We start from the raw sequence: 117,696 nt of genomic DNA on the forward strand, positions 1-117,696 counted from the left end.
ACGCCACTGCACTCCAGCCTGGGCGACAGAGCGAGACTCTATCTCAAAAAAAAAAAAAAAAAAAAACTCCTTGTCTTGGCCAGGCACGGTGGCTCACGCCTGTAATCCCAGCTCTTTGGGAGGCCGAGGAGGGTGGATCACGAGGTCAAGAGATCGAGGCCATCTGGCCAACATGGTGAAATTCCGTCTCTACTAAAAATACAAAAATTAGCCGGGCATGCTGGCACGCCCCTGTAGTCCCAGCTACTCAGGAGGCTGAGGCAGGAGAATCGCTTGAACCCGGGAGGTGGAGGTTGCAGTGAGCCGAGATCAGGCCACTGCACTCCAGCCTGGCAACAGAGCGAGACTCCATCTCAAAAAAAAAAAAAAAAAAAAAGAGTCCTTGTCTTGAAGCTGGAGGGCTGCATTCAGGAGCATGTCTGCTAAGCTTCAGGCTTTCCCATAGCAAGCTATCTATTTGACAGTTCCAGCCCCAGTTGGGAGAACCTCAAAGGCATAAAAGGGGTTGACCTAGCCAGGCCTGGTGGCTTATGCCTGTAATCCCAGCACTTTGGAAGGCCAAGGTGGGAGGACCGCTTGAGGCCAGGAGTTCAGGACCAGCCTGGGCAACAGAGTGAGATCCCCATCTCTACAAAAAAATACAAAAAATTAGCTGGGCATGGTGGCATGCACCTGTAGTCCCAGCTACTTGGGAGGCTGAGGTGAGAGGATCACTTGACCCGGGAGGTGGAGGCTGCAGTCAGCAGAGATCACGCCACTGTACTCCAGCCTGGGTGGCAGAGCAAGACTGTGCCAAACAAACAAACAAGAGGAGTTGATTTCGAAAAAAAGAAATGGGCTGGGTGCGGTGGCTCACGCCTGTAATCACAGCACTTTGGGAGGCCGAGGCGGGTGGATCACCTGAGGTCAGGAGCTCGAGACCAGCCTGGCCAACATGGTGAAACCCTGTCTCTACCAAAAATACAAAAATTAGCTGGGCGTGGTGGCAGGCACTACTCCCAGCTATTCAGGAGGCTGAGGCAGGAGAATCGCTTGAACCCAGGAGGCAGAGGTTGCAGTGACCCAAGATCGTGCCACTGCACTCCAGCCTGGGCAACAAGAGTAAAACTCCATAAAAAAAGAAAGAAGAAAAGAAAGAAAAAAGAAAAGGGGCCCAAGTAAAGCACTAACTCTCACCCCATCCCCTCACTGGCTCCCTATTTTGTAATTCTCATTCTCACCAACACCAGCAGAGAAGAGCATCTAGGAAGACTCCTCCAGACATGGGAGCTTGATCTGGCTCTCCTGAGGCCTGCTGACGGCTACAGTGCTCACCCCTTGGTCTACTTTTATTTCCCCTGTGATCTACTTTTTGGGTGCCATCAAAACTGAGTTTGCAGAGCAGTGCCATCTCTGGTTAGAAGGGTGAAAACAGGACTGACCTCCAAGGAATCCTTGAGGAAGCCCCCAGCCTAGGCTCAGCGGGCAGTCTAGGGAGTGAGGAGAGGCAAAGATGGCCAGGGGAAAGAGGAGAGAGTCCGCTGAGGCAAGAGTCAGATTGAGTTACAACATGGTACCACAAGGTCTGAGGATGTCTTGGCTGCCACTAAGCATAAAGGCAGACATCTGTGGAAATGCCTCAGTGAAAGTACGGATCCCAATAAATGTCTCAGGAAATAATTGGATCTGAATGTGGGGGATGGGGAACAGGTGGTTCCACCTCAGAGTCAAGAGTATTGCTGGGTGGTCAAGGGTAGAGGACAAAGGAGACAGTAGGCTTGGGAGCTTTTAAAAAGCAACAGGAATCTACACAATGGGCTATTATGTGGCCACTAAACTGATGTTTACAAATACCTTTTTTAATAACATGAGGAAATTCTTGTTATAATTTTAAGTTTTAAAAAAGGCAAGCTATAAAACTGTGTATTGAGTTACATCACAAACTATGTGGAAAAAATATGCATTTTAAAAAAATACTGGAAGGAAATGCACCAAAATGTTAACAGCAGTTGTCTCTGGATGATAGTTATGTTACAGTGTACCTGCAAAATAGTAAGGACTTATTAAGTCCCAGGTTCTGTTTGTCATTCTACTTACATAAATTATCACATGGGCTGGGCACGATGGCTCATGCCTGCAATCCCAGCACTTTGGGAGGCTGAGGCGGGCGGATCACCTGAGGTCAGGAGTTCGAGACCAGCCTGGCCAACATGGTGAAACCCCGTCTCTACTAAAAACACAAAAATTAGCCGGGCGTCATGGCATGCGCCTGTAATCCTAGCTACTCGGGAGGCTGAGGCAGGAGAATCGCTTGAACCCAGGAAACGGAGGTCGCAGTGAGCTGAGATGGCGCCATTGCACTCTAGCCTGGGCGACAAGAGCAAAACTCCGTCTCAAATAAATAAATAAATAAACAATCACCATGTCTTTGCATAATGACCCAGTGAGGCAACTACTCCCACTCCCACTTTATAGGTGAGACTCTCAGAGACTAACATGCTAAAATACACAAAGCTCAGAAATGGCCTTATTAAAATTATCAATTAAAAATTATTTTTATGGGCCAGGTGCAATGGCTCACACCTCTAATCCCAGCACTTTGGGAGGCCGAGGTGGGTGGATCACTTGAGGTCAGGAGTTCAAGACCAGCCTGGCCAACATGGTGAAACCCTGTCTCTACTAAAAATACAAAAATTAGCTGGGCATAGTGGTGGGCACCTGTAGTCCCAGCTACTCGGGAGGCTGAGGCAGGAGAATCGCTTGAACCTGGAGGCAGAGGTTGCAGTGAGCCAAGATCGTGCCACTGCACTCCAGCCTGGGTGACAGAGTGAGACTGCATCTCAAAAAAAAATTAGTTTTTGTAATCTCAGTACCTTGAGAGGCTGAGGTGGGTAGATTGCTTGAGCCCAGGAGTTTGAGACCAGCCTGGGCAACATGGTGAAACCCTGTCTCTACAAAAAATACAAAAAAATTAGCCGGGTATGGTGGCATGTGCCTGTTGTGGTCCCAACTACTTGGGAGGCTGAGGTGGGAGGATCACCTGAACCCAGGAGGCTGAGGCTGCAGTGAGCCATGATAGTGCCACTGCACTCCAGCCTGGGCAACAGAACAAGACCCTGTCTCAAAAAGAAATTATTGCCGGGCATGGTGCCTCACACCTGTAATTCCAACACTTTGGGAGGCTGAGGCCAGCGGGTCCCTTGAGCTCAGGAGTTCGAGACCAGCGTGGGCAACAAAGCGAAACCCCGTCTCTACTAAGAATACAAAAATCAGCTGGGTGTGGTGGCAGCCACCTGTGGTCCCAGCTACTCAGGAGGCTGAGGTGGGAGGATCGAATGAACCCAGGAGGCGGAGGTTGCGTGAGCTGAGATCGCACCACTGCACTCCAGCCTGGGCAACAGAGTGAGACCTTGTCTCAATAAAATAAATATTTGTTTTCTTCTCTCTGTCTTCTAAACTTTTGATAATGAGCATCTGCTTTTTGCCTTTTCCCAACAGTCCCTTTCCTCATCTAATTAAACCTTGTATTAAGAATAAAAGGAAGCATTCTCTCCTGCTCCTTAGAATTTGTGATCTCTTTCTCAGTAAAGCCCAGAGCCCCTGGTGGGGAGGCACTCTGTCCCCAGTCCTGAGCACAGAGGGGCACACAGTGATGTTGAATAGATGTTTATAGAATAAAGGACTGAAGGAAGGAATAAATGAGTAACAGTCACAAAAAGATTGATCGTGATGAAGCTACTGGCTTGTATACACAAGGTGTTTGGTGAGGGAACAGTTTTTCACTACAACGTTGAGAAGGGTGCCCTTAGGTCTACAGCCTTCCTACAAGACTTTGGTCCCCTTGCCCTGGGCACCCAGCCAGCAATTTCTCAAGTGATATCCCTAGCCTTTGGGACCTCACGTTCTGGGCTGCCACCCAGTGGGCTTGTAGCCATGTCCTTTTCCCCACTGAAATACCCCTGTGTTTGTCAGGCCCCAACTCCTAGTGCAGCCCAGTGGTAGCCAAAGTGGAGAGTGGTCTAAGCTCAGGGAGATGCTAGATTCCCAGGGCCCTTGGGAAGCCCCCTGTGGAGAACAGGGAGTTGACTGAATTTTGCAAACTAAAAAGAATGGCATGGCCAGGTGCAGTGGCTCATGCCTATAATCCTAGCACTTTGGGAGGCCAAGGCAGGTGGATAGCTTGAGCCCAGGAGTTCGAGACCAGCCTGGGCAACATGACAAAACCCCATCTCTACAAAAAAATACAAAAATTAGCCAGGTGTGGTGGTGGGCACCTGTAGTCCTGGCTACTTAGGAAGCTGAGGTAGGAGGATCACCTGAGCCTGGGAAGTGGAGGCTACAGTGAGCCGTGTTTGTGCCACTGCACTCCAGCTTGGGTGACGAAGAGAACCTGTCTCAAAAAAAAAGGAATAACAGATAAAGTGATTCACATGATTAAGATGCCAATAAGAAAGAATCAAGATGCCCAAGGAACACCTGACCTCCTCATAGGGACCTGGAATCTGGAGTTGGAATCCCTGGCTGGGCTGTCCAACTCGTGATTCCAATTGTGAGCCCACGTGTGTGACAAGAGAGAAAGGCAATGCCAAGGCAAACCTCTCAGTGCCCCTGGACCATACTTAGAGTGGGTGGCTACCTCCTATCCTTGTGGGGCAGGGGGACAGGGGACAGGATACTGACTTCATTTCCTTCTGGCCCATGTTTCCTCAATGGAAAAAGCAGGCTGAGGAAAGTTTTCATGGGACTGGTAGCACTTTGGAAAATCATAGCCAATTCCCAGTAATCACCACCACCGATGGGCCAGCAGTAGGGCCTGCAATTAAAGAAAAATAGTAATGTTTACAATCCAATTTATTTTAGTTAATAAATGTATTTATTTTTGAGACAGAGTCTCTCTACGTCACCCAGGCTGGAGTGCAGTGGTGCAATCTCGGCTCACTGCAACCTCCACCTCCCAGGTTCAAGCGATTCTCCTGCCTCAGCCTCCTGAGTAGCTGGGATTACAGGCACCTGCCACCATGCCCGGCTGATTTTTGTATTTTTAGCAGAGACGAAATTTCACCCTATTAGCCAAGCTGGTCTCAAACTCCTGACCGCACCCGGCCCCAATTTTTGTTGTTGTTGGTGGTGGTGGTGGTTTTTTGTTTGTTTGCTTGTTTAGACGGAGTCTTGCTCTGTCACCCAGGCTGGAGTGCTGGAGCAATCTCGGCTCACTATAGCCTCTGCCTCCCGGGTTCAATCAATTCTCCTGCCTCAGCCTCCCGACTAACTGGGACTGCAGGTGTGTGCCACCACGCCTGGCTAATTTTTGTATTTTTAGTAGAATCGGAGTTTTGCCAGGCTGGTCTTGAACTCCTGACCTCAGGTGATCCACTCGCCTCGGCCTCCCAAAGTGTTGGGATTACAGGCGTGAGCCACTGCACCCAGCCCCCAGTTTGTTTTAAAACAACAGATTTACCTTTATAATTAAAAACCAGTCCAGGTTCCTGTTAGAAGGGGCAAGCCTTTGTTCCACTCTTTCTCCCCCGAATAATCCTTCCACCTGCCCCTACAGCCCTTGGGTTCCAGAGCTCTCAGCCTTCAAGGCCTGCCCAAATCCTGCTTCCTCCAAGAAGTCTTCTAGTTCCTGTTATTTCTTTCTCCATACTCCCTCTGGCATTTTGCTAGCACAGGGCACAGACCCTTCCACTGTCAGCCTTTTCTGGCTGTCCGTGACCTCCTCTCCCTCTAGAGTAAAAGCTTCCAGAAGGCAGCTCAGCCGTTTGGCCCATCTTAGCAGCTTCTTGGACCTAGTACCGTGTTTGGCACAGTGGACTCCTCCGCCAGCCTCATTTGTTGTTGCCCAGTGAAATGGACAGAGTGGAATGGGGCCTACCCAGGGCCCCAACTCCCAGAAGGCTTGGAGTGGGGGACTGTAGGATCCTGGAGATTCCAGAGGCCCTGGGGAAGCCCCCTGTGGATAACAGGGAATTGCTTGTATTTTGCAAGCTAAAAAGGGGTATTAACCAGGCCCAATTACAGTCCCATTGGTCGTTTCAGGAGTAGGGAAGCGTCAACACTAGCTGCCTGGGCAGAGTCAGATAGCGAGAATAAAGGGCTCCTTCTGCCGGAGGACGGGCTCTCTGGCCCCCATTCGGTCACTGGGCCCCCCAAGTGTGAGGCCAAAGAGTTGAGGCTGGGGAAAATAAGGACGGGGAAGAGGAGAGCCGGGGCCGCCCTCCCCTCCTCCCTCCCGCTCCTCCTTTCTCTCGAGGTCCACGCTGGCCTCCCTCTTGGGCTCTTTGTCTGTCGGTCTGTCCGTCGGCTTTCTCTCGCGCTGGCTCTCTGCGCGCTCGCTCACTCGCGCTCTCTCTCTCTCTCTCTGCCTCTTCGGCTCACGTGACCGCCTGCTCTCAACGGCTCCGGTCACCTCTTCCTGAGGCAGCACCTTTCGGTTGGTAACAGGAGACACTCGGGTGTTGGGGGCAGGATGGGTTTCCTTCCTCCGCTTTTTCCTCCTGGCCTTCTCGGGCAGTTCCAGCCGCTTCTCTCTGGCGCGGCCTCTGGCCCTCCACCCCTCCAGCCTCTCCCAGCTCCCATAGTGCTCGTTCCCTCTCCCCTTCCCCTCCGCACCACCCCGCCACGCCCGCCGGGGCCTCCCTCCTCCCCGGCAGCCAGCCCACTTTGGGGAGGGGGCTTCGGCGCGGGGGACAGACAAAAGGGCCTGGACGGACCCGGGGGCACCCCTCTGCAGCTCCCCACCACCACGTGGCCCCTCCCTCCTCGGGCAGCCGGCAGCTTCCCCCTCCCCTGCCCAGCCGGAGGTCTGGGGAGTTCGGGCCCCGAAGCATCCTTCCGGGCCTCGTTGGCGCCAATCGCTCCGCCGCGGGTGCTGAGCCTCCGGGTGCTTCGAATACCAAGGAATGCACCGGGCACGGGTGGGGGACATGCTCCGGGAGCGGGAGGCAGCTTTCTCGGTTGCCAGGCTGGAGAACGGCCAGCCTAAGGGAGGAGACTCGGCCCCCGCCGTCGGAAGGTTCCCAGTACAGTGGGGTTGACAAGATCTCCAACCTCTGGGAGCTCCAGGTCTGATAGGAGAGACCCGGTCTCTCTCCCTTTAGCAATTCAAACTCAACAGTAAGGATGAATCCAAAAGTGGGATGAACGTGCCCTGCAAAAGCAGAGCTGGCCTATGTATTCGTGAACTTCTGGCTGAACCAGATTGTTTCTGGGCCATGTTGTCCAGCACTTAGCGAGCTGCCCTTCCCATCCTACCAACTCCTGCCACCAAAAGTTGGAATGAAAAGTGAGCTCCTTCCCATTCCATACCGTGGTAAAATTTAAACAAGGCCATTGAAGATCAAGGTTATCCAGTAAATCAGACAAAACATTCACAAAACATTCTCAAAGCAGCCTCAGTGTAAATGCACTCTTAGCTAGGGTCTAGAGCCATGGCACTAGCCTGGCCCTAGATACCATGTGTATGCATTTTAGAGTCTTCGGAGGTACTGTTTCCGAGTCTCCCTCCCACCCCCCCCCACCCGCTGACCACTTAATACCATTTTAGTCAACAAGGCTAAGTCCCCTCAGGGGATATGCCTGTGGCCAGAGCCACACTTGGTGCACTTTAGGCATAGCCCTGGCCAATCCCAGAACAAAAGACCCAAATGCTGGGAGGGGAGGGGTGACAGAAAGAATTCCATCTCTCCAGTATCTTGGGGAGGGATTTGAGCCGGGAAGGGCCTCAGGCTTGACAAGGACCAGGCAGAATAGCACTTGCTTGCAACCAAACCTAGTAAGAATGGCCACCACAAGTACTATTTATTGAACCCTCACAAATTGCCAAGTACATAGCACACTAATCCCAATAACAGTCTTATATGGTAGGTACTATTATTATCCCCATTCAACAGATAAGGCAACTATGGTTCAGAGAAGGTAACTTGAAGAGGTCACACAGCTGGTTAGTGGCAGAGCTGGGTTTGGAATCCAGGTCTGGCCAACGCCCAAGTCCAGCTCTCTAATCACTATACTACCCAACCTCTTTCCCACAAAGAGTGATTCTAAAATTCTCCCAGAAGGAACAGAGACAACTGGGTCAGGGCATGGTCTTGCTGGAAACTGGCTATTTGCCAAAATGTAGAGAGGTCAACAGGCGCCCAAAGTCACCCTGCTGGCTTTGTAAATGCCACAGAGACTCCCGCATAAAAGTCCAGACTCCTAGATTCCTAACCTAGGATGCAAAGGAGACATCCCATCTGCCCATCCCCACAGACATCATCCCACTTCCGGTTTCTGTCTTCTGGGTAGCAATGAGGTTTTCAGGATGCCAGGCTAAGGGTGAGCTTCTTGGAGGCAGTGTTGTGGGGGTGGGCTTGATAATGGACCCCCGCTGCCCTACCCCCAGTCCTCCCTGGAGGGAGGACAAATAGGCCCATTGATTCGAAACTCTCCCAGAGGGCATTAGAGTAATGACTCTGGACTGTGTGATGCCTACACCCCCTTTGACCTGCTGACTGACCCCTGCCCTGGGAGGTTCCAAAGGCCACAAATCTCAGTTGCTTGTGGGCCATGTGGTTTGTGGCTGTTTGTAGTTTTGGAGGGGAGGGGGAAACGAGGGGGGTAAGATACACTGCTTCTCACTGTGCTGGGCTTCCCAAGAGAACTAGCAAGGGGTGGGCAGGGCCCCTTCTAAACCCTGCCAAGACACACTGCAACTACTGATACGGGCTCCATCATTTATTTTTGAAAGCAGCAGGGCTCCTGGCTCATTTGCATAAATGTTTGCACTGCCTGCTATATTTTGGTTTGGAAGAAGGGCACCAGGGCACAGAACATACATAACAGATTTGTAACTGGGCAGCTTGATCGTGCCCCTGGCCAGGCGAGCCAAAGATGGCCCCTCACCCTTTGTATCTATTTTTGAAAGCCCCTCTTAAGTGCAAAGCCCAGCACCAAGGATGTGTGGCAATAGAAAGACCTTGCCCTGAATGGGGTGCTTCTAAGCCAGGTGTGCAGGTGGATGGGTAGATAAGGCAGCACTTGACTTGAAAAAGGGATGAACAGGCATGGTGGCTCACACCTGTAATCCCAGCACTTTGGGAGACCTGAGGCATGAGGATCACTTGAGCCTAGGAGCTTGAGACCAGCCTGGGCAACAGAGAGAACCTGTCTCTACAAAAACATGTTTTTGAGAATTAGCTGGACATGGTGGCATGCACCTATGGTCCCAGCTACTTAGGAGGTTGAGGTGGAGGGATCGCTTGAGCCCAGGACGTCAAGGCTGCAGTAAGCCATGATCACTCCAATGCACTGTAGCCTGAGCAACAGAGCAAGAGACCCTGTTGAAAGAAAGAAAGAAAAAGAAAGAAAGAGGAGGAAGGAAGGAAAGAAGGAAGGAAGGAGAGAAGAAAATGGCTGGAAGTTTGGATTCCTAATTTCTATCATTCAACAAAGAAACATTTATTGTCTTCTATGTGCCAGGCACTTTAGTAGACACTGAGGTGAGATAATAAATATTGAGACCCTATCTCCATCATTGAGGTACTCCTCATCTAGCACAGGTGACGAAAACACAGTCAAACAGCCCTAGGGCAGTGTGCCATCAGAGAGAATAATGGAGGCTTGCTAAAGTAGCACTCAGCTATAGTGGGGTGGGGGTCTGAAGAGACTTGGTGAGGGACACGGTTGCTTAATTGACTCTTAAGCATCAACCCTGCTCCCATTCCCAAGCTGTGTTTTGTTACCATTTTTTTTAGATAGGGTCTTGCTATGTTGGCCAGGGCAGTCTCGAACTCCTGGCCTCAAGCAATCCTTTCGCCTCCGCCTGCCAAAGTGTTGTGATTACAGGCGTGAGCCACCGCGCCCGGCCTCAAGCTGTGTTTTAAACCTCTATTCCTAACTCCCTGTGTGAGCTCAGCAAGATATTGGGCTCTCTGGGCAGCCTCGGTTTCTTTCATCTTCAGAATGGGGGCAGTAATCTCTGAAGTGGGCCCGAGTGTGCTGTGTGCTCTATCTCCCATCTCGCCTGGTCTTATGTCTAACATCAACCCCCGTGCGAGGGCATAAGACCAATTTCCTTAAGATACAACGCAAACATGTGGCAGAGCTGAAGAGTACGGAATAATGACAGATGGAAGGAGTGGAAGCGAGATGGGGTTTCGCGCAAGGGGTGTGGCCCCAAAGGAAGGTGCGGGAAAAGGTAGGGGTTAAACCTCTATTCGGATTTAACCACCTTCATGGATTTAACCATCTTTCCAAAGCTCCTCCTCTCTAACGTTGAAGCGGGAGCTAAGTAGCAGCAATAGGTTCCCTCCCCACCCCCGCCCCCCACCCCCGCAACCTTATGCAGCCGATCTTAAGGACCAGGTACTGAGGAATGGGCTGTCCTTTCCGACCTGCACCCCTCAACGATTGGGATCGCCTTAGTTTCTCCCTGGAGTCAAGCATTTGCCTGCACTTAAAAAAAAAATTCCCAAACCTGGACCCCCTTTGGGGAGGGGGTTAACAGTTTCCTTAAGTTTTCTCTAGTCTGAGTAAAGAAGGACTTCCTCCTACTCGTCCTCAACTATCCCCTGGGGCTTCAGCAGGGCGCGAGAGCTCGGGTCTGGGCCGGGGGCCGAGCAGGCTGCGCTGCCCCTCCAGGATTTCCTGCACTCGACGCGGCGAGGCCGGCTCGAACTTCGGCCTCCGACGAAGGCAACTCCGCTTCCCTTTAAAATGCAGCAACTCCCGGCCCCCGCCCCCGCCCCTCCGGCCGCCTCCTCCCCCTCCCTCTCCGCCCCCGCCCAGGCCCCGGCTCCTCCCCGAGTCCTCGGCGTGGGGGCCTCCTTGCCACCTGCCCGCTGCCCATCCCACATGCAAAGCGTGACCGCCGGGGAAGGAAGCCGAGCGCGCGCGCCCACACCGGCCCTGCGCCGCGGCGACAGCGAGCAGCTCGCCTACTCCGTCCGTCTGCGCTTACCCAGCATGCACTTCCAGGCCCTGAGCTATCTCGGAGCCGCAGCCCCGGGGTCAGAGCGGCCGGAAGAAACAGGAAGTTTGGGACGGTCCTAGTCGTGGGGCCGGGAGTCCTAAAGACAGGCCCTGAACTCCGTGCTGCCTCTCCCTTCCCCCGCTCCCTCCCTCTGGCGGACTTCCCTGGGGTCCGTTTCGGGGGCTGGCCTGAACTCCGAAAATCCAGATGTGTTTGGGGGTCATTCAAGGCACACTCCCAGGGTTCCCTTCGCGGTAGCATCTCCTGGCTTTATGGATCGAGGGGTGGGAGGAGGAGGGAGTGCTCCCGCCCTGGTGGGGTGGTAGTCCCCGAGGGGGCGTTGTCTTCTGCCCGCGGAGAGGGGGAAGGACGCTAGATTGGGGTGGAGGTTGGGGGGCTGGAGATTTGTCTCCCACGGCCAATTCGTGGGCGGATAGGGCAGTGGTTAGAACCTGTGGCGGAGTCCGGACTTATTGGCCCTCCTTCTCACTGCCAGTTAGCTTTGCTCTAATCTGCCCTCCACATTGACTTAGGCTGCCCCATTATCCTCAGCACTATCTCACAGACCTGCGCTGCTGCTCACCAGGGGCACCGGGCAAGGGAGCCCCATTCCTAGTGCAGAGAACACAAAGGGCATGCCCTGTTGAAAGTGATCTCCATTCGCACACCCCTTTGGCCAGGCAGGAAGGAGTGGACTCTCACTTCCCTTGGCTTCCATCTCAGTCCACACCCTACCTCAGCGTTAGCTAAACCACTGACCCAAGCAACCTCAACTGTCCCCACACGAGCCTCTCGCTGGCCAGTAGCTGAAAGGAGTGTGGGTCATGGTTGATCCCGGTGGGCCATTTTGATCCCAGTATGCCATCTGGCCAATCCTTTTCGGCTTGTGCAGACTAGCCGGTTGTGTGGACATACTCATTCTATAGCTTCACACTCCCAGCCAGGGACTTCTCCCTTGCCGCTCACTAGAGGTTTCCAAGTTCTCCTTGATGCAGTCGACTCATTGCATCTTCCTAGATTTGCTGAGAGGAGGTGGTGGGGAGTGAAGAACTAGGAAGAATATTTTGGAGGTGGAAAATTGAAGATGAAAACTCATTGGCTGTAGAATGAATGTAATGATTGTAAAGTGAGACTGTCATGGCCATCACAGACATTCCCAGGCAGAATTAATTGGGCTTTCCCCTGTGCTCCCATAGATGAGGGTTTATACCTCGATTATCACATTGTATTGTAATTATTTGTTGACATGTTTCTCTCCCCCATAGATGGGGAGCTCCTGGAGGGCAGAGACTATGCCTTATTTGTCTCTAGACCTCCCTGCACAGATCCTTGCTTACAAAAGAGATATTGAATACATGTACTAGAAATGGAAGGGGATCCAACAGGATGACCTTCAGGATCTCGTTCAGCGCTAATATCCTGTGATGCAACTTAAACATGTGCCCACAGATGTTCTCACGTTCACGTAAACACACAAACAAAGCAAATACACAAAATACCATCATGCCACAGTCAGGGTGTCACTCCTTGGAAAGTGAACAGATGTTACATGATGCCAAGTAAATGACCTTTTGAAAGTTGAATCTCCAAACCTAAACATCTGAAGTGTCGATAGGCAACGTCACAACTGGTTGGGCTGATTTTGTTTACTGCCCTGACTTTTTAAGCAACCACAGCCCTACATAATAGAAACAGTGAGCATTTGAGCTTGAAAAGGCCCTGAGATGCTCTGGTACAAGTCTTTTCATTTTACAGATGAGAAGGTCCCTGGTCCAAAGTCAGACAGGAGCAGAAATGTCAGTCCTGTAATTCTTGACACTCGGAGCTTGCACGTGTGACACGTTTGTATGCAGACACCTGCCTGAACCTGCACACATGGCTGCTGACATGCACAGACGTGGTTGCATCCCCAACCACGTGTGCCACCACAACACAGGGGTACACTCTTCCCCCAAAACTTACCAAGCAAGTGAAGATGGCCCTATCCCCGTGTAGGGGGAGGCAGGGCTGGCTGCTGCTGATCAGAGAAGGGAAGGCAGGGGTCACCTGGGCTGGGCAGCCCGTGCCAGAGTGTGAAGGGGACCGAGAAGCCCATACGTTTGCAGCTGTCATTGAATGTGCTCGGCTCACCCAGCTCCCCTCGGCTCTTCTCTGTCTCTCCGTCTGCAGAGGGCGAGGAGAGGAGACATTCCCGGCTCATTCCAGCGAGCCATGTGCACGCTGCAGGCGTGGTATGTGAGTAAGCGGCGCGCTTCCAGCTGCTGCCTTATACTTTGAGGGCTGACAGGCCGCCCCCTCCCCCCTAAACAAAACTGTGTAGTGGGGCCGCCCTCACCCACCGCTGGCCTCTCTTCACACGGGCATGATTAAGGCAACCAGGACCGCAGCAAGCCCTTCTCAAAAGGAGAGAAATTATGGCTTTTTCTCCACCTCGCCTGACCGCCTTTTCCTAGGGGATCTCCTCTCTCAGACCCACCTCCAACTGGAAATCTACGCAGAGTTAACCCCCCGCCTGCCTCAGATAGCCTCACTATAGCACACTCTTGTAACACTCCAGTGGACAGTTTGCACCCTAACCATGAGTGCCTGTTCATATTTCCCACTAGGGTCCTCTCTCCCACCTCCACCCCATTCAATACTATCATCCCTGTCTTACCTTTGTATAGTGCTTCATAGCTTTCAAAGCACTTTCCCATGCATGTCTTCTTTCACCCTTACCACACCTCATAAGGCAAGTATTAGTAGCTTCACTTTAGACACCAGGAGGCTGAATCTCAGAGAAGATAAGCAAGCTGCCCAAGGTCACATAGTTGATGCATTGGGGTAGGGCAGGTCTACAATCTTCATCTTTGACTACAAAGCACACTCTTTGTCCACTCTGCCACCCTAATGCCCAGTTGATATCCAGCTCCCCAAAAGGATGGGGCTGTCAATCTGCTTCTTTTTTCTTTTAAAAATTATTATTTTCTGGCCAGGCACAGTGGCTTATGCCTGTAATCCCGGCACTTTGGGAGGCCGAGGAGGACGGATCACTTGAGATCAGGAGTTCGAGATCAGCCTGGCCAACATGGTGAAACTCCGTCTCTACAAAAATACAAAAATTAGCCGGGCGTGGTGGCGCAGGCCTGTAGTCCCAGCTACTCGGGAGGCTGAGGCAGGAGAATCACTTGAGGAGGCGGAGGTTGCAGTTAGCCGAGATTGTGCCACTGCGCTCCAGCCTGGGCAACAGAGAGAGACTCCGTCTCAAAAAAAAAAAAGTAAAATTATTATTTTTATTTTAGAGACAGGGTCTTGCTATGCTGCCCAGGCTGGAGGGCAGTGACTATTAACAGGTGCAATCATAGCACGGTGCAGCCTCGAACTCGTTTTTCTGCTTCTTTTATACCTCCAGAGCACCTGATATAGGACTGGCTCTGTACATGCTGGGCATTCCCAGGCCAGGGTAACCAGACAGACCCATGATACAACCTGCCAGCGAATCCTGGAAACTCCAGGACAGGAGACACTTGCAGGCTAATGGTGGTGTGTACCACCAGAGTCTTCGGCAGCTCACGGCCCTTCTATCTGCCTTAAGTTGCTGGGGCAGAGAGCAGTGCCAAGGCAGAGAGGAAGGAGAGCATCCCTCCGTGTAGACCCCAGCTCTTCCCTCCCCCTCTCCTCTGGGGCTTCAGCGTGTCCGGAGCTCATGAATAAAGCTAATATTGGAACTAGTCGTATACTAGTTGGAGAGGGGCTGTTGTCTAGATCCTCCCTTGCAGGGACGGGTTGTGCCAATAGAATGCCCCGAGGCCCCAGCCCTCTCGTGATGGTTGGCTGGAACTAAGGCACCCCCCTCTCTCGCCCTTTTATGAGTCTCAGCTGATATCCCTGGAGGGCGGCCCCACTAGCCAGCGCCCCCCACCCGCTACCGGACTCCCTCACTATACCTGGGCCCCGCCCCAACTGTCCTCAGGGGCGGGGCCAGCCCTAGGGCAAGCTGGGGCAGGAAGTGGTTGCAATTACACACACTCCCGCCCCGCACTGGCTGCCACTGCCAGAGTGACAATGCTAACTCGGCCGGCCCCAAACGTCAGGGCAAGGGCTAAGAAGAGGGCTCAACCAGGGAAGCTCCTGGGCTGGAATGAAGCTCTTTTCCTGAGAGAAGGGAGTTTCCGAGGTTAGGCTAGGTTGGAAGCGTCAACGGATTGCTGGTCACATCCAGGGGTGAAGGGAGGGGGTCGTGGGTCTCCTTCCCCACCCCGATATGGCAGTCACTCACACCGTCATCTCTTTTTAACCTGGCCACTAGCTGACAGCAGCTTTTCCTAGCTGCTTCGGCCCCCTGCTCCCAACTGCCAAGACAGGCAGCTCTGATCCCTACTACCAGGGGAAGATGGGCTTTGATCCTCTACTACTGCAAACCACCACAGCACAGTGGTTTTTACATCCCCTACTCCTCCCTCGTTTCTTAGGCATTCCCATCTGGGGTGGCTCTGGGCCAGGTGGAGAGCGTGACTGGTATGGCCACAGCTATGGGCTGAGAACCATGTAGAGAGAGGGATGGAATTCGAGAATGTTTGGGTGGGATGACTTCAGAACTCTCTGGGTTGGGCTTTCACTGAAAGCATCATTAGCTCAAAAAATTGGGGCTACATTAGAGGAATGGAGGTAGAAGGGGGCTCAGTGAAGAAACTGGACAAATGAAAGAAGATACTGGGCGTGGTGGCTCACGCCTGTAATCCCAGCACTTTGGGAGGCCGAGCCAGGTGGATCACCTGAGGTCAGGAGTTCAAGACCAGCCTGGCCAACATGATGAAACCCTGTCTCTATTAAATAAAAAAAATTAGCCGGGAGTAGTGGAGTACACCTGTAATCCCAGCTACTTGGGAGGCTGAGGCAGGAGAATCTCTTGAACCTGGGAGGTGGAGGTTGCAGTGAGCCAAGATTATGCCATTGCACTCCAGCCTGGGCAACAAGAGCAAAACTCCGTCTCAAAAAAAAAAAAAAAAAAAAAAAAAAAAAAAAAAAAAAAAAAAAAACTTGAGTGTGTGAGGGAATGGGGATGGATGAGTGAAGTAGGTTTCTTAAAAGGCCTAGAAACCCAGTGGATACAGTGGGAGACTCTTTTTTTTTTTTTCTTTTGAGACAGAGTCTTGCTCTGTTGCCCAGGCTGGAGTGCCGTGGGGTGATCTCAGCTCACTGCAAATTTTTGGTTTTTTTGGTTTTTTTTGAGATGGAGTTTCGCTCTTGTCACCCAGGCTGGAGTGCAATGGCATGATCTCGGCTCACTGTAACCTCTGCTTCCTGGGTTCAAGTGATTCTCCTGCCTCAGCCTCTCGAGTAGCTGGGATTACAGGTACCACCACACCAGGCCAATTTTTGTATTTTTAGTAGAGACAGGGTTTCACCATGTTGGCCAGGCTGGTCTCGAACTCCTGACCCCAAGTGATCCGCCCACCTCAGCCTCCCGAAGTGCTGGGATTAGAGGCGTGAGCCACTGTGCCTGGCCCAAATTTTAGTATTTTTATTAGAGACAGGATTTCATCATGTTGGCCAGGCTGGTCTTGAACTCCTGACCTCAAGTGATCTGCCCGCCTTGGCCTCTCAAAATGCTGGGATTACAGGCGTGAGCCACCATAGTGGGGGATCCTCTTTTCCCTTCCCCAGCATCTTCTGCAAGGCTAGGTTCCTATGTCTGCACTTTTTGAAGCATGAACTTAGCGCTTACCTCCCCAGCTTCAGAGCCCCATTTCACATCCTCCTAATAGCTTCAGGGAACCCTCCTTTCCTTGTTCTATTGAAATTGCCCCCTTTCTCTCATGGCAGGCCTGCCCAATTTGCTGAGGTGGGCTGGGGCTCACTTTGGGGCTGCCTAAAAAGGAGGCTCTCCCCTCCTCACTCTGCAGGAGTCAAAGGCTTGGCATCCCAGCTTGGGGGGCTAGCTGGCCAGCAGCCCTTTTCCCCAGGGTGCCAGGCTCCCTGGAGCCTGGGAAGCTGAGTCATAGGCAACCTCAGGCTCCACAGACAGCACAGCAAGAGAAAGAAGGAGGAAGAAAAAGAAAAGGGTGAAAAAAAAATACCCGGTCGGGCGCAGTTGTTCACGCCTGTAATCCCAGCACTTTGAGAGGCCGAGGGGAGGCGTGGATTATTTGAAGCCAGGAGTTTGAGACCAGCCTGGCCAACATGGCGGAAACCCATCTCTAATAAAAATACAAAAATTAGCTCGGTGTGGTGATGCGTGCCTGTAATCCCAGCTACTCTGGAGGCTGAGGCAGGAGAATCAGTTGAACCCAGGAGGCAGAGGTTGCAGTGAGCTGAGACTGTGCCACTGCACTCCAACCTGGGCGACGGAGTGAGACTCCGGAAAGAGAGAAAGAGAGAAAGAGAGGAGAGGGAAGGGGAGGGGAGGAGAGGGGAGAGGAGAGGAGAGGAGGAGAGAGAGAGAGAGAGAGAAAGAGAAAGAGAAAAAAACCCACCATGATGTTTGTTAGCAGAGGGCAGGAGGGCCTCCTGGTCCTGCCTTAGCCTTGCTTCACTCACACCGGAGATAGAGATCGCAATTAGAAGATTGTCTTTGAATATGAAGGACGACGACAGGACCCAGGATCAAATAAAGGAATAGGGATGGAAGTGTTTTGTAAACTATTAAGTTGTGTACAGATGTGAGGGATTACTATTATTATTAATATGCATTATAAAATTGCATTTTTCTCCCATGGATCTGGTTTATCCAATAGTCTTTTTTTTTTTTTTTTTTTTTTTTTTGAGACGGAGTCTCGCTCTATCGCCCAGGCTGGAGTGCAGTGGCGTGATTTTGGCTCACTGCAAGCCCCGCCTCTTGAGTTCACACCATTCTCCTGCCTCAGCCTCCCCAATAGCTGGGACTACAGGCGCCCGCCACCAAGCCCAGCTAATTTTTTGTATTTTTAATAGAAACGGGTTTTCACCGTGTTAGCCAGGATGGTCTCAATCTCCTGACCTCACGATCCGCCCGCCTCGGCCTCCCAAAGTGCTGGGATTACAGACGTGACCACTGTGCCCGGCCTCCAATATTCTTCTTCTTCATCTTCTTCTTTTTTTTTGAGATGGAGTCTCGCTCTGTCACCCAGGCTGGAGTGCAGTGGCGCGATCTCGGCTCACTGCAAACCCTGCCTCCTGGGTTCACGCCATTCTCCTGCCTCAGCCTCCCGAGACGGGGTTTCACGGTATTAGCCAGGATGGTCTCAATCTCCTGACTTCTTGATCCACCCGCCTCGGCCTCCCAAAGTGCTGGGATTACAGGCGTGAGCCACCACGCCTGGCCCCCAATATTCTTCTTAATGAAGGAGCATGACAGAGGCAGGTTAGCCCTGGGAATTTGGAGCTCCAGGTGAAGCCTTGTGTGTGGGTCTGTGTGTGTGAGAGAGAGAGAGAAAGAGAGAAACATGTCTTGCTGTATCTGTACCCTCAATATCTAGAACAAGCCAGAGAAAGGAGCTCAAGTGCTCACTGTCTACCCATTGAATGGCTGATGGAATGAAATCAGGGAGGGGTGCGCCAACCCTTTGGCCTCCTCTGTTGCTGCTGTAGTACTGATTTTGTACAGATGGATCTCAGCTCCTTTCAGCTGCAGGAATCATGTCCTACAAACCCAGTCTCCCAAGTGCTGCTGAGTCCCTGCAAGTCTGTGGCAGCAGGTCACTGTACCCCTGGCTGTCTCTGTCACAACAAGAGGCTTGGTGTTCAGAAGCTCAGCACACAGCCAAGGCCATTCACACCACAGGTTATTGCTATTTGAGTCTTTTCAAGGGCCTTCAGGATCCTGCAAAGCCTTGGAACCGTTCTGAACATCAATCAACAAACAAATGGGGTCATGGATGGGGAAGAACTTTGTGACCCGCAAAGCCCCATACAAATGTAAGGGATTATTGCATTGTATTGCAAAAAAAGCATTCCGATTCTTTGAGGATTGTAGTTATTTGGGTTTTGGCACGCAGGAGTCTACTGCATTATAAAATGTGTATGTGTGGGAGTGCCTGTCGTGCGTGTGCATGTTCAGGGTTAGGATCTGTACATAGAAACCTACCTGGCCAAATGGCACATACAAAGGGTCACTTAGACCACACAAAGCCGATATTGGTGAGTTATCAAGAATTCCCTGCCCCTCTATCTTTTTCAATATGCTTTTTTTTCTGAGACAGACCCTTGCTCTGTCTCCCAGGCTGGAGTGCAGTGGCACAATCTCAGCTCGCTGTAACCTCCGCCACTGGGTTCAAGTGATTCTTCTGCCTCAGTCTCCCGAGTAGCTGGAACTACAGGTGCACGCCACCATGCCTGGCTAATTTTTGTATTTTTTTAGTGGAGACGGGGTTTCACCATATTGGCCAGGCTGGTCTCGAACTCCTGACCTCCAGATCTACCCTCCTTGGCTTCCCAAAGTGCTGGGATTACAGGCGTGAGCCACCGCGCCCGGCCTCAATATGCTTTTATATAGGTGCTCTCGTTGGATTCTCCCCACAACACTATGCCACTGTTAAGTTTCCCTGAGTTGAGTTTATTCCAATAAAGTACACAGTGAGCTTGGAGGAATCTAATTTTGAGACTTGCAGGCACTGAGAACTTTGCCTGGGAGAAATTTTCAGGCAGAGAAAAACATGGTCTGTGTAGGTCCTGGCAGGACACTCCAAACCCATGCCAACTTCCCTCCATTCTCTGTCCCCACAGAGCAGCTCTCCAACGCCTCCACGATGACCTCCAGACCAAGAAGAAGGCTCTCTTTCAGTCAGACATTCAGTCAACAAACACATACTGAACGCTTTCCTATTGGTGCCAGGCTTTCTGCTAGGTCCTGGCACTACAGAGATGAAGAAGCCTTCACTGCTCCTCATTCACCCCTCACCTCTCTAGCCACAGGTTTCGTGGCATCTTTCCCCCTTCAAGGCTCGCCTTGATGTTCATTTTATTCTGCTAAGTGAAGGCAGGGCTAATGGTTTTGAATCCAGCCTGGTTATTCGGTCTCTGATGGAGCAACAAGGGACCCTTTTGGAGAGGGCAACACTCAGAACATCAAATGGGGCTCTCAGCCGTGGGCTGTGGGTATCACAAAACTCCAGAGGAAATGCAAGCCTGTTTAGGCTGCTTTTCGTTCACACCCTTGAAAATTCAGGAGATAAAATCATGCGATCGGCCTTGTGTTGAGACAGCATTTTCACCTCAGCTTCAGGTCTGGAAGGCCTCTCTGGTAAGTCCAGCACAGGCTGTCACATTTTTGGGGGGCAGTTAAGGGGCTCTATTTTTGGCCCCCAAGACATAGCCATGTGCATCCTTAGTGGTTAAATTATTATTATTATTATTATTTGAGACAGAGTTTTGCTCTGTTGCCCAGGCTGGAGTGCAGTGGTGCGATCTCGGCTCACTGCAACCTCTGCCTCCTGGGTTCAAGCAATTCTTGTGCCTCAGCCTCTTGAGTAGCTGGGATTACAGGTGCCTGCCACCATGCCCGGCTAATTTTTTGTATTTTTAGTAGAGACGGGGTTTCGCCATGTTGCCCAGGCTGGTCTCGAACTCCTGAGCTCAGGCAATCCACCTGCCTCAGCCTCCCAAAGTCCTGGGATTACAGGCTTGAGCCACCGTGCCCAGCTTTAGTGGTGAAATTCTAGCTAGCTAGAAAGGCAGAATGACATACCAGATTTTGGAATTTTCTTATATTTGTTTTTTGTTTTGTTTTGTTTTGTTTTTTGATATGGGGTCTCACTTTGTCACCCAGGCTGGAGTGTAGTGGTGTGATCACAGCTCGCTGCAGCCTCATCCTCCCAGGCTCAAGCGATCCTCCCACCTCAGCTTCCCAGGGTAGCTGAGACTACAGGCACATGCAACAATGCCCGGCTAATTTTTGTATTTTTAGTAGAGACAGGATTTTGCCATATTGCCCAGGCTAGTCTTCAACTCCTGGACTCTAGAGATCCTCCTGCCTCAGCCTCCCAAAGTGTTGGGATTACAGGCATGAGCCACTGCACCTGGATGAAATCTGTTTTGTTTTGTTTTGTGAGATGGAGTCTTGCTCTGTTGCCCAGGCTGGAGTGCAGTGGCACAATCTCGCTCACTGCAACCTCCGCCTCCTGGGTTCAAGCAATTCTCCTGCCTCACCCTCCCAAGTAGTTGGGATTACAGGCACCCGCCACCACGCCCAGCTAATGTTTTTGTATTTTTAGTAGAGATAGGGTTTCACCATGTTGGCCAGGCTGATCTCGAACTCCTGAGCTCAGGTGATCCACCTGCCTTGGCCTCCCAAAGTGCTGGGATTACAGACGTGAGCCACTGTGTCTAGCCTGGATGGAATTTTTCAATTAAAAAAAAATTTTTTTTTCTTTTAGTGACAAGGTCTCATTCTGTCACTCTGTCACTCAGGCTGGAGTGCAGTGATGCGTTCATAGCTCACTGCAGCCTGAAACTCCTGAGCTCAATGATCGTCCTACCTCTGCCTGCTGAGTAGCTAGGACTACAGGCATGGGCCACCACGATTAGAAACAGGGTCTCTCTATGTTGCCCAGGCTTGTCTTGAACTCTGAAGGGCTCCACTCTCAAGCGATCCTCCCACGGCCGCCTCCCAAAGTGCTAGGATTACAGGCGTGAGCCACCCTGCCAGGCCGGAATTTTCTAATTTACTAAAGGTTAACCTCCAAATCACTTTTTTTTTGTTTAGCTGGTTGGTGTGAAAAATCTAACATGCGTGTGCTCACTTTCTGGATTGTCAGTAGAGTCTACTGAGCAACTTGATGGAATCTCTCTTTGTTGAGTGAGCGTCTGGCAGGGATTTGCAATCAATGGATCCCAAAGTGGGATCCAACCCATAAAAGTCTGTAGGAAAGTCTATGAATTATGTTTGGTATTTTATAGTCTAGTGAAACCATACATGAACCTGGATGAAGCCTCACAGGTTAATGACAACATCAAGTGATTTTTGGCTTTGGCTGAGATTATATGACTTCAGTGTGGCTAGCTCAGGCTGATCTAATGTTCTGATGTAGTTTTATATGTATCTTATAAATTTTTAACTGACAAATTAAGCATTACTTGGAAATATATCCTGTTTAAGTAGATAAGTATTTGGGACATGGAGGGGATAAGAGCACAGACTCTGAAGCCAGACTTTATGGGTTTTCTTTTTTTTTGGAGACAGGGTCTCACTTTGTCACCCAGGCTCGAGTGCAGTGGCATGATCATGGCTCACTGCAGCCTCAACCTCCTGAGTTCAAGCAATTCTCCTGCCTCAGCACCCCAAGTAGCTGGTACTACAGGCACACGCCACCACACCAAGCTAATTTTTGTATTCATTTTTTTAGAGACAGAGTTTCACCACGTTGGCCAGGCTGGTCTTGAACTCCTGAGTTCAAGGGATCTGCCCGCCTTGGTCTTCCAATGTGTTAGGATTACAGGCATGAGCCACACACCTGGTCAACTTTCTGGATTCTAATCCTGACTTCAAATTTACTAGCTATTGGCCAGGTGTGACAGCTCATACCTGTAATCCTAACACTTTGGGAGGCCAAAGAGGGGGAGCACTTGAGCCCAGGAGTTTGAGACCAACCTGGGCAGCATAGTGAAACTCCATCTCTTAAAAAAAAAAAAAAATCTTACTAGCTGGGAATGCATAAACAAATTGTGGTATATCCATACAATTGAATATTATTCAGCTATATAAAGGAAAAAAGTACTGATATGTGCTATAACATGGAGGAACCTCAAAAACATGCACAAGAAGTCAGATACAAAAGACCACATACTATATGATTCCATTTAACTTTTCTCTCTCTCTTTTTTTTTTTTTTTTTTTTTTTTGTTTTGAGACAGAGTTTCACTCTTGTTGCCCAGGCTGGAGTGCAATGGTGCAATTTTGGCTCACTGCAACCTCCACCTCCCAGGTTCAAGTGATTCCCCTGCCTCAGCCTCCCAAGTAGTTGGGAATACAGGCATGTGCCACCACGCCCAGATAATTTTGTATTTTTAGTAGAGACAGGGTTTCACCATGTTGGTCAGGCTGGTCTTGAACTCCTGACCTCAAGTGATTCACCCATCTCAGCCTCCCAAAGTGCTGGGATTAGAGGCGTGAGCCACCGAGCCTGGCCCTATTATTCTTTTTAATTAAAAAAAATTAAATATAGAGATGGAGTCCTTTTTAAAATTCTATTTTAAAATTAATATATTTTTATTTCAATAGATTTTTGGGAAACAGGTGGTGTTTGGTTACATGAATAAGTTCTTTAGTGGTGATTTCTGAAATTTTGGTGCACCCATCACCCGAGCAGTGTACACTGCACCCAATGTGTAGTCTTTTATTTCTCACCTCCACCCCACCCTTTCCCCGAGACGCTGTACCCAATGTGTAGTTTTTTTTGTTTTGTTTGTTTTTTTTTTGAAACAGAGTCTCACTCTGTCACCCAGGCTGGAGTGCAGTGGTGCGATCTCAGCTCACTGCAGCCTCCGTCTCCTGGGTTCAAGCGATTCTCCTGCCTTAGCCTCCCTAGTAGCTAAGACTACAGGCACGCGCCACCACACCTGGCTTATTTTTGTATTTTTAGTAGAGACAGGGTTTCACCATGTTGCCCAGGCTGGTCTCGACTCTTGATCTCAAGTGATCTGTCCACCTCTCCCAAAGTGCTGGGATTACAGGCATAAGCCACCACACCCGGCCAATGTGTAGTCTTTTATCCCTCACCTCCCTCCCACCCTTTCCCCTGAGACCCAAAAGTCCTTTGTATCATTCTTATGCCTTTGCATCCTCATAGCTTAGCTCCCACTTATGAGTGAGAACATATAATGTTTGGTTTTCCATTCCTGAGTTACTTCACTTAGAATAATGCTCTCCAGTTCCATCCAGGTTGCTGCAAATGCCATTATTTTATTCCTTTTTACGGCTGAGTAGTATTCCATTGTGTGTGTGTATATATATATATATACACATTCACAATTTTTTTTTTTTAGACAGTCTTGCTCTGTTACCCAGGCTGGAGTGCAGTGGTGCGATGTCAGCTTACTGCAAGCTCTGCCGCCAGGGATCAAGCGATTCTCGTGACCTAGCCTCTTGAGTAGCTGTGGATTACAGGCATGTACCACCACGTCTGGCTAATTTTTGTATTTTTAGTAGACACGGGGTTTTGTCATATTGGCAAGGCTGGTCTCGAACTCCTGGCCTCAAGTGATCTGCCTGCCTCGGCCTCCCAAAGTGCTGGGATTACAGGTGTGAGCCACCATACCCGGCATATATATATGCATATACATATATATACACACACACACATATACATCTATATACACATACACATACATACATATATATATCTATCTATCTCACAATTTCCTTATCCACTCGTTGATTGATGGGCATTTGGGCTGGTTCTATATTTATGCAATTTCGAATTGTGTTGCTATAAACATGCCTGTGCAAGTATCTGTTACGTATTTTTTTTTTTTTTTTTTTTTTGAGATGGAGTCTTGCTCTGTCTCCCAGGCTGGAGTGCAGTGGCACAATCTCAGCTCACTGCAACCTCCGCCTCCCGGGGTTCACGCCATTCTCCTGCCTCAGCCTCCCGAGTAGCTTGGACTACAGGCACCCGCCACCACGCCCGGCTAATTTTTTGTATTTTTAGTAGAGATGAGGTTTCACCATGTTAGCCAGGATGGTCTCGATCTCCTGACCTCGTGACCTGCCTGCGTCGGCCTCCCAAAGTGCTGGGATTACAGGCGTGAGCCACCGCACCCGGCTTTTTTTTTTTTTTTTTTTGAGATGGAGTCTCTGTCACCCAGGCTGGAGTGCAGTGGCATGATCTCAGCTCACTGCAAGCTCCGCTTCCCGGGTTCAAGCGATTCTCCTGCCTCAGCCTCCTGAATAGCTAGAATTACAGGCATGTGCCAGCATGCTCAGCTAACTTTTGTATTTTTAATAGAGATGGGGGTTTCACTATGTTGCCAGGCTGGTCTTGAACTCCTTATCTCATGATCCACCCGCCTCAGCCTCCCAAAGTGCTGGGAGTACAGGCATGAGCCACTGGGCCCAGCTAGTATGATTTCTTTTCCTCTGGGTAGATATTCAGTAGTGGGATTGCTGGATCAAATGGTAGTTCTACTTTTAGTTCTTTAAGGAAAGAGGTGGAATCTTGCTATATGGCCCAGGCTGGTCTTGGACTCCTGGCCTGAAGTGATCCTCCTGTCTTGGCTTCCCAAAATGCTGGCATGACAGGCTTGAACCACTGTGCCTGGCCTATGATTCCATGTAAATGAAATATCCAGAATAGGTAAATCCACAGAAACAGAAAGAAGATAGCTAATTGCCAGAGGTTGAGGGGAGGGGGAAACAAGGAGCAACTGCTTGACAGGTAGGGAGTTTCATTTTGGGGTGATGAAAACAATTTGGAACTAGAGAGGTAGTGGTTGCACAGCACTGGGAATGTACTAAATACCAGTGAATTTTACAACTGAAAGTGTTTTTTTTTTTTTGTTTTTTTTTTTTTTTTGAGAAGGAGTCTCAATCTCTCACCCAGGCTGGAGTGCAGTGGCACGATCTCAGCTCACTGCAGTCTCCACCTCCTGGGTTCAAGTGATTCTTCTACCTCAGCCTCCCGAGTAGTAGCTGGGACTACAGGCACCTGCTGCCACGCCCGGCTAATTTTTGTATTTTTAGTAGGGACAGGGTTTCACCATATTGGCCAGGCTGGTCTCAAACTCCTGACCTTGTGATCTGCCCGCCTCGGCCTCCCAAAGTGCTGGGATTACAGGTGTGAGCCACTGCAGCCGGCAGTTAATTTCATATGAATTTGACTTCAACTGACTAAAAATGTACTAGTTGGACAAGCTTGGGCAAGTCACTGAATCTCTCTGTACCTGAATTTCTTCATTTATAAAAGGGGAAAGATATAGTATCTACATTATGGGGTTGTTATGAGTATTAAATAAGCTAATATTTGTAAAATCCTTCGATCAGTGTCTGGCACATACTAAGTGACATATAACTGTGTGTCAAATGGGTCCATGAAGGGAAAGAAATAATAAAAATCCTCGGTAGTGAAACGTTTGGGGATCTATGGTAAAGACAAAAAGGAAAAAAGTGCTTAATGTCCTTCAAGATATAGTCCCATAACCCACTGGTTCTAGAATTTACTGTAGAGATTATTTGAAATGCAAAGTACGAGGCACCACCCCAACCTATTCAATAAAACCCTAAGTGGGACAGTGTCTTGGAATCTAAATTTTAAGGAGCTGTCCCGGGTGATTCTGATGTACATTAAAGTTTGAGAAAATTTGGTAAGAGTATAGACTGAATGTGTATTAAAGGCAGAACATTCATTCCCTAGATTGTAAAGAAAAGAAAAAAAAATCCAAATCCCAGGTTTTAACTTGTTTTTAAATCATCTTCTAACTTTCATCACAAAATGGACAATCCCTGTGGAGCTCTTGCAGTTTAATGAGCAAGAACAGACACACAAGAATACATATAAACACACATCACACACACACACATACCGCACACACATACACACACACACACACACAGAGAGAGAGAGAGAGAGAGAGAGAGAAAGCCGAAATAAGAATGGTATCTTTACTGAGTTATCTATAGCTCGTGACACTATGTGCTTACTCTCTGCTGTTAATGCAGGAAGCTCTATGCTGGGCTGTGTGGAGGACACGGGAAAACGTGGCCCTTGCTGTCCAGATATTTACAAATTCTAAGAGACAAGATGGCTACACTGGGGTGTCTGTGGGTGGTTGGTTTGAGAAGTGTGGTGTGTGGGGACAGAGGATTGATAGAAGGCATGGTGGGCAGGACTTGAGGGGATCCATGCCCCTACTGCTCCTCGTGAATGCCTACTTGTCAGTCAATCCCAAAGTATTCATGGAGTGCGGTCTGCGCAAATGCTGCCAGGCATTATGGGGAATGCTGACTTCTATGACAAGGTGCCTGCTCTCAGATGGGGCCATCTAACTAAGGCACAAGCACAGAAGAGTGCTAAACTGTGCAGTACTTACCTACGGGGCCAAGAGTTCAGGGACGAGAGGACTTCTCAGAGGCAAAGGCATTACCCGAAAGCTTCATGTAGGTGGGGCTCAAAGGATTTGGCCAGGTGGAGGGGAGCTCAGGTGTAGGTACATGAAACGGATCAAGAATTATGTAAATGGGTTCTGCAAGGCACCTCAGTCCCTGCTAACATCCCTAAGCCTGTACAGAATCACCACCACAGCAAGTGAAAAGCAGTACCCCAAATTCAGTGGAATTTGTTGAGTACCCACTAACGTGGGCCACTGAAATGGGTGCTGTTCTTCAATATTCTTTAGCCTCTTTGGGGCAAGAGGTAATAATTTTGCTGAAAGTTCTTGCTAAATTTTATTCTATTCTCCTTCCCAAAAATACATCTCTTTTTCTTTATGTTCAGGTTGTGAGTTTTATTCCTAGGCTTAAATGAAGCAGGTGCTCTCAAGTTCTGAACTCTAAAAATTCCTTATTTTTTTTTAAACCACTATGGAGCGTCTACTGGGTGCTAGGCACTGTTCTAAGTGCTTAACATACAAGAACTCATGTGATCTTTATAACGTTTGCTTCTTCTTCTTCTTTTTTATATACAGAGATGGGTTTCACCATATTGCCCAGGCTGATCTTGAACTCCTGACTTCAACTGTTCCACCCGCCTTGGCCACACAAAGCATTGGGATTACAGGCGTGAGCCACCGCGCCTGGCCCTTATAACGTTTTCAGGAGGTACTTATTAGCCCCCATTTCACAAATGAGGGAATTGAGGCTCAGAGAAAAGTATGCAAGGCAATAGCGCTAGGAAGTGGTGGAGCCAGTATTCAAACCATGTCTGTCTAACTTCAGAGATTGTGTGCTTAACCACTGAGTGGGAAGAGAAAGACTAAAAGAGACTCAGACTTTAAAATGAGTCTTTGGCAAGAAGGGAAGTCAAGTCTGGGCCTCAGCTTCTCCACTGTAAAACAAGTCCTACTATGTGCCAAGGTGGGAGGTCTTGGGGGGAGATGAAGGAGGCTGTGATACACAGATGAGAAATACTGAGTCCTTTTATCCAAGGAACTTAAAATCTAGTCGGAGAGATAGACAGGCAGAGTGTGGAAGTGCTAACTAAAGGGACAAGCTAAAAACTGTGGGGGTACCCCAGAGGAGCAGTCAACTTCCATAGGGAGGATGTGGGTGTCAGGGAAAGGGGCATAAGAGAATGGTCTTTTGTTTGTTTGTTTGTTGTTTGTTGTTTGAGACAGAGTCTCGCTCTGTCGCCCAGGCTGGAGTGCAGTAGCAAGATCTCAGCTCACTGCAGCCTCTGCCTCCCAGGTTCAAGCAATTCTCCTGCCTCAGCCTCCCAAGTAGAGGGGATTACAGGCGTGTGCCATTACACCTGGCTAAGTTTGGTATTTTAAGTAGAGACGGGATTTTGCCATGTTGCCCAGGCTGGTCTCGAACTCCTGACCTCAAGTGATCCACCCACCTTGGCCTCCCAAAGTGCTAGGATTACAAGCATGAGCCGCCGCACCCGGATGAGAGAGCTGTCTTGAGTAACAGTTGAGTGAGATTTCAATAAGCTGAGAAAGACATATAAAAAGCTGTGGGAGGGGCCAGGTGGGAGGGGCCAGGTGCGACTGCTCACGCCTATAATCCCAGCACTTTGAGAAGCCAAGGTGGGTGGATCATGTGAAATCAGGAGTTCGAGACCAGCCTGGCCAACATGGTGAAACCCTGTCTCTACTAAAAATACAAAAATTAGCTGGGTGTGGTGGCACGTGCCTGTAATCCCAGCTAGTAGGGAGGCTGAGGCAGGAGAATCGCTTGAACCCAGGAGAAGGAGGTTGCAGTGAGCCAAGATCACGCCATTGCATTCCAGGCTGGGCGACAAGAGCAAAACTCCATCTCAAAAAACAAGCAAGCAAACAAACAAACAAAAAAACCTGTGGGAGGCCACTATGGTGGCTCACACCTGTAATCTCAGCACTTTGGGAGGCGAAGAGGGAAGGATCGCTTGAGGCTAGGAGTTCAAGACCAGCCTGGGCAACACAACGAGAACTCAAGAACTCATTTGTACAATTTTTTTTTTTTTTAACAAAGTTTCGCTCTCGTTGCCCAGGCTGGAGCACAATGGCGCGATCTCGGCTCACTGCAATCTCTGCCTCCTGGGTTCAAGTGATTCTCCTGCCTCAGCCTCTTGAGTAGCTGGGATTACAAGCACCTGCCACCACGCCCGGCTAATATTTGTATATTTAGTAGAGATGGGGTTTCACCATGTTGACCAGGCTGGTCTTGAACTTCTGACCTCAGGTGATCCACCCGCCTCGGCCTCCCAATGTGCTGGGATTACAGGTGTGAGCCACCACACCCAGCCTCATCTGTACAATTTTTTTAAGTGTTTTTTAAAAAAGAAAAGCTGAGGAAGCAGAGCTGACAAAATGGATGACTTATCCAAGGAATGCCGAGGGGGCCAGTCAGGTCAGAAAAGAGGGCTTGTGAGGGACATGGAAAGAAAGGAGGCTAGAACTAAATCAGGGAGGGCCCTAAAGGCTAGGTGAAGGCTCATGGACTTGATTTTGTTGGCAGTGGCCAACCATAGCCAGTTTTTCAAGAGGGCAGATTTCTTAGAGTCCCTTCCACTTCTAGCACTGCACGTTTGATTAAGAACTTTGCTGGCTGGGCGAGGTGGCTCACACACCTATAATCCCAGCATTTTGGAAGGCCAAGGCTGGAGGATCACTTGAGCCCAGGAGTTCCAGACCAGCCTAGGCAACATTGCAAGACCACGCTGCCACCTCCCCCCCTCCCCACCGCCTCTAATGTTAAAAAAAAAAATTAATTTTTAAGAAAGAACTTTGTTTAGAGCCTAGGAGTCTCAGGGAAGAGGAGAGTGGTCAGCAAGCTGAAGGGCTTGACCTGGTGAGGCCTCTGGGGTGATTTCAGCCCCTTTCCTCATTTTCACTCCTTTGGCTATAAAATCCAAAAAAGTTGTTGGTTGTTTACAGAGTTCAGTTTAACCGGACATGCTGTCTCCCCATCCACACCTGCGGCTCTAAGAGGGCAGAGACCAGGCCATTTGTTCTCCGGGAGCCAGCACTTAGTATCCAGTACTCTGTAGGCAGCTGGAATGTATCTACCTTAGCAACCCTTCTTGCAAAAAAGGCTCATGCCTTTGAAATTTACTAATAACAAATAGAGGCAAAGACTCCTCCCCTACCCCGCTTGTCCTCTGAAACATAAAGTGAAACACTAGAGAGCTCACAGTGTAACACATGTAACACATGGTCACTCTTTCCTGCAGTTTGCACAGCTCTTTCTGTTCCCCCGCGCCCCCCCCACCAACCCGTTCCCTTTCAAGATGGGTAACTTAGAATGAGCCCTTTGGCAGTCCTGAGAGCCTAAGTTCCAAAACTAACTTCACCTTTAATTGATTGAGGTGCAGGGAACAAAGGGACAACTAGAAGCTTCAAATTTGCTTCATTCTATAACTCTAAAGATCTAAACCACTGGAATCTTTTTTTGGACGGGGGGGGGGGGAGTTGGGGGCATAGGGCTGGGCTGTTTTACCAGCGAGACAAGGGCTCTGATCACAGAACAAAGCAGAGGATTAAACTAATTACCCTATGGATTTAGTTAGAGGTTGGTTTGGGGCCTAAATTACCCTGGGACCCCCTAAATGTCCTGCTTTATCTAGTAAGTTTCAGGAGGGCAGGGCCCAGGCCCATGTCACCCTTAGGTCTCTGTGCTACACCTAGGGAGGTTGGTGATGCTGACACTGATAACTCCTGCATGGTCGGGCGCGGTGGCTCACACCTGTAATCCCAGCACTTTGGGAGCCCGAGACTGGAGGATCGCTTCAGTCCAGCAGTTCAAGACCAGCTGGGTAACATAGCAAGACCTTGTCTCTACTAAAAATAAAAAAATTGGCTGGGCGTGGTGGTGCATGCTGTAGTCCCAGCTACTTGGGAAGCTGAGGCAGGAGGATCGCTTGAGTCCAGGAGTTTGAAGTTGCAGTGAGCCATGATTGCCCCACTGCACTCCAGCCTGGGCAGCAGAGTGAGACCCTGTCTCAAAAAAATCCCCAAAAACCAAAAGCAAAAAAACTCCAGCACGAATCCAGTAGTTTATGGTACACAAAACTCTTTCCCGTCCATACCTCATTGCTCACGGGATGTTCCTGTGAGGGAGGTAGGGCAGGTACATTGATATCCATATTTAAGAGGTAAAGAGAAGACCCAAAATACAGTCTGTGGTATCAGGCTGGCACTACTCAGTCAAATGTCAGGGATTGCTTGAGGTTCCATTGCTAGCTATGGATAAGGAAGGACTAGGACCTGGTTCTTAGAACTTTCCCAAACAACCCTCTTTCCATTACACCAAGCTACCTCTCTGAGAGTCCAGCCCTGGGTCAGTAGATGTTACTGATGGGAGAAATAATTAAGAAAAGCAATCCGCCTGAAAAAGACTATTTTGGCATTACATGGAGGCGCTATACCACACTGAAAAGAACCCTGGATGTAGAGTTAGGACTACTGGGGTTGAGTCCTGGCTCAGGAACTCACTAGCCATGTGATCTTGAGCAAGCCACTCACAGATCCTCATAGACTCAGTTTCCTCAATTACAACATGGAGAGTTATAGTGAGAAACAAATGAAATAACACAAGTGAAAGAGTTTTGTAAACAATCCAATGCTGTACAAAGGTAGGTATTATTATTATGGTTATGTCGTGGTTCTGGCCTCAAATAAAATAATCATTAATACCTACATTCTTCGCAAGGTTTCCCACAGCTCTCCCCACCCTGCTCCTTGGTTTCTCATCATCTCCTGTAGGGCAGGAAGCCTGGCCCCCAACAGGAAAGGGCTCAGAGGAGCTAGAGCTTCAACCAGGAAATAATCATCTTGCCCCAACATTCGTTTTGCCAGATAAATGAGGCAGCCAAATGGTGAGACACAGACTAGTGCAAATCGAGGTGTTCAGGATCTGTTTCGGCCTCAAACCAAGGAGCAAAGTAGCCCTAAAGCCCTAAGGGCTTTCAAGAAGTGGAGATTTAGTAATTTCTGGGTTAATTAAAATCAGCGATGACAGTAAATTCAACTTAAAGCAGAGTTGGTGAGGTCTGCATCATCAGGCCCCATAGAGGCGATTTTCCCCTTAATAATGCATTTTGAGTTCATATATTGATTGGCTTAAACAGATCATTTCCAAATCTTCACATTCCCCTTGATGCAACTTAGGCCAAATATTTTTTAAGGGGTGTGTGTGTGTGTGTGTGTGTGTGTGTGCGCGTGTGGTGTGCAGGAGTAGGGGTGGGGTGCATGAGAGGTTAGGAGTGGCCAAGTAGAATGTCTTGAGGAGAGGTTCCCAAAGCAAAATAAAATGGCCAGCGCCATGTCCACGTTGCTGGCAATAGCTGTTGAGGGTGGTGAGGACAAGCAAGAGGGGTCCTAGAACACCAGGCCTCAGGCAACAGCAAAGCCTCTGCAGCCTTAGATAACTTGCTCCAATGCTCACCCACATCCCTCACACCAGGTGAGGGAGACATACCAGGCAAGTCTCAACTGCCATCTCTAAAGTACTTCCAAAGGAGAGAAGGGACATTGGAGCTGAGAGATGGAACCTCTGGGCCTAGCAGAAGCGAGGTGGGGTGGGGAGGAGGAGGAGGAAGACATTAATCTGGCAGGGCTTCCTTCTAGTCCAAATGACCCTCTGACTTCCTCAGCATGGATAAATATATAACAAATAATATCAATATATCTGCACATAAAGACTTTTTTCGAATTCCTGCTATTCATTTCAAATTCCGTTTACAAAGCACTGAATCCTCCAGGAACTGCTGGGCACCTCCCCTAATACCCTCTAGGCTGAGGCGATGCCTTTGAAGTCCCTGTCATGGGCTCAGGGCTGGAGCTGCTAAGAAACACCCTAAGACTGAAAACAAATCGGCCGGCAGCTTCAGCTCATTCGCAAGCTGCTAGCTGCTCTCCTCGGAGTCAATGTAAAGTCATCAGAGTTCGAATGTGGACCGCAAGCTTCTCAGCCCTTCAGTCCCAGGGATGGCCTGGGATGTAAACACACACGGGGGTTTATTCCTTTGGCCAGGCAGAGAGTCGTTAGGGTAAAGGGTAAGGGTCAAGGGGGCTCGGATTGGTGACTGAGGAGCCCAAGGAAAGCCGGCAGATAGCCGAGTCCTCTAGAGCTGGGCTTTTGGCTCCGAATCATGCAGGCTTCCCACTTTACACAGACCTTTCATCCCTTTCCTCCTCCTTCCTCCCTCGGGTCTCTCGCCACCGCCCCCTACCCCCCGTCTCCATCCCCAGATGCCTCCACGCCCAGGTGGTGTTACCCACTGAGGGTGGCCCAGGGGGTTTGCAGCCGGGGAGGTTGCCACCAAGGGTGGGCCGCCCCGGAGACGAGAGGCGAGGCGGCGAGCCCTGGCATTTTCCTTTCCCCAGCACCTGTCCCACTTCGGCGCCGGGGCTGGGGCTGCACCCGCGGGCGGCCTCGGAGCTTGAGCGCCAGAACCACGCACTGAGGTCGCCCAGGGTGGGGAAGTGGGGGGCCGGGGTAGGGGCGGGGCATCCGGCGGGGACGTCGCCCCCACCGCATGCAAGACCCTTTGCGCCCCCCCCGCCCGCAACATACACTGAGGCTAAAACAGGGGGATGAGAGTCACACAGAGCACGAGCGAAATCGTTCGCTCTCCGACCCGAACGGCGCGTTGCTCGACCCCCCCCTTCCTGGAGCCAGGGGCTGGCCGAGGAAGGTGGCTCCGTTCTTCCCCCGTGGCCAGTGCGGGGTCTGCGGCTGCCCGGCGAGGTTCCGGCTTCCCCGGGACTGGCAGGGGGAGCCCCGAGAACTGCAGGCCCGCCCCCCCTTCCTCCTCCTCCTTCCCCTCCTCCCCCACGTGTCCTCCCTGAGCCCAGCGGCCTGATCCCAGCACCCCCCCGCCACCTCCCTCCTCCCGCTTCGCCCGCTTCCCCGGCGGCGTGGAGAAGAGCAAAGTTGCGACAGCGGCCGGGGGCTCTGCCCAGGTAAAGGGGGCGCCGTGAGGCGGGGGTGGTGGGGGAACGGTGCGGCCCTGCGGCGGGGGCGGGGGGAGGATAAAGAAACTTGCTTCCCGCGGCCCCCACCCCGCGTGGGTTCTGATCTTGCGTGGAACGAGCCCGCGTGGCGAGTCGCGGCAACACTGCTGGGACCGAGGCCGGCACCTGGACCCGGACCCGGACCGCGCGCTTGGGCCGGCTCGGCGGGCGCAGGCAGCGGGCCAGGCCAGCACCCAGGCAAGGGCGGGGTGGGTGGCCGTACACCGGACCGAATCGGGGACTCCGGTGGCGTGGGCGCGGGCCGAACCCGGACCGGGCCGATTTGGGTGGCGAAGTAGGACGTGGATTCGGGGGCGGGGCGCGGCGGGAGGGGGAAACCAGGCCTGGCCAGACTGGCCTGGGCGTGGGGGCGGGGGGCGAGTTCGGGGCACTTGCTGGGCTCTGGACCGAGCGGTAGGGCGGGGCGGCGCTAGGGGCTGGGCCGGACCCGCAGGGAGAGGGCGAGGGGAGGGAGAGCCGGGGGTGGAGTAGGGGCGTGGAGTTGTGAGCGGGGTCTGGCCTCGGCCGGGGGCGAAGGTAGATCGGCGGGGCCGCGAGCGGAGGGAGGGAGGCCCGCGGCAGCGCGGCGGCAGCGAAGGCCAGCTTCCGCGGAGTTTGTGCCCGGGCTTCCCGGGCTCCGGCCGCCTCACGCACACAAATGGGGCTAGGGGACTGAGTGGTAAGCAACTCCGAGTGTTAGACGGTGATCGGGCGGCGATTCCGGGAAAAGCGAGGAAAGACACCGTCTGCGATTGTGCCGCACCCCCACCCACCTCTTAGCATCTGGATTCTGCTCTCGTAGTGGGGGCCGCGGACCCTCCCCGCCACAGTCTTTTTACTCTCCAGCACTCCCACCGCCTTCCCCCTTCTTAAGCCATCTGACTCTCCTTGGGGTATGTGTTTTGGGGGGTGGACGGCGACGGGGGTGGGGGATACTTTCCTGCCCGTGGCGGCAACCTAGTTCGTATCTTATTCCTACAAGGTAGCGTCGCTTCGAGTCGCATGGACATTGGGGTTTAGATAATTTACCCCCCACCCAAGCGACTTAATGGCTTTTAAGCAAAAGGCGAATACCTGGATTTCCATGGCAGGGATGAGGTTTGAAGATTGGGATTCACCCCCAGCTCACTTCCACTACCAACCCCTCTTTCTTGTGAGCCACTTCCACGGGTATCCAAACCTGGGGGGGAGGGGGGACGGGAGTATTAATATGCTTCTCTATTTCTACACAGGGTCGGCGTGACGAAGGACGGCTAGCCTTGGAGGGAAAGTAGCCACCAGTCCAACTCGGGTCGCCCCCACCATTATTTCGGTGAGGGGGCAACGCTAAGAAGGGGATACTGGTGGGTAGGGGCCCAGTATAAGGGAGAGGGCTGGGTAGTCGTCCCCAGAGGGACTCCGTGTCTTGGCGGGGAGAGAGAGAGGCGAGCCCCGGCTTCAGGGGAGGGGTTCCGGGGAGGGAGATGGGGGGGTGGCGACGACGGTGGGGGGGGGGAGCGGGAAGAAGGGGGAGTCACGCCCTGCCTGCAAGGGGAGCCTCCCTCAGGCCCCTGGGAGAAGGGGACTGAATGCGTCTGTTCTCCGCTGCCCGGCAGAGGAGATCTGGGGTCTCCAGATTTGCACACTGGATCGGCACCAGTGGCCTGAGAAAGTCAGGTCGGGGCATAAGGTGGAGAGCGTTGGAAGAAAGAGAGAGAACCCTTTGGCCGCGGCTCACTGACCCTCTCCCTTCCTCAACCTCCCCCTTCGAGGGGCGTCGAGGTGGGGGGGGACGTGGGGCTCCTGCAGCCCCGCAGATTGAGCGCCTCCGCCTCTCCCGGGAGTCTAGCTTTTTGCCCGGCTTGCTGCAGCCACTGCTGCCTCCCTCTCCGGAATCTGCTCGGTCCTCTCAGCGATCCCCTCCTCCTCTCCTCCCCTCCCAGTGTCACCGGGGCTGCTTGGCTCTGCCCCCTTCGCCGCCGCTTGCTCCCTGCTTTCGTCCCTCCCTCTCTTGCTCGCTCCCTCCCTTCGCCTCCTCCTCCCCATTCCCCCCCACCCGCGTAGGCGGCATTCTGGGAGTTGTAGTCCGGTGGAGCGGGGGTTGGCGCCGCCCGCGGACCCAGCCGGACTCCACTTCCCGTCGAGCCCTGCGACCGGCACCCACTCCACCAGGCTTCGCTCGCACACAGACACACACACACACCGCTCTCCCCCTCACTCTTTCGCTCGCCGCGGCTGCTGCCAGTGTGTGGCTCTGTCTCTCCTCCGCTTTGCTGAGCCCTCCCTTCTTCCTCTCAGTTCCTAGAGTCCGACCGCCGCCGCCGCCGAGAGAGAGGAGAAGGAGGTCGGTGGCGATAAGGGGCGGAGGGGGGCATCAGATCGGGGCAGTATTAGGCGGGTGGTGGTTAAGAGGGAGTAAGAGGGAGCCCGGGTGGCGGCCTGAGCCTCCCCGCGGAGCCGACCCAGGAACAGGTGCGTCTTTTTTCTCTCTCCCCCAATCCCTCCACCCCTTTTGACTCCCCGGCTTTTTCGTATCCCCCCACCCGCTTCTTTCTATCTTAAGCCTTTCTCCAACCCTGTTCCTTCTTCTCCCTGCGGCCGCTCGGCTTGCCCCCCGGGGGCGCCGTCCTCTTCGTGTCCCCGGACGTAGCGCTCCCCGGAGCTGGCTATGTCTTCGCCCCTCCCTTCGGGACAGCTCCCCTCCACTTCCCACCTTCGTACCCCATCCCCTGACTTGCCCTACCCCCTTCTCGACCCCCTTCTCTCTTAGCCAGGTGAGACTCGTTCGCCACGATCCGAGAGAGTCTTCTTCTCGGCTGGGCGGGGGTCTCCATGGAAACGGGGGTCGGTTGATCCTGGGGGGGGAAACCATAGGAATTACCCCACTCCTCGGAAAGGGAGGTGGAGGCTATGGTCTTGTTAACTACCTGACCCCAACCCCCGATCCAAGGATCCGATGATCCGAAGGGAGGCTGGCTAGCAGGGCAGGGCGAGAAAAGGCTTATTTTTTGGGGGGGGGGGGGGTGTCCGTGATGAAGTGTTGAAGAGACCGGGAGAAAATACCCTCCAACCTCAGAGGGGAGGTGCGACGGGTGCTCTTCAGGGCTGCTTTCTTCCCGGCGCTGGGGTGCGGGAACCGTAGGGTAAGGGGTACCCCTAGGTGGCGGCGGGGCCTGGGTTCGGGAGTGGGAGTGCTGTGATGGGGGCAGGGGCAATTATCCGAGTCCCTGGAAAAAAGGCGGGGGATGACTTCGGAGCGCCCTGGCTCCGCTGCCCTCGCTCTAGGGGCGGGGGCCGCCGGGCCGGGCGCGGCGGGGAGGGGGCTTAAATTGAAGGAAGATGAGATCGGGGGCAATTCACACTAGCACCGGCAAGCCAGAGGGGAGATCCGGCGTGCAAGCCCTCCACCCGCTTCGCGCCAGGCCTGGAGGCAAGGGGTCGGCGAGCGAAGCCGAGGGCTGGAAGGAGGGAGGCTCCGGTTACGGGGCCGGGTTTCGGGATCAGGGGCAATCCCCCGGCCCTTGGAGAAGGAGGGAGAGGGATGGCCGCGAACCCCAGGGCTCCCCCACCCCGGGTCCTAAGGGGCGTGAGGAACGGACAGCAGGCCCAGCGGAGCTGGATTCGAGCGGATCGCGGCCGGGGAGTGGGAGGGCTTAGTGGTGGGCTTCGGGGGGAGCAGTCCGGCGGCGGGGCGGGCGGGCGGGGCGTGGGGCTCCGGCGGGCGGCGGGGCGGGGCCGGGGCGGCGCTGCTGCCGCCGCCGCTGCCGCCGCCGCCGCTGCTGCTCCTGCTGGGGCCGCCGCAGCCGTTGCCGCCGCCGCCGCCGCCGCTTCTGGGCGGGGAACCGAGGCCAAAGAGAGTCCCGTGCCGGGGCAGAGGGCGCAGGCGGCGCGCGGTGGGGAGGGGGCCGTCCTGGGGGCGGGGGCAGGCGGGGGGGTGGAGCCCCCGACGGGGGGCGGTACGAGCCGGGACGACGACGACGAGGAGCCCCGGGGGCCGGGTGCATGGAGGACGAGGTGCTGGGAGAAGGAAGGGGGGTGTGGGTCCCGCGACTGGCCTCGTGGGCTTGGCTCTTCGAGGTTCGGTTTCGGGACAGAGCCCTGCAGGGGCGCCAAGAGGCCGGGGAAGGGATAGGGAGGTGAACTGGTCGGTGGAGGGGGCCCTCCTCGCCGGGGTCCCGCCGAGAGGAAGGCTGGGCCAGAGGGACGTCCGGGGCAAGGCTGGGAGGAGCCGGCCGCACCTCGGCTGGGGATTTCGCGTTATGGAGGTGCGGGAGATTGTTGTAGGGAAAGACGTGGTCGAGGGGAAAGGTGGGAGGGAAACACTGCAAACCTGGGAGGCCAACAGCACAGGCCCGTGGGGGTGCCCTTCTATTCCGCACCTCCTCCTCCCTGAGTGGAAGCACTATGTTTTTGTTTTATTGTTTTGAAATTTTCAATGTTGGCTGATCGAAACTGTCGATGGGGTGATATTCATTCTTGGTGTCTCCTGGAGTAGACAGTAAAGACAGGCATCCTTTGGCGAGCAAGCATCTAGCCCAGGGTTTAGAGGCTCTTTACGTTAGTGTGGGAAGGGGGCCCGGTAACTTTGTGCCACAGCTTGATTACTGTTAAGGCAGTTTGGAGGTCGTCCCTGTGGTACAGAGGTGGAGTACAATTGCAAAAATCTTCAGTGAGACTTCTGGAGATGAGTTGTAGGTTAGCGTTACAGTGATTAGCCCTGTGGTTCTTTCAACTTAGAAGGCTCTTTCTCAAAAGCACGCCATTGAGTTACATGGGAAAATAAATGTGGATTGCATTTGGGGTTGGGAGTGGATTAGGTTGATAATAAAATTTCAAGGTTGGAAGGGAGTTTTAAGGTTATTTACTTTTCTGTTGATATGTCCTGTCCTTGAATGTTGGAATTGAGGGAGCTTTATTTTGGGGAAGATGGTAGATGGCACAGTGGAGGATGTCTGGTGCACAGTTTAGGATACTTTAATTGAATGGTGATGTCACCATGTGGTACTAAAGATGACAGTATGTAGGAGAGAAATTTGGGGGATTCCACTGGGGATTAAATGGGATAACCTAATTTTAAGAATCATCCCGGGGCTCCAAATAGAAGCAAAAGGCTGGGGAGGAGCCTGTAAAATTTCGATGGAGGTGAAAAGTTAGTAGCAAAGATTGAGGGAGCTGGGAAGAGCAAGGGGCTTGGTGAGTCAAGTTAAGAGAATCTGAAGGTTGATAGTAGAGTTTAGGGATGTGGCAATCTTGACTAAGTCATGAGGATGTTGTTAGGCGGACATCTTTTGACAGGGCAACTTAGGCAACTGCCCTTGGGGCAGATGTGAGGGATGAAAGGTACAGGCCTTGGGGCACAGAGCCTGACTAAAATTGACCTTAAGAGGGCTGATCCTGATACCAGCTTTGCAACAAGGGTGGTTAGGTTTATTTCTTTTCTTTTCTTTTTTTTTTAGATGGAGTCTCAGTCGCCCAGGCTGGAGTGCAGTGCCACAATCTCAGCTCACTGTAACCTCCGCCTCCTGGGTTCAAGTTATTCTCCTGCCTTACCCTCCAGAGTAGCTGGGACTGCAGGCGCCCGCCACCATGCCTGGCTAATTTTTTTGTATTTTTAGTAGAGACAGGGTTTCGCCATGTTGGCCAGGCTGGTCTTGAACTCCTGACCTCAGGTGCTCCACCTGGCCTGGTTTATTTTTGTCCTGGCTGTAAGTCATTGATGAGGAAGAAGAGGGGTTTCATCTCTCCCTTGTCTGAGTTCAAGAGGATTTTTTTTAAAATTTTTTTAGAATAGGCCAATAAGGAAGGGACAGCAAATTTTTAGAATAGGCCAATAAGGAAGGGACAGCAAAACAAATCGTTGGCATAGGGCAGAGAAAAGCTAAGGCCCCGGCAAGCTCTGCTGCTGGAGTCTGCATAGGGCAGAGTGGAGGGAGTTCCACAAGACATGATGGCTGCACCAAGAACACTCATGTGGGTCCGGCTATTTTGATTTGCCAGGAAAGTGTAGATAAAGAGGGAGGATCCCTTTCTCAGTGACATAGACATTCTTGGGAAGAAAAGAGGGGTCCTCCAGAGGGCTCTGCTTCATTTATGATGCAGTTCATGAAATAGAAAAAAATGGGCCGGGTGCAGTGGCTCACGCCTGTAACCCCAGCAGTTTGGGAGGCCGAGGCAGGCAGATCACTTGAAGTCAGGAGTTCAAGACCAGCCTGGCCAACATGGTGAAAACCCCGTTTCTACTAAAATCACAAAAATTAGCCAGGTGTGGTGGGGCACGCCTGTAATCCTAGCTACTTGGGAGGTGGAGGCACAAGAATTGCTTCAACCTGGGAGGCGGAGGTTACAGTGCGCCAAGATCGCACCACTGCACTCCAGCCTGGGCAACAGAGCGAGAGTCCATCTCAAAAACAAAAAAAAAAAAAAAGAGAAAAAAAAAATGAAAAAATGTTTAGTATGGGGAGTGGAGGATCTCAGGACACTACTGGTTGGATTATGGGTTGTAGGGAAGGGCTTCTTTGAGAGAAACAGAATTATGGGAAAAAAGGACTTGGACACTAGAGGGAAGGAAGGCAAGAAGGAGAAGTCAGGAAGAGGGCTGGTTGAGCAATGAAAGGAAAAGAAAGGTGATCATCACTGGTCCCACGTAAGGGCCAACTAAGGAAAAAGTCAAACCTTGGAATCTCTAGGACAATGTTTTCCAAAGTAAACTTTGAAGAACTCTTAAAGCTCTTTACAATTTCATGCTGGAATCACTAAGGCTGGGGCAAGAGAGAAGGAATATATGGGTTAAAAGTAGGGTGGGGGATAAACTGTCATTTAGAGAGATACAAGCATATTTATCCATAAGGAAATAGGGAACTTAGAGATTATATACAGGTTAAAATGCAGAATGTGAGAGAAAAAGAGGAATTAAGAGCCAAAGGAGGAAGATATTTACTCAGATATCTTTTGGAGCTGGTGTTAGGGAGCAGAAAAGCTTGCCTTTGATAGCCACTGCTCTGAGAGGACCCAGGAAGCAGAGGTTAGCTGGGATCTAGGCCTTACACATCTAAACATTAATTAGAAAATCTAGACTAAAGTAAGGATACTGAATGGGGGGGAGGGATTCACTGTCCTAAATAGAGTGGCCTTGAAAGAAGGAAAAAGTGGGAATCCACCAGTGTTTCCAGTCTGCAGGTGGGAAGGATCCTAGGTATCAGGAGATGAGTGATGGAAATTCCAGGGTGAAACTGGATAAAAAACTGAGTGGCATGAGAGCCTGTGGGCCAGAATTGGAGGGTGGGGTTAGGGGCATGGAAGAGAGGCTCTAATCAGGGCTTGGACTGGAGGCCACACGGAGTAATTCATTGATTCTGGGCTGAGCTAAGCTTGGGATGAAATAGAACAGTCAAAGAGAGTAGAGAGCTGTTCTTCAGGGCCAATCAGCATCAGAATCAGAGTGAAGAAATTCGAGGTCAAGTTTGGGTGGGAAAGTGAACGCTGGAGTGGAACAGAGGGCGCTGGAGAAAGTGACACAATTGTTGGGGTAGAATAGGAAAAGGGAGAAGCCACTGATGATTACATAACCCAGAGGGAAGACCCTAGGCCTTCGAGTTTTCAAAGAGAAGGGAAGTTTCTTAATGCTGGAGTTTGAATTAGGTGTGAGTCCATGCTTGCCAGAGTGTTTAGTGTCAGGATGGCCAAAGAGGGAGGTAATATCTACTTTTCGGCCCCTAGGATGCTAGTATAGTATTTGATATAATTTTACATGTGAACTAGGCTTTATTAATGCCCATTTTTGAATGGTTATCCTTAAAATAATGTAGAAATGGTTCTTTTTCTAAGTTAAATCATTCCCTTTCCCACTGTTTATAACTTAAAAGCAATCTTTTATGATGAGAACTTTCTTTGGCGAACTGAAATTTCATTCTGGTCAAGAGTAAAATTTAACTCTGTGTTTCTATCCCCGTAATTCAAATATACTGTTCTAGTTTTCTTTTTTATTCTAAGCAGAAGTGACCTTTTCCCCATAAAACATAAAAAAGGATCTTTTTTTTTTTTTTTAAAAAAAAAGTAACTGTAGGCTGCATGTGAAGGTCATATTTTCCCTGGTCAATTAATTATGATGAATTTGAATACAGCTGATACATTATTTGCAAAATGTGGTGATTTTCAGATTTACTCATCACAGTATGTGAGGCAGGATACCTCTTCATTTGTATTTTAAGAAAACCTTAAGCTGAAGGTGCGTGAGGAATCCAGAGTACCAAGGAGCAGGGAAAGCTTTGTATTTTGGGCTTCTTTACCTTGGGTCTGCTAAGAAACAAAATTTGGTTACCTCATTACTAAGGTATGCCTAGAAATCATAGTGTTAGTGCCATTTAAGGGTACTATTGAGTTTTGTTATAATGCTGATGTCCAGGGACAAGGAGAACAAGCAGATTTTTGCTTTTCCAAGTTTTGAGGAGAAGTGCACCGTATATGACTATGATCGCAGAGGTGAGTTGATGCACTGTATACCTGAATCCATGAGATGATTATCTTCTGATAATGAGGCTTTACTCAATTTAACTTGGTTGTACCACACCCCAGTTAGTATAGTACAGTAGTTCTCAAACTTGAACTCCTCAGAATTTCCTGGGGGGCTTTGGAGACCGACAACCTCAGGTTAGAGTGCTTACTGTTCTACTTCTTAGCTATGTGGCAGGAGGCAAGTCACTTAACTTTCTTTTGTTCTTTTTTTTGACAGAGTCTCGCTCTGTCACCCAGGCTGGAGTGTAGTGGCATGATCTCGGCTCACTGCAAGCTCCGCTGCTCGGGTTCAAGCCATTCTCCTGCCTCAGCCTCGCAAGTAGCTAGGACTACAGGCGCCCGCCACCACACCTGGCTAATTTTTTTTTTTTTTTTTTTTTTTTTTTTTTTAGTAGAGACGGGATTTCACCGTGTTAGCCAGGATGGTCTCGATCTCCTGAGCTCGTGATCTGCCCATCTTGGCCTCCCAAAGTGCTGGGATTACAGGCTTGAGCCACCGCACCCGTCTTTTTTTTTTTTTTTTTTTTTTTTTTACCGGAGACAGTCTAGCTCTGTTGCCCAGGCTGGAGTACAGTGGTGCGATCTCAGCTCACTGCAACCTCCGTCTCCTGGGTTCAAGCTATTCTCCCACCTCAGCCTCCTGAGTAGCTGGGATTAAACGTGCCCACCACCATGCCTGGCTAACTTCTGAATTTTTAGTAGAGACGGGGTTTTACCATGTTGGCCAGGACAGTCTTGAACTCCTGACCTGAAGTGATCTGCCCACCTCAGCCTCTCAAAATGTTGGGATTACAGGCATGAGCCACCGTGCCAGGTCTTCACTTAACTTTCTTTCTTTTTTTTTTTTTTTTTTTTTAGACGGAGTCTTGCTCTGTCACCCAGGTTGAAGTGCAGTGGTGCTATCTCGGCTCACTGCAACCTCCGCCTCCCGGGTTCAAGCGATTCTCGTGCCTCAGCCTCTCGAGTAGCTGGGATTACAAGCGCCCAGCACCACGCCCAGCTAATTTTTGTATTTTTAGTAGAGATGGGGTTTTGCCATGTTGGCCAGGCTGGTCTCAAACTCCTGACGTCAGGTGATCATCCCACCTCAGCCTCCCAAAGTGCTGGGATTGCAGGCATGGGCCACCGTGCCCGGCCCACTTAACTTTGTTGAGCCTCAGTTTTCTCATCTATACAATGGAGATGATAATACCAATTTCACAGGGCTGTGAGGATTACACAAAATCATCCCAGGCCCATAGTAGGTGCTCAATAAATGGGACCTATTATTTTATATATATATATATTTTTTTTTTTTCTTTTTCTTTTTCTTTTTTGAGATGGAGTCTCACTCTTTCACCCAGGCTGGAGTGCAGTGGCGCTATCTCGGCTCACTGCAAGCTCTGCCTCCTGGATTCACGCCATTCTCTTGCCTCAGCCTCCTGAGTAGCTGGGACTACAGGTGCCCACCACCGTGCCTGGCTAATTTTTTGCATTTTTAGTAGAGACGGGGTTTCACCGTGTTAGCCAGGATGGTCTCAATCTCCTGACCTCGTGATCCACCCACCTTGGCCTCCCAAAGTGCTGGGATTACAGGTGTGAGCCACTGTGCCCAGCCCTATTATTATATTATTATCTAATTTTTCTTGTTCAATTGTATCCTATTATGTTATAGTAAACATGGTGGCAGCATGAAAACTATCAACAGTTTCTCAGTGGTCCCCTTATATCTTGATTCTCTGTCCTCTTTCTTCATATTCCTGTTGTATTAGTACACATTTAGCATTTACAACGTGCTAGGAAGAAAGCTTGACTCATCACTGCATCCACCTTTGAGGTGGAAGTGGCGGCTTCTTTAACAGCTATGCTGTAACACTGCTCAATAGTTCAGGACAGGAACTGAGGAGTGTATATCCAGTTGAAACTTTAGGGAACATTTCGGGCCATGGGTGACATTTTTAAAAACCATTGCTTTCTGAAAAGGGCTGTTGTGTTTATTTAATTAATTTATTTATTTGTTTATTTATTGATTGATTGATTTGAAACCGAGCCTCACTGTGTTGCCCAGGTTAGAGTGCAGTGGTGTGATCTCGGCTTACTGCAACCTCCACCTCCCGGGTTCAAGTGATTCTTCTGCCTCAGCCTCCCATGTAGCTGGGACTACAGGTGTGAGCCACCATGCCTGGCTAATTTTTGTATTTATATTATTTATTTATTTTTTGAGATAGAATTTCATTCTTGTTGCCCAGGCTGGAGTACAGTGGTGCAATCTTGGCTCACTGCAACCTACGCCTCCTGGTTTCAAGTGATTCTCCTGCCTCAGCCTTCCTAGTAGCTGGAATTATAGGCACCCACCACCACGCCCGGCTGATTTTTGTATTTTTTCTAGTAGAGATGGGGTTTTGCCATGTTGGCCTGGCTGGTCTCGAACTCCTGACCTCAAGTGAGCCGTCTGCCTTGGCCTCCCAAAGTGTTGGGATTACAGGCGTGAGCCACTGCGCCCAGTCTATTTATTTATTTTTGAGACAGGGTCTGGCTCTGTTGCCTCAGCCTTCCGAGTAGCTGGGACAGGCCACCATGCCCGGACAATTGTTTTTATTTTTATTTTTAGTAGAGACAGGGTCTCCCCGTGTTGCCCAGGCTGCTCTCAAACTCCTGAGCTCCAGCATTCCTCCTGTCTTAACTTCCCAAGGTGCTGGGATTACAGGTGTGAGCCACTGTGCCTGACAGAAAATATTCTTTTTTTTTTTTTTTTTTTTTTTTGAGACAGAGTCTTGCTCTGCTGCCCAGGCTGGAGTGCAGTGGCGCGATCTCGGCTCACTGCAACCTCCGTCTCCCGGGTTCAAGCAATTCTCCTGCCTCAGCCTCCTGAGTAGCTGGGATTACAGGCGCCTGCCACCACGCCCAGCTAATTTTTTTTTTGTATTTTTAGTAGAGACGGGGTTTCACCATGTTGGTCAGGCTGGTCTCAAACCCCTGACCTCTTGATCCATCCGCCTCGGCCTCCCAAAGTGCTGGGATTACAGGCGTGAGCCACCGTGCCCTGCGCTTTTTATTTTATTTTTGTTTCTGAGATGGAGTCTTGCTCTATTGCCCAGGCTGAAGTAGAGAGGTACAAACTCGGCTCACTGCAGCTTCGACCTCCCGGGCTCAAGTGATCTTCCCACTTCATCCTCCCGAGTAGCTAGGACCACAGGCCCATACCACCAGGCACAGCTGATTTTTAAAATAATTTTTGGGCCAGGCACAGCAGCTCACGCCTATAATCCCGCCACTTTGGGAGGCCGAGGCTGGCAGATCGCTTGAGCCTAGGAGTTCAAGACCAGCCTGGGCAATGTAGCGAGACCCTGTCTCTACAAAATAATACAAAAATTACCTGGGCTTGGTGGCGCCAGGTGTGGTGGCATGTGTCTATAGTCCCAGCTACTTGGGAAGCTGAGGTGGGAGGGCCACTTGAGCCCAGGAGTGCCGCTACAGTGAGCTGTGATCATGCCAGTGCACTTCGGCCCGGGTGACAGAGTTGAGACCCAGTCTCAAAATAACAACAACAAACTCTTTGAGCTAATACTGTTTAATGAAAGCTGTATAGATTACACCTTTGAATGAATAATATATATATAATTAGTTGAACCCATAGCTGAGTCTGTTCTGTTGTGAGAAAATAGAAAGAATAACCTGATAGTGGTCTCTCCAAATATCTGTGTTATGTAGTCCAGGAGACTTTTATAAAAGCAAAAGTTGGGTGAGGAAGAATTGTCTTTTTTAAAACTATATATATATATATTTAGAGACCAAGTTATGAGACTGGCTAATTTTTGTATTTTTTGTAGAGACGGGGTTTTACCATGTTGCCAAGGTTGGTCTGGAACTCCTGGGCTTAAGCGATCTGTCTGCCTCGGCCTCTCAGTGTTGGGATTACAGGCGTGAGCCAGTGCGCCCAGCTAGGAATTGTCTTTAGGTGAAAAATTGCGTATCATGAAAATGGTATACTGAAATGGAGACACCAGAGGGCCACTGTCACAGTCTATGGCAGGCAGGACCCGGAAGCATCTCAAAAGGGATTCAGAATGTCTCATATTACAATGATTCAACTTTAGAGTGTGAAAAACACACTAAATATTTATATGGTCCTGCTGAAGATCAAGATTGAAGAAAGCCAATTTGTGTTTTTGTTCTAGTGGAAATTAGAAGTACTCAAAAAATGACCCTAGCTATTTAGGGTGACATTTTGAGGTTGCTTTGCCTTTTGAAAGGACTGATTAATTTCACAATGATCACTTAAGTTTTGTGTGACATCTAGAAGTTGTACAAAATCTTGTAGCTAGAGCCTAGGTTTATTATAAAGCTATGATGAGGTGTTTTTGTTAAATGGAGTAAAGTAATTTTCTTACAGCAGGAAATGGAAGTGAGTACTGTTTGAATAATAGGAAAAAAAGTATCATAGCAATGGGTAGAAAGCAAAAAGAATCTGGCAGTGTGAAAATGTAAGTGAGGCCAGGCACGCTGGCTCACGCCTATAATCTCAGCACTTTGGGAGGCAAAGGCAGGAGGACTGCTTGAGGCCAGGAGTTTGAGACCAGCCTAGGCGACATAGGGAGACTCTGACTGTACTGAAAAAAAATTTAAATTAGCCAGGTGTGGTGGCGCACACCTGTGGTCCCAGCTGCTTGAGAGGCTGAGGTAGGAGGATTGCTTGAGCCTGGGAGATCAAGGTTGCAGTGAGCTATGATCATGCGATTGTACTCCAGCCTGGGTTACAGAGCAAGACCCGTCTCAAAGAAAGAAACAAAACGTAAGCAAAAGATTAAAGCTTTTGCATTTGACTACTTCATTCTTGGAATAGATTACCTATGGTCCTTTTTTTATTTTTTAATTTTTATTTTATTTATTTTTTTGAGACAGAGTCTTGCTTTTATAGCTCAGGTTGGTGTGCAATGGCACAATCTCAGCTCTGACCCCCCGGGTTCAAGCGATTCTGCTGCCTCAGCCTCCCGAGTAGCTGGGATTACAGATGCCCCCGCCCCCCACCATGCCCAGCTAATTTTTTGTATTTTTAGTGGAGACAGGGTTTCACCATGTTGGCCAGGCTGGTCTTGAACTCCTGACCTCAGGTGATCTGCCTGCCTTGGCTTCCCAAAATGCTGGGATTACAGGTGTGAGCCACCACATCCGGCCAGTCTATGGTCCTTTTCTAAGTGCTTTCATGTTGTTCCAAATTTTTAGTAGGGACTAGTAGTTTATTCCCATTTTGCAGGTGACATGGTAAATGAACATAGAGAGATAGTCTGAGATGGCTGAGAAGTGGGGACTGGGCGTGTTCTCCAAGTTTTCCCACTGCAGTTGTAGGCTATGGGTGCTAGAGTATATCACTTTTCAAGGCATTACTTGATTAGATGGTTCTGTTTAATATTGCTGCTGTTTGAGTAGATTGTTCTGAATGGATTTTGGATGTTCCTAAACATCAGATCGACCCTGAAAGGATGGGATCCAGCACTAGTGAGGAGAGTGAAAAGGGCGTAGTATTGGTCTGGATGCTAATGCTCACAGAGGAACTCCAGGGAGATTGCAAGCCCTGGCTGCTCGGCTGAGATGACTGTCCAGCCTCCTGAGGCGACTACTTTGGGGTAACTACATTCATTTGAATGATAAACGCTCATGTGTTTAATAGGCAGTTAACATTCCTTTGTATCCAGTCTCATAAATGTTTATAGGTAAGGTTTTAGACATGGAAGTACCCAAAGAGTCTATGAAGGGGTCCATGCTAGACCTATATGCCGGCAACTACTTAGCCTTCCCACTAAATACCAGAATTAATGTATCTGGGAAAAAGATAGAATATGCCTTATAAGACTGATCCCTTCGGGTAGATACCAGTGGAAATATTTGGATAGGAAAAAAAAAAAAATCCAGGGGAAGTAGAAAGTGTTAGAATAGATTTTTAGTCAGGCAGAAGTTTGGGATGAACAGCAGAAAGGGCCCTTCTTCCTCCTTTAAATTGCCTGGCAGATTATTTCTAGTTGATTTTGTGTGTGCAGTAGTAGAGGAACCAACTTGGCATGAAGGGAAGCAAAGTAAAGTGTTTAGGGGCATGTCTATGGGACTTCTTTTTTTTTTTCTGAGACAGAGTCTCGCTCTGTTGCTCAGGCTAGACTGCAGTGGCATGATCTTGGCTCACTGCAACTTCTGCCTCCCAGGTTCAAGCAATTCTCCCGCCTCAGCCTCCTGAGTAGCTGGGATTACAGGCGCCCACCACCAGGCCTGACTAATTTTTGTATTTTTAGTAGAGACGGGGTTTCACTATGTGGACCAGGATGGTCTCGAACTCCTGACCTCAAATTATCCACCCACCTCGGCCTCCCAAAGTGCTGGGATTACAGGCATGAGCCACCACGTCTGGCCTCTCTATGGGACTCTTGAGTTTCAGGGAATATTTGGTTAATGGTAGGGAAAGATGAGGGAATATAGATATTGGGGGTAAAGATTGAGGAGAATTTTAGAATACCCTTATATGTATTAGATCATTAAATAACAGTTTATTTTTATTTTTATTTTTTGACACGGAGTCTAGCTCTGTCACCCAGGCTGGAGTGTAGTGGCCTCATCTTGGCTCACTGCAACCTTTGCCTCCCAGGTTCAAGCGATTCCCCTGCCTCAGCCTCCCGAGTAGCTGGGATTACAGGCGCACACCACCATGCCCAGCTAATTTTGTATTTTTAGTAGAGATGGGGTTTCGGCATGTTGGCCAGGCTGGTCTTGAACTCCTGACTTCTAGTGATCCACCTGCCTCTGCCTCTCAAAATGCTGGGATTACAGGCGTGAGCCACTGCACCTGGCCGGAACGGTTTAAATTGGGGTAACTTCCTCATTGGGGGCAGGGGTTGTGGTATGTAATGAAGTAGGGAAAACAGGAATGTTAGTCTCCTAACACATTCTGTTGAATACACATGGAAGAAGGCAGAGTAATCAGGAGGGCAAGCTCTGTAGTAGGAGTTCCACATCTAAAGCTGGGTAAAGTTGTCCTTGCTGGGTGTGTGTACATTTTCCTATGGAAAACAATGAGCAGTCTTTTAGAGCCTTCACTCTAAAAGACTTCTGGGCAGAAGTCATGGCCTTTTCCCTTTAGCCCTGAGGTCTCAGTGTCAGTGGTCTCTTAGATCTCCTCAGGGGTATCTTAGATGCTGTTTTTTCCCAAGAGGAATGATGAGGTGGCCTCTCCTTTTGCTGCTGTAAAGTTTGCCTCTGTCTTATGGGAGCTTTACCAAGAGCTCTGGGTCTCTATTGGAGGAGTAGGTCCCAAAGTTGGTTTTCTTTACTTATTAGTCATCACTGACCCAGCCCTCCTCCTTAAACTGTCTACTGGCCACGCCTATCCTCTCGAGGACAGATTCAGGGCCAGGCTTCAAGATGAATATTTTCCGGCTCTTTCATTTTTTAAAGTCATAATTGCTTCCAGGTCACCAGGCAGTATGAACCAAAAGGAGCCTGGGGAAGCAGGACCACATTTCGTTTAACTGAGAGCTTCTTAAGCTTGGGTTTCTAGCTTACTGTCTTGATGGTAGAGTCCAAGCATGAATAAATGGGTAGGTTTCATGCTATGTGTAGAAGACCGAGTTGTGTTCCATACGTTGAGTGTTCTGCACTTAAGGGGTCTTCAGCCACAAAGGGAACTACATGATCCTGAAGTACTTGTCAGCTGCATGAACACCCTGTCTGATCATTTTCTTTTCTTTCTTTATTTTTTGAGACAGGATCTCTCTTTGTCACCCAGGCTAGAGTACGGTGGTGTGATCTTAGCTCACTGTGGGCTTGACATCCTGGGCTCGAGGGATCCCTTCTGCCACAGCCTCCTGAGTAGCTGGGACCACAGGTGTGCACCATCACACCCAGCTATTTTTTATTTTTTATAGAGACGAGGCCTCACTATGTTGCCCAGGCTGGTCTCAAACTCCTGGGCTCAAGCAATCCTCCTGCCTCAGCCTCCTAAAGTTCTGGGGTTATGGACATGAGCCCATGCCTGGCCTGGTCCTTTTTAAGGTTAAAAACCTCGTAAACAGTGCCTACCTCAGTCAAAAACATTTGTCAGGTAGATGCTCTCTCTGTTACCTCCTTTAATGTCCTTCTCTTCCTCATATGCATGATGACAACCATGCTTTTGCTTATAATTGTTGTGAAATCTGCATGTTTTGGCATCTTTATTTCAAAACAAAACAAAAAAATCCTATCCCATCTGTAAAATCTCCTTTGAGATTTTGGTGCTGCCTATCCTCTATTACTAACTGCCCCAGCCCTGACATAGGCTATAATTTGATGTTATTCTTCCCCTTTTGAGAACACATTCTCTCTAAACTTTTCTAAAATGTCTGTCTTCAGTGCTTCCCCACAGTGTTGCAGTTTGGCCCATGATGGTGAAATATTTCAGGTTCCCCTATTTCATTTTTTTTCCTTTTGGTTATTGCATGCAATGGGCTTTTCTTTTATGCCTATCACACCTGCCCTTGTCTTCTAGTGTGTTCTATTTGGATTTGTTTTGAAGATCTCTGCTTCATTATGGTTTCTCTTCCACTACCCGCTCTCCCTTAGCTTAGCTGCTATTTTTCACCATTTTAAAGTTATTGCGGCCAGGCGCGGTGGCTCACTTCTGTAATCCCAGTACTTTTGGAAGCCAAGGTGGGCGGATCACAAGGTCAGGAGTTCGAGACCAGCCTGGCCAACATGGTGAAACCCCGTCTCTACTAAAAATACAAAAATTAGCCGGGCATAGTGGCCCATGCCTATAATCCCAGCTACTCAGGAGGCTGAGACAGGAGAATCGGTTGAACCCAGGAGGCGGAGGTTGCAGTGAGCCAACATTGCGCCATCGCACTCCAGCCTGGGTGACAGAGCGAGACTCCGTCTCACAAAAAAAAAGTTATTGCTCTCCCATTAGTTCCTTTTCTTTTTGGTTTCCCCTGTTCTGTAGTGTGGTGATTGTCTCTGGCTACCTACTCTTGGCTGCCCACTTGTTGGATTCATTTCCTGGGATCTTGGGCAGGCCTTTTACTTCTCTGTGCATGTGCCTCCTAAGTTGAAGTTTTACATATATATATATATATATATATATTTTTTTTTTTTTTTTTTTTTTTCCGCAGCCACACTTATGGCTTTGGATTGGCAGAGCACGTGCTCTCCTTTGTCCTCACCATGAGTTGGATATATCTTTTGAGTTTTTTCCCCCGAAGTAGGGATAGCTCACAGTGGTTCCTCTGCCTTCCAGGCAGTGACCAGGGTTGATTCTTGGGCCATGCAGCTGTTCATTTCTTTAACATTTACATGGTTGTGACATCTGGGAAAATCCTTTGAGGTATTTCATATCCTTGTGCCTGTGCTTCCTGGGTCATTTGAGATTACCAGGTTTCTTCCAAGTTCCTTTTTGGAACTTTGCTTTTGATGTGATGATTTCCATCAGAGAGAGGGAGAGTGGGCGGGGTGGTGGGGGGAGGTGGGAAGGGAGAACACATGAGTACCGGTGCTTCAAGCAAAAGCAAGCCAGCATACAAGTGTGTAAACCAGCGGCGTTTACCAAGTGTGGCATGCCTGCAAGGCTTTTCCTTTTTGCTCACCTCTCCTGGGATACTAATTTGATTGGCTATAATATAATAAAACAAACCCCTAGGCCTACTGAATCAGAATCTCCAGGACTGAGACCTGGGAATCTGTATTTTGAACAAGCTCCTCGGTGATTCTGGCTGGGGAAACATTGGTTGACATTGACCGTCCTGACTCCTCCCTTCTGTGAGCATTCACGCAGTCAGGAGCCTGTTCTCTAGGGCCGCTTTAGAGGTTCCCTTTGCTTTCCCTCTGGCTGGGGAAGACCAATCTTGCCTTCTTGTATAGACCACGTAGCTCACTGTCAGTGTTCTCCTGCCTGTGTTTTATCCCTCCCCTCCTCTCCTCTCATCTGCAGAGGCTACTGTTAATTAGCAACAGTGGGCTTCAGATAGGAAGTGGCGCTCCTGGGACAAAATCATGATAGAAAATTGAGAGGCAAAGATTTAAGTGGATGCTCCATCTTGAGGATCTTGTGAAAATGGGGTTATCCAGAATCAGCGTTGCTCTCTATGTGGTCATAACGTGTTTTATATAGTAATTATTTTGATATTTTAACTCGGTTTTATTTTTTGTGGTTTTTTTTTTTCTTTTGGCCTGAAAGCTCTTTATCTAGGTGATGTTGTATGATGTTCTGTTTCCAAATGCCAGTGTTCCCCCTCTGATTTCTGTCCCAGACCCTACATACTACTAATCCTAATCCTCTCTAAATAGAGCAATACGAAACCTGAGAGTGAAAAATCTAGCGTCACTAATACCTGCTGCCTATAGATATTTAGTAGCAACTAAAACTTGTACTTTCTGTTGAAACACATCTTTTTTTTTTTTTTTTTTTTTTTTTAGATAGGGTCTCCCTCTGTTGCCCAGGCTGGAGTGCAGTGGCGCAATCTCAGCTCACTGCAACCTCTGCCTCCTGGGCTCAAGCAGTTCTCCCACCTCAGCCTCCCAAGTAGCAGGGACCAGAGGTTTGCACAGCTACACACAGCTATTTTTTTTGTATTTTGTAGACATGGGGCTTTGCCATGTTGCCCAGGCTGATCTCGAACTCCTGAGCTCAAGTGATCCACCTGCCTTGGCCTCCCGAGGTGCTGGGATTACAGGCGTGATTACGGTGGGATTACAGGCCACTGCTCTGGGCCTGAAATGCATTTTATGGCAAGAACAGCCCCTTCCATTGCTTGAGTCCTCTAATTCTTTTTTTCCCCCCCAGACGGAGTCTTAACTCTGTCACCTAGGCTGGAGTGCAGTGGTGCGATCTCGGCTCACTGCAACCTCTGCCTCCCGGGTTCAAGCAATTTTCCTGCATCAGCTTCCGAGTAGCTGGGATTACAGGTGCCTGCCACCACGCCTGGCTATTTTTTGTATTTTTAGTAGAGATGGGGTTTCACCATGTTGGCCAGGCTGGTCTCGAACTCCTGACCTCAGGTGATCCACCCATCTTGGCCTCCCAAAGTGCTGGGATTACAGGTGTGAGCCACCATGCCTGGCCGAGTCCTCTAATGCTTAGTAGAGAGAAAAGATGAAATGAGTACCTGGGGTATCAGCCAATAGGCTGAGCTGGTTTTGTTTTTGTTTTTGTTTTAGACAGGGTTTCACTGTCGCCCAGGCTGGAATGCAGTGGCACAATCTCAGCTCACTGCAGCCTTGACCTCCTAGGCTCAGGTGATCCTCCCACCTCAGCCTCCCAAGTAGCTGGGACTACAGGCACCCGCCACCATGCCTGGCTAATTTTTTGTAGAGATGGGGTTCGCCATGTTGCCCAGGCTGGTCTTGAACTCCTGGACTCAAGCAATCCTCCCAGCTCAACCTCCCAAAGTTCTGGGATTACAGGTGTGAGCCACTGTGCCCAACCAGTGTTGTTGGTTAAAATGGGGATATTCCAAGATATTCTGAGAAACAGTCAAAACTTGATTAACCAGGATGTTCAGGGAACGGGGTCCTTGTTAAAAATATTTCTAAAATTATGCTAACCCACATAACTGTCTTCATAATGTTAAAAGATAATTGTCAGAAAAAAGGTAAAAAATCATGACTCTCGTACAGATACAAAAATGAACACGTGTTAAAGATTTTATTTTACTCATTAATCAACAAGAGAACCAGACAGATGTTATAGCTTGTTCAAACAAAAAGTCAAAAAGCACAAATTTATATGGAGTAAAGGAATTAAATTGCAAATGGAGGCAAAAGTAGTTTTTCTACAGTGGGGAGGAAAGTCAATCTAAACTCAATGGGACAAGACAGACTTCGAATATACATCAGTTACCTGCAATTACAAAGATGCAAAATAGCTTGAAGACAATAACCTGAGCTAAAATCAGATAGCCCAGAAGGTTATACTATAGACAGTGCATAGTTTTTTCATTGGAGTACAAAGGTTTTTCTGTAGTAAGCAAACATGGTGGATGCTTTGTGTGTGTGTGTGTGTGTGTGTGTGTGTGTGTGTGTGTGTGTCGGGGGGTGGCTGTTGATTTTGCTTCTTGTGATTTCTCAGGGCCGTCACTTCAGTTCTTATCCAGAATTCAGTTCCATATAACATGCATTTACTGAGTAGTTACTATACATAAGGTGTCGTGGAGGAACCAAAGACAAAAAAGGATGCTTTTTTTTTTTCTTTTTCTTTCTTTTTTTTTTTTTTCTTGAGATGGATTTCCACTCTTGTTGCCCAGGCTGGAGTGTAATGGTGCGATCTCGGCTCACCTCAACCTCCGCCTCCCAGGTTCGAGCGATTCTCCTGCCTCAGCCTCCCAAGTAGCTGGGATTATAGGCATGTGCCACCATGCCTGGCTAATCTGGTATTTTAATAGAGATGGGGTTTCCCCATGTTGGCTATGCTGATCTCAAACTCCTGACCTCAGGTGATCTGCCCACCTCAGCCTCCCAAAGTGCTGGGATTACAGGTGTGAGCCACCGTGCTTGGCCAAGGACGCTATTTCTTAACTTAGGTAGCTGATTGGTGGGGGAGACAAACATGCCTTGCCCCCAACTAACCAAGCTAGAGAGGAGAATAGGAACCAGTGCTGTGGAAGAGGTAGGGAGTAAATGCTTGAGGATAACCAGAGAGGGAGGGGTTAACTGAACTCAAGGGCTGGGGCTAGGGCAATGACATGATGACATTTAAGCTGGGTCTTGAGAGAAGACAGGGAGAGGAAGAGGGGGAAGCAAGAGAGGCCATTTCAGGGTGAGGAGGCAGAAGAGTCCTGAAACTGGATGGTGTGTTTAGGAAGGGTTGGGAGCTGGGGGTAGTGAGAGTGGTGGGGAAATGGCAGGATGTGGTGGAAGAGGAGGCTTGAGAGGAGGTTTGAGGCCAGGTCATGAGGGCCCTGAAGGCAGTGCTGAGAATGGCTGGCTGGATGCTAGAGGCCGGGGAAAGCTATTGAAAGCTTTTGAGGAGGGAAGGAGTGACATGATCGAACTGGCGCTTTAGAAGATGAATTGATTGTAGAATCAAGAAATTGAAGGCAGAGGGAGCAGTTAAGAGGTGATTATAATATTCTGGGTGAGAGCTGATGAGGGCCTGCACCAGGGTAGTGGCAAGAAGGGTAGAAGGCAAGGCTGGAGATGGCATTATTAAGGCCTGACTTCTGATTGAATATGGGCGGCAGGGGAGAGAAGGAGTTGAAGACGACAAGGCGGAAATTTCCAGGCTAGGGGACAGTAGTGCTGTTAAGTAAGCTAGGAAACACGCTGCGTACTGGGCATAGGGGGTGGGGAGCAGGTTTATGAGAACAGATAATGAGTATGGTTTGAGACACATTGAGTTTGAGGGGCTTGGTGGTCATCCAATTAACAGCAAGTTGCTGGCAGCTGGAAATTCTGGTCTGGGCCTAAGGAGAGAGAGGTCAAGGCTAGAGATACAGATTTGGGAGTCATCAGCGCATCAAGGGGTGAGCTGAAACTGTGGAAGCTCATGAGCTGAGAGAGAAGGCGGGGCAGGGCTGACAACTGGCACAGAGGGAGAGAGATGGGTGGGGGAAGCCAGAGAGAGCAAGCAAAAGGCAGACTAGGAGGAAAAAAGACAGAGGGAGACCGGGGAGGGACCGGAAGGGGGAGACTGAAGGCCAAAGAGTAGAGGGGAGGGGGAGGCAAAGGGGAGAGAGAAGGGGAAGGAGAGGGAGAGGGAGGAGAGAATGAATGGGAGACTGAGGGAAATGGGGAAGGTGAGATAAGCAAGAAAAAGACAGGGAAGGAGAGAGGTGGGAACGGGGAGAAAGTTGGAGGAGAGGGGATTGTGTGTGTGTGTGTGAGAGAGAGGAGAAAGGCAAGAGGTGAACAGCTGGGAGAATAATGGGAGAGAAAGGTGAGGAGGAGGAGGAAGAGTAAAGAGAGAGAGATGGGTAGGGGGATGAGGAGAAAGAGGGAAGAAGCCTTGAAAGATAGGAAGGGGAGGAAATGGGAGAGGGTGGCAGAGGTGAAGAGAGACAGAGATCAAGGGAAAGGCCAGGCCCCAGTGAATGCCCAAGTCTTTGGGGTGGGCAGTGGAAGAGAAGGGCCCCGGAGAAGCCATCAGGCATTGGATCAGGAAAGACGAGAGAAGGGACAGAATAAAGAGAAGGAGCAAGGGCAACATATCCCACTCTGCAGAGATGAGGAGAAGGATGAAGCCCAGGCAGGGTGGATGCCTCTCTCCTCTCTTCTCCTACCACCTCCACACTGGCCTCCTGGCTCTCCCTTGATCTTTGTGGGCAACCTCCCGTCTTAGGACTTCCTCATGCACTCTTCCCTCAGCCTGGAATGCTTTTCTCCCAAATATCCATGTGGCTACTCCTTCACCTCATTCCGATGGTTTAAATGTCTCCTTTACAGCAAGGCCTACCCTGTTCACCCTATTTCAGATAGTAGCCCTCCCCACCCTAGACTGTGCCCTTGCCCCTTAGTCTGTGTTGTACTATCTCCTCCTCCTCCTCCTCCTTCTTCTTCTTTTTTTTTTTTTTGAGACAGAGTTTCACTTTTGTTGCCCAGGTTGGAGTGCAATGGCATGATATCAGCTCACCGCAACCTCTGCCTCCTGGGTTCAAGCAATTCTCCTGCCTTAGCCTCCTGAGTATCTGGGATTACAGGCATGCGCTACCACGGTGGCTAATTTTGTATTTTTAGTAGAGACAGGGTTTCTCCATGTTGGTCAGGCTGGTCTCGAACTCCCAACCTCAGGTGATCCACCTGCCTCGGCCTCCCAAAGTGCTGGGATTACAGGCATGAGCCACTGCACCTGGCCTGTTGTACTATCTTCTAACATGCCGTGACATAGAACTATTTAACATGCTATGACATAGAAGTATTGAACGTGTTTATCGTCCATGTCATCTCCCTGGGATGTAAGCTCCACACGGGCAGACATTTTGTTCTGTTTTGTTAATCGTTGAATCCTCAGTACCTAGGATGGTGCTGGCTCATAGTACGAATGCAATAAATTGTGATACTGTGTTGAATGTGGGCAATCTCTGAAAATTGAAAAATGGATACATGAAACAAATCCCTCATACAACTATATCTTACTGTGATTTACTTTGGAAAGTGGAGAACAGCATTCAATTCTGATCACTGTGGGGTTCTGTTCAGTTGAACTTCAATGAATAAGGATTTTAGCTAATAAGCTAACTCAAGAGTTTAAGGGTCTCAAGACAAGCTCATTGGATAAAGCTTTTTCTTGGTGCCTCATTTTTTCTAGAAGGTAAATTGACTGTGCCCTGCTTGTCAAAGCGAGAGAGGGACATTGGCTGGTGAAGAGAGTGGTGGAACATGGAGATAACAGACTGACAGGAAGGGACAAGGACAGAAACGTGTGGTTCTTTTTTTTTTTTTTTTTTTTTTTGAGACAGAGTCTTGCTCTGTGGCCCAGGTTGGAGTGCGCTGGCATGATCTCAGCTCACTGCAACCTCTGCCTCTTGGGTTCAAGCGATTCTTGTGCCTCAACCTCCCGAGTAGCTGGGATTACAGGTGCGCACCACCATGCCAGGCTAATTTTTTTTATTTTTAGTAGAAATGGGGTTTCACCATCTTGTCCAGGCTGGTCTCGAACTCCTGACCTCAGGTGATCCACCCGCCTCAGCCTCCCAAAATGTTGGGATTACAGGCGTGAGCCACCGCGCCCTGCCGAAACATGTGGTTCTAGATGGAACATTGTTTTCTGTTTGTTTGCTTGTTGGCGGTCAGCGTGCAAGGAGTACCGCACCTGATTTGGAGGGAGCTTGAAACCAGGTTAGATACATGTGTTATGTCCAACTCAAAGTCAATGGAGTATTTTTGAAGGACTTACAAAAAAAAGCATGTGCTTCCTCTGAAGAGTGTAAATTGGCTACGTCACTCAAATACTTCAGTACCCATGGATTAGAGAGTAGACAAGAAAAAGGTCACCAGTAGTGTTTCAGTGTACCATTCATATATGGGTATGACTCTCTAATTGTAGTCGGTTAGGCTAAATGTGTGTAGAAATATATACTGTCATCTCATTTGTCTGAAATAGATTGAATTTCCTCAAACACTCAAGCATATCTGTCTTTTAAGATAATTTAAAACTCACTCTAGGTGATTAACAATGTCCTCATCTCCATCCTGAAACCTATGGATTCCTAGAAAGCTGGTGCTCCCTCTTCCCGGTTTAGACCTTAATTTTCCATAGCAGGCTGGCTGCTTTAACATTTTGATGCTGTAATTACCTTTATTGAAACATTGCTGTGTAAAAGGTGATTGAAGCAGCTGTCTCTGGTACGAGTTTTGATTTTCTGGAATTCTTTTCCCCAGGGGGAGTGGCCACAGCAGGTCCTATCTGGTGGTGAGTGGCTGTCATGATCTCTACAGCACCGCTCTACAGCGGCGTGCACAACTGGACCAGTTCTGACCGGATTCGCATGTGTGGCATCAACGAGGAGAGGTGAGGAGGCCGGGAAGGTGGCCGCTGCTGGCCTCCAGTGAGCAGTACCTCGTCACCAGAGGGATAGCTGCATATAATAGGACCTGGGGAGGGACCCTGGGGAGGAGACTCTTAGTTGTTTCTAATTTTCCTGTGGTGGGATGGGGATGGGGCTTTGTGAGTGGCCTGATCTGCCATGCTATCTCTTTTCAGATGAAGGTGAGGAGGCCAAAAAAATGACCTTTTGCCAGCTAGCACTTGTCTACTCATTAACAACTGTCAGACTGTGGAGTAAGGGGAAGCTCAGGCAATGGCATTTTTTTTTTTTTTTTTTTTTTTTTTGAGACAGAGCCTCGTTCTGTCATGCAGGCTGGAGGGCAGCAGCACAATCTTGGCTCACTGCAACCTCCGCCTCCTGGGCTCAAGTGATTCTCCCACCTCAGCCCCACCAGTAGCTGGGACCACATGCAAGCAACATCATGCCCGGTTAATTTTTTTTTTTTTTTTTGTAGTTTTTGTAGAGACGGGGGTTTCGCCATGTGGCCCGGGCTGGTCTCGAACCCCTGAGCTCAAGTGATCTGCCTGCCTCAGCCTCCCCAAATGCTGGGATTACAGGTGTGAGCCACTGCCCATGCCTGGCCAGCGACTGCAGTTTTTATTTGCTGCATCGAAGTTTGGTACTCAAGCATATGTGTAAGGTATTTTCAGTCCTTGATCTAGGTCTGGAAGAAAGATGGTTTTATTGTTCAGATTTCTACTGGGAACTGGCAGTGGGCATTCTGGTGGTCAGCGCTTTCCCACCTCATGAGGCTAATTCTGATTTGAAGTGAGATCCTTATGAAGTATCAAAGGAAATTGAGACCGCCTAGCATAGTCTTGAGAGTTGGTGACACCTGCCTCACGTGTGTGTGTTTTCAGTTATCTGTTCCCCAGAATATTTGGTTGACCAAGATGTGCCATTTCCTGATCATGCCCCATACCCAAAGCACTCAAAATGGCCTTCAGAATTTATATTTGACTTTCATAACCCTTGGTCAAAGAGCTGTGTGTGATGGCTGCAGTGCCTTTCTTTCCTTTTTTTTTTGAGGTGGAGTCTCACTCTGTCGCCCAGGCTGGAGTGCAGTGGCGCGATCTCGCCTCACTGCAAGCTCTGCCTCCCGGGTTCACGCCATTCTCCTGCCTCAGCCTCGCGAGTAGCTGGGACTACAGGTGCCTGCCACCAAGCCCAGCTAATTTTTTGTATTTTTAGTAGAGACGGGGTTTCACCATGTTAGCCAGGATGGTCTCAATCTCCTGACTCGTGATCTGCCCGCCTCGGCCTCCCAAAGTGCTGGGATTACAGGCATGAGCCACTGCGCCTGGCCGTTTTTATTTATTTATTTATTTTTTTGAGACAGAGTCTGGGGCTACAGGCGTATGCCACCACACCTGGCCAATTTTTGTATTTTTAGTAGAGACAGAGTTTTACTATGTTGGCCAGACTGGTCTCGAACTCCTGACCTCATGATCCACTCACCTCGGCCTCCCAAAGTGCTGGGATTACAGGTGTGAGCCACTGCACTCGGCCGCCTCTCTCATTTTTAGAGAAGGCACTGCTCCTTCATGCTTGCTGGTGTTTTTTTGTTGTTTCAATCCATTGACTGTTTAAATTCAAATATATATCAGATAAATCACCAAGACACAGAACAATATGGCTTTCCCTGGGATTCAAGATCTGACGTTTCTTGGGTAAATCTTAGAAATGTGTGTGTGTATATGGGGGAGTATTGGTAATTTGAAGGGAAAAGGAATGGAAGTCTTTGTGTTTATCTACTTTCTTCTTCTGTTCCTAACTGGAGAAGTATATACTTGTCTGAGGTCAAGGTTAGCAGAATAGACCTTTTTATTTTCTTAAGCCATTAGTGCCTGATAGCTTAATGTTCTCTGTACTGAGGAACAAGTTAGAGATGGGCTTAAAAGGAATTTAATTTTAGGATACAAAGAGTCAAGACCATGGAAAATGAGATGAAATTCTCAGGTGCTCAGGAAGAAAAGTGTTTTCCTTTACATATGAAGCATGTCCTCAGATGATCACTAAGAGATGATCTAGGGAAAGGCAGCGTGATGATAATGATTTGCGTAAGTATTCATTGGCAGGTCGTGTTGACCTAGTTATAAGTAGTTGAGACTTTGATGCAGAAATCTGGACTAGAGCCTTCAAAAGACCAGCGGGGCCGGGTGCTATGGCTTATGCCTGTAATCCCAGCACTTTGGGAGGCCGAGGCGGGTGGATCACCTGAGGTCAAGAGTTCAAGACCAGCCTGGCCAACATGGCGAAACCCTGTCTCTACTAAAAATACAAAAAAATTAGCCAGGCATGGTGATGTATGCCTGTAATCCCAGCTACTGGGGAGACTGAGGCAAGACAATCACTTGAACCCAAGAGGTGGAGGTTGCAGTGAGCCGAGATTGCACCACTGCACTCCAACTGTGGAGACAGAGCAGGACTCCGTCTCAAAAACAATAAAATTAAATAATAATAATAAAAGAGGCCAACAGACAAGTTACCTTAGTTCACCATCTACTGTAAATCCCTGCCAAGAAAGGAGCAGGAAGTAGGCTCAAAATCTGATTTTCCCTCCATCTTGTTTTTTGTTTTTGAGATGGAGTCTTGCTCTGTTGCTCAGGCTGGAGTGCAGTGGCATGATCTCGGCTCACTGCAACCTCTGCCGCCTGGGTTCAAGTGATTCTCGTGCATCAGCCTCCTGAGTAACTAGGATTACAGGTGTGCACCACCATGCCTGGCTAGTTTTTGTATTTTTAGTAGAGACAGGGTTTCACCATGTCATCCAGGCTGGTCTCAAACTCCTGATCTCAATCTGTCTGCCTTGGCCTCCCAAAGTGCTGGGATTACAGGTGTGAGCCACTGCACCCAGCCAGATTTTCCCTCCCTCTAAACCAGTGCCTAGTGCTTAAGAGGACAATTTTTTTTTTTTTTTTTGAGACAGAGTTTAGCTCTTGTTGCCCAGGCTGGAGTGCAATGGTGAGATCTCAGCTCACCGCAACCTCCGCCTCGCGGGTTCAAACGATTCTCCTGCCTCAGCCTCCCTAGTAGCTGGGATTACAGGCATGCGCCACCACACCCGGCTAATTTTGTATTTTTAGTAGAGACGGGTTTTCTCCATGTTGGTCAGGCTGGTCTCGAACTCCCGACCTCAGGTTATCCACCTTCCTCAGCCTCCCAAAGTGTTGAGATTACAGATGTGAGCCACCACGCCTGGCCTAAGATGACCTTTTAAGTGTTGTCACTTTTGATCTCATCCACCCTTTATTGTCACCTTCTTGCTACAGTCTAGGCCGCTACAGTCTGGGCCATGCTATCACTGGTTTCCAAAATGTAATCTCACCTTATTTAAAAATCATTTTCCTTGGCCCTTTACAACTTGTAGAATTTAGGAGTTTGGGGTACAAAGCTGTGCCTGGGGTTCAACTCTTAAAGTGATGTTTTAGAGGCCTGCCAACTTTGGCAGCTGCAATTGAGGACTGCAGAACAGGAGGCATGGGCTTGCGGCTGGCCCCAGGTGGCCGTCTATAGGCAAACCTACAGCTAAATGTGTCTGCTTGCCTGCTTGCATCCCTTCTAGGATTAATTCATGCCTTCATTCAACAAACATTTATTCAACATAATGAGAGCAAACCAGTAGTTCTAGTACATTGGTGGTGAGTGCCCTAGAATAGCATGTCCGGGTCCAGTGGGAGTCCAGATGCAAGATTGGCAAACCTTCTGGTGGGAGAATAAGGAAAGGCTTCCCAGAGGCAGTGGCATTTGAGCCCGGGCTTGAGGAATGAGTAGGAGTTTGAGGTGAGAGCTGGTATTTCCCTGAGACAATAAGAGCACAGTGTGGCTGGGCACGGTGACTCACGCCTATAATCCCAGCACTTTGGGAGGCCAAGGCAGGTGGATCACCTGAGGTCGGGAGTTCGAGACCAGCCTGACCAACACGGAGAAACCCCGTCTCTACTAAAAATACAAAAATTAGCTGGGTGTGGTGGCGCATGCCTGTAATCCCAGCTACTCAGGAGGCTCAGGCGGGAGCCCAGGAGGCAGAGGTTGCAGTGAGCTGAGATCGCACCATTGCACTCCTCCAGCCTGGGCAACAAGAGAGAAACTCTGTCTAAAAGAAAAAACAAAAAAAACACAGTGTGTTTGGGGATGGTCCAAGTTGGGATGAAGGCAATCTTGGGGTACTGTGGGACTCGAACCAGGGAAAGTCTCCCAGGACTGGAAGGTAAGGAGCCTGGTGTGTGCTGGGTGGTATATTTCTCTTATGGGTAGTCTGGGCCCAGCAGGAACTGAAGAGGGTCCGGTTTGACAGTGGTGCTAGCCCTTAATAATTAGGGAAATGGCCCTGAGGGGTCATGGCCATTTCTGGTTTAAGTTCCACAAAGCCTTGAACATAACAGCTCTGCCTCCTCTGTGGTGAGAAGAAACAGCAGGATTGATTTTCAGTCCTGACTGAAGCCTGCTATGACCTCTGTTCCCTCCTGCCGCCCGCCTCCGCCAGCTGCACCCTCATAACCTTGCCTGGTTGACCCAGCTCTTCCCGGGCCCCCTCCCCTGCAAGTTACTCCTGTCCCAGGCTCTTCTCTGAATGGAGCAAGTTAATGTTTGCTTAGCTCTGCCCACCCCTCTTCTCAGAGGATTTGAAACGCGGCTGCATGACATTTTGCAGTGCCTTCGGGGCTGGACTCAGGTGTGGGTATGGCTGGAGTGGCCAGGACTGCTGTTGCTTGGCCTGGTTCTGTGGTTCTCTGGCAGCTGCCTTCGATGGCAGGGATTCTGCTTTCAAGGTGTGATTTCAGGCAGGGTGGGAGCTTGCAAGGGGGGAGTGAGGATGCAGCCCACTCCCTTTTGTATGGCCAGGAGGGGAAAGAATGTAAATAAATAGCACCTTCCCATGTGGGTTGCTTGGGGGAAGTGCTGCTTGTTTCCCCTCGAGTACTCCCCCTAAAACCATCCCTGGCAAGTCTAGTGGGAACACGCTTCCCCCTGGCCCAAGGCTGGGCATAGGTCTCGCTTTTGTGGTCTCTTAGGAGTTGATGTGAAAGTATGTTTTCCCTTTCCCTCAGGCCCTCCCTCCCTCCCCTTCCCCGAGACCACCCTGACTGCATCTAAAGCCCTTGCCTCTCCTTACAGTCATTTCTGTTTGTCACCAACAGTCACTTCCAGCAGTGGAGCCCTCCCACTTCTGCCAGTCCAACTGCCTTTTAAAGGGAACAAGCCTTTCCCCCTCGGTTAGCCCCTTCTGGATCCCTGAAAAGATGGGGAGAGGCCCGTGGTGATCCCCCTTGCCTTTTTTGCTTCTCTTGCCCCAGGTACAATTTTGGAGTCCCTGTTTCAGTGGGAGGGAGGAAGTTAGCAGGGCCCTCCCCCTTCTTGTTGGGGTTGGCTCCAGCACCCTGACTGCCCTTTGGCTAGGGTGACTGGGGAGGCGGGAGCTGGCTTCTTCAGGGCTGTCTTCAGGAGCTTGGGGTGAGCCTCTAAAGAAGGGAGGCAAAAATTAGCCAGGCGTGGTGGCGCATGCCTATAATTCTGGCTACGCAGGAGGCTGAGGCAGGAGAATTGCCTGATTCCAGGAGGCGGAGGTTGCAGTGAGCCGAGATCGAGATTGCGCCACTGCACTCCAGCCTGGGCGACAGAGTGAGATTCACTCTAAAAAGAAAAAAAAGAGGGAAAAGAAAGAAGGGAGGTCACCTCAGGCACAGTGTATTTCCCCAGGGGCACAAAAAGCAGTCCTGTGCCTTGCTCACCCAGGAAACACACTGCAGTGTCTATGTTGGGGTTTTATTCTTTAATCTAAACCTCCTCCTTGGCCACTCCTACCCACAGCTCCCAAGGGCAGGGAGCAATAGTTTTTTTTTTTTGTTGTTGTTTTGAGACAGGGTCTCACTCTGTCGCCCAGGCTGAAGTGCAGTGGTGGGATCTCGGCTCACTGCAACCTCCGCCTACCAGACTCAAGCGATTTTCCTGCCTCAGCCTCCCAAGTAGCTGGGATTACAGGTGCCTGCCACCACGCCCTGCTAATTTTTGTATTTTTTAGTAGAGATGGAGTTTTACCATGATGGCCAGTTTGATATCGAACTCCTGACCTCAGTGATGCACCCACCTCAGCTGGCCTCCCAAAGTGCTGGGATTACAGGTGTGAGCCACCGTGCCTGGCCTAATAGTTCTTGCTGTACTTAAAATACCAGACTTTCAGTGGGTAACTTCACCCTTCCAGTCTGATACCACCCCCTCCCTTTTTTTTTTTTTTTTTGTCAGGATGTACAATTTTCTATGATGCTTACCTGAAATTTGGAGAAGACTTTTTAAGCAGGGGGAGATGCATTTGAGTTTTCCTCCTTTGGGACCCAGCTCTCTGGCCTTGAGCCCTTTTCTCTGGGGCATATGAACCTGAATTTGGGGTCTGAGGCTTTTCGGACGGGAGAGAACGAAGTGGTGCTGGGAGACTGATGGGGGGGTGGGGAGGGGTGCTGGCAGGAGATAGGATGTAGGTAAGGATAGAAGGAGGGTAGAAGGGAGGGTGTTGCCTAGAACTCTAGAAAAGGGGGCAGTGTCTCCTGGAGGGAAAAAAGTAGTATTCTTAAAATGCCTCTCAGCACCCAGTGACCTGGTGGCCTCCAAGTGGTATCATTACCAGTGCTAATAAACATGTCTCTGCTCTAGGCAAGCCAGGAGGTGAATAGGTGACGATTCAGATTTAGACCTGAAAACACAACAGGGGTTTATTTGTTTTAGAAGAGGATTACCCATATGGCACTTTCAGCCAGCTGCCCTTAGAGACTTAAAATAAGATCGTATTTAAAAGAAAAATGGATTTTGCATGCCTTTTGAGGCATTCAGTGGTTCTCATGTCTCTCCCCTTTGAGCAATGCCCTGTACATCCTGGATGGTCATTTTGGCAGGTAAGCTCCAGGGAAAAGGTAAAAGTGCTAGGGTGTCCACACTCCTGGCAAGAGCCCTAGAAAACAGAGTAAACAGTCCAAAGGGGGGGAGTCTAGTCAGACTGGGCTCTGGTAGGGACTTGCAAAGCTAGATGTGGAGCCTCCGCTTTGTAACCAAGAACCCCCAGTTCCTTGTAATCCCCCTCACAAGTTACTACAGGAAGTGAGACAGGAAGGTTTTATGGGGACCCAGGCAGGCAGGAGGCATTCTGGGGAAGGTGGTGTTGGCTCAAATCCTGGGCCTCATGTCCCTTCTCTGGTTGTATCTTCCATGCTAGAAGAGCACCTCTTTCTGATGAGGAGTCAACGACAGGCGACTGCCAGCACTTTGGATCTCAGGAGTTTTGTGTCAGCAGCAGTTTTTCCAAGGTAAGAGGCTTTATGGAGCCACGCGCTGTCCACCAAAAGATGGAGCTGAGCTGCCTGGGAGGTGTGCCCAGCCTGCCATCCAAAGAAGTGGGCAGGAAGAGACAGGGTCTCTCCCAGGAGTTGGTGTTGGTGGGACACAAATTGACTGGCTGCCCTCTGCATCTTCCGAGACCTGGTTGGTCGAGTTGCAGAGAAGACCAGCAGTTGCCTCTCAGGGGCCTCAGGACACTTGCACCATCTGCAGGGAGCTGGCTGAGATGTGCATGCTATCCTGTCATTGCAGGTGGAGCTCACGGCAGTTGGAAGTGGCAGCAATGCCCGGGGGGCAGACCCAGATGGCAGTGCTACAGAAAAACTTGGGCACAAGTCAGAAGACAAGCCTGACGATCCCCAGCCAAAAATGGACTACGCTGGGAACGTGGCAGAGGCTGAGGGCCTCTTGGTGCCCCTGAGCAGCCCAGGAGACGGGCTCAAGCTTCCCGCATCTGACAGCGCCGAGGCCAGCAACAGCAGGGCCGACTGCTCCTGGACTCCACTCAACACCCAAATGAGCAAACAGGTTGACTGCTCACCTGCCGGAGTAAAGGCTTTGGACTCCCGGCAAGGTGTTGGAGAGAAGAATACTTTCATTTTGGCAACTCTGGGAACTGGAGTCCCTGTGGAGGGGACCCTGCCCCTGGTTACCACTAACTTCAGTCCTCTGCCAGCCCCTATCTGTCCCCCTGCTCCCGGTTCGGCCTCCGTGCCCCCCTCTGTTCCAGATGCATTCCAGGTTCCCCTCTCCGTCCCTGCCCCAGTCCCCCATTCAGGGCTTGTTCCAGTCCAAGTTGCCACTTCGGTTCCAGCTCCTTCCCCTCCCTTAGCACCTGTCCCGGCTCTGGCTCCGGCGCCACCGTCAGTGCCCACGCTCATCTCTGACTCGAACCCCCTTTCCGTTTCGGCCTCAGTCTTGGTGCCTGTGCCAGCTTCTGCTCCCCCTTCAGGCCCGGTTCCCCTGTCGGCTCCAGCTCCTGCCCCGCTTTCAGTCCCAGTTTCAGCTCCTCCCTTGGCTCTCATCCAGGCTCCTGTGCCCCCTTCAGCTCCGACCTTGGTTCTCGCTCCCGTCCCCACTCCGGTTCTGGCTCCCATGCCAGCATCCACGCCTCCAGCAGCCCCTGCCCCTCCGTCTGTGCCCATGCCTACTCCAACCCCATCTTCCGGCCCACCTTCTACCCCCACCCTCATCCCCGCCTTTGCTCCTACACCGGTGCCTGCACCCACCCCAGCCCCCATCTTTACTCCAGCCCCTACACCCATGCCTGCTGCCACGCCAGCTGCCATTCCCACCTCTGCACCCATCCCGGCCTCCTTCAGTTTGAGTAGAGTGTGCTTTCCTGCAGCTCAGGCACCAGCTATGCAAAAAGTCCCCGTGTCCTTTCAGCCAGGGACAGTGCTGACCCCGAGCCAGCCACTGGTATATATCCCGCCTCCAAGCTGTGGGCAGCCGCTCAGTGTGGCCACACTGCCAACCACTCTAGGGGTTTCCTCCACTCTTACGCTCCCTGTCCTGCCGTCCTACCTGCAGGACAGGTGTCTCCCAGGCGTGCTAGCCTCCCCGGAGCTCCGTTCTTACCCGTATGCATTTTCTGTGGCCCGGCCTCTGACTTCGGATTCCAAGCTGGTATCTCTGGAGGTGAACAGGCTCCCCTGCACTTCCCCATCCGGTAGCACCACCACCCAGCCTGCACCCGATGGGGTCCCTGGGCCTTTGGCAGATACCTCTCTCGTTACTGCTTCTGCCAAGGTGCTTCCAACTCCACAGCCTCTGCTGCCAGCCCCCAGTGGGAGCTCAGCCCCACCGCACCCTGCCAAGATGCCCAGTGGCACCGAGCAGCAAACAGAAGGGACTTCCGTTACCTTCTCTCCTCTTAAGTCACCGCCACAGCTAGAACGAGAGATGGCCTCTCCACCTGAGTGCAGCGAGATGCCCCTTGATCTGTCCTCCAAGTCCAACCGCCAGAAGCTTCCATTACCGAACCAGCGCAAGACACCCCCCATGCCTGTGTTGACCCCCGTGCACACCAGCAGCAAGGCCTTCCTCTCCACAGTCCTGTCTAGGTCTCAGCGCACGACCCAGGCTGCCGGTGGCAATGTCACCTCCTGCCTGGGCTCCACTTCCTCGCCCTTTGTCATCTTTCCCGAGATTGTGAGGAATGGGGACCCAAGCACCTGGGTGAAGAACTCAACTGCGCTGATCAGCACCATTCCTGGCACCTACGTGGGAGTGGCCAACCCAGTGCCTGCATCCCTGCTGCTGAACAAAGACCCCAACCTGGGCCTCAACCGTGACCCTCGCCATCTCCCCAAGCAGGAGCCCATCTCCATCATTGATCAAGGAGAGCCGAAGGGCACTGGTGCCGCGTGTGGCAAAAAGGGCAGCCAGGCTGGTGCTGAGGGACAGCCAAGCACAGTGAAACGATATACCCCAGCCCGCATTGCCCCTGGGCTGCCAGGGTGCCAAACCAAGGAACTCTCTTTGTGGAAACCCACGGGGCCGGCAAATATTTATCCCCGGTGTTCAGTCAATGGGAAACCTACCAGCACCCAGGTCCTGCCTGTTGGCTGGTCCCCGTACCACCAGGCGTCTCTGCTTTCCATTGGCATTTCCAGTGCCGGGCAGCTGACCCCCAGTCAGGGGGCGCCCATCAGGCCCACCAGCGTTGTTTCAGAGTTTTCTGGTGTGCCATCTCTCAGCTCCAGCGAAGCCGTGCACGGACTTCCCGAGGGGCAGCCACGGCCTGGGGGCTCCTTTGTTCCAGAGCAGGACCCTGTTACAAAGAACAAAACTTGCCGGATTGCTGCCAAGCCTTATGAAGAACAAGTCAGTCCTGTCCTCTTGACCCTCAGCCCTCAGACTGGGACCCTGGCACTGTCTGTTCAGCCTAGCGGTGGAGACATTCGAATGAATCAGGGGCCTGAGGAATCAGAGAGCCACCTCTGCTCTGACAGCACTCCTAAGATGGAAGGCCCCCAGGGGGCTTGTGGCCTGAAGCTGGCAGGAGACACGAAGCCTAAGAACCAAGTGCTGGCCACCTACATGTCCCATGAGCTGGTCCTGGCCACCCCCCAGAACCTGCCTAAGATGCCTGAGCTGCCTTTGCTACCTCACGACAGCCACCCCAAGGAACTTATATTGGACGTGGTTCCGAGCAGCAGGAGGGGCTCCAGCACAGAGCGCCCACAGCTTGGAAGCCAGGTGGATCTGGGGCGAGTGAAAATGGAGAAGGTGGATGGTGATGTGGTCTTCAATTTAGCCACCTGCTTCCGGGCTGATGGCCTCCCAGTGGCTCCCCAGAGGGGCCAAGCTGAAGTTCGGGCTAAGGCCGGGCAGGCTCGAGTGAAACAGGAAAGCGTAGGGGTCTTTGCTTGCAAGAACAAGTGGCAGCCAGATGATGTGACGGAATCTCTGCCGCCCAAGAAGATGAAGTGCGGCAAAGAGAAGGACAGCGAAGAGCAGCAGCTGCAGCCACAAGCCAAGGCCATGGTCCGGAGTTCCCACAGACCCAAGGTGAGTGCCGAGCTAAGGTCCAGGGTGGGGCCGAGACGCCGCTGGTCTACTTCGTGGCATGGATAGCAACCTCCTGTGACCCCTACCCTGTGACACAGTGCTGTTGGGCAGCTGTGTGAACTGAACGGATTGGAAGGCTTTTGTAAAAGGAATAATGACCTGCGGTCCCCTCCCTAGGTCACATTTTCCATATACGGTATCTCAGCATGGGTAGAGGCTGGCTTGTAGTTTGTAGGATGTGGGAAATGATTCTGTCCCTGGGGTAGGGAAGCCATTGTCCCAGATGAGGTCGGAAAGCGGAAGAAGGTATTGGTGAGGGAAATCAATGAATAACAGGCTCTTCCTTGAATAACTATTCTTCCTTTTCCTTTACTGAGAGAACACTGGCCTTGAGAACTTAGGGATGGGGAGAGCAGGGGCCTCTGATGGGGTTGTTCTTGCACCGCTGGTCGGGGGGCCTGCTTAGGATTTGCTGGGAGCCTTGTAGGGTCAGAGCCAATTTGGCTTCTGTGCTGTCAGTTTCCTACCCGCTCGAATGCTTGAGGCAGCAGCTTTGGGTTTTGGCCCACTGGTCATTGGATGGGCAAGGCAGGTTGGGTGTCTGGGTGTTGGTCTTGACAGACTATGGATGGTGGCAGAGTTCTAGGCAAAAAGGTGGGCCAGGAACACTTGATGAGAATCCCCTGGTCCCCCAGAAGGGACCAGAGGCTACTGGTGATCCAAGGAGAATCTTGAAACATTTGAGGATACGGTTTGTTAAAAATCTAGAACAACTTGAAGTTCTGTTAGCAAGCTTTCAAGTTGGATGTTCATGTACACTAAGGGACAAAATTTCTGGCTAGAGCACTGTGAATTTGGCTGTGGCACAAGTTTATGGTCTTTTTTGGACCATAGACCATTTTGAAAAGCTGATGAGAGCTATGGACCCTGTTCCCAGAAACATGACCTCAGAATTTTGCCAATAATTTTAGGGGGTTCATGGACCTGACCTCTGCCCCATCGCCCAAAGCTCACCCAGGGACTCCAGGTTAAGAACCCCTGGGATAGGTGTTTGGGTGGCTTTTAACTCACAAACCTCACAACCTGGTATGTCAGAGACACGTGAAGTAGGAACGTGGGTCATGACGCAGTAGAGCATATAACATTTGGCAGGTAATTGCCATCTGCACTCGGTGGTAATAAGAATAATAATTCATGTCGTTAGAGTTGTGTTTTTACATTTGTTATCTAATCGTTACAGTAACCATATGAGGTGAATGCTACACCAATCTACAGGTGAGAAAATAAATGAAACAGGCTCAGAGAGGATACATTACCCAGTTACACAGCTACTAACTGGCAGAGCTAGAACTCAGACTCTGGTCTCTGGTTCCAAAGTCCATGTTCTTCTTCAGCTATACCATATTATCTTCCACTCTCTTTTTTTTTTTTTTTTGAGTCAGGGTCTTGCTCTGTCACCCAGGCTGGAGTGCAGTGGCTCGATCACAGCTCATTGCAGCCTTCACCTTCTGGGCTCAAGCAGTCTCCCACTTCAGCCTCCCGAGTAGCTGGGACCACAGGTGTGTACCACTACACCTGGCTAATTATTTTTTGTAGAGACGAGGTCCCACTATGTTGGCTAAGCTGGTCTCGGACTCCTGGGCTGAAGCGATCCTCCTGCTTCAGCCTCCCAAAGTGCTGGGATTACAGGCGTGAGCCACCTCACCCGGCCATCTTCTACTCTGCGCCCGTGGAACTGTTTCACTGAATGTTTTGCAAGTTTTTGTTGCATGGCTACTGTATGCCAGTCCTTCCCAGGCAATGGGAATACCTCTTCAGGAGGGTGGTATCGTAGATTGATGAGGAGTATGCTCCCTGGAGCCAGACACAGAGCCTGGGTTTGAATTTTGGCCCCACCTCTTCCTAGCTGTGTGCTATTAGTCAAGCTACTTAATCTCTATGGCCTTCAGTTTCTTAATCTATACGTATACAAGACAATAATAGTATCTACTCATAGAGTTGTGAAGATTAAATGAGATGATGATATAAAATGTCCACAATAGGCAAATCCATGGAGACAGAAAGTAGACTAGTGGTTGCCTAGGGTTGGGGAGGATGGAAGAATTGGGGAGTGACTGTTTAATGGGTATTGGGTTTCCATTCAGGGTGATGAAAAAGTTCTGGAGCTAGATAAGTAGGGATGGTTGCATAGCTCTATGACTATACTAAAAACAATTGTATTTTACACTTAAGTGAATTGCATGGTATGTCTTAATAAATTATATCTCAGTAAAGCTGTCATTTTAAAAAAGATTAAAGAACGTGATATACATAAGTGTGTAGAGTAGTATCTGGCACATAGTAGGTGTTCAGTTAGTGTTAGTGGTTGCTGTTATTGTTAGCATTACAAACAAAATAGATGTGGCCCTGCCTCTCATGAAGCTTATGTCTTACAGATGACTCAGTGACAGGTGGGCACTGCCCCATCCTATATTAGATGAACAGTTCAGTGGGTCCACTATCAAATGCAGAGGGCAGAGAATAAAATGACAGGGTCAGGGGCCTGGAAGCAGCTCTTCGCAACTGCCTGTAAGGATTTAGTAAATGTCTATTTTTTGGGAGTGCAAATCACTTCGTTCTTTTTTTTTTTTTTTTTTACATGCCACCTTCCTGAGAAGGAAACTGTTGATCAGCAAACTAAGATCAGGGGTTTGTTTGAAACAGCCCCTTTCAGGGCTTGGCCAAGAGTGAAAAAAGTCTCCTGTTGCCAATACCAGCCTGCCCAAGGCCTCTCAGGATCCTAAAGGGCCTTCTGCATCACCAGCAAAGAGAGAGAGTTCTGCTTCATTTGGTGCTGGATGTATTTTATTGTCTTCTCATTCCTTGGAAAGCTCTTTGGAAAATATTTCAAAACTCTGTTAACCAGAACATTCATCTCACACGGTCTCCCCATCCTCCCAACTTCATGCATAAGTTGGAGTGTGCGAAATATTTTTATTCCTGACCTCAGGTGATCTGCTCGCCTCGGCTTCCCGAGGTGCTGGGATTACAGGCTTGAGCCACCGCGCCCTGCTAGATGTTCTGTTTTACTTGTTTTTGTCTTCGGAAGTAAAAGTTAATGATCTGTATTTGAAAGAGCCAGCTAAGAATGATATTCAGAAATAAATAGGACATGTTCAAATGTATGTGCATTTGACTTTATTCCCCCTGACTTAAAATAGTTTTTCTCCAGCCGTACCTGAAGGTCAGTTTTTAAGCAGTAGTTCCTCATCTTCCTCTTTCCAACCAATGCTTTCCTCCTCCTAACACTTTGGTTTGTAGGAACTGGCAGCAAGCCAAGGGGGAAACTGAACTTGAATTTTTAGCTCAGGCCTCTGCTGAAAATAAGAATCAGGAGGAGTTCATGGGATAGGAGGAGTCCTGGAATTTGATGGGTAGTGGTGACTCCCTGTCCCTGGAGAATTAGGAGGCCCCAGCCCCCGAAAATGTTCCATCAGTAAGGTATGTGCCATCCCCTTAGCTGGAGGTACACCACCATAACCTTCTAGCAGGCGAGGCATGGGTCAGCTTAGGGGAAAAACAGCTCAAGCAAGTTTAACCCCTCCTTTCCTCCTCGGACCTGCTTTTATTGTTCCAACGTTTTGCTTATTCTGCACTCCCTGCATACTACAATACTGGAAATCCCTACATTGCCCTATTTCTTGTTTAGTGGCACAGAGAGACCTCAAAGCTCATGAGAATACGTGACTGTTAGGCTGAGAGTGTCCTTGCAGTGTGTGAGCACAGCCATTGTGCCTCTTAGATGCGCCAGGCAGTGGGCGTGGGAGAAGCTGAGCTGAAGCAGCCGAGGAAGTGATTCAGGGAAGATAGGTAGCGAGAGCTGATGCCCAGAGGCCCGGGCTGGGGACCAGGAGCCCCAGGTCCTAGTCCCAATCCTGGGTCTTTCTCACTGCAAGCACAAATGTGCTAACTTGCGGGTTGGCCTAGTAAGTGGCAGTCCCTGAGCCAGTGGACACATGGGGTTGTGTGTTACCCTGGACAAGTCATTCAGCCCTTTGTCTTGGAGCCTCCGTTTACTTATCTGTTCAGTGGGGATAATATTAGCTTCTCCTCCCAGGGTTGTGGGGAGGATAAAATCCAATAATAGAGATGAGAGCATTTGGAAAAGTTGAAAGTGCTACAGAGTATAAAGTGGCATTATGAATAATGCCTGGGCCTTTTCACTGGGTTTTATAAATATGAGGATATTTGAATTGCTCCTGTGTCATGTTTTTCTTCTTGCCTTAGTTGAATCTATTTTCTGGTATTAATTTACACGTGAAAAGAGACAATTTTTCTTGAGTTGGCCTGTACTGAGAATCATTTTCAGTTGTTGGTGCAGTACCATTCACAGTGAAGTTATTTGAACAATGTAGTCTCCCAACTTGCAGAAGAGGCATTTTGTTTAATGCCGGTCTCTCCATTGGTGTTTGGGTACAGAGAGTATGGGGCCTGACTTTGCACCTTTTAAAATGACTTTGGGTGTTTATTCACTGGCTTGTGAACGCAGACTCTGTAGACCTGTTTAAAGAGATGGGATGTGGACGCCTATGGGGAATAGCTGGGGCGCTGGACTCAGTCCAAAAGAGCCCCTGTCACCCACTGTGGAAGGCAGCGCACGGCCCCTTGCCCCGGTCCCCCACTCTGGGCAGCTCATGCCTCTAGGTCAGAAACGGGACACACGGCCCAACCCTGGGAGAGCTTTCTTAAGAAGCGAAACTGACCTCAGACCTGACCCTCTACCTCTCCACAGTGCCGGAAGCTGCCCAGTGACCCCCAGGAATCCACCAAGAAAAGCCCCAGGGGGGCTTCAGATTCAGGAAAAGAGCACAATGGAGTCAGGGGAAAGCACAAGCACCGGAAGCCGACAAAGCCGGAGTCCCAGTCTCCAGGAAAACGAGCCGACGGCCACGAGGAAGGTAGGCCCCGCGGCCCTGGCCCTCTGGGCTGGGCTGCAGAGGGATCCCCAGGGCACGGTGGTGAGGGCAGAGGGGCTCAGGCGCTGACTCCTTCACTCTGGAAAAGTGAGACTTCTTCACTGTGGAAAGAAGATATGATTGACCCCTCTGAAGTCTAAGGTGAGCGAGCAAGGATCAGGGGCCCCTTCTGCTCCCCCTGGGTGCTAGAATAAGGCTGAAGGAAGTGGTTTTCAGACACAAACACCAGGCCCACAACACAGTAGCCGACCCATTTCCCCGCGATGGGTCTAGGCTCAAAGAAACAAGTTTAAGGAGAATTTAGACAAAAACCACAGAGTGGGGGTTCATTACGCTGTCTTCTTTGGGTATACTGGAAAACTGCTATTCTGAAAAGATAAAAATAAATAGCTAGTTAGCTAGGAGAGTTTAGAGAAATCTTAAACGTTTACTATCATTTAGGAACACACAGGATGTTTGGGATGACGGAGCTGCTATGTGTCCCTAACCTGTCTGTTTTGCCACTAATAGCTTCTGGGCACCCTTATCAGGGAGAGAATCCCCAGCATTCCTGAGCATAGGAGTCCAGGTTCATGGTCTTGCCCACCTGACATGACTATGACCTGCCTCTTCTGGTCTGTTCTTTTTTTTTTTTTTTTTTTTTTTTTTTTTTGAGACAGAGTCTCACTTCGCTTCCCAGGCTAGAGGGAGTTCAGTGGCACAATATCGGCTCACTGCAGCCTCAACCTCCTGAGCTCAAGTGATCCTCCCACCTCAGCCTCCCGAGTAGCTGGGACCACAGGCGTGTGCCATTACACCTGGCTAATGTTTGTAGTTTTGAAGAGATGGGGTTTCACCATGTTTCCCAGGCTGGTCTTGAACTCCTGGGCTCAAGCCATCTCCCTGCCTCAGCCTCCCAAAGTGTTGGGATTACAGGCGTCAGCCACCATGTCCGGCCTCATCTGTTCTTAGCCGTTTTTCTCTGTTCACTGGCTCCTTGTTCCTATCTTCCCGCCTCACTCAATCCTCCAAGATTCACTGAGGTTGCCCTCCTCTGGGACCTGCTCCAGCTCAGTTAGAACTGTGTTTATTTTCTTTCTTTTTTTTTTGAGATAGAGTCTCACTCTGTCACCCAGGCTAGAGTGCAGTGGCGCAATCTCAGCTCACTGCAAACTCTGCATCCCGGGTTCAAGTGATTCTCCTTCCTCAGCCTCCCAAGTATCTGGGACTACAGGTGAGCACCACCACGCCCGGCGAATTTTTGTATTTTTAGTAGAGTTGGGGTTTCACCATGTTGGCCATGCTGGTCTCGATCTCCTGACCTCAGGTGATCCACCCACCTCGGCCTCCCAAAGTGCTGGGATTACAGGCGTGAGCCACCATGCCCAGGAGAACTTTGTTGAGGTGCAGCAGCCTCAGAGTCCTATGGGCAGTGGGGCCTCCTACTTTCCTACATTCTGGCATACCGTCACATTGATACTATGCACTGCCTTTTCTGGCATCAGCAAAAGTGACCAAACTCCCAGTTTTTAAAAACCACCTGGAAACACTCATTGTCTACAAGAGACACATATGTGATGGCCACGTAAGGGGAGTGAATAAATGTAACCAAGATTAACCACAGGGTAAACACAAACTCTTTCTCAATCTTTCCCCCAAACCTCACAGGCAGGCTTTCTGGTCTTTAGGCTTTGATTGTAACATTTCTGCCTTCTGTCCCCAAACCACACATCACTCCAGGTTCCTTGGAAAAGAAAGCAAAGAGCAGTTTCCGTGACTTTATTCCTGTGGTTCTGAGCACCCGCACGCGCAGTCAGTCTGGTGAGTGAGACTAAGGTGATGGCCCCTCTCGGCATCTTCTATGAAAAGAGAGATCGAAATCTGGTTGAGCAGTTTTACCATGGGCCCAGGTGTCGAGTTGGGAATTTGATTCACTGTTCCACAATGTCCAGCTCCTTGCAGAGATAAGAGAGCCCTGGGTGGGGGCAGGGGACAAATAGTCCTCAAATATTGCCCACTGTTTGAGGATTATTTGTTCAACTTTTCAGAGCAGGGATTTGACATCTCTTGTTGGGAGCTGATGGTGGAAAGAGGTAAGGCATGTACCACTCAGGAAAGCTGGTTCAACTCCAAGCTTTGGCACCTCGTCATTACTGGGGCCAATCTCAGGCACAGACATTTAACTTTCGACCTTGGTCTTATTGCCCTATGTGACAGGCATCCTCAAAATTGGAAAAGTCATTGAATTGTCAGGGCTGGCAGAATCACATTTGGCTCCCTGAATTTGTATTGGTCAACCTCTAGGGACTGAAAAAAGCTAGCCCTTTCTAGCCACCACTGCCTTCTGCTAGCCTCCGCACTGGTATCCAGGGCTGGAGATAGTTGTCCCAGTTCACCCAATTTCCATGCAAATTGGATAGAATGGGGAAGCAAGGTATAGTGTAAACTCAGTTATCTGACATTCTATTAACTGGCACCTTAGCACATGGCAAGCAAGGTGGTAATTGGGGCTCATAATGATGGCCTGGAGGCCTTGCAAAATCCTGAAGTGTCCTCTGAATTATCAAAGAGCAGTTATATTACAGCCAGTCCCATTTTAGTGTTAAACACATTGTACTGTATTTGATTCTTTGGAAATTGGTGATCCCTTTGTGATCTCTATGATCATTCTGTATTAAGCAGAACATTAGATTAACCAGAACACTTTGTTTTGCCTGGTCTATATAACAGAAAATGTGCTGTTATTTGCTGTCTTTTAGCAATGTGACTAACTTGAAGCTTTGGTCAAGGGCTACTTACTCTATTTGCCTCGAACCATTTATTTCTTCTGCTGACCTCGCTTGGGTCTGGGGACTGTTGAGTTAATAGCTGGGCCTTGGGAGAAAGATGGTGGTGTCTCACAGCTGCTTCCGAGGAGGAAGGTGTCAAATCTCCTGTAGTGTGAAACCAGGCCAATTTAGGATGTACTTTTGTTGTTAGCAGAGTTGAAGGAAGAGTGGAGAGAGAAAATGGCCTCTTGGCAAGGTGGCTGAGGAAGGCAGGAAAGGTACCAATCCATCCTGGGGTGGTGGGGGAGGAGGGGGAAGCACTTGCCCAGCGGTGAGGAACAGCTACAACTGGGTGGAGGGAGGTGCCTGGGAGGAAGCTCCACCCCTGAACTCTTGGCAAGTCAGGAGGAGGTGGGGTCAATTTAAGGGAAGTGGGCGTGCCTGGGTGCATTTGGGCGTGACCCAACCAGGCTCTGTCACAGATCACAGGAAAGGGACTCCTTCTTGCTTCGCTTTTCTTGAGACTCTTCTCTTGTGATGATTCTGCTTGGCCGGGGTGGCTCTGTCCCCAAGATTGGTGGTGCCACAAAAGAAGTATATCCTCCCTTGCCCTGTCTGAGACCCCAGTTGCCCTCTCCTAGCCCCTGATTTCCCAGGGACCCGTGGCCCTCTCCTGCCCTTCACAAAATACTTGGCACTTTATAAGAGCTAAGCAAGAGTTTTGGGTGTGAATTCAGGTGACACTGTAACGTGGATGAGTAAGGGTGTGTGTTTTTAATACTTGATGTTGTCTGGTATATTGGACTCTCTAAAGCACATATGCGTGAAAGATCTTATTTGAGCCTCAAAACAGCCCTGTGAGGTCAGTAAGGGGAGAACAGTATCCCCATTTTATAGATGAGGAGACTGCACTGAAGGAACTTTCCCGAACGGTACAGCTAATAACTGGCAGAGCCTGAACTTGAACCCAGACCTTCAAACTCCTAGTCCAGGGCATTCACTTCGACACCATGCTTTGTCCTTTGAAGAAGTACCTGACCATCCTCTGTACATCCCATCCACAGGAAGCATCTGTAGCTCCTTTGCTGGCATGGCAGACAGTGACATGGGAAGCCAGGAAGTCTTCCCCACAGAAGAAGAAGAAGAGGTAACCCCCACCCCAGCTAAGCGTCGAAAGGTGAGAAAGACCCAACGGGACACCCAGTATCGCAGCCACCATGCCCAGGACAAGTCTCTGCTGAGCCAGGGCCGAAGGCACCTGTGGCGAGCCCGAGAAATGCCCTGGAGGACAGAGGCTGCCCGGCAAATGTGGGACACCAATGAGGAGGAGGAGGAAGAGGAGGAGGAGGGCCTGCTGAAGAGGAAGAAACGAAGACGGCAGAAGAGCCGAAAATATCAGACTGGGGAGTACCTGACAGAGCAAGAAGACGAGCAGCGGCGGAAAGGGAGAGCAGGTAAGGCTGGCCAGGGGCTCTGCTGTCGCCGCGGCCCGTTTGGCTTCTGGGAACCCTCGGGCATCTCTACGCCAGCCAAAGGCTTCGGGACCCAGAGAAACCCGGTGCTATGATCTCCAGCTGCCAGAGGGGGTCACTCAACTCCAGCTCCGAGCCTTTGGCTTTGGGTTGACATTGAATGAGTTCCGATTGGCCTGCAGGTGAGCGGAGGACATGAAGGCCCAAGCCCTCCAGTTTCTTATAGAAGTCTGAACCTGTGGGCAAGGCCACGGTGACATCCTTGGCATGAGACAACTGGATACCAGGGAGTTCTCTGGTTGGCTTGAGGGAGTCGAGTCTTTTGGGAGGACGGGTTCTCTCTCCTAGAATCTTGGGTTCAAGAAGACAGAGGGCATCGGCTGCCTTTCCTGGGATACTTGCAGCCTCTAAGCTAAAAAGAAGTACAGTGGGTTCTTCAAATCAACAGAAGAACTTCAAGTAGAAACGGGCACAGCATTGCTTTATCCGTTAAAGCCACAGTGATTATTCAGAGGCGGAGTGAAGCTTTGAGGTGACCCAAAGTAGCATCATTTTTGTTGGACCTGAGTTGAGAAGGCAGGCAGCCCAAAGAGAAAACCAGGCTTTCTCTGACCACATCAAATGCTGTGATATACCATTCCGGAGGCACGGACTGTCACAAGACACTAATATCAGTATGTTCCACTGAGTACTGTTCAGGCCCATTCCTATAGTGGATTTCTAAATGAGCAAAAAGCACATCTCTGGGTTTTATAAGAACACCTCTGTCTCTCACTCTCATTCTCTGACCTTTACCCTGGAAGCAGCAATTGATTGCCTCCTATAATATATTCATCCTGAGCTGCCGGTAAACATCCGCTGTCTCCTTATTAGCTAAAACTGAATAACCTCATTGAGTGGGTAGTAGATTCCAGGTTTGCTATAATGCAAAGACGGCTTAACCTCATTTCTGGCTCTGTTTAAGTGGAGATATATATATGATACCCATCTCTACGCTCAAGAGAGTAATTGAGCTAATTTTCATCAACTATGTGACAGAGTGGGAACAATTTTCTCTTTCTTCTGCTAGAGCAATAATAGATTGGTCAGGAATGAGTTGTCAAGCTGTTGGCCTCAGCCACTTGTGTTAGGATGAAGAGGAGCTTTTGTGTATCGCCTAATCTTCTCTAATGGCACCTGGTTTCCTAGCATGGAAGCTTCCTGTGGAACGTATTGGCGCTTGGAACCAGAAGGACCTTCGAGGTTGCCTGGTCCAGTTTGCCACCCAATGCAAAGATAGAGATCTCCACAGCATTCTTGACAGGTAGCCAGCCAGCCTTTTCATGAACACACCTCCAGTAATGCAGAGAACACCACCAATCAAGGCATCCTACTTGATTTGGGGGCAGCTCCAGTTGTTGGAAAGTAGGTCATTCTTCCTCTGTGGATGTGTCTAAGGGTTTTGCATTGAGGCAGCTGGATTTGGCACGTGGTCTGGTTACTTTCCTCCAGATCTGATGATGGCATCTTCGTGCAGGAATTTGGCAAAGGCCAAATGAGGCAGGTTACCCTACTTCTGTCTGAGCCTCCTGACTTTTCTTTTCATCCTGGTTTTGGTTATCTCCCTTCTTGACCTGCTGAGCAGGTAGGCAGAGCCACTTCCACTTACACACCTGCCACCTCTGCTCTCTAGTCCTTTGTGGGCCACTATAAAGCCTTCACTTCTCTGCAATTGAATAAACACCCGAGCCTGCCCTGCCCTGGGTAAACAAGGTGGGGGGCTGTTTCTTTGCCTGTAGCATTGAACACTGTAATATGACTTCTTCATGTTTCCTGGGGTCCTCACAAGGCATGGTTCTGTTCCTTCCCCTTTTGCCTCAGCCCAAATGTGTTGCATCAAAAGCCGGAGTTTAGAACATTCTGACTGGAAGTGCTATTAGAGACCATGTAGTACAGCAATTCCTGGACAGGCTATGGGGCCCCACTAGCGGGCTGAGGCTAGCTGGGAGAAAGGGATGGCATGACAGCTGGCCTTCCAGGAGCTGTGCATAAGCTGCAGCCAACTCCTCGTGCTGAAATGATGGCTTCCACATCTGGATCTGCCTTTGTCAACGTCACACGTGAGAGCCCGTGTCAGGGTTGGGGAAGGCGAGTTGAGAACTCTTCAATCTCAGTCCCTTCATTTCACCAATTGCTAGGCATGGTGTTCATTCCTTTGAGGAGGAAAACACACGGGCATGGCTCCACCTCAAGAGCTTGTGCTTAAATAACACAATAATGATGTCTTACTCGTTATAACACTTTTTGAAAGGGGTTTTGCATGTATTATTTAATTCTCATACCACTCGTGTGATGTAGATTATATTCTCCCCATTTTACAGATATGGCAACTGAGGCTCAGAGCAATTAGGACTTGAGCCCAGCCAATCATACAATTGACAGCCCAGCCAAGCAGCACTAATCTTGAGAGACGAGGCTAAACACACAATCAGTCGCCCCTACACACGGGGTTAGGACAGACCCTGTGGGCTGAAGCTCTTGATAATGGAGTTCCCGGCAGGCCTTTTTGAAATTAGAATGTGCTTTCTTCAGCAAGCTGTGGCTAAATTAGAGATGTTGCTGGTGTGTTCTAGTGACACCAGTTGACTTGATTTTCACCCAGAAAAGGCAGCAGGTTTCTGCCCTTGACTGCCAGCTAAGTAGGCTCATGATGCCTTCTAGTTTCAGGGAGTTCCTGTAGCTTTGATCTTTGTGTCCTCGGAGAGTGACAAATGGGGCAGTCAGGTGAGTAGAGCTGAGGCCATGAAGGCAGCCTTCTACCTTTTCCTCCCTGTTCCCCATGTACTTGGTACTTAATATCAGCAGGACCGCCAGATTTGCTTTCATACAGGACTGGAGAAACAGACAAAGGGAATGGGGTAAAAAGCGAAAAGAAATTCTGATTTGCTCTGGGCTCTGGGAAAAATCCTGTTAAAATTACCCTTATCTTAGGGCTAGCCAGATGGGCTGCCCCCTGCTGGCAGGGCTGGGAGCTGTCTCCTGCTTGTAGATGAGGGACTTCGATGTTGAAGTATGGTGTGTTCGTTCAAGAAGCATTTAGTGGAATAGTCAGCACAGCACTAGATATCGATAGCTGATAGTTATACAACTTTGCACTGCAGTTCTAATCCCCAAAGTCCTCTGATTCATCTTAGAGGAAGGCGTTGCTTTTCTGTGTTCCATTTCTCTGACATCCGTTCTTTTCCTGTTTCTTGCCTTCAGATTTAAAGGCCCGTAAGCAGAAGACTTCCTCCTCCCAAAGTTTGGAGCACCGCCTCAGGAACAGGAACCTTCTCTTGCCCAACAAAGTCCAGGGGATCTCGGATTCACCAAACGGTTTCCTCCCAAATAACCTGGAAGAGCCAGCCTGCCTTGAAAATTCAGAAAAGCCATCAGGAAAACGAAAGTGCAAGACCAAGCACATGGCAACTGTCTCAGAAGAGGCAAAGGTGTGTAGCTATCAAGGGGTATTGTAGAAGGTGTGTGTGTGTAGGGGGGGCGGTGGGCAGAGGAGGCAGGAGGGAGGGAGGGAGGGGGGATGGGGAGGATCAAATTAACCCATATTTAGTAAGGCATTCTCAAACTAGTTCTCGAAGGGTTAGGGGTGGATTTGAAGAATGGGAACTAAAGTTATAGTTAACTGTAAGGTCTGGCCCATGATGGCTTTTCCTCTACAATCTTTAGATTTTCTTTGAGTTAAGGAAGAGTTAAAGAATATGGCAGGATGTTAGCTTGAGTAGCTCGTTAACATCCAATCAAGAAGCTTTTGTCTGGGTTTAACTTACTGGAAACCAATCTTGGAACTTTCTGAGTCAATCAAGGTAGAAAACAACTTGTAGGAGGAAGGATTTTAAGGTCCAGACAAAGGTTGATTGAGGGTGAGGCTGAAGGAATTCCACTGGGGCCCAGGTTCTAGCTACTCCTCCCCTCCCCTGCTCCCCAGTTCTTTAGCTTCTCATGGAAGCGTAGGAGCCAGTGAGTGGGCAGTCACCAATCAACAGCCAGGCAAGCATTCCTAAAACCCTCATCCCAAATCAACATCTCTTTTGGGTCTGATGTTCATGCCATTGGTGTTAGGTTGCATGCTGTATCCTTAGAAAAAATCAGTCTTCAACCTGGGTGAACCTTACATTTGAGAGAAGTGAGGGTCCGGGTTCAAATGTATACCCATAATATGTATTTGTCATTGACAGCCAAAAACAAAAGCCCATCTTCAGCTTGTTTTGGTGGTCGTGATTCTTTTTTTTTTTTTTTTCTCTCTCTCTCTTTTTGAGAGTCACACGCTGTCGCCCAGGCTGGAGTGCAGTGGCACGATCTTGGCTCACTGTAACCTCCGCCTCCTGGGTTCAAGCAATTCTCGCGCCTCAGCCTTGTGAGTAGCTGGGATTACAGGCGCCCACCACCACGCCCAGCTAATTTTTGTATTTTTAGTACAAAAATACAAAAAATCACCATGTTGGCCGGGCTGATCTCGAACTCCTGAGCTCAAGCGATCCGCCTGCCTTGGCCTCCCAAAGTGCTGGAATTACAGGCGGAAGCCATCACGCCTAGCACTTTGGTGGTCATGATTCTTACTGGAATCCCAGAATGGCACTGGCAAGAGGTGGGAGCCCCAGGTGCTCGTCTCCCCTCCTTTCCCCTTCCCCCTCCCAGAACCTCTTTCCAGCTCAGACAAGACTCAAGCTTATTTCCTCATCTTGAAGAATGGAGCTGCTGCTTCATGCCCTTTCTGTCTCACAAGGGTGCTTGGGGGAACAAAGGAAGCAATGTCTGTGACAGGCTTTGATAACCATAAAGTGCTCTCCGAGGGTTGCTGTGCATCATTGTGCTTCGGGTGGAAGCAAGAATGAGGGAACAGAGGCATGGCGTGGCAGGGTAGCAGCGTTCATTCCCTTGACCCCCCAGAGTGGGAGGACAGGGGCCCAGGGAAAGAGCAGGGAACTCTGGTCTGTGCCAAGCAGTTCATTCACGTTATCGCTCTTAATTCCCACAGTCGCACTTGGGAGGTAGGCACCTTTATTATCCTCATTTTGTAGTGAGGAAACTGAGGCTCAAGGAGGTTAAGGGACTTGTGCGAGGTTACTGGGTGGTCCTAAGTGATGCAGTTGGGACGTGAAATAGGCCTGTCTGCCTCTGGAGCCCTGGCTTGTTCCATATGTCTCTCAAGCTCTGAATGGGGGGCTTCTGTTTGTATTCGGGAGGCACTGGGGGAGGGGGGCAGTTGGACAGAAAATGCTGCCACCACAAGCAGCACTGGGAAAAGGTGGGCGTCTCAGGCTCCTGCTCCCCCTCCCCTTCCCCCTGTTCCTCCCCTAGACACTCAGATGGATGGCCCCAGCCCACACAAAGGTAACCAGCGCCTGAGATTCAGCAGCACACTCACATGCTTCTGTCTGGTTATTCTGCCTGGCAGTGTGTCCGCTGCAGTGTTCTCCTGGAGAGGTTTTTGTCCCTCCCCATGACCTTCCTTTCCCCCTCCTGCCTTCCTTTCTCTCCCAGTCACCACCACCTGCTCTGGTTGCCCCCATGGCATGGGGCTTTGTAGCAGGAAGCAAGGGGTGGGGGAGGGCGGGGAACGCTCCTCCAACATTGAAAGCGGGGCACTGGCCAAGGGCTTCTTCCCACAGGGGCTCAGAGCCAGGGGGAAGGAGAGAGGGGGAGGGGTCCCCCCACTTGTTCTTGCTCCTCCCCCTCCCAGGCAACTTGCCTCGCTGCTGCTCTCTGGCAGCTTTGGCCCCCAGGAAGGAGAGTCACCCTTTGGTTCCTGGCTTGGCTTAGTGAAACCCTGGTACTTTACCCAGCATCCTCCAGTCCTGCCATTGTACAGTCTATCCTCCTGGCGATAAAGCAGCATTGTACCCTTATAGCTAGTGCCTTCCTGCTAGGGCTTGTACCTCTCTGCCCTTTCAGGATGGGGACTGATCATGGCTTCTCGCTATCTTAGGATTGACCAGAGGAAACAAATGCCCCGAGCCCTCATCTTCTGTTCTCTACTGCTCCTTTCCTAACTTGATGTCTTTTTAGGCAACTTTTCTGGCCATCCAGGGCTCTGCACACAGCTGGCTTGAAACAGGTCAACAAATATTTGTTGTAATAATGTGGCCAGGCGTGGTGGCTCACGCTTGTAATCCCAGCACTTTGGGAGGCTGAAGCAGGTGGATCACATGAGATCAGGAGTTTGAGACCAGCCTGAGCAACATGGTGAAACCCCGTCTGTCCTAAAAGTACAAAAATTAGCTGGGCGTGGTGGCACGTGCCTTTAGTCCCAGCTACTTGGGAGGCTGAGGCAGGAGAATTGCTTGAACCTGGGAGGCAGAGGTTGCAGTGAGTCGAGATTGTGCCATTACACTCCAGCCTGGGTGCCAGAGCGAGACTCTGTCTCAAAAACAAACAACAACAACAACAACAACAACAAATAATAATAATAATAATAATAATAATAATAATGGTAATGTGCCCAGCCCTGAGTTAAGTGCTGTAAGGAACAGAAAAATGATGACAATATGAACCCTATCCCCAAGGAGCTTAAAATCTAGCAGGAGAGGTGAGACTTACACGTGAAATTCTGGATGGAAAGAAGAAAGTGAGGCATCAGATTACGTGGTTCAGACTTGGTACTCTGGCTACACAGAGGAAGAGGGCCCAGAGTGTTGTGGAATATGGTAGAAGACAGAGGATTGAACTGAGACCTTGATGTTCTGAGGGGTTTGGATAAGTGGGAAATACTATAGTTATCTATTGGGGTATAACAAATTACTATACAACTTAGCAGCTTTACACAACAATAAGCATATGTTGTCTCACACAGTTTCTTGGGGTCAGGAATTCAGGGGCTTAGCTAGGCCTGGCTTGGGGTTTCTCGTGAGGTTGCAATCAGGTGTCAGCCAGGGCAGCATTCCTCTGAGGGTATGACTGGAGGATCTGCTTCTGGGGTAGCTTGCTCGCATGGCTGGCACATTGATGCTGGTTGTTGGCAGGAGGCCTCCTCTCCCTGCCCCATGGATCTCTCCAATGGGCTGCTCAAGGGTCCCCAGGACACAGCAGCTGGCTTTCCCTACAGTGAGTGATCCAAAAGAGAGCAAGGCAGAAACTACAGTGTCTTTTAGGCCCTAGCCTCAGAAGACACCTACTGTCATTTCTGCAGTCTCCTGTTGGTTACATAGGTCAGCCCTACTCACTGTAGGAGGAAGGTGCATAAGAGCATGAAGATTAGGGGATCACTGGGGCCATCTTAGAGGCTGACCCCCACAGTCTGCCCTCTGGCCTCCCCCAGTGATTCCTGTCCCTCCCACATGCAAAGTATGCCACCTCTCCCAGTGCCCCCCAAAGCTTCATCCAATTATAGCATCAACTCCAGGTTGAGAATCTCTTTTATTTATTTATTTATTTAGTTAGTTAGTTATTTGAGATGGAATTTCGCTCTTGTTGCCCAAGCTGGAGTGCAGTGGCTCTATTTGGGCTCACTGCAACCTCTGCCCCCAGGTTCAAGTAATTCTCCTGCCTCAGCCTCCCGAATAGCTGGGATTACAGGTACCTGCTACCACTCCCGGCTAATTTTTTGTACTTTTAGCAGAGATGGGGTTTTACCATATTGGCCAGGCTAGTCTTGAACTCCTGACATCTGGTGATCCACCCGCTTTAGCCTCCCAAAGTGTTGAGATGACAGGTGTGAGCCACCATGCCCGGCAATTTTTTTTCTTTTCTTCTCTTTTTTTTTTTTTGTTTTGTTTGAAACAGAGTCTCACTCCATCACCCAGGCTGGAGTGCAGTGCCGCGATCTTGGCATACTGCAACCTCCCCCTCCCGGGCTCAAGTGATTCTCATGCCTCAGCCTCCTGAGTAGCTGGGACTGCAGGCGTGCACCACCACGCCCAGCTGATTTTTTTGTATTTTTAGTAGAGACTGGGTTTCACTGTGTTGGCCAGGCTGGTCTTGAACTCTTGTCCTCAACTGATCTGCCTGCCTTAGCCTCCCAAACTGCTAGGATTATAGGCATGAGCCACCGCTCCCGGCCTCTCCTAGTGTTTTATGAGCACCTACCCTGTTCACAGTTCTGGAGCCTTTGTAGTTCATTATCTCAAAGACCCTGCAAGGAAGAAAGTAGGGCTCAGAGAGGGAGGGCCTTTCCCCAGGTCATCTAGCTAGGGGATGGCAGAGGCAAGGTTCAAGCCCAGGTCTGCCTTAGATCTTTCTACCACCCCAGGGGGGTCTGAGTATGATATGGGGACACAGTGTGATGGAAGATGGGAACATTCTATGAGGGCTGGATGTGGAAGGAAGGTTTTTGCTACAAGTATGAAGCTTTAGCAGCTGTGACTAGTCAAAGATAGCTGGCCGGGCATGGTGGCTCATGCCTGTAAACCCAGCACTTTGGGAGGCTGAGGCGGGCAGATCACTTGAGATCAGGAGTTCGAGACCAGCCTGGCCAATATGGCGAAACCCCTCTCTACTAAAATGCAAAAATTAGCTGGGTGTGGTGGCGCATATCTGTAATCCCAGCTACTCAGGAGGCTGAGGGAGGAGAATCCCTTGAACCTGGGAGGCAGAGGTTGCAGTGAGCAGAGATCACACCACTGCACTCCAGCCTCAGCGACAAAGTGAGACTCGGTCTCAAAAAAAGAAAAAAAAAAAGATAGCTGTCTCATTTATCTTTACTCTCAGAGTTTGCTTCTGCCTATTTACAGATAGGACTTATAAAAACCTCAATAAATGGTGATTGAGGCAGGTAAAGAAGGCATGCAGAGTCTTGAGAGAAGCTAGGATATCCCCTCAATCTCTGATTTACAATCCCTGTGGCATTCCTTGGTTTATGGGGTTGAGCATTTGAACCTCTTCATATCTCCCCACTGGCTACAAACTCATGGGAACCTGTGTTGATCCTGGAGAGACTTCACATGGTTAGCGCCTGGCCCAGCGTCTGGCCTCAAACCTGACAGTAGTCTGGTTTGGGGTAGTGTATTTGGGGTAGTGTAAGCAAAGTACAGCATGGACACAGATAAGGTGAGATGGCCTTGGCCACTGAGGGCAGTGATGACCCTGGTGGATGGATAAGCTGCCTGGCCTGACCTGACCTAGGGCTGCATCTCTGCTTTCCAGGGCAAAGGTCGTTGGAACCAGCAGAAGACACGATCTCCCAAATCTCCCACCCCAGTGAAACCCACAGAACCATGTACACCCTCTAAGTCCCGAAGTGCCAGCTCAGAGGAGGCCTCGGAGTCACCTACAGCCCGGCAGATCCCCCCAGAGGCACGTCGGCTCATAGTGAACAAAAATGCTGGTGAGACCCTCCTGCAGAGGGCGGCACGTCTTGGCTATAAGGTAAGGGAGTTTTCGACTGACCACAGGGTGCCGTTGGTCTGAGCATCTATGAAGAAGATTTTCTCCATGGGCTCTTCTGGTGCTTGAACCCAGGCTGGCCTCCCTCTACACCCCAGATTGCCCTGGGGCTGCCTTGCCCCTCATCGCTTGGATGTCAGTGTGTGAGAATGCAAACTTGTTGGAATGTCAATTTGGGATGAATGCAATTGAAATGGTATCATGCAGTATATTCCTAGACCAGGAACGCAATTTTTGGATATCCACGCTGTCTTGAATTTCTCTGTATGGTGGTTTCCCAACTCAGAAAGGAACAAGGGGTGATTTATTGCTCACTCTTCATCTCCTCCTCCAGCTTCCCCTCATTTCCGCCTCTTGCAGAGGGGCCAGGATCATGTTTGAGGGGCGAGGCTGAGCTAACCCCACCTTATACTACTTCCCTATAGATTAGAAAGAAGGCAAGAAAGGAAGCTGGCATTTATTGAGCACTTCTTTTGTCATGTTAAGAGCCTGATTACTTTATATCATTTAATCTCACAGTAAGCCGATGGAGTAGATTTATTATCCCCATTTTATAGGTGAGAAAATCGAGGCTTTGCAGTGTTCACTGATATGTCCAAGATCAGTCAACTACTACGTATGTGAGTCTGAATTCAAACCAAGGTCTTTTGATTCCCAAGTGCCAGGGTAGGTGGAAGACTGACTCATTCACCATAATTCAGTTACACTTTGGACGTTTCCATTGTTACCCACTTTTTATTGAGTGTGTATCTTTGCCTACCATATGGATTATTTCCTCAGGGTTTGCTCCTAGCAGTGGAGTTGCTGGGTTAGTTACAGAGTGTGCCTTTGGTTTTAAGGCTTTCCATCCCTATACCTGACTTGTTTCACACCAGCCACACTCCCAGCCAGACTGGTCAGCCCTGGGGAGCTGACGTGACAGTGTCTCACTGGCAAGCAGCCCATCTTTCATGAGCACCTAGTGTGGGTGCCTGGATAGCTGCCGAGGGAGACCTAAAACAAAAATCAAGACCAATCCCTGCCATCAAGGTTAATTTAATTGTCTTGTACCCTGGGCAAAACCAGCAAACAGGAAACCATCCGAGGGGCCAATGGGACAGGGCTGGAGCACTAAGGCAGCCTGTCAGGGAGGGTGGAAGGAGCCCTCTTGGGCCTTGGGGAAGAGGCAAACATCTGCACTGGTGAGGAGGGTGGGAAGCCTCGGGCTTTCTCCCGGGTAAAGGAGCTTGACAGTTTCTTTATACAGGCAGCAGCACCCCTGACACAGGCTGTACACACAGCCGCTCTAGCCAGCTAGCCTGTGAGCTGTCAGACAGAAAGGTGGAGTGGCCCATCTCCCCAGTGCCCCAGAGAGGACTGGCAATGGTGCAGCTATGGGATCCGTTGTTTGGAAAGCCAGGCAGCCATTAATGCTGCCAGCCTCTCCCCTCCTCACCTCATTCACCCAGCTTCAGCCCATGCTAGCTAGGGTGCTTCAAGTCCCTGGGGTCCCACCTGTAGTCCTAGCATCATCTCAATCCAAGGAAGGCAGTCATTAAAGTGTGGATAAATGGCAGTATTGGATTATCCTTTTTTTTTTTTTTTTTTTTTTTTGAGATGGAGTCTTGCTCTGTCACCTAGGCTGGAGTGCAGTGGCGCAATCTTGGCTCACTGCAACCTCCGCCTCCTGGGTTCAAGGGATTCTCCTGCCTCAGCCTCCTGAGTGGCTGGGATTACAGGCACCTGCCATCACACTGGGCTAATTTTTGTATTTTTAGTAGAGAGGGGGTTTCGCTATGTTGGCTAGGCTGGTCTCAAACTCCTGACCTCAGGTGATCTGCCCGCCTCAGCCTCCCAAAGTGCTGGGATTACAGGCGTGAGCCACTGCACCCAGCCTATTGGATTATCCTGATTTGAGGGGAGGGCTAGAACTGACTGTCCTGGCTTGAACATTGGTCCTGCCGAGACCCTCATCCAGGGATAGTCCTTAAAACAATTGTCTTCCTTATTCTTGAATTGCCACCAGAGGCTGTGCTCTCCACCACATCTCATTTCCCTGGTCTGGGGCTGGCTTGCCAAGCTCAGGGAGTCAAGGTCTGAGTGCTTGAGCTCTGGGCAGGCAGGTCAGCCTCTCTGAGGACCTCACCTCAAATACCACCACCCAGATGAGTGTCCTTGGCCATAAAAAAAGTCTCTCCAGGCCAGGCGTGGTGGCTCACGCCTGTAATCCTAACACTTCAGGAAGCCAAGGTGGGCGGATCACCTGAGGTCAGGAGCTCGAGACCAGCCTGGCCAACATAGTGAAATCTCATCTCTATTAAAAATACGAAAATTAGCCAGGCGTGGTGGCATGCGCCTGTAGCCCCAGCTACTTGGGAGGCTGAGGCAGGAGAATCGCTTGAACCTGGGAGGCGGAGGCTGCAGTGAGCTGAGATTGCGCCATTGCACTCCAGCCTGGGCAACAGAGTGAGACTCTGTCTCGAAAAAAAAAAAAAAAAAAAAAAAGTCTCTCCGCTGCCAAGGAAACGGCCCAGAGCTGGGGTCCTGGCAATTGTGGCTCAGGACTGATGTTGTTAATGAAAGATTTTGAAGTGTGTCCCTGCTATAAAGGGCAGGCTCTGAGACTCCTCAGATATTTGGGGAGCTTTGAGTCTCAGGGTTATGTAAGTTCAAGAATTAGACCTCTCTTTGCTCATGGAGTTGTCCCTGTCCCCACAGGATGTTGTTCTCTACTGCCTCCAGAAAGACAGTGAAGACGTGAATCACCGTGACAATGCTGGCTACACAGCCCTGCATGAGGCTTGTTCCCGGGGCTGGACCGACATCCTGAACATCCTGCTGGAGCACGGGGCCAATGTGAACTGCAGCGCGCAGGACGGCACAAGGCAAGAGGGCTGCATCTCCCCCCAGTCCCGCCCTCACTCCCAGCTCAGCCTCTCACTCAAAAGACCTTACCCGCCGCTGGCAGGGCATGGTGGCTCACGCCTGTAATCCCAGCACTTTGGGAGGCCAAGGTGGGCGGATCATGAGGTCGGGAGTTCGAGACCAGCCTGGCCAACATAGTGACACCCCATCTTTACTAAAAATACAAAAATTAGCCGGGTGTGGTGGCATGCGCCTGTAGTCCCAGCTACTAAGGAGGCTGAGGCAGGAGATTTGCTCGAACCCAGGAGGTGGAGGTTGCAGTGAGCCGCGACCATGCCATTGCACTCCAGCCTAGGTGACGGAGACTCCGTCTCAAAAAAAAATAAAAAATAAAAAAATAAAGACCTTACCTCAACCTGAACCTTCGTAGCACACCAGACTGCGAGTTGCAGAGAGGCCTTGACAGGAGGAGTTTTAGAAAGACTTCTATAGGCTCAAGAGGGAACCAGTTTAGGGCAGGAGCCAATGAGTTAGTTCCCAGATGGCCAGGCCACATCAGTTACTAAGGGGAGGCTGTGGTTGTCTAGGGATCATCCCATCACGTGTAGCTGTCACCAGGAAGACCACTCGGCCTTCCCTCAACTCATCCTGGTGGGGGACCTGTCTCAGACAGAATAGGAACTGGGAGGTTAACCTGAGGGTAATATCCAGATTTGATTTTTAAAATTTGATCTCTAGACACTGTAAGAAAAATACACCTGCTGTGTCTTAGAGAAATTGTACCCATTCTCCTCTGTTCTACCAGAGAGCCTGCTTCCTGGGCAAATTAGAGACAGGAGCTGCAGATCCAGGAGGGGGCTCCGCTTGAGTTCTGCCTGGCGCGTGGAGCCCTTCTGCTCATCTCTGCTCTCAGGGAGTCACCCAGGGCCTTCAGTTCCCTGAACTGAAGTATCCCTCTACAGCTGCCCCCACCTTTTTTTTTTTTTTTTTTGGGATGGAGTCTCACTCTGTCGCCCAGGCTGGTATGCAGTGGCACAATCTTGGCTCGCTGCAACCTCTGCCTCCTGGGTTCAAGCAATTCTCCTGCCTCAGCCTTCCGAGTAGCTGGGACTATGGGTGCCCGCCATGACGCCCAGCTAATTTTTGTATTCTTAGTAGAGATGGGGCTTCACCATGTTGGCCAGGCTGGTCTCCAACTCTTGGCCTCAAGTGATCCACCTGCTTCGGCCCCCCGAAGTGCTGGGATTACAGGCATGAGCCACCGCGCCCGGCTTCCCTGCAGCTGCCTTAACTTTATTGTAGGTCAGGAACCCATTCTCTAGTGAACTCCACAACTACCAATAGAACTACATTGTGCCATGGGAACTGTCCAAGGATGTCAGGGGAACGTAAGAGAGAGAGAGTAATGGGAGGGAGGAAAAGGGGGTACAGAGAGAGGAGGAGTTGGGGAGATGGTAGTGGAGAGTTGCAAGGCTACAGGTGGTTCTGTTGTCCTAAGTCTTAAACCATATTACACCAAGGTTACCTGGGGGTCAGCTCAGTTTTTTCCCCTGATGCAGTAGCCTTAAGTCTAGACACCCCAGTTCCCACTTGGGCCCTGTTATCCTCACCCTGTATCACCTCCACAGGCCAGTTCATGACGCGGTGGTCAACGACAACCTGGAGACCATCTGGCTCCTGCTGTCCTATGGGGCTGATCCCACACTGGCTACCTACTCGGGTCAGACAGCCATGAAGCTGGCCAGCAGTGACACCATGAAGCGCTTTCTCAGTGGTAAGCATGGTCCAGACTTGACACTGTTGTCCTTGGGGCCAGCCTCTGATTCCTGAACTTGTGAGGACATCCTCTTCATCTCCTTCCACCTTGAACGCTCCCATGAGGGCCATCTGCCCTCTTCACCTGCTTTCATTCAAAGAGCTCAAGAATCTCAGTTTGCTTGAAAAAGTCCAAAGGCCACTTCCTCTTATCCCCTTACTGCAAGTGTGTGCGTCCTCTTCAGGGCCCTGGGAGCCCACAGGGACCTATTTCGTAGCTAGGGATCTAGGGTGGGCCTCTGTGTGGGGGCGGCAGCCCCACTAGTAGACCTAGCTGGGGGCAGAATGTGTTGACCTGTGCTTTGAATGGGATGTCAGTTGCAACAAACTGATATTTAGCATTTTGCTTATGTGTTTGCAATTTCTTCTTGTTTGTGATCAAGTGGATCACAGTGGAACCCCTGGGATGCTTCCCGAAGCTTCATTCTTTACAGCCCTTGCCTGTGGGAACTGTGATGTTCCCTCTGCATCCCAGGGTCCCCCTTCCTTCTGTTCCTTTTCCTCCCTCACCTGCCCCTTCTGGAAAGTGTCTGGTGTTGAGGCCCATGGCAAGGGCCACAAGCCAACATGCATTTATTTTCTCATTAGTGGATAGCAGCTGTTTGTCTGCAGTTAGATAGCTCTACTGAGTTGGGCAGGGGGAGGAGGGAACGAGGGGAGTCTAGCTTGGGCATGCTCAGTAGGAATCTCCTCAGACTTGACCTCTGAATAAAGGAACCCCGCCTCTTAGTGACATCACAGTTTGGCCCTTGCTCTAGCAGTGACTTCTTCAGACTGCCTGAGTGGCGGAGCAGCTGGGAGTTGTATCTCTGAACCTCCTTGGAGGCTGCAGTGTTTGTATTATGGTTAGAACCCCTCTCTGGCCAGGAGCCAACAGGACTAAGGATTGGCCCAAGGCTGCTCCCTCTTCTCACCCAGGCTTTGGCCCTAGTTAGCCCTGAACCTCTATACCTCCAGATATATGGTTCCAGGCTCCCAACCAGGGGCTCATTTGTTTATCCAACAAAGGTTAACTAAGTAGCTGATGATGGAGGAAGAAACAAAGAGGACCTAACTAAAGGCTCTTATGGAAGGGGAGGACTAGTTAGGGGGTGGGGGGGGTAATGGGAGGCTGTCACGGGAGATCTTGACTCCTGCTCAGCCAGCCTCCATCCAGGTCTCAGTTGAGCTGACTAAACCTTGGAGCACAGGCCTCAGGCCTGTACAGCCTGACTAGCCTCTCCCAGGCTGGGGGCAGGATGGCTGCCTTTTCTGTTTTCCCTCCCTCCAGCTCTGGGTTCCCAAGCCCCTGTCCTTGAGGGGCAGAGCAGCCTTGGAATGTTCATTCAGTCATTTGTCCTGGGCCAGTGGTGACTGTTGTTCCCCTTAGCTGAACCATCCCTAGGGGTGCAGGGCTCGGGGCAAGCCACCGTTGGTAGCTCCCTCCCACATACTATGCACACATGCACTCTCTCTTAGACACGTACACGTGTTATCTGTACTCCACTGGATTCCCAGGAAAATCTGAGACCAACAAGCATCCAGAGCATCTTGATATGACAAAGGCACCACACGCAGTTCTGTCTTTGAGAAACCGGTCTAGTCCCGAGGCCTCCTTAGGCTAGAAACTGCTGTCCGGAGGGTCTCAGGGGCTCCTAGATCTAAATAACACTGTGACCACCTTAGTAAGCAGATGAACTCTTTGCTTCCCCAATCCCTTCTCCAAAACCCCAAAGGAGTAGAAATGTGGAAACCATTTTAAGTAGTTAAAAAACGGGAAATAGGCCAGGCGCAGTGGCTTATGCCTGTGATCCCAGCACTTTGGGAGGCTCAGGTAGGAGAATTGCTTCAGGCCAGGAGTTTGAGACCAGCCTGGGCAACATACGGAGACCTTGTCTCTACAAAAAAATTAAAAAATTATCCAGGTATGGTGACTGCACTCCAGCCTGGGCAACAGAGTGAGACAGTGTCTCAAAAAAAAAAAAAAAAAAAAAAAAGAGAGAGAGAGACAGAGAGGAGAGAAATAAACACGTTTCTCTTATCTTTTTGTCTCCTCATCCCAACTACTAGCTATCTTTTGGTTTGGTTTTGTTTTTGGTGCGATCTTGGCTCACTGCAACCTCCGCCTCCCGGGTTCAAGCGATTCTCATTCCTCAGCCTCCCGAGTAGCTGGGATTACAGGCACCCGCCACCATGCTCGGCTAATTTTTGTGTATTTTTAGTAGAGACAGGGTTTCACCATGTTAGCCAGGATGCTCTCCATCTCCTGACCTCGTGATCCGCCCGCCTTGGCCTCCCGAAGTGCTGGGATTACAGGCGTGAGCCACCACGCCCGGCCCCAGAGAAGACTTTTCTTAACTCTAGTACTTCACATATGTGTGGTGTGTGTGTGTATGTACCTATATGTGTCTATGTATATTTGAGACAGAGTCTTGCTGTGTTGCCCAGGCTAGAGACTCCAGCACTTCCTAACTTGTCCTGGCTGAGCACCTTTATTTAGATTTGTTAAAAATTACTAGAGACAGTGTCTCGCTCTGTCACCCAGGCTGGAGTGCAGTGGTACAATCATAGCTCAGTGCAGTTTCAAACTCCTGGGCTCAAGCAATCCTCCTGCCTCAGCCTCCCAAGTAGCTAGGACCACAGGTGTGTGCCACCGGTCCCAGCTAATTTTGTATTTTATCTTTTTGTTGAGATACGGGGTTTGCTATGTTGCCCAGGCTGGTCTGGAACTCCTGGGCTCAAGCTATCTTCCCGCCTTGGCCTCCCAAAGTGCTGGGATTACAAGTGTGAGCCACCATGCCCAGTCTTCATTTAGACTTGTTGCTCAATTTATGGGCATGGAGCTGGCTTAATAATGGGAGTCAGGAGCCAATGGGTTGCTATAAAGTGCACCAGCTCTTTTCCATGCAAAGGCAGCCTGGGACCTTGGCCTACCACCGCAGGAAGGCAGGCACTGGCAGGAGTCAGCAGGCTCTCAAGAAGTAGGGGGCACTTAGGCCCAAAGGCTGTTTGTAGGGTGTGTGAGAGGACAATACTCAGGGACTTTTTTAAAAATTGAGGTAAAATTTACCTAACATAATCATTTTAAAGTGAACAATTCAGGCCAGGTGTGGTGGCTCACCCCTGCAATCCCAGCACTCTGGGAGGCCAAGGCGGGTGGATCACTTGAGGTCAGGAATTGGAGACCAGCCTGACCAACATGGTGAAACCCCATCTCTATTAAAAATACAAAAGTTAGCTGGACTGTGATGGTGCATGCCTGTAATCCCAGCTACTCGGGAGGCTGAGGCAGGAGAATTGTTTGAACCCAGGAGGTGGAGTTTGCAGTGAGCTGAGATCACACCACTGCACTCCAGCCTGGGCGACAGAGCGAGACTCCATCTCAAAAAATAAATTAATTAATTAAAAAAAATAAAGTGAACAATTCAGTGGGATTTAGTACATTCTCTCTCTCTCCCTTTTTTTTTTTTCCTGAGACAAATCTCACTGTTACCCAGGCTGGAATGCAGTGGCATGATCTCAGCTCACTGCAACCTCTGCCTCCCAGGTTTAAGTGATTCTCCTGCCTCAGCTTCCCGAGTAGCTACGACTATAGGTGTGCACCACTGTGCCTGGCTAATTTTATATTTTTAATAGAGGTAGGTTTCACTGTGTTGGCCAGGCTGATCTCCAACTCCTGACCTCAAGTGATCTGCCTCCCTTGGCCTCCCAAAGTGCTGGGATTACAGGCATGAGCTACTGCTCCTGGCCCATTTAGTACATTCCTAATGTTGTGCAGCCAACCTCAGGGGCTGTTTGGATGCCTTGAACTGAGTGTTTGGCTCTCATTTTTCATGCCTGTGTGCCTCCCTGCCAAATCTCCAGGAACCACTGGGTAAGTTGGTAGGGTGGCTGTAGGGAGCACCCGAGCGTGGAGACTGGAGGCTGGGGAAGCTTTTCCCTCCACTGCTCTACCTCCTCAGCCCCTACACCTAGATACATTTACATGGACTTCTGATTTATTTATTTATTTTTGAGACAGAGTCTCGCTCTGTCGCCAGGCTGGAGTGCAATGGCGCAATCTCGGCTCACCACAACCTCCGCTTCCCAGGTTCAAGTGATTCTCCTGCCTCAGCCTCCCAACTAGCTGCGACTACAGGCGCCTGCCACCATGCCCAGCTAATGTGTTGTATTTTTAGTAGAGACAGGGTTCACCATGTTGGCCAGGATGGTCTTGATCTCTTGACTCTCGTGATCTACCCGCCTCAGCCTCCCAAAGTGCTGGTATTACAGGCGTGAGCCACCGCGCCCAGCCTGATTTTAATTTTTTTTACTTTGCTGTCTGGCTGAGGTATTTAAAATGCTTTTGGCTTTTTGTCCCCAAGCATTTGCTTGACTAGACCCTCTGTTGATTAATTGTCTTCATCCTCCCCTAGTGGAGTCCAATTGGGCAGAAAATGAAGGAGAATCCCTTTAGGGTGCACAGGGCTCCATTTTTGGCGGGAGGAAAAGGTGAGCATTAGCGTCAGGGTTATGCCTCATGTAGCACTTCCCTGGCTGTGTGCAAAGGCCCCTGTTGTGGAAAGTTGTCGGGGGAATCAAATCCTTTTCTCTTTTTCTTTAATTTTTTTTTTCTTAGATAGAGTCTCGATCTTGTTGCCCAGGCTGGAGTGCAATGGCACGATCTCGGCTCACTGCAACCTCTGCCTCCTGGGTTCAAGCGATTCTCCTGCCTCAGCCTCCCAAGTAGCTGGGATTATAAACGCCCACCACCATGCATGGCTAATTTTGTTTTTTCAGTAGAGATGGGGTTTCACAGTGTTGGTCAGGCTGGTCTCTAACTCCTGACCTCAGGTGATCCGCCTGCCTCGGCCTCCCAAAGTGCTGGGATTATAGGCGTGAGCCACCGCGCCCAGCAGTAAATCCTTTTCTAAGTATAAAGAAATGTCACTATTTTCCGGTATCCTGAAGTGAGTCCTTTTGTAAAGCAGAAGATAGATAATTCATCTGGGTTGTAAATGTAGATTTTCTTATATTGGGTTGGCTTAAGGTGAGGCCCATTTCTCCTGAGATCATGAAGGATGGAGTGGTGCTCCTTTATTCATTCGTTCATCCGTTCATTTAGTGAGCACCTATTAGATTTCAGGTGCTGTCCTGGGTACAGGAGGCCAGACGGTGAACCCTTTCTACCTCATGCTTGGGCTTGGAGCGCCAAGCCATCCAAACTCCCTGAGGCCTCTGGAAGGCCTCCCCCTTCAGCCAAATTACAGGCAGGTATGTGACTGATTTACCTTTGTCCCTTTGAAGAAGAGAGCAATATCCAAGCTGGCTGAAGGAAAACTGACTTGTTTTTCCTTGTCTGTTGGAAAGAATGTAGGGCTTACCCAGAGTTGATGCGGTTTGGTTCGGGACATCAGAGGAAGTATCAGGACACTCTGCCTTCCACCTGTGAAAGGGTTAGCAGTTTACCGCTTGAGGTCACTGAATCACAGGTTATTGTTTTTCCTGCTAGAGACCTCTGCCATATGACCCCATGTTGAAGACCACTTGTTTTTTGTTTTTCTCACCTTTCATGTCCCTCAGCTGGTGAGTTAGAGGAGATGGGGAGGGGTGTGATCGGACCCTGAGGAATAGACAAACTGCTGGGGTAGCCTCTTGAATTGAGGTGAGAGGCTCTATTCTTACCATGAGGCCTGAGGGTGCTTTTTATTTTTATTTATTTACTTATTTATTTATAGACAAGGTCTCACTTTGTTACCTAGGCTGAAGTGCAATGGCGCAATCTGGGCTCACTGAAGCCTCAACCTCCTGGGTTCAAGCAATCCTCCCGCCTCAGCCTCCCAAGTAGCTGGGATTATAGGCACACATTACCACACCAAAATAATTATTGCATTTTTTGTAGAGACTGGGTTTCACCATGTTACCCAGGCTGGTCTTGAACTCCTGAGCTCAGGTGATCTGCCTGCCCTAGCCTCCCAAAGCACTAGGATTACAAGTGTGAGCCATTGCACTGAGCTTCTGTGGGTGCTTTTTTAAAAAAGAATTTATCGAGATGAAATTCATGCAACATGAAATTAACAATTTAAAAGGAAATAATTAGGCTGGCCACATTGGCTCACACCTATAATCCCAGCACTTTGGGAGGCCGAGGCAGGTGGATCACTTGAACCCAGGAGTTCAAGACCATCATGGGCAACAAAGTGATTCCTCATCTTTACAACAACAACAATAACAAAAATTAGCTGGGTATGTTGGCACATACCTGTGGTCCCCACTACTTAGGAGGCTGAGGCAAGAGGATCGCTTGAGCCCAGGAGGTTGAGGTTCAGCGAGTCGTGTTCATGCCACTGCACTCCAGCCTAGGTGACAGCAAGACCCTGTCTCAAAAAAATAAAAACAAAGCAAACAATTCAGTGACATTTAGTATATTCACTATCTTGTGCAACCACCTCTATCTAGTTCCAAAACATTTTCTTTTTTTTTTTTTCTTTTTGAGACAGAGTCTCACTCTGTCACCCAGGCTGGAGTGGTGCAGTGGCACGATCTTGGCTCACTGACGCCTCCGCCTCCACCTCCCAGGTTTAAGTGATTCTCGTGCCTCAGCCTCCTGAGTAGCTGGGATTACAGACATGCACCACCACACCCAGCTAATTTTTTTTTTTTTTTTTTTTTTTTTTGAGATGGAGCCTTGCTCTGTCACCCAGAGTGGACTGCAGTGGTGCGATCTCGGCTCACTGCAGCCTCCACCTCCCGGGTTCACACCATTCTCCTGCCTCAGCCTCCTCAGCCTCCCAAGTAGCTGGGACTACAGGTGCCCACCACCACACCCAGCTAATTTTTTGTATTTTTAGTAGAGATGGGGTTTCACCGTGTTAGCCAGGATGTTCTCGATCTCCTGACCTTGTGATCCGCCTGCCTTGGCCTCCCAAAGTGCTGGGATTACAGGTGTGAGCCACCACGCCCAGCCTCCCAAACATTTTCATCACCCCAAAATAAAACCCCACACCCATTAAACAGCTGCTCCCCATTCCCCCTTCCTCCCTGCCCCCCGCCCAACCACTAATCTTTCTGTCTCTATGGATTTCCCTATTCTAGACACTTCATATCAATGGAATCATACAGCATGGGGCCTTTTGCGTCTGGCTTCTTTCATGTAGAATACTGTTTTCAAGGTCTAGCCATGTGTTAGCAGGTTTCAGTTCTTCATTCCTTTTTATGGCTGACTAATATTCTCTTATGTGGATATATACGCCATTGATGGACATTTGGGCTGTGTTCCCCTTTTGGCTGTTCTGAATGGGGCAGCTGTGAGCACGCATGTACAAATACTTGTTTGAGTATCCATTTTCAGTTCTTTGGGGCATATACCTAGGAGTGGAATTGCTGGACTTAGGGTACTTTTTCAAGGAAGGGATAAGAGAAAAGGGCTGGAAGCGTGGCTGGGGTGGGGGGAATCAAGGGAAAGGAAGGTCCCTCTTCATCTGGACTGTATGTGAACATCCGTGGGAAATGGTAATGGAAGCCACACCATTGACCAAATCTTGGCGCTCCTCCTGTGTGCCACTCATGGGCCTGTTTGAGCTTTAGCATCTTTGCTCACGCCAGTTAACTTTTGGCTGTCTCAAAAAGGCAAATTCACCTGCAAATGACAAAGATTGGTAGTCAGTGAAGAGAATTAGAGGAATGTGCCGGAGGCTTTGAAGGAAGTTCCCAGAGAGGAGCCCCAGGAATGTGGTGAGCTAGGGCTGCTCTGATGGAATCCTTGTGTGACCTCTTGTGGGGGAGGGGGACAGCAGTCATTTGAATGCATGTGTTTCAGCATGTTGGTTAAGCAAGCACTTTCTAGTCTCACCTTGTAGGAATTCCTCCCTCCTTTCCTCTCCATATATTTATTAAGCTCTTACTATGTGCCAGGCACTGGGCTTAGGTATGGCAGAGACAATGGTGAACAGGACAGGAATGGTCCCTGTCTTTTTAGAACTTATGCTCTCACTCCATAATCTCCCATGACACCTAACACAGGGCTAGGCACAGAAGACACACCCACCTAACTGACAAATGTTTCTGGAAGAAACTACTTCCAACCCTCAAGTGACATGGGGTACAGAGGAGCACCTGAGCCGACAGCGGGACTGCAGTTGTTTTTCAGGGAGTGCACAGAAGATCTAATGTGCATGACTAGAGGTTTCCCACTCTGGTTGCTCAGCCATGACTCTGAAAGCTTCTCTCTGGCTGCCTTTTCCTACTGGGGGAAACCCTGCATCACCTGGAAGGTTGCTAAAGAAATGAGTCATTTCAGTAGCTCACAATGCTGATAGGTGTTCTTGTTGATAGGATGATCCCAAAGGGATATTGGGTCATGGTGGTGCTTCCCACTGGGGGAAACTAGCTCTGCTCCTTTAAGTTGGCTGCCAACTTCCTCCTGGGATTTGCTTTTTGGGGGCACCCTCACCTCACCTGTGCCCTTTGGACTGTCTCCTGTCCGGTTGCCCAGGTGTCACCTGAGGGCTGGTGGCAATCATACACAACTAAGCTTGCCAGTTGTACAGGGTGGCATATTGGCTGAGCCATGTGCCTTTAGATGGTACAGTTGGATTTGTTGTGAAAGCCAATGGACCTACTTTTTGTCCAGGTAGGAATAAGAGGTGAAACAATTCCACTAGATAGTGCCTAGCTAGGAAATGAGGCTAAGGGGTGGCCTTAGCCTCCTCATTTGTCTTGTCTTATCTGTAGAGCAAGTAAATAAAAGATTATTAAAACTTTTATTGTGGTCAAATACATAGAACCCAAAGTTTACTATTTTAACCATTTTAAAGTGTACAATTAAGTGACAGTAAGTACATTCACAATGTTGTGCAACTACCACCACTATCTAGTTTTGAAACTTTGTCATAATTTTAAAGGAAAATCCTGTCCCCATTAAGCATCCCCTCCCACTCTCCCCCAGGCCCTGGCAACCACCAGTCTGCTTTCTGTCTCTGTGGGTTTGCCTCTTCTGGACATTTCATCTCAATGGAATCATACAATATGGGACCTTTGGTGTCTGGCTTCTGTCACGTAGCATCCATGTGGGTAGCATGTGTCAGAATCTCCTCTTAAAGGCTGAATAATATTCCACTGTATGGATATACCACATTTTTGTCTGTTTATCCATTCATCCATTGATGGATGTTTGGGCTATGTCCACCTTTTGGCTGCCATGAATAGAACTGCTATGAACGTGCACACAGACAGGTACTTGTCTGACAACCTGTTTTTAGTTCTTTTGGGTATATAGCAGGAGTGGAATTGCTAGGTCATATGGTAATGCTGTGTTTTACCTTTTGAGGAACGACCAGACTTTTCCACAGCAGCTGAACCATTGTGTATTTCCATCACAAATTTCATCAGTTGGTGGGCATTTGGATTGTTTCCACCTTTTGGCTTTTGTGAATGGAGTTGCTGTGAACATTCATGTATAAGTTTGTTTGTTTGTTTTGAGACAGAGTCTTGCTCTGTCGCCCAGGCTGGAGTACAATGGCATTGTCTTGGCTCACTGCAACCTCCGCCTCCCAGGTTCAAGGGATTCTCCTGCCTCAGCCTCCTGAGTAGCTGGGACTACAGGCGTGTGCCACCATGCCTGGCTAATTTTTATATTTTTAGTAGAGACTGGATTTCGCCATGTTGGCCATGGCTGGTCTCAACCTCCTGACCTCAGGTGATCCACCCGCCTCGGCCTCCCAAGGTGTTGGGATTACAGGCGTGCTCCACTGTACCCGGCCTCATGTGTAAGTTTTTGTTTGAACACCTGTTTTCAGTTCTTTGGGATATATACCTAGGAATGGAAGCAAAAGGATTTTATGAGGATAAACCTGGCCATTTCCCCATGTTCTTCAAAAATGAACCAGAAGGACTTATGCTTATTTATATTACTATAAATTGGAAAGATTATGATTCGATAAATGAACATTGTGACCAGCAGGGAATTAAAATCCTGGGATAGGTCTAAGATTCTGCTTGCAGGGTTAAAGCTCTACACCATGTAAAGTGGAGGTCCCAAACCTAAATGCCTTCAGGCTTAAAAGGGAGAAGCAGGCTGGGTGGGGAGTGGCGAATTGGAGCCCAGCCCGCATGTGTCGCTGTTCCCTCCAGCCAGCTGTTGACATGCAGGAATTTGGACACAATGTTGCCAGATCAGATTTTTTTTTTTCACAGAAATATTGGGAAATCTGGATTTTTAAGTGAAATTGCCCAATTTAAAAATGTTGGAAGTGGGGCCAGGCAGGGTGGCTTATGCCTGTAATCCCAGCACTTTGGGAGGCCGAGGTGGGAGGATCGCTTGAGCTCAGGGGTTTGTGATCAGCCTGGGCAACATGGTGAAACCCCATCCTTTACAAAAATGAAAAAAAAAGTATTAGCCAGGTGTGGTGGTACACACCTGCAATCTCAGTTACTCGGGAGGCTGAGGTGGGAGGATCACTTGAGCGCAGGAGTTCAAGGTGCCGTGAGCTATGATCATGCCACTGCACTCCAGTCTGGGTGGCAGAGCAAGACCCTGACTCTTAAAAAAAAAAAAATTAAAATGTTGGAAGCAAATTGGGATTTTTTTTTTCTTTTAAAGCACTGGGTCAAACACCAGGCAGTCAGTGGGTTAGATTGGTCTCCTGTCCCCTTGTTGACAGTCTCTGACTGAGAACAGGAAGTGTGTGTCTCTCTGGTAACTCCTGGCCTCTCTTGTGGTCCTTCCTTCCCTTCTCCCGTTCCCTTAGCCCCGTATGCGTGGACTGCACTTGGACATTCCTTCCCCAGCCTAACTTCCTTGTCTCACTGCCTGCCCTTCTTTCATCAGATCACCTCTCGGATCTTCAGGGCCGGGCAGAGGGTGATCCTGGTGTATCCTGGGATTTTTACAGCAGTTCTGTGTTGGGTAAGTTTTAAGTGGGATTCTTCCCACCCCTCTTCTCAAGGACAGGAGTAGCCCTGTGGTGGTATCCCTTCTTCACCTTTTAGTGGCTTACAGACCCTTTCAGACTGAACCTGAACCCGAACGCATCCTTCCCTGCAGACTCAGAAGTCATTTGTCTAAACTAGGAAATGCAGCACTGGTTTGGACACAGCCGTCCCTCACTAGCCCTCTACCACTCCTCACCCTGGGCATTTAAAAAATTCTCTTTCTTCCGAGGTCCCTTTCTTCTCCCTGGCTTTGTCTTAACCCTGCCAGAAGCCCCTATGAGCACTATCACTTATTCCAGTATTGCTCACACTCAAGAGGGACCCCACCCCTCACCTGAGACCTACCATTCCCTCCCTACCCTGCCCCCACGATGCACACGCAGTTTTTGAAATAGCTACTGTCTTCGGAGCCCTTAGCCTTCTGGCCGCAGCTTTCCTCACCTGGAAGACCAGCAGGCCTTTATTCATGGTGGTCATCTAGCATTCGCCCTTTGGGCTAGGGGCTGAAGATGAAAGGAAACACCCACTCCTACTCTTGGGGGAAGCTGGAGGGGAGAAAGTCAGGATGGAATGCAACCGGCCACACCCAGAATGTGGGCTGGGGAAAGGAACCCGCTGAGCCCCCTCTGGGCTTCGTGGGAGCCCTGCAGGCAGTGAGGTGACTTGGGAAAGCTGCAGCTAGAGAAGGACAGGTGTTTTTACCTTGCCCTTGTCTGCTGATAGTATCTTCAGGCTTCCATCTCCCAACAGCTGAGCAGCTCATCCTTGACGTCACCTTGCTTTTGCCAGTTGGAGGGGGGGAGTAATATAATAAATCTCTGGCCACACAATGATTTCTTTCAGTACTAGAACTTTCATGTGCCCTCTGAAGGATGTGAGCGATGGAACCGGCAAACCTCATCCCTGACTAGGGGCCTGTGGCCTTGTCATTTACCTCCCAACCACCACCCCCCCATGCCCCTTTATCTGCTTGGCGCATTTCTTTTCTTCGGTTTTGTACATGTATCTGAGTCCTAATCCCCTATATGCTCCCCTTACAGAGGAAAAAGACGGGTTTGCCTGTGACCTCCTACATAATCCTCCTGGGAGCTCAGATCAAGAAGGAGACGATCCGATGGAGGAGGATGATTTCATGTTTGAACTCTCAGACAAGCCTCTTCTCCCTTGCTACAACCTCCAAGTGTCAGTGTCCCGCGGGTAAGTGTCCGAGAGATCCACAGCAACGGAGTGTCAGGATCTTGGCACTCAGTGGGAAGGTGGAGTTCTCCACGAGGAAGTGAAGACCTGGCAACAAGTGCCATCACACATGACAAAGGCTAGCCTGCCCTTTTAGCCCAGAGTAGTCATGTTCAAACTAGAGGCTGCAGGCTCCATGGACATTGACTATCTGCATTTCCTGAACCTTAAATCTAGATTCTCTCTCAGAAGGCTTTTTTTGCACTATTACTGGGTATAAAAGATAATCTGAGAGATAGTTGGGCCTATGAACTGCTAGAATCTCTGGAACATTTTTGTAGTTTCTGGGGGTAAACAGATAGAACATTTGAAATTGAGATTGCTGGAAAAGCCAGGACATATGGTTGCCATAGCCATGGGGCCACTAGGGTCCTTCAGTAATCCACAGCCTAGTTTCTCAGTGCCGTAATGTTAGTAGCGTGGTGCTGCCAACATTGTCAGCCTAAATGACTGTGCATATTTATATTGGGGATCACCCATTTATTTAAGGAGACTAGAATATAGAATATACCTGACACATAACATTAGATTGAACCCAATTTAATATTTATTTGATGGTTCTGAAGGGAGTTCGACGGCTGGCAGGGCCATGGCTCTTGTTGGGTTTCCCCACACGTCAGCGTGTGGAAGTGCTGGTTGAGAGAAGGAGAATGCGGGCTGAACCGCCCTTTTGTTCTTAGCCTCCATGATTTTTTCCCTCTGATTGGTGTCTTCATGTATTTCAAATACTTTTCCGAACAATTGTAAAGATAATTTTTCTTTGATACCTATTTTTAAAATGTCAACTCTATGTTATACCAGTGGCTGGTTGCAGCAGTTGTAATTTCAGCACTTTGGGAGGCCGAGGCGGGTGGATGGCTTGAGGCCAGGAGTTCCAGACCAGCCTGGCCAACATGGTGAAACCTCATCTCTACTAAACATACAGAAATTAGCCGGGCATGGTGGCGGGTGCCTGTAATCCCAGTTACGTGGGAAGCTGAGGCAGGAGAATCGCCTGAACCTGTGAGGCGGAGGTTGCAGTGAGCTGATATTGCCCGCTACACTCTAGCCTGGGCAACAGAGTGAGACTCCATCTCAAAATAAAATAAAAAAATAAGTCAGTGAACCAGCATGATGTGCACAGGATAGGGAGCTAGGTAGACGATGGATGAGGAGGTCTTTAAGTGAGAGCCTCTGTTTAGGGCTCTAACCATTAGAGCACAGTTTCTTTGCATCCCCTGCCCTCCCCCCCACCACCCCACACGCATGGCCTGATCAGAATAAAAATAGCATATATGATGGCACTAGTAGGGATCAAGTTTCAGGGGCTTTTGGTCCTTATTCTTCTGGGCATAAGCTGATCCCTGAGGGCAGGGCGGGGCCTCTGGGATATAGTATTGCACGGTTAATTAATTCCTCCGATGTATTCAGCACCTCCCTCTCTGAAACAGGATCTTGGGCTTCAGACAGTAAAAGGACCAGGGTAGTCTGCATTAGGTGCGGACAGAACACGGGCCACGGAGGGCTGCGTGCCCCTCAGCGAGCTGAGTGGCAGGCACGCAGTTAGCCCAGAGCCCAGTACCAGCAAAGCTGGTTTTCCTGACGTGACATCCTCTAGCGCTCGCTCTAGAGCTGCCTTTCCCCACAGCTGCAGCACACTGTGAAAATGTCTGTTCTTCAAGAAGTTGGGGGTGGGGGTGCTAGCGTAGAGTGATGCCTCTGAGGCCCTGTGGGGTGCAGAAGGGCCTTCTGAATCACCAAAGCAAGACTGAGTTCTCATCACTAGTGTGAATGTTCTCAGGGCTTTTTTCCATTCTTTGGAAGTGATGGTCCAAGTGTATGATATCTGTAGTCCCCTTTTCTTAACCCAGAGCACTCCATTTCCTAATCATGTGAGATAAGAACTTGCTGTCATTTGGGAGAAATGTTCCATTTTAGGGATAAGGATCGTGGGTCTGGTTAGATGTTTAAGGCGCTGGAACAGAACATTTGATTCTATAAACATGTCTTAAACAGCTGCACCAGGTCAAACCCTGGGGACCTTCAAAGAATCCACCGTCTAGTGCAGTAGACAGACAAGTATATAATTAACGCTAATAAAAGACAAAATGTCCTAAGCAGATTGATTATAAAAAACTCCAACAGTTTCAGAAGGGTGTCTAATGAAAAAAGTTCCAGTCCACCCTGAGCCCCCATTGCTATGCTGCAGAGTGAACCACAGTTTAAGGTTCTTTTGCAACCCTTTCAGAAATGGGCTTTGTTAGTAGTATTACAATAGGGACGTGAATCAAATGCCACGAGACCATGGGAGATGGAGGAACAATGAGTTACACCGGGGGAAGGTTTCACAGGTGATACAGTATCTACCTGAGCTGGGCCTGGAAGGAGAGAAGGATGGAGAGCAAGGCACTGAAACATACAAGTTCAGAAAGTAGGGGGAGTCCTTTATCATGTGGCTGGTGCTTGGTAGGGTGGGGGATACAATGTGGGGTGTGTGTGTGTGAGAGAGAGAGAGAGAGAAAGAGAGAGATTGGGTGGACATTGGGCTGAAGAGGTTAGAAGGTCTTATATAATATCATGCTAGTGGCCGGGCATGGTGGCTCACGCCTGTAATCCCAGCGCTTTGGGAGGCTGAGGCGGGTGGATCACTTGACGTCAGGAGTTTGAGACCAACCTGGCCAACATGGTGAAACCCCGTCTCTACTAAAATACAAAAATTAGCCAGGCGTGGTCGTGGGCGCCTGTAATCCCAGCTACTCAGGAGGCTGAGACAGAAGAATTGCTTGAACCTGGGAGGTGGAGGTTGCAGTGGGCCGAGATTGTGCCACTGCACTCCAGCCTAGAGACTCCGTCTTGGAAAAAGAAAAAAAAGAAAAGAAAACTGTAATGGTAACAGAAGATCCAATGAGGGTGGGTGGGGGTGCAGAAGAGTGACTCTTGGCAAAGGGCAACCGGTTAGGAGGCTGACAAGACAGAGCCCAGGCCAGAAGTGGCAAAGGCTGGAGCTGGGGTAGTGGAATAGTGAGGAGGGAAAACCCTGTGAACTGGGACCACTAATGTGGGGAGGCAGCGTTTCTTCCCGCATTAGTCAATGTAAGCGTTTGGCCCGGGATCGGCCTCTCCAGCACCCCTCCCAGCTGTCCTCAGGCTGCCACCCAGTCGGGTGTGCTCAGCAAAGTCAGACTCCGCTCTCTGTAATGTGAGCTCTGGCCCTGCAGAAACGATGGTGCTGCTGCTGGAGAAAAAACTTGTCTAATGCATTCCAGAGCCAAAGAGAAATGCCTTTTGGATTACCCGCAGTTTAGGCCTTTCTCCACGGCTCCCCCTCTGCTGGGGAAGATCTTGGAGAGCAAGGAGGCCGGGGAAGCAAGAGTAAGAACAGTAGAAGGGAAGCCAGCCGGGGTTGGCAGGGGCGGGAGTCGGGGGAAAGACTGGTCCCAGCAGATGGCAAATGCCAGGTCACAGGGACGCAGGCAAAGTCCCCAAGAAGCCTGCTAAGAGTTTTAGGTTCTAGAATGCCCCTTTGCCTCCTGTTTGTGTTATTTTGGAAGAGGTGGTCACTGATTGCGTGCTCACCATTTAGCTGAAAGCCGGGCCAGGCATTGCAGAGGACAGGAGAAGACATTTGCCTCAGCTATACCCAAGGAGCCTGTGGTTTAGCAGGGGACGGGGGAGCCAGACTGGCAGTGAGTTATAATGGGAGACATTGGTGGTCGCGCAGCCTTTGTGGGCTTTGCAGAGTGTTCTGGGTCGGTGCCCCCACCGCTTCCTCCAGCCTCCTTCAATAACTCCCATCCTTGCCTTTGCAGGCCCTGCAACTGGTTCCTCTTTTCCGATGTCTTGAAGAGGCTGAAGCTTTCCTCGAGGATCTTTCAGGCCCGGTTCCCGCACTTTGAAATCACCACCATGCCCAAGGCCGAGTTCTACAGGCAGGTGGCCTCCAGTCAGCTGCTGACCCCTGCCGAGAGGCCTGGAGGCTTGGACGACAGATCCCCCCCAGGCTCCTCTGAGACTGTGGAGCTGGTGCGGTACGAGCCAGACCTACTTCGGCTCCTAGGGTCCGAGGTGGAATTCCAGTCTTGCAACAGTTGACCGGGAAAACAGCCCCTCCTCTTCTTTTTCCTTCCGAGTTCGCCCTTCCCCCACCTCCTTGTCTTTCCCCCACCGAGCACCAGACTGCAGAATGAGGCAATAATACGGACCAACAAGAAGCCGCCTTATCAATGCCAGCATTAGCGACTGGACTGTTTTTGTTTTTTTGGTTACAATTAGTTCTCATCTCCCTGTCGTCGTCATTGTTATCGTGGTTGGTGATGGGGGTGGAAAGTTGAACTCCATGTCTGAGGACAAGAGGTCCTGGGGGTGGTGGGAGGTGGCGCTGGGGTCCCTTGGACTGGCCTCCTTGTTTATGACCAAGACCAAACCTGGGCCCTGGATGGCCTTGGCCTGTCCCGAGGAGAAATGAGAAAATCCCAGATCTCTGAGCGCCCCCCAACTCCATTCCCCTGCTTTCTTCTGTCTTCTGTAGTATTTATTTTATTAGTATTTAATTTGTATTGTTTCATTGGTTTCTGATAAGTCTGTATCACTGTGACGATTTGAGACAACTTGTTGTATTGAGGGACTTTCTGTACCTCCTTTTCTTTTTCTTTGTTGATGAGCTCTGACAAAGCTATTCCCAGGTGTTTTTTTCCCCCACTGGGGAGGGGGTGAGGTGGAATGGAGTGGGGGAACATGGACTTGTGACTAACGAAGCTGGCTGCTGCTGGCCCAGGGCTGGGGGCTTGGGGGTAAATCCTGAGGCTTTGGTGCTCCCCCACCCACCCCTTCCCGCCCTTTGCAGCAGCCCCGCTATCTTGAGATTAGTGTTGACAGGGAGGGGAGGATTGTGAGGTGAGGGGTTAATAAGTTACTCTAATAAAGGAGCGTGGAGAAGGGATCTGAGGGGTGAGGGTGCCCCCCCTCCTCACGCCTTCTTCACTGCCCCCCTCAGAGTGCACAATACGAGTTTGTTCCTGCCTCCACTCTCCCACCCCGTTCTGGCCTCCCTGTCTCAAGATACTGAGCCTCTCACCTCCCAGCCCTCAGCCACCCCCATCCCTGCCCCTTCTGAGACTCACAGCACCCCTTTCCTTCCTCTCCTCCCTCCTCCTCCCTCAGCCCCTCATTCTCCTTGGGAATCTGCAGAGGGTTCTGGGACTCACTGCCAGATGTGAAATCCAGGCGTCAGCTGTTTCCTAGGCAAGGGCAGGAACGTGGTCTCCAGCCCTTGCTCCACCCCTGCGTGGGGGCCTGGGGCTGAGTGGTATCCCCACCTGGCCTCCCCCTGGCCTCTGGGCCTCCAGCGCTGGGTTTGTCGAGTGAGAGAGAGAGGAGCTTGGGTTGCTTCCCTGTCCCCGCCCCCTCTGTGGCATTGTCCCTCCCACTCTTCTTATTTTTCTACCAATTGCTATTTTTCCGAACAATCCTTGTAGAGTATGTACCATCCAAAGGCAGGAGGGCCTTGCCGTGGCCGGCTCTGGTTGGAGATGGTACAGTTTTATTGTACAGGTGCTAAAACAACAACAACAAAAAAGAAAATGGAAAAAAAAAGATTAAAAAAAAAAAGGAAAAAAAAAAGCCAGTTTGAGGATGGGACAATCTGTTCTCTAGAGGCTCCTGAGCCATGCGGGAGCATTGGTGGTTATTTTCTTTGTATTGTGTTTGTTCTTTGTTCCTGGGGGGAAGTTCTCGGCCCCCTTCTGTAGGACTGCTCCCCACCCCCACCATACTGCCCAGTTGGTTTTGAACAGTTGTTTTCCCTTTTTAAGAAAAAAAAATACATATATATATACATATATATATATAAAGTTGAGGGGTTTTGGACTTTAATTTGTTGGTTTTGTTGGGGTTCCTGGTATTGTGTAGTTTATTTCATGTTCTGTTTGCCTTTCCTTTTTTTGCATTTGGGTGTATATTCTGGCTGCCCTTTATGTTTCATTTTAAGCAACTGGCTGTGGAGTCAAAAACACTTGCATACTGAAAAACCTGTGTCAGGGCTTCTGTCTCCCGTCTCTCTTTTTCTCTCCTCCCCTTTGGGACTTTTTGGTGGTTTCAGAAGGTGGGCACTGTGATTCAGTAAATGGGGAGCCCCCGCCATCCTGCTTTGCAGCTGTGGGTCCCAAGGGGTACGATGAATAAAGGCAAGGTGGAGTGGCTAGTGAACATTGGGTCACGATCTGGAAAGAAAAAGAAAGGGGCAAATCCTGGGGGCGGAGCCAGTGGGGATAAATGGAGCATCTGGCTCCTGTTGCTTTGGTTTGGGGTCGAAGCAGGTGCCTGGGCAGTCCTTGTTTACATATGAGTAGCAGGGTTGGAGGAAGTAGCCCTCTCTTTGGTGGCTGTGGGAATAAGCCTCCTTAAGGAAGTCCCCTGCTTGCCCTAGGCCACCCTGCCGAGGTGGCATCTGGCTGCATGGCCTCATCACTGCCCTCACTGTTGTGCCACTGCTCCCCACCCACGGTGCAGGCCTTCCACGGTTCTGTTTTCCTGCCACCGAGCTACCATGAAGGCAAGATGCCCATCCTGGATTTTGCAGTTTTTCCTCCCACTTCTGAAAAAGAGTGGTAGAAGCTATGATTCTTGTGATTGCTGGTTCCAGAATGCACCAGTGACTGAGAGGAAGAGGATGTCCGAGAGGCCTGGGATGAGGCCCTTTGAAGCTCTATTCTCTTAGGGCCTCTCACTGTGGCTTTTGAGTTTGGAGAGCCCTGTTAGAGAGTGTAGAGGCGAAGGGATCTGTGCGTCTGGCGGGCTGGAGTCCAGCCTTCCTCTGGAGTGAACTCTAAGCTGCTGTCTTTGCTCAAGCCTCAGAAGCTTGGCTCGACCCAGGTCCAAGCATCATCCTCTTTGAACCATAGCATTAATCTTCCTCATTGGCCCTCCTCTCCCCACTTTCTGATCCCAAGGCCCTATGCAATAGCCACCTTTGTCAGATTCCCAAACAAGCCCACAGTGGTTCTGAATTCAGGTCGATCCTGTGCTTGGAACTTGCAGTTAAGTCAAGAAATCTGACATGTTGATAGGTTATGAAAGCCATGTGGTGAGTATAAGAATTCAACTAGTCCCAGGATGCTATGGGAGCTCAGAGGGATGGGCAAGGGCCCTGGGAACACATCCTAGAAGAGGTGATGCCTGGTTGATACTTTAAAAAGTAGAAATGTAGGAATTAGAGGTGGCAGGGAAGAGTGTTTGAACTGAGAGGACAATCTGAGCAAAGGCTTGGAGACAAGGGGAGTTAAAAGCAAAACCAAACAGCAGATTGTTTTATTGCTTTTGGGGTTCTTTGCCCACGACTTACCTGGAGTCCCACTGCCCTTCTGCCAGGTTGGAAAGATCAAGGCAGGAAGTATGGGCTGTGGCATTAAATCTACATCCCCGGTCAGGATTGGGGTCAGGATGGCTTGGTGGCCTCTTATTAAATGATCTCCCCGTCCTTTTAGTATGGTGTAGAGGAAAGAGCCAGCACCACTCCTAACTACCTAGGCTGACCTTGGGTGAGAACCTAATCTTTCCCAGCCTTCATTGCTCCATCAGCCAAATGGAGGCCAATGTACCCACCTACTGACAGAGCATCACACGGAGGACCATAAAGATCTGTTTAGCCAAAATTAGTTCCTCCTTCATGCCGAGCTCACGAACCTATGGTTAATGAGGGTCTTATCAGAACGCTCTTTGGGCTTGAAAGAGAGGCTCTGTTCAAGTCTTGGTGGCAGGAGGGATAGTCTCCGCATCCCTATTTGGGGTAGGTGGGGTTGGGGGCGGTGGTGAATGGGGCAGTAAACTCCTGCCCTTTCCATACTCTAACCCAATAACCGGGAGGCCTGGTGGGTGTTTAACTGTGTCCCGCCCATGCAAAGACCAGTGTGTGTGTTTGAGGAAGGGTGGGGTCCGCCCCAGGGGCGTCTGCTCAACTGCTGGGCAGGGGGACGCGAAGTGCTCGGGCCTTCTGGACCCCGCAGCAGGGACGGGCCGGGGCTCCACTTGTTTCCCTAGCGCTCCGGCTGCCACCGCGCGGGGGGCCGGCCGAGCCGCAGCGTTCGGCCTCTGGGGGCGACGTCTTTAGGCCCCGCGCCGGTCTTTGGGAGCCGGGCTCGTGCGGCGGACGGTCAGGTCCCTCCACTAGCAAACGGCTGTCTGGGGCGCCTCGATCGCTCTCCCGCTTCACGGTGGAAGGCGGCGGCGTGCGAGGGGAGCGGAGGGGAGGCCGGGTGACTGCGACGCCGCGTGCTCACCTGCTGGTCCGCGAGGCTGGGGGAGGGGCGCCGGGGGCGGGGCCAGAGCGCGGCTGGCCAATGGGGGAGCGCATTCGGCGGCCGGCTAAATTCCCCCTGGAAAGTGGAGGGGGCTGGGGTCGAGGGGAAAGTTCGAAGCTCCGGAGCAGCGGAGGGCTTTGGTGGCGACTAGAACCGTCTGGGGACAGTTGTAGGCGCAGGGGCAAGATCGGGGGACTGGAAGACGGCGGCCGCGGCCGCCTCCGCCAGGGACGGTAGGCCCAACCCTGGCTGCCCATCCCTTCCCGGGCCCCGCCGGGCCACTCTCCCGCCATCGCTGGCTCGACAGCGCCACCTGCTGGACCTCGGCCTCCACGTCCGGCGCGCCGGAGCCCGAAGTTCTCGGAGGCTGGGACCTCAGTCTGGGAGGGGAAGGAGCTCACTCACCCCAGGTCCAGCGGCTTCAGAGCTGGAGGCAACTGCCTCTTTTGGAGTACAAGATGGGATCAGAAAGGCCTGTGACCGTCAGAATAACTTCTTGTCCCGCCCCACCCACCGGAGCTGACACTTCCACGGCACAGCCCCACCCAGGGGTGAGGAAATAGTGGCGAGGCAGTCCCTGGAAGCGGGCAGCAGCAAAAGGCGGGAGTTCAGGAGTTGCATGTGGCACCTGGTGACAGCAACGCACAGCTGGCAAGCAGCTCTGGGCTCTTCGTGGACCCTGTGATCCGAGGATGTCTGTAACACTCCAGGGGCAAAGAAAGTAGCCGCCTGCAGTGTTATAGGAGCGGGCAGAAAGCCGCCTTAGCTCCCAAGTGTGGATTGTCCTCCTCCCTCTCCTCTTGCCCGCCATAGCATAGGGCAGAAGTCCCAGAATTAAAATCAGGACCCGTTCCTTCTTTCAATAAGCATTTATTAAGAACCTACTGTGTGCCAGGCACTGTGCTAGGCACTAGGGATACATCAGCAACTAACACACAGTCCCTGTCCTTGAGGAGCTCACAGCCTATTGGCGGGGAACCCTACATAAACACGTAATTAAGGAACTGCAGTGTGCTAAGTGCTACCATAAGAGGTATTTACAAAGTGCTGTGAGGTGGCTCAGGGCTGTAATCCCAGCACCTTGGGAGGCTGAGGTGGGCGGATCACTTGAGGTCAAGAGTTCGAGACCAGCCTGGCCAACATGGTGAAACCCTGTCTCTACTAAAAATACAAAAATTAGCCGGGCGTGGTGGCACACAGCTGTAGTCACAGCTACTTGGGAGGCTGAGGCAGGAGAACTGCTTGAACTTGGGAGGCAGAGGCTGCAGTGACCCAAGATCGCGCCACTGCACTCCAGCCTGGGCAACGGAGGGAGACTATGTCAAAAAAATGAAGAAAACGAAGTGCTGTGGGAACCCGGAGGAGGGAGTAACATATCAGCTGCTGGGAGTTGAGGGTCATCTCTTGACTCCTGACTCCATTAAACCAAGAAAAGGCAGAGACTTATTGCCACATGACTCTGGTTAAAATGAACCTGTCTCCTGAGGTTCTCCTCTAGCCCTCTCCCATAACTGTATCAGCACAGGTTAATCAGTTTAGCTAGTTTCACACTTGGAGTAGGAAAGAAACTGGACAGGGAAGTTGCTTTAGGGGAAGAGGATGTTCAAAATAGTAACAAATTTTGAGTGCTAAGGTGGAGGGTGGGGTTGGGGATACCATGAGGGCACTGAGCCAGGGAGGGCAGGCCCAGAGCAGTGGAGCACCTGGGGTGAGTGCCTGTGCAGAGGGGAGGTCAGAGGTCACCTACCTCAAAGTTTGGTCCCCATCTCCCACCGGCTCCATCAGTAACTATTCCTTGATGCTTTGTACTGTGCCATGTTACGTGGTTGATACAGTCCCTCCCACTCCTCAAGGAGGTAATGTGCTAATTGGGGACACTAAATAGGTACAGGTCATTGAAGATTTAAGTAATGGTTTGGATTATAATAGATGTCACAGGGTGTTCATGATCAGTTGCTGAAAGAGTGGCAATTGCAATAAGTTTTAAATAGCTCACTTAGGACAGACTGGTCTGGGGAGGCAGAGTCCATGAATCGAGTCTTGAAGGAGGGACACAATTTAATTGGTACTAGCAGGATAGGAAGGACATTCTGATTGAGCGGAACCAATCAGATCTTGAAGGATGGATTGTACTTTTTTTTTTTTTTTTTTTTTTTTTTTTTGAGACAGAGTCTTGCTCTGATCACCCAGGTACAATCTCGGCTCACTGCAACTTCCGCCCCCAGGTTCAAGGGATTCTCTGCCTCAGCCTCCCCAGTAGCTGGGATTATAGGTGCATGCCAACAAGCCCGGTTAATTTTTGTATTTTTAGTAGAGATGGGGTTTCGCCATATCGGCCACGTTGGTCTCGAACTCCTGACCTCAGGTGATCCGCCCACCTCAGCTTCCCAAAGTGCTGGGATTACAGGCGTGAGCCACTGTGCCTGGCTGTGGATGGATTTTCTTTCTTTCCTTTTCGTTTCTTTTTTTTTTTTTTTTTTCCGAGATGGAGTCTCCAGGCCGGAGTGCAGTGGCGCGATCTCGGCTCATTGCAACCTCTGCCTCCCGGGTTAAAGTGTTTCTCCTGCCTCAGCCTCCCGAGTAGCTGGGACTACAGGCACACGCCACCATGCCCAGCTAATTTTTGTATTTTTAGTGGAGACGGGGTTTCACCATGTTGGCCAGGATGATCTCGATCTCTTGACCTCGTGATCTGCCTGCCTTGGCCTCACAAAGTGCTCGGATTACAGGCATGAGCCACTGCGCATGGCCAATGGATTGTATTTCTAAAGGAAAAGATACATAGAAGGGAAGAATATTCATTAAGAAAACACAAGAGTGTGTAAATAATGTTGAGTTTGTCTGTATTGCCTAGAGCAGGTAAAAGATAAATGGAGGATCTTGGTTTCCAGGTTTAAAATGCTTAGAATATATGTAGTAGATAATAAGAGCAAAAGCACAGAGTTTGGAAATTGTAAATAAGAGGCATGTTCACAGGCCAGCAAATCCATCAGTTTGACTGGAGCAGTGCCTTGGGGTATGAGTGGTGGCAGAAGGAGCAGGGTGAGTTGACTGGGGAAGTCAGTTAGGACCCAAAGATGAAGGGTCTTGATGGCAGGCCAAGGACTTGGGGCTTTGTCCTGAAGACGGGGCTGATGCTAAGCTTAAAATACTTCCGGAGCTACTGCCCTGAGCCCAAGTGCTCCCCGATCCCTACTCCAGGACCCCTGGACTGGCTTCAGCAGCGAAAGGGCTAAGTTTAGAAAGGATTAGAGATTAAGTATTTTGAGTATCACCCCTACCTGTAGGCCAGGAGGAGTCAGTGAGGGCTTTTTATCAAACGGCAAATGGGAGGGGTTGAGACAGATCACACTGGGAGCCCCCGTGTGTCTTGGGTAGTTTGAACTAAGGTGGAGGCTTCTGGGAATGTGGAAGAAAGGCGAGGTTTTACGGACATTGCAAACCACAAGCTGGACTTCGGGAGATGGGAGAGGGGGATGGGGTGAAGGCAACGATCAGACAGCTCTGAAATTTCAAACTTAAGAGGTCAGGAAAACGGTGGCACCATTAACAGAAATAGGCAAGTCATGACGGCCTTTTTGTTTGCTTAATTTTATTATTATTATTATTATACTTTAAGTTCTGGGATACATGTGCAGAACGTGCAGGTTTGTTACATAGGTATACATGTGCCATGGTGGTTTGCTGCACCCATCAACCTGTCATCTTGGAAAGGTTTTTTGTGAGCGTGGAAATAATTTAAAAATCCATTGTTGGCCAGCCGTGGTTGCTCACGCCTGTAATCCCAGCACTTTGGGGGGCCAAGGTGGGTGGATCACTTGAGGCCAGGAGTTCGAGACCAGCCTGGCTGAAATGGTGAAACCCTGGCTCTACTGAAAATACAAAAATTAGCTGGGCATGGTGGCATGTGCCTATACTCCCAGCTACTCAGGAGGCTGAGGCAGGAGAATCACTTGAGCCTGGGAGGCAGAGGCTGCAGTGAACCGAGATCGCACCACTGCCACTCCAGCCGACAGAGCACGACTCTGACTCAAAAAAAACAACAACAACAACAAAAAACATTGTTGATAGAGGGGCCATCTTTAAGGAGCTGACAAGCATCCACATGGAAATGTCCAGCAGATTGCTGGAAATGTGAGCCAGGAGCTTAAGAGAAAGGTTGGGACTGGAGCTCTAGATTTAGGACCCATCTCCGAGGAGCCAAAATGAGCCCAAAATGGATGAGATTCTTGAACAGCCACGTTGGAAGGGGTAGGTGAAGAACCAGCCCCGGAAAGGGTGATGGGGGACGCAGGAGAGCCCAGCTAGTGTGGGCTCACGGGGGGCC

General features: G+C 50.1%; 1 protein-coding gene across 8 annotated transcripts; it reads left to right on the forward strand.

Moving 5' to 3' along the window:
• The first annotated feature begins 34,518 nt into the window (after positions 1–34,518).
• BCORL1 (BCL6 corepressor like 1) lies at positions 34,519–109,748 on the forward strand. Of its 8 annotated transcripts, none has more exons than XM_063660899.1 (15): positions 34,519–34,872; positions 35,212–35,291; positions 58,775–58,904; positions 66,146–66,236; positions 66,520–69,783; positions 74,555–74,720; positions 76,458–76,538; positions 78,550–78,939; positions 82,198–82,424; positions 88,072–88,293; positions 91,009–91,175; positions 92,784–92,929; positions 103,757–103,834; positions 104,901–105,057; positions 108,885–109,748. In XM_063660899.1, the coding sequence occupies exons 3-15, from the start codon at positions 58,819–58,821 to the stop codon at positions 109,165–109,167; spliced, it is 5,358 nt and encodes a 1,785-aa protein (XP_063516969.1). In that variant the 5' UTR covers positions 34,519–34,872; positions 35,212–35,291; positions 58,775–58,818; the 3' UTR covers positions 109,168–109,748. The 8 variants fall into 8 exon arrangements, with proteins under 8 accessions (XP_063516969.1, XP_054328382.1, XP_054328381.1 ...); XM_054472407.2 differs by having other exon boundaries at positions 34,548–34,658; positions 35,212–35,322; XM_054472406.2 differs by having other exon boundaries at positions 34,548–34,658.
• Positions 109,749–117,696: the final 7,948 nt, after the last annotated feature.

This window comes from Pongo pygmaeus, chromosome X (assembly GCF_028885625.2).
Source record: "Pongo pygmaeus isolate AG05252 chromosome X, NHGRI_mPonPyg2-v2.0_pri, whole genome shotgun sequence".
Lineage (NCBI taxonomy): Eukaryota > Metazoa > Chordata > Mammalia > Primates > Hominidae > Pongo > Pongo pygmaeus.

Excerpts from the sequence above, each read along its gene's own strand:
- BCORL1 (XM_063660899.1), top strand. The coding sequence starts at position 58,819 with ATGATCTCTACAGCACCGCTCTACAGCGGCGTGCACAACTGGACCAGT. Across the intron at positions 78,940-82,197 it reads GCGGCGGAAAGGGAGAGCAG|ATTTAAAGGCCCGTAAGCAG; the intron begins GTAAGGCTGGCC and ends TCTTGCCTTCAG. Across the intron at positions 105,058-108,884 it reads CAAGTGTCAGTGTCCCGCGG|GCCCTGCAACTGGTTCCTCT; the intron begins GTAAGTGTCCGA and ends TTGCCTTTGCAG.